The 112,977-nt window shown below is 36.8% G+C and overlaps 1 protein-coding gene across 1 annotated transcript; it reads right to left on the bottom strand.

Annotated features, from left to right (window-relative positions):
- Window positions 1-5,085: 5,085 nt before the first annotated feature.
- On the bottom strand, window positions 5,086-79,955 carry IKBKB (inhibitor of nuclear factor kappa B kinase subunit beta). The gene is made up of 22 exons (XM_051975600.1): window positions 79,775-79,955; window positions 78,964-79,084; window positions 72,072-72,166; window positions 67,624-67,741; window positions 61,989-62,058; window positions 49,194-49,282; window positions 46,421-46,510; window positions 41,712-41,836; window positions 40,185-40,292; window positions 35,476-35,605; window positions 33,998-34,192; window positions 32,539-32,653; window positions 29,302-29,425; window positions 28,887-29,038; window positions 28,677-28,738; window positions 26,762-26,871; window positions 23,035-23,084; window positions 22,820-22,919; window positions 21,849-21,996; window positions 16,532-16,659; window positions 12,672-12,762; window positions 5,086-7,131 (listed from the first exon to the last, which is right to left on the bottom strand). Exons 2-22 carry the CDS (start codon window positions 79,066-79,068, stop codon window positions 7,063-7,065), a joined length of 2,274 nt encoding a protein of 757 aa, XP_051831560.1. The 5' UTR covers window positions 79,069-79,084; window positions 79,775-79,955; the 3' UTR covers window positions 5,086-7,062.
- Between the last annotated feature and the right edge of the window lie 33,022 nt (window positions 79,956-112,977).

Below are 112,977 nucleotides of genomic sequence, written 5' to 3'. Positions count from 1 at the left end.
AATCTATTTCTTAGCCAATACCAAATGGTTTTGGTGACTGCTGCTTTATAATATAATTTTAGATCAGGTACAGCTAGGCCACCTTCATTTGATTTTTTTTTCATTAATTCCCTTGAGATTCTCGACTTTTTATTGTTCATATGAATTTTGTTGTTATTTTTTCTAAATCATTAAAATATTTTCTTGGAAGTCTGATTGGTATAGCACTAAATAGATAGATTAGTTTAGGGAGCATTGTCATCTTTATTATATTTGCTCGGCCTATCCAAGAGCACTTAATATTTTTCCAATTATTTAAGTCTGACTTTATTTGTGTGGAAACTTTTTTGTAATTTTGCTCAAATAATTCCTGACTTTCCTTTGGTAGATAGAGTCCCAAATATTTTATGCTATCAATAGTTATTTTGAATGGAATTTCTCTTTGTATCTCTCAAACCTGCAACTTCTTTTGAGACAACTTGCAACACGGGTCTGTGACCCCAAGTTTCTGGGGTCCCCTTCCCGACTTCAACAAGTAGACATCTAACATGTTTCTACCTCCATTCTCCCTCGTTTCCAATTTATTTTTTAGAGGATCACAACTGGAAAGAACTTTAGACATCATCAAGCCCAGTGGTTCTCAAACTTTTGTTCTCAGTATCTTTATACTATTAAAAATCATTGAGGATCTGCCCAAGAGTTTTTGTTTAGGTAAGTTATATTTATAGATATTTACCATTTTAGAAATAAAAATGAATTTTGAATTTGTAGACCCTTTGAAAGGGTTTCTGAGACCCCCAGAAGTCCCTGGACCATGCTTAGAAAACCATGGATCTAGTCTAACACCTTCAGTTTTAAAATAAGAAAACTGAGGTCCAGAAATTTTGAAAGGTCTCAGAGTAACAAAAACATGGTTTGAATCTGGTTCTCTGACTAAAATTCAGCACTCTTTCTACCCTACCATAAAGCCTCTTATAACACTGTCAAAATATTTTTTTCTTACTCATAAATCTGTTCATATCACTTCTCAGCTTAAAAAATCTTCACTGGCTTCTCATTTTCTATCAAGTAAAGTTCAAACGCTTTGGCCAAGCCTTCAGATGCCTCTGGAATAGGATGCCATTCTATGTTCCAGGTTCCTCACACTTCCCACACTCTCTTCCAAGTGAGCTGCCTTCCAGACAGTCTCTATTCCCCACACATACACAGTGACTCCTGCTTCTCAGAAACTGCTCAGCCTTCCCTGTCCTTGAACTTTCTCCCCTCCTCTCTTGCTGAATCTCTTGTCAAAGCCCAGCTCAAAGGCTAACACTTCAAGGAAGCTTTCCCCAATTTCTGCCCCTTGATAATGACCTTCCTCTAAGACCCCACCATAGCCCTGTGCTTGTGCCTTTCCTATAATATTTCTATCATGTGTAACCCCATTGTTTTCCTTTTCTGTTACATAGTTGTCATTCCTTTGTTTCAGTCCTGTGAGATTCTTTGTATCCCCACCTAGGGTTTTCTTTGCACAGATATTGAATCTTCAACTTATTTTACAGATGGGGAAACTGAGACAAATGGGGTAAGTGATTTGTCTAGCATCACACAGCTACTCAGTGTCTCAGGCTGAATCTGCACTCAGAAAAATTGGCCCTCCTGGCTCTGGGTCTAGCATTCTATGGACATGACCATCTATCTGCCTTCCTATAATATAAGGTATTATTAATCTCTAGATCTGCATCTGAACTTCACTAAGGGAAGCTCTATTAATAGAAAATAAGGCCCCTAAGATCAGGAGCTATTCTTAGTTTTGTCTTTTTATTTACAGGAAGTGAGGTGGTACAGTGGTTAGAATGCCAGACCTGGAGTCAGGAAAACCTGAATTCAAATTCAGCTTCAGATACCTACTAACTGTGTGACATTCATTTCCTAAGTTTCCTCCACTGTAAAATGAGCTGGAAAAGGAAATGGCAAATTACTCAATATCTTTGCTAAGACAATCTCAAATAGGGTGACAGAGTCATGCACTATGGTAAGTGCTTTACAATTATTATTTCATTTTATTCTCACAATGGTGGGGAAGGGCACTGTTATCCCATTTTACAGATAAGGAAACTGGGGCAAACAAAGATTAAGTGATTTGGCCCAGTCACAAAACCTGAACTCTATCTACTGTGCCATCTATACAAATACACTTTTCAGTTACTTTCACTGTTAAATTTTTCTGACCATTCAGCAATATTAATAGTTGACAATTATATGAGGCTTTTAAGTTTGCAAAGAATTTTAAGCATATTACCTTATTATAACTTTATCACAATTCTGTGAGATATATATTATTATTCCATTTTAAAAATGAGGAAACTGAGGTTGAGAAAGTTAAGTTACTAGAATGAAGGGAGGGGAACACATAGCTAATAAATATTGTCAGAGGCCTAGGTCTTCCTGAGTTCAACTTTGGCACTCTTCTTTATTTCTTCATGACAGTCAGGTCCATGATAAATGGGCATTTGCAAAATGCCATCATTAACATAGGAAATTCTACAACTACAGCAAAAAGGCTGCCTGTGATGGCCATAAATTGGGAAGGGCACACTTTGCCAGCATAGCTGATGTCCCATCTGTTTCTGGAAGTTCTCTTTATTTGTGTGATATACTAATACTACTCTGCTCAGAGAATGGCCATTTCTCCTTTAATAAGAGAAATTTTAATTTAAAATATAAATAGAAAATAATTTATTATATATCATTTATGTTATACATGTATAATTTATATTATATATCATATGTATTATATAATATAACTTATGTTATATAATATGTCATAATATATAAAATGTAATTTATAAATACATGCAAATATAAATTTAGTAAAAAATGAATTTAAAAATATTTGAGAGAAAAAACCCTGAATCTGTTCTCCAAAAAAAAAAAAAAAAGGTCATTTTTATTAATTATGTGTTTCCTAATTTATCATGGGCCTGATTTAGTATAGTATATTCGAAAGTACCAGAATGGACTCATGAAACCCAGGGTTTTAATCCAGCCTTTGATAGTCACTAGATCTGTGACCCTGAATAACTGGGTCTCAATTCCCTTCCCAGTAAAATGAGAATAGTAGTACTTGTATTGTAGGATTATTGTCAGACATTAAAGAAACATTTTTTAAAGCCTGTTTGCTTAAATTAAAAAGCAAAGGGGGAAAAATTGGCCAAACCAGAGAGTCAGAATAAAATTACACAAGCTACAGTTATTTTTTGTTATTGTAGTACTCCAGGGCACTGAATTACTATCTTCCATTAACAGCTTTCTTTGATTCATGATATGGAGGTGATACTTGTTTTAAAAAAAAAAAAAGTTTTCTTGATGCCTTTTGTTTTCATCCCATAGTGACTTCCTGCTATGTCCAACATCTTGTACTCTTCCTCTCCCCCACCATTGACCTTAGGATCTTGCAGCTACAAGTGACAACTTTCCCCTGCTCTACCAAGCTGGAAATAATAACTCATGTTTGTCTAGCTTTGTCTTCATTATGAACAAGTCCCTATAAAGCAGCCTCCTCTACAGAGAAGGAAACTTGAAAGGACGAGAGCCTCTCTCCTTTATTCCAAACCCTTCCATAACAGCAGTACACCAAAGTAAGTGAATCAGTTGACCTTAGTTAATCAGGAACGGCGGGGCCCTAGAACCAGGAATTCTGAGAGCTGTGAAGTTAACAGCTGTATGTGTGCATGGGGGAGAGAGTCCAAGGCAGACCAGCTCCCAGGATGCAGGAGAATGAGGCACTGGGCCCCACTGAGAGTGTCAGGAATACTTTATTATCTCCTACACTGGGGCTCGGGACAGGAGGGAAGGGAGGGTCAGGGAGAGGTTGCTCAGCAGTCCCAAGGTCGAACCAAGTTCATGGTTATTCTGCTAACAGAGCATCTTAGACCCCAATTCTCTCTCCCCCCAATACAAGTGAAATACAACCTTTATCCTTTACAAATTTTCCTACCTTCAGATGAAAACTAAGACAGATTGTGTAATGGTTCCCCTTTAAAAAGAAACTGGGAATTTTGCCAGTGCTGAAGGGAAAAGACTCTGAGTATGGTAATGAACCCATCTTATTCCTTTCTTATAGTGGGATGGCTTTTTAGAGATAAGTCTCAGGTGGAAGTTTTGGAAACTCACAAGTAGAAAACTTTCAAGGAAAAATGGTGGGAAAATATAAAGAAAGAATCAAATTGGGATTAACGTTAACTTGGTTTCATCAGAACAAAAGGAAATGGATTATTTCCATTTTTTATTGATCATCCATTAAATATTATTCAAATGCTCATGTCTCTTGCATCATCCTTTTCTCATCAACCACATCCTAAACCAGGATTTTATTAGTTTATGACTTGGATTATTGTAAGAGCCTCTTAACTAAGCCCTCTCTTCCATCCTACACAGAATATTTATCTTTCTGAAACAGCACTTTTTTCCTCAAAAATTTTTAACTCCATAACTTGCTAACAAGATCAAATCCAGACTTCTCTTGTCCTTGAAGGCAGTGCAGAGTATGGAGCAGCCTACTTTTCCAGCTCCACTTACTCTTCAGTTGTTGTTCAATTGTGTCTAATTCATTGTGACTCTATTTGGGGTTTTCTTGGCAAAGATGGAGAAGTTTGTTATTTTTTTCTCCAGCTCACTAGACAAGTAAGGGAACTGAGGCAGACTAGGTTAAGTGACTTGCCTTGGATCTTACAGCTAGTAAGTATCTGAGACTGGATTTAAACTCAGGTTTTCCTGACTCCAGGCCCTGGCTCTATCTTTGTGTATATGTTGTTTGGCCCTTCTTTCAGGGATTAGTTCCAATGCCTTCATGAAGCCTTTGTTGATATTCACAGCAAGGAGGCCCTTCCATAGTGACTACCAGTTATTTGAGATTTAGATTATTATTTATTTTTTATTGTGCTTATGTGTAATTCTCCCAGCTAGATGATAAATTTCTAAAAGTCAGGGACTGGGCTCCTCTATAGTAAATGTTTTTAAGTCAGTGCCTGAATGCACCAACAGCAAATTTGTAATAATGGCAATGATGTGGAGCATGAGGAATGTTATACAAATTTTGTCTTCAAGTAGTCTTTTTTTAAAAAAAAACTTAACTTTTTTTAATGCTTTGCAAGGTACTTTACATTTATTATATCATTTTATTTTCACAAAATATATATGAAGTAGGTGCTATTATTTCTATTTGACAAATGAAGAAACTGAGATTGAAAGCTCATGATGTGTCCAGGGGCTGTCTCACAACTAAGTGTCTGAGTTAGATTTTATACTCCTTCTCTACTCCAATCCCTATCCTAGTTCTGATCCACAATTCTTCATATCTGCATAATTACAAGTCTCCTCATTGGCCATCTTACTGACTTTCTGTTTTGATCCATGTGGAAATAACTCAAGCTATGGGATTTGCCTGCAGTTAATCCTTTGCTTGAAAGACCTTCAATGTCTTTGCTTTTCTTATACAGAAAAATCCAAGCTATTTAGTCCAAAATTGAAACAGTCTTGAAGACTGCTCCATGCCATTCTATTCCCCATCTTCAGAATGTAACCAGATCCAATACAGGGTCTGGAAGCCGACAAAGACATGTTACAAAGGTAGCAATTCTTTATCTTTATAGAGAACTCAAGAAGAGTTAAGGAGCAATCAGTGTTCCTGGATCTGATGAAGAATGCAGTATTTCAATTTTTATATTATTTTATATATGGAGTCTTGCTTTAGCAAGAGCTTGCCTTTACAATAAATGTAAAAAAATAGAATGTGTAACTTCAAGTATTCATGTGAATAAGACAAAATATAGAATTTTAAAAAATCAATCAATTTAATCACATTTCTTGATTAAGTAAAAGATACTAAGGCAGATAGCCACATTTACAAACACACATTCACTAAACACAGATGAATGGAGTAGGGAGGGATGGCCAGCAGTATGCAATTTTTATTTCTTTCCAGAATTATAATTAATCATTTTTGCATGGGGCAAAGTATGCCTCTTTTGAGTATGGTTGGGAGAGGAAAGCTTACCTCAACCCACTAACTGATAGGTTTCTATTTGAACTCATTATTCCTCCCAATGAAGTTACTTAGTTTTATTGCTGTAAGCCCTCTACATTCCGTATCCTGTTGGAGGCCCTTTTTGCTCTACCCTGGTTCTACGTCTATCTCTTTCAGTCTCATGTTACTGGGCCCTACGCAAAAGAGTGTCCAACAGTGGCTACTTCTAAGTTTCCAGCTATCGTAAACCAAAGCTGAGCTGAAGACACGATCCTAGGAGCATCACTCTGATACGCCTAAGCCCTAGGGTTTCGTTAAGGACGGGCAAAGTCAGTCAGCCATAAGTTAATATCAGCAACCTGGAGGGGGAGAATGAGGAAATGAAGGTTTTGTTGAAAAGTACAAAGACCTCTGTGAGTCCCTATTAAGCGCTTAGCTTTCAGACCGGAGAAGAATTTGTGAAAAAAAGGACTTGGGTCTGGGACCTGCTGGTAAATGTTTAACAGCAGGGCAGCGTGTGGGGCAGGGAGAGGAGTACACACTCACACTTTTAAGTTTAGTCTTCATTGTTAACACTTTCTTAGTCTGGACAGCCAACAAAACAATGATCAAGCCCTGATTGATGCTAAGGCCAATTTCTGAAGCATAAATGCTCCCAATCTCCCTCGTTAGAGCCGGCCCCGGCATCTCCTTGGACGTGTGTGTGGAATAGGTAGGGTGAGGACAGGCAGTCTCCAAGATGTCAAGAAAAGGTGAACATGCGTATAAGATGCCCAAAGAGCTTTACCAGCCCATCCCAGAGGGTCTGTGGGGCACCTTCCAGGGCACAGACAGTTGGTTGTGGCCCTATATGCTAGAAAACTCAAGGCCTTCTTCATGAGGGTCTTTCAACTCTCCTGCCCAAGCCCAAAGTATAACCAGTGGGCCCACAACTTCAACTGCCACCATTGCAGGGGCCAGTGAGCTCCCTGGCCAGACAGTACTCTTGGCTCAGAAGGCCATCATTACACCAGGGATCAGAAAGGCCCTGGAGACATGAATCCCTCAGCTAAGTCCATCCAAGCAGCCCTAGGGGTTCAGATCTGTGACTGCTCCACACCATTCTGTTCCCCATCTTCAGAATGTAACCAGGTCCAGTCCAGGGTCTGAAAGCCAACAAAGACATGTTACAAAGGCAGCAATCAAAAACCATGTTTTTCTCTAGCAGAAAAATAGTTTAATTTCAGCAGTTAAAGTAACATTTTATTATTATATTCTGGCTACTTTAAGGTATGTTTTGGAAGTCAAGTCTCCAAATTAAAAATCTTACCTACCTAAATTCTTCACTTTAAATTAGATTAAATTGTTGTTCATTGATTTTAGTCATGACTGACTCCTTGTGAGCCCATTTGGGGTTTTCTTGGCAAAGAGACTGGAGTGGTTTGCCATTTCTTTCTCCAGTTCATTTGCCACTGCAAATAGAAGCAGTTGCCCAGGGTCACTCAGCTAAGTGAGTATCTGAGGCCAGATTTGAACTCAGGAAAAAACTCTTCCAGATTCCAGGGCTTGATGCTTTGTCTACTGTGTCACCTACCTGGCCCCTATATTAGGTAAGAGGTCTCCAAGAATCCTAAGATTTGATCTTGATGAAAACTGGAGGGCCAGTTTTAGGGTTGTTGTTTTTAGTACAAAGTACTTATCCCTGCTTACTGGAGAAAGGAAGTGCTATTCAGAATACTTCGGAGCTTCGGAGTAGAAGCTTTGGAAATAGTAAAAAAGGAAGTATAAAAATGCATGTGTCCTGACGAAAATGTTTGAATGGCAGATCTGGAATCAGACAATTAGTTCCAGTCCTGTCTCTGCCACAAAGTCACCTAGTTCTGTGGGCCTTTGTTTCCTTGCCTGTAAAAAAAATCTCTAAATCTACAGTTCTATGACCCCACATGTCCTGCACATGTGCTTCCCACTTTAAATAACATTTGTTATTCAGCAAAATGATGACAAGTCAGTACGCTTTATGGTCTCCCTAATATCTGTTCCTCCCATGTGCAGTAACTGACTTAGAGAACAGGTATATCAATGTTTTTATGACAAATGGGCTAATTCTAGAGTTGAGGACAGTGTAGATACTGATTCCTGTCCCCTTTCCTTCACAGCTGCCAAACTCTGGAAAAACTGTTTTCAGAAGGCACAAAAGACACTGGTATGGTGCTCCTTGTCTGAGAACATTATTCTTTAACACAGTATTATTATTAATGCTAATAATAATAGTAGTGGTATGAATATGATGAATATATAAAAGCTGGTGGTATAGTGGATAGAGTATCTGGCTTGGAGTCACAAAGACCTAAGTTCAACTACAGTCCTAGACACTTCCTACCTGTATGACCTTCTTAACTTCTCTTTGCTTCAGTTTTCTCATTTTTAAAAAGTAGATAATATAGTACCTATCTCCCAAAGATGTTGTGAAGGTTGCATGAAATAGTAATTGTTAAGTTCCTGGCACATAGTGAACTCAATATAAATATTAGGTATAATTATTATTACTACATAAAACTTTGGAAAGTTGCATATGAACTGAGGCAAAGTAAAGTAAGAAAAGTCAAGAAAACAATATCTATAATTATGACATGTAACCAGAAAGATAACTATCACAAATCATAAAAAATGAATTACAAAAAATAATGTATAATATTTCTTAAAATAAGTTTTTGTTTATACAGAATCTTCTCTTATGTACTTCTGTATACATGAAAAAATTCTTTTTCTTTTCTTTTCTAATTTTGTATTTGTTTACAATGAATAACATTTTTTTAAAAAATGAAATGAATTACAAAATTAGAAAGAATAAGCTAGGACCTAAAGAAAAGAGACAAAGACTCCTCTGAGTCCTTTGCAGAAATGGGAAAGGGAGGAGACTATATATTTTCAGATTTTTTTTTTCATGTATTAGTTCATTTTGTTGATTCTTCCTCCCTTTTTTCTCTTTTTCTTTAAACTTAAATTTGGGAGTTCCGAGTTCCAGTTGGCTTTTTAAAAAATTCTTATATGGGATGGCTGTCTGGGAGGGAGAAGAAGAAAAGATATAGGGGGATATTAGGTGATATTAAAACAAAAGATATGAATACACATTCAAACAAATATAGTAGTAGTGATGGTGGGTATATGCTGCTCTGTTCAAAGTTCTTTGAGAAGAAGATTTTCTAAAAAATGCTAAAATTCTTGAATGAAATAAAAGGAAGTTCCTAAAGGTTATAAAAAGACATTCCAAATATTCCATTTGCCATATCAAGCTTAGTTAGTCAATATGTCAGTTTTGCTTAATTGTTTTTTCTTTCTTACAAAGGAAAACTCATGGTGGGGGGGGGGTAGAGTAAGGATTGGGTAAGTAGCGGGATAAGACTATTTGGAAATGATAGCAATGTAAAATGAAAAATTCAAAGGTTTCTATCCCTTAAATTCCAAAAATTCTGTGACAAAATTAGTGCATGTGACTTCATGTGAGAAAAATTTTAATGGTAAGAAGTTAATCCAAACATGGAAATATTGCATTTAGAATTTGCTAAATCTTCACACATGCTTTTGAAAAGCATATGATCCTTTCAAACCTTAATAGCTAACTAGTTTAGTCTTGCAGCAGTGGATCATCCCAGCTAATCTCCCTTTTTAGCTTAAACATATGAATCTACAAACTAGTTAGCTACCTGTTCCTAATTCTTATGGCTACAAAGTCTTTACATGTCATATGCATGACTATCCCAATGATCCTGGCTAAGCTAGTCCAGTGCTTGGTAAGAATTTGAGAATATGTTTCTGCGTACACCAGCATTTAGAATGCTGTTCTCTATGATCACCAAGACACTCCTCAGGATTAAGACAGACCTTCTTGTAAGTGTGGTTTCTGTGTACTTTGGAAATACTTGATAATTGCCTTATCTTCCAGAAAGGTTTGAACATGGACATACTGCATTTAGCATGGTCAGAATCTTGGCACTGTATTCAGAGTTCACCAGTCAAGTAGTTGGGTATTTTAAGGTAGAATAGTTTTAAATGTAAATGCAGGGTCCACTCTACTTGACTATGTTATCCTTTCGTTGGTTTTTCTTTTTTTTTTTTTGTAAGCAATCTCAATCATAACATCAATTCCCAAGCAGTCCTTTGGCATATGATATCTGTCTTGCCCTTCAAAGATACTGTTTGATTTCTCTCTTTGCAATGTGCTCTTTCAAAATGCAAATTTAAATATTTGTAATCTGTCCAGGTCTCGCCAAGGGCATGTCTTTGCTCTGTAGTGTTGGGTTGCTTAGGGGCAAAAAGTGGACATCTTTGCTCAAAATATTCTTCATAATTACATGTCGGCTTTTTAATGCTAGGTCTGTTTGGTCTAATGGCAGAGATTCATGATTGTCCCCCCCCCCCCAAAATGGTTTAAAAAAACCCTCAAAATTGAAAACCGCCCAGCTCAACAAATCTAATTATAGCCACTGGATTCCTATTGCAACAGAAACAAATGTCTCATCTGCTTACAGAAAAAAAAAAAAAAAAAAAACAAGAAAAGAAAACCAAAAAAAATGTTTCCTCATTGCTTTTATATAAAGAACATATGTTCTATTACCATCTTTCTTGGGAGTTTAATAATTTCTTTTTAAACTCATGAGAAAATATTATAGAACTGGGAGCTGGAAGGGATGAGTCATAATAATAAGAAGGATAGAAATAGAGACTGACCTGAGAATTTTGTTGATATGGAAACTCCTGAATAAGAAAATTCAACCGATGCAAATCAGCATCTTCTCTCAGCAACAATGCCAAAAGCATTGAGAAGCTCAGTGGGCACATGGCTAGTGCCAAGGTAGGATCTGAACCCTGCCCTTTCTAGCTCTGAGGCTGGCTATCTGTGCCAGTAATGTTAGTAACTGTCATTTACAGAGAATTTTAAGGATTACAAAATATTTTATAGTTGCTATCTCATTTGATTTTTACAATAATCCTAGGAAGTAAATGCTTTACAGGCATTATTATCACCTACAGGTAATTGTCTAACTCCACTTATTCGTTTTACAGATGAGAAAACTGAGGCCCAGAGAGATAATGTAATTTACTCAATTCACACAGCTAAGAAATAAGAGCACCAGATTTCAAATCCAGTAGTGCTACCTGCAAGATCTTATTAAGAAATATATCAAATATTAAAACAGCAATAAACAGTATTCCATTTGAAGTGTTGGGGAAAAGAGAGCTAAACTTGAATAGGAAAGCCCTGGGTTGAAATCCTCCCCACACATTTATTACTATGTAGCCATAGGCAAGTCATTTAAACACCATGATTTTTAGTTTCCTTATCTGTAATACAGAAATAATACCTGCTGTCCGTATCTCACATCATTGTGAGGATCAATTAACTAAACAAATAAATAAAATAAAGCAGTGGTTCCTAAATTTTAGTCCCAAGATTCCTTTAAACTTTTTTTTATTGACTCAATTCCATTTAATCCATTAACAACAATTAGCATTTGCAAAGGGAAATTTATCACAATTCCTTTAAACTTTTAAAAATTATATCAAACCCAAAGAGCTTTTGTTTGTATAAATTATATCCAGTGGTATGCTGGTAAATGTTAACAACAGTTCTTCACCCCCACCCCCATATATCTGTGACACTCTTTAATGTTTAATTTGATTTACTAATGGTTTTTTCCATCACTTTCTTAAGTCTAGATAATTTAAAAAAATCAACAAATCAAGCATTCATTTGTAGCATCTGCCAATTTCCAAGATGTTAATGCTAACACTGAAAATTTAACACTCAGCTCTCATGGGTGACTACAAGTTGATACCAGTACACTTCTGGTTATGTTTATTAATGGTTATGAGATTAGAAATTAAAATACTGTTAAGGTTTGATGTTCTAATTATGTGTTATTAGTAAAATTAGTTTGACCTGGGAAATTCCAGAAAGACCTTTGGGGACTCCAAGCACATTTTGAGAATTGTTGAAATTAAGTATATAAGACGTTTTGTAAATAGCAAAATGCTATGTAAATGTAAAATATTATTATTGTTGTTATCATTGCTTTTCTTATTGATACTGCCAATAGCACCATCAATTTATGTCACCATACTATTTATAATAGTATAAAAAGGAATTCTTGGATACCTAGATATTTTAAGAATTCAACTGGTTTTGTTATACCAATGTCTCTGGGACAGCTAGATGGCACGGTGGATAGAATGCCAGACCTGGAATCGGCAAGACTCATCTTTCTGAGTTCAAATCTGGCTTTAGACACTTACTAGCTGTGTGACTTTGGACAGGTCACTTAACCCTGTTTGACTCAGTTCCTCATCTGTAAAATGAGCTGCAGAAGGAAATGGCAAACGATTCCAGTATTTTTGCCAAGAAAATCCCAGCTGGGGTCATAAAAGAGCTAGATGTGAGTAAAACGACTGAACAGCAATATATAGCATCCATTTCAAAAGTCATATATATATATATAATATCTCACTTGTTCCTTATAAGGACCCTGTAAGGTAAATGCTATTATTCTGGTTTTGCAGGCAAAGAAACTGAGGTTCAGAGAGGTTGTTATATAATTCTTATAGTCATTAAGTATCTAAGTACTGCTAGATTTTTCTCTCTCTCTCTCTCTTTTTTTTTTTTTTTTTTGGAAGAGAAAAGAAGAAAATAGGAGAAATAAATTGTTACCATAAAACTCTGATCCTGCTTTTTCATGGTGTCCTCCATTGCATTTTGTAGCTGGGTACAGAGGGTCTGTGTTTCCATTACCAATTCTTCACTAAAGAAAATAAAGAGGTTGTTAGAAAATTGTATTAAAGCACTGATAACAGAATTCAGTCTTCATAACCTGTTGAAATGTTTGACCCTGTCTAAAAATGTGCTAGAAGTCTTTAATCAGAGAGAGATGAGAGCATTTAACACGAACCCAAAATGCATTCCTAGGACAGAATTGACAGGTACCTTTATTTTTCTTGTTAAATATTCAGAAAGTCAAACTTCAGACATGTTAAGTGTTTTAAAAGATATAGAGAAGCCTAGTTAATTTAAAAGTTAAAAGGATTTATTTGACATTTAACTAGTAAAACTTTTGCTAAAGTTCAATTCCCATAGCAATGATAGGCTATCAAGTGAAACTTTAACTCTCTATTTTGAAATATGCTAGTGTTTGGGGAAAGGGAAAAGCTCACATTGGCCCAATAAGTAAGTGGTTGAAAGATATGAATAAACAGTTTTCAAAAAAAATGTGAATGACCAATAATAATAATATGAAAAAATGTTACAAATCACTAAAAATAAGAGAAAATGCAAATTAAAACAATTGAGATGTCACTTGATACTCATCAAATTGGCAAATGTGATAAAAGACAAAAAACAGTGTTGGATGGGATTTTTATGAACACTAATACACTGTTGGTGGAAATATTGGCTCTATCATTATGGAAAACAATTTGGAATTATTATAGAAAACTGACTGAACTGTTTATAACTTCTGACTCTGTGATACTACTATTGGTATATATCCAAAAAAAGTTATAGACAAACAGAAGGTACTATATATCTCAAAATATTTATAGCTGTACCTGTTTTTTTATAGTAAACAATGGAAAATCTAAGATCTCTCAAATCCTCTCCAACTTTTAATCCATTTTACTTTTGTGTCCCTAGCAGGAAACTAAGTCCCTTGCACATGATATTCATCTAATATATGTCTGTTGAATTACGATGGTCAAACCAATTCATGAAGTTATCTACCCAAATGTGGACAAATTATATTGGTTATGAGAGAGCCCGCACTAGTTAAATCAATAATCTTTGAAGTATTATACAGTTAATCAATGAATTTTAGTCCCATACATGTCAACACTTAAAGATAATTATAAAAATTAATTTTCTATTTAATCTAAATTCTCTAAAAGAGGACATAGTGAACTGTACTAGATTTTGGTAGTTGCGATTTAGTGGAAAGCAAATTTTGGGAAATGTCATCTATTAGATTCTATTAACTTAGACTTTTAGTATGTTAAAGATGTCAGAGACATTAGGTGTTTGCTTAGTCCAACCCCACTTTCAGTTAAGGAAATTGTTATCTCATGAGAAGTCATTTATTGAAGGATCATTGTTGTTTGTCCTTCGTTTTGGAATAGGTCCATGACATCAGGGAGGTGACGCCATGACATGCAAGTGAACTGGATTTAAATGAGGAAGGGCTGAGCAAATTCACTTCTTTACTTTTCCATCAAGTGCCATATGGGGCTAGTGGCTAGATAGAGATCAGGACAACTTGTTAGTGGATGAACTTAAATCCAAGTATCCTGACTTCTAGAACTTGGAGCCATATTGCGTCCTTCTTAGACATTTTACTAGCTCTGTGACTCTGGCAAACACTTCACCTCAGTTTGCCTCAGTTATCTCATCTGTAAAATTCAGGTTTTCCAGACTCCAGATCCAATGATGACTTACTGCAACAACAATCTTTACAGAGGCAGGGTGGTGAGAGATGGGATACAAAATTATAAAAATAGCACACAAATGACTTTGATTGGCATAAAGAGTGGACAATGGAGAGTCATAGGTAACTACTTTGTAATTGCAACATGCTACATGAATGCAAATTATGATTATGACATGAATAATTGTGTGATCCTAGACAAATCACCTAAATCTGATCCCTTCACAAAAAAAAGTTATGATGGTTGTTTCTATTAATAATCAGTAATTACCCTGCCTCAAACTAATTGTCTCTAAATTCCACTGAGAATATACTCTTTCCATAACCATGATGATAATGACAATCATTATTGACTTTATAGATTTAAAATTTAGCTAGGGACATACTATGTACATTTAAAAATAAAAATCAAACTGCATATGATTAAGTGCTAAATGAAAGAAGATATGAGGGGGAAAGAGTGGAAAGAGAGAGAGACAGAGAGACACAGAGAAAGAGAGAGACAGAGACAGAGATACAGAGGCAGAGACAGAAAGAGAGAGACAGAGAAGAGAAGAAGGAAAGAAAGAAAAAGAAAGAAAGAAAGAAATAGAAAAAAGAAAGAAGAGACAAATATTAGATGATGTCTAGAAGGGTGTCATGGATGTTGGGATTTAACACATGAGTTTGAAGGCTATATAGCATTCAGAAAAGACAAACTAGGAATTCCAGATGGAGAGAATATTATAAACAAAGTTTCAGAAGTAGAGTACCTTGTGCATATTTTGGGGCAATTAACTGAAAAAATAAGCATGAAAACAGCAAGATATAGTGGGAAGGACACAGAACTTGAAGCAAGCCACCTGAGACTGAATTCTGACTCTAGTGTGGTTCAGTGATTTTGGCAAATATCTTGGACTTGGTTTCCTCATCTATAAAATGAGGGAAAAGGATCTTTTAAATAACTAGGATTCCATGAAAATGATTTACAGAAGAATAATAGAAAATGAAATTGAGAGAGGGAGCTTGGAGCCAGATTATAAAACTTTGAATTGTCAAAACTTTTCCCTGGATCAAAGTGGTCTTTTAGAAAGATTATTCTGAAAATTATTCTGATTTTGATTGTACATATATAACCTATATCAAATTACTTACAGTCTTGGCAGGGAGGGGGGTGATGAAAAGAAGGAAGGAAAAAAATTTGGAACTGAAAAATGTTAATATTTAACCTATATCAGATACTTGCTGTTTTGGGAGGAAGTGAGCACAAAAATGAATGTTGAAAACTATCTTTACATGTATATGGAAAATAAAGTATTACTGAACATTTTAAAAAAGTAAATGCTAAAAACTATCTTTTCATGTAATTGGAAAAAAATAAAATACTATTTAAAAAAAGAAGAAAGATTATTTTGAGATTGGTGGGCAGTCTCAATAGGAAACTAATAAGAGAACCAAACAGCCTGATAATAGTTAATATTTACAAGACTCTTTAAGGTTTGCTAAAGCAGTTTGTCATCATTATTTCAGGGGATTCTCACAATAATCATGACAGCTAGATGCTATTATCTTCATTTATAGATGAAAAAACTGAAGCTGAGAGAATTTAAATAACTTGTCCAAAGTTACTCAGCTTGTTAAGAGTTTGAGTCAGGACTCAGGACTTTCTGATTCCAAGTTGAGCACTCTATCCAATATGCTACCTAGCTGATTTTAAAACCATATAGAAGGCTATTATTACAATACTCTGAATGTGAAATGATAAAGACTCACAGGAAGCTAGTTTTAGGGTGAGTGAGAAGGAAGATGACTATCAATGTATTTTTCCTGAGAGCCATCTTTCTGTCCGTGCTATGGAGGAAGCAGATGGAAGCAAAAATGGGGTTTTGACTTCATATAACTTACGCTCAAATTGGAAGATACAAAATTGATATTATATCAATAATAAACCTAAGTTCGTATTCTCAAGGATTCCTCAAGCCCATCTGAATGTAACATTTTGTAAGAGTCTTTCAGAGTTGGCCAAAAAACCCCAGAGGCCATTTAATCTAACTCATACCTGAAAGGAAATCCACCATACAGTGCCCTCAACAAGGGCTGAAATAGGGAACCAACTTACCTTTTCTTGATTGACTCAGGTAAGCTGTAGGGAGCTGCAGGAGGTTGAGACAACAACTGGGAAGGATTACTAAGACGAGATGCATTCATGCTATCTGGACTCCCACTCACTGGACCTCGCACTTTGCTCTGAAGACCAAAAAAAAAAAAAAAAAAAAATTAACAGAAAACTTTGGAGTAAAGGGCAGAATGAAATTATATATTCCCCTCTCCCCAGAAGAAAAGTCACTAATCATTCTTTTAGAAAAAATGTCAGATGTGTTGATTTTTGACAATATCAGTTTGGATTTCTACATAGACAATGTTTATGTGACAAGATTACTTTTCTTTCTTCTTCTCTTTTTAATAATAAAAACTTTTTATTTTTCAAAATAAATGCAAAGATAGTTTTTTTTTTCCCCCTGAGACAATTGGGGTTAAGTGACTTGCCCAGGATTGCACAGTTAGGAAGTATTAAGTGTATAAGACCATATTTGAACTCAGGTCCTCCTGACCTCAGGGCTGGTGCTCTATCCATTGTACCACTTAGCTGCCCCGCAAAGACAGTTTTCCATATTCACTCTTGCAAAACCCTGTGTTCTAAATTTTTCTCCCTCCCTTCCCTTTTCTCTCTTCCTCTAGATAGCAAGTAAACATGTGCAATTCTTCTAAACATATTTCCACATTTATTGTGCTACACAAGAAAGATCAAAAGGGGAAAAATGAGAAAGAAAACAAGCAAGCAAACAATAACAACAAAGATTAAAATATTATGTTGTGTTTTACATTCAATCCCCATAGTCTTCTCTTTGAATATAGATGGCTGTTTCCATCACAAGTTTATTGTAATTTCTTTGAATCACCTCATTGTTGAAAAGAGCCAAGTCCATCACTGTTGATTGTCATATAATTTTGTTGTTGCTGTGTACAATGTTTTCTTAGTTCTGCTCACTTCACTTAGCATCAATTCATGTAAGTTTCTCCAGGCCTTTCTGAAATCAGCCTGCTAATTGTTTCTTATAGAACAATAATATTACATTCATAAACCATAAATGATTCAGCCATTGCCCAACTGTATGTGACAAAATTTCAAAGATTGGTCTCCAAAGATATTAAGCCTTTTTGCAACTTTCTCCCGGCATTATTTCATCAATCCTAATTCTTATTATATCAATGCAAGTTAAAAAAAAGAGCAGATATTTCCCCATTTGCCAACAGGGAATCGTGATGAACAAACAGGAGTGATTTGCTTGAGTGGTAGAAGAGGGAACAAAAGTAAAATATTGATTACCAGATAGGGTGTCATGGACACACAACTTTAAACCCTCACGTTTTAAACTATAAACTAAGTTTTAAACTTAGAACTTTCAGTTTTAAAACACACACATATGCAATACGATCACCTTTCAGCTGTTTCTTTGAATTAGAGTTGAATATTTAGACACCCTTTTGGAATAATGGTAAAAATACTTGTAAGATTAATATGTTTTAGATGCAGCTAACATTCCTGAGTCCTATATTAGTCTGTCTTAGAATGCTAACCCTAATAATAATAATACCTGGGCTATGGTAATCAAATGTACATGCTTCCCAGATTTTTTCTCTCAATGTATATTTCTCCTTCCATTACACTCCCCCTTCAGTCTCTTAATCAGTCAGGACTAACTATCATTAAGGAATTACTGATTTATGCTATAAATAATAGTTATTATTTATAGCACTGTGTCAGATACTTATTGACTGAAGGACTGGCTTCAAAGTCTACTCCATTTCATTTTCTTGCTTGGAAAATATATTTATGAGGCTCATTAGGAATTCTTATATCTTTTGGTTCTTGTTTCTTAAGGGGAAGGAATCTGGTAATTAGGGACAATTTGAGTGAACCAAGGTTACATGACCCAAAGAGTAACTAGAGTGTTATTCAGAAGTCAAGTCTAAAAGTGTCCTAGAATAAATAAATCCATAGCATTAGGTAGGAGTCATAAAATAGAGCCCAGAATAGTGGCCCAAAGCCAGGAGTGGGGGATGGGTCACGTTGGGGAAAATCCAGATAGGGTATGGAGAGAACAGTACCAGGCACTGAAAAATCACAGTTTATCTCACGCAAGTCTCCAGCTAAGATAACACAGAAATTGTGTGTTATTCATGTCCCCTCTTCCTTCAGTTGGGTCAGTGTTATGTAGACTTAGATATTATAGCCAGAGAATTCCCCTGGAACATAAGGCTATGACTTGATAATAGAGTATTGAAGGAAAACCTCTACTAACTCTCCCATGGCCTATAACCCTTCTGCATTATGAGGTATCAGAGGCAATTCTATCACCTTCAGGTATAGATATTTTCTGTTCATCCACAATCCTAACTGGCTATTTCATCTTCAAATCTGATAAACATACTACCTCTTTAATCTAAGTTAATAATAATAATTATTGTATTTTTAAAAATAATAATAATATTAACATTAAACATCAAAGAGACTAGTACAGGTCCCTGGAGCATAGCACAATTGACCTTGATCCATCAATGGCTACTATTTGAGATTCAGTCATTAAAACAGTTCTGAATTCAACTCACTATATCATCATGCCCGTTGCTTTTCTGCAAGAGTAATATGAGAAGTGTATTATCTGACATATGGTTCAGGGGTCCAATGCTGTAATCTTTTTCTTCATCTCATCATGGGGTGATGAGCTTTTCCTTGGACATGGGGAAAGGTTATGTGGCCTGTGAGAGAATAATTCCTACAAGTCTGGATACATCAATGTCTACAATGAAATTATTTATTAACTTCCAAGTAGATCAAAGTAGGAGTTGAGGTAAGCCACGTCTAAAAGAGATGAATGCACCTCTGCCATGAAACGTTTAGGGAAATTTTGTAAAATATAAATAAAGTAATGGTAAAATCCGACAAAGCCAGCGAGATGCTTCAAATCTTTTGCTGATGTAGGAATTTCCCACTATAGCACAATGGTGTTTAATTCATCACTTAACTATATCCAGATCAGATTTTATGTCCTCCAGAGACTTTTTGCTTTACTAAATCTATGATCTCATCCTCATATGGGTAATCCTTCCAACAATAAGTTGCAAGTCCAATTTATTGCCATATTAATATTAATGCCATATTAATGCCAAATCAGTCCATCCATTCCCTCTTATTCTGTGCAGCTTGTAATGGTGTGCTTCTATAAATCCACGGTATGTCCAGTGTGCGTGAGGCAGAACTGACTTAGACTGTAGGTGCCTTCAGCTAAATTAATCTTCTAAGATCTGATTGACCAGAGGAGAATTTCATAATTTCTGCCTTAGGAGTTGCTACATTCTATCAACAGCTAGCATATGTATAGTTTTTTAAAGCTTGCAAAATGCTTTACATATATTAGTTCATTCACAACAACACTGAAAAGGAGATACTATCATTATCTCCATTTTGCAGATGAAGAAACTGAGGAAGACAGAGTTTAAATGATTTGTTCAAGGTCTCATCACTAGGAAATGTCAGAGGCAGGATTTGAACTAAAGTCTTGACTCCAAAACCAGCATTTATGGTCCTTTCTTTGTCTTTGCCTAAATTGGCAAATCCCAGATGACAATTTTCATTGAATAGTGTTTCAAAAATCTCCTTGTGTTCCTTGAGGGAATTATCCTGTATATAAGGGAAGTTGTAAACCAGCAGGAAACGAAGGCCTGCCAAGTGGAATATTTGTATTCCTGGAGGGAATTACCCTGAATGAGAGTTTTATGTGAGGGAGGTAGTAAGCCAGCAGGAAACTGAGGCTTGCCAAGTGGGATATGGTGAAGGTGATTTGGCCCCAGGCTGGAATTCCCCAAAGCAGAAGCTTAGCATTACTAATATCAACATCATTATCATTAATATAGTGCATTAGAGTCTAAAAACCAATTTCTTCTTCATGAAGTTATAAAGTCTCAGAACTTATTATGAGAAATGAAAAAATAAATGGGGCGGACCTATGGTGCACCAGGGGTGCTTGATCTCACCTGCTGTTAGAGATAACAGCTGGACTAAAATGCTACAAAAGTGATTATGTTCTAGGGAGCTCCCACAGCTATTGATTTGCTTTCTACCTAGCCTTGAAAGTTAAGCCAGGTGTGGTAGAGCATCCCTACAATCCCTGCTTCTGAGATAGCTGAGGCTGGTGGATTTCTTGGGCTGGAGGGGGAGCTATAGTGGGATAAGTCTATCGAGTGTCTGCACTAAATTTGGCATTAATGTGGTGAACTCCAAAAGAGATGTTAACTGGCCCACGTCAGAAAATGGAGGAGGACAAAGCTATGCTGTGCACAATGGAAATGGGCACAGAGGTAGCCATGAATTTTCAGGCTAGGTGAGATAGAAAGTTTTTTTTAAAAAGAGAAAACAAAAGAAAAGGAAGGAAGTAGGAAAGGAAGGAAGGAAGAAGTAAAGAGGGAAGGAGGGAAGGAAGGACCAAAGGAAGGAAGAAAGAAGGAAGGAAGGAAAGATGAGGGAGGGAGGAGGGAAGGAAAATAAGGGTTACAGAATTGATGGTTTCAAGAACAGCAACTCTGCAATTGTCTGAGTCAGGACAATGAGGAGGGATTATTTTAGGGTTTGGTTTTATTTATTTTTTGGCATGAGCCTGATATAGGTAATTAAAGAGAAATGAAACAGGTCTGGAGAAAGAGAGAACACGTCTGGATCACAATGGATGCTTAATAAGTACTTTTTAGTTGATTGAATGAATAGGAGTTTTTCAGCTGAGATAAGGGCCTCTTGTGGTAGCAAAGGGCCAGTTATGTGATCTCCTTGTCAGCTTCATTGTTCTAATGTGAGTCCAGACAGCCCCTCCTACTGCTACTGTTAGTGCCATCACAATTAAAGATCGTTTGAAGGCGTCTGGTCATAAAACTGAGAAAAAGGCTAATGAGGAGAATGACAGGCATCAAGATGACAGACATTAACTAAAAAGGTCCTTCCTCTGCTCTTGCTCAGAGCAGGGGAATAACAAGGATGGAAAGGATTTGACCATGTCTGCAACAATTAAGCAGCAGTATCATTTTGTGTAGAGAGGGTCTAGGATTATAGGATGGATTGATAAGCATTTATTAAATGTCAACTATGTACCAGGCACTATGCTAAGTGCTTTACATATATTATCTTATCTGATCCTTACTACAACTCTGGGAGGTGGAATTTAGAGCTGGAAGGAATTTTATTTAAATTCCCCCATTTTACAGATAAGGAACTGAGACAGGGAGAGAATGATTTGTTCAAGGCCACACAGCCGTGACAAGCAAGATTTGATTCCAAGGCGACTGCTCTTGCCCCACTCCCCTGCTGGCTAACTAACGTCACTCACACAAGCTATCTTCAGGAGGTTCCACAGTTCCTTCTGTCTTTTCTCCTGAAGCTGCACAACTGTCTTTTCATCTTCATTCATTAAGCTCACCACTTCTTCCACTTGAGGTAACAATTCCAGGGCCTTCTGCTTGCAAACCATAGTTTTGCTGCAAGAAAAATGAAAAAACAGTGCTAATGGCTTCATGACTATGACTATTGTGGCCTTAAAAAAAAATAGATAACCCCTAGTTATTTAAGGTTGGCCAATTGGACATCTTGGATCAGCTATTGCTAAAGTGCCTTTAAAGTGCCTCCCCTCACTCCTGGATTTTGCCCAGATTCCTTCTTTGCCTTTTATATTGCCAGACTGAAAATCCTCCCCACTGGTGCCCTCCTCTCCTGACTGGTGAATCCTTTCCTGGGACCATCATATTAGGAAGGAACAAGGCACGCTTCAATTTAATCAAACTTGGACGCTTTCCTGGACTCCGACTCCCCTGACCTGCCACGTTATGGGTTTTTTCTCTCTCCCCTCCACTGATTGTAAGCTCCCCCTTATGTGTTGTCTTCCTATACAAGAATGTATCTTCTTGCTTGCTTGTATTTATACCTTCAGACTTAAAGCTGGAAGGAACCTCTGAGGCCCATTTTACAGATGAGGAGCCTGAGACCTAGAGAAACTGATTTGTTCAAGGTCACACAACCAGTAAGGGACAGAAGCAGGTTTGATTCCAAGGTGACTGATCTTTCCCCAGAAAAAGGCAAGAGTCGTATCTATTGTCCTTTCTATTATTTGTCTGTTTACTTGTCTATCCCTACTGAGTTTTAATTACCTGAGTCCTAATGGTATGTTCTCTGTACTCTGAAAGGCAACATGGGCTGCTCTCCTCAAACCAAGAAGAAAATCACCTCGTATTTCCTTTCCTTTACCCTTGCTTTTTGGTCATTTTACCCTTTGCCCTGTTCACAATACCACCTGGTTATTAATACCTGAGTTGCATATATATGGCTCGTACTTTCTTCTCGAAGCTCTGGATGGCCTGAAGGAGTAGCCGTACCATTTCTTGACTGTCTCCATCAGTTCGCTGATCTAGAAAGAAGAAAGAATAACACATTTTTTTCAATATGTCCCCAAGCAAGACATCCCAGGACCTCATTTAGTAATCTGTAATGGAATCCAAACCAATCAATAAAGCGCTTTTTACCTCTTGGTTTTTCCCTTAATCGCCGATAAAGTTCTCTTGCTTGTTCTTCTCTGAAATAAAGAAAAAAAAATTCTGTCCATGATCCAAATTTCAAATCATTTAAAAAAAAATCATCCTTGCTAATTAAAATTCCTCCAAACTTCCTTATTTTGTTGACTTACATTAAGCTTTACTAAGACCTTCAGATCTTTTTTGAAATGTCTAGAAATGCTTGCTTCATCTTGTACTTGTGATGGTGAAATTTTATATTTCAGTATAAGAGTTTATATTTATTCCTATTAAACTTCATTTGTGGGCTGAATGCTCTGCCTGTCAACATCTTTTGCAAGTCTGAACACCGGACCTGAAGTCATGAAACCTAGTTCAAATCCAGTTTCAGACATTTCCTAGTTGTGTAACTATGGGCAAGTCATTAATTTGTTTCTGCCTGAATTTATTAAACTATAAAATGGGTGTCTTCTTGGCAGAATTGTTGTGAGGATCAAATATTTGCAAAGCACTCAGCATAGTATTTGTCACACAGTAGGCACTTAATAAAAACTTGTTTCCTTCCTTCCTGACTCTGTCATTCAGTGGGTTAACTATCCCTCTTTTAGCCATGTGTCAATGGAAAATTTTTTATTACTTGTCAACTGTGGTTTTATCTAAGTTACTAATAAAAATGTTAAATATCACCAGGGTCAAGTATGGGATCCCTGAAGCACTCCACTGGAGCCCTCCTATTAGGCTAACATCAAATCATTAATGACTGACTACTTTTTGAGTACAGCCAATTAGCCAATTCTGAATCCATCTAATTGTAACTCACCTGTGTCCATCTATCTTTCCACATGAAAGGTATGAGAGGTTTCATCAAATGCTTTGCCATTTAGCTAAGATTCCCTGCTCTGCCAGCTTAGCCTTGTATGACCTATTCTTTTTTTTTAAATTATAGCTGTTTATTTTTAAAATATATACATAGATAACTTTTGACATTCATTCCTATAAAACCCTGTGTTCTAATTTTTTCTCTCCCTCCCCCTCCCCCAGTCACCAAGTGAGCCAATATATGTTAAACATGTGTAATTTCTCTATACATATTTCCACAAATATCTTGTTGCACAAGAAAAATCAGATCAAGAAGAAAAAAAATGAGAAAGAAAACAAAACGCAAACAAACGACAACAAAAAGAGTGAGAATGCTATGTTGTAGTCCACACTCAGTTCCCACAGTCCTCTCTCTGGTGCATATGACTCTCTTCATCATTGAACAAGTGGAACTGGTTTGAATCATCTCATTGTTGAAGAGAGCCACGTCTGTCAGAATTGATCATCGTATAGTCTTGTTGTTGCCGTGTACAATGATCTGATTCTGCTCATTTCACTCAGCACCAGTTCATGTCAGATATGACCTGTTCTTGATGGAGTCCTGCTGCCTCAAGGTGATTGCTTCTCCCTTTCCTAGATGTTCCCTCATCATCCCTTTGAGGATACATTCCAGAACCTTGGCAGGAACTAAAGTTAAACTGCTTTAATCCACTCTTCCTAATTTGGAAAATCAGGACAACTTTGTGCTTCTCCATTCCTGGAGCGCCTCTCATTCTCTGTGATCTCTCAGAGATCAGTAACGGTAGCAATCACATATATTCATTCTCTTAACTGTTTTAGGTTATAGGCCTCTGCGCCTGGTGACAAACTTTTTAAGGGCAATGAAGTATCCTCTTATTAGTTCCCTATGAGTTTTAGTTATCACCTCCCTATTATTTGAATGAATTTTGATTATCTCCCTATTATTTGAATGAATTTTGATTATCTCCCTATTATTTGAATGAATTTTGATTGTCATCTTATTATTTGAATGAATTTTTATTTATCACTTCCCCTCTTTTACTTTTCCCTGCCTAGTCTGAAGGTCATTCTCCTTAGCAGAGAAAACAGAAATAGCATCATATTTTTTCATCATCACTGGTTATTATCCTTCCATCTACCCCAAGCAGAGGATCCTGTTTTTATTTTTTGTTTTTTTGTTTTTTGCTGAGGCAATTGGGGTTAAGTGACTTGCCCAGGGTCACACAGCTAGAAAGTGGTAAGTGTCTGAGGCCAGATTTGAACTCAGGTCCTCCTGACTTCAGGACTGGTGCTCTATCCACTGTACCATCTAGCTGCCCTTGTTTTTTGTCTTTTTGAAAAAGGCTAAATTTCTTTCTTCTAATGTAGCTAAAAAGACACAATTCTTTTTGTCATTTTGCCATTCAAATACCTTTTCCCATTCAAACAGTTACTACCATAATTTGGAACCTTTTCATTTCTCATCTAAAATATTGTTGTGGTCTCATAATTGGTCTCCTTTCTTTCTCTAACCCAACTTCTTCAGCACTAGCTACAATCACCTTTCTAAAGTAAAGCAATGGGACCCAGTGAAGGGGTATCACACATGCAGGCAAGCCTACGATACTCCTGAGGGTGACCTGAGTCAGATTAAAGTACAATTGGGAAATATTTAACAAAACATATAGAAATATGATAAGCATAAATAATATTATCCTTTAAAACTAAGCCAATATACAACTCAAAGGGATCAATTTCTATATGAGTCTGAGCCCATTGGTGTAGTGGATAGAGAACTTGAAAGCACCACTAATGACACAAACCAGCTGTGGGATCCTTCTTAAACTATCAGTGTCCCCCAGGTAAATTTTCTAAGATTTTCTAAGTTACAAAACAGATGTTAATATGTAGAGGGCTTTTCCTCCCATAGGATTTACTCTAAGAATTAAATCAGATGTGAATTTAAAAAAATATGGCACAGGCTCCCCAAGTTACTTCTCTGTTCAATAATTTTTAGAGTCTTTTTATTCCTCTTAGACAAAGTCCTCAGTCTGGCAATTAAGGCCATCTACAATTATGGCTTCAATCTGGCTTTCTAGCCTCATCTCACAGAACTCTATTTCTCATCTTCTACTTTTAGATGGGATTGCACTGCTGGCTGTTCCTCTTGGCTCCTGTCTCTACACATTTGTACAATCTGTTCCTTATGCCTTGGAATGCATTCCATCAAATCTAATACTCAGAATTCTTATATTCCTTTAAGGCTCAAATCATCTCTGATCCTAATTAATGCTTTCTGGATTTAATGCTTTTCAATTAATGCTGTCTAATATTTCCTATCTGTGTATACAGGCCTCATCTGTAAAATAAAGTGACTGGACCACCTCTTGAGGCAGATAAGTGGTACATTACATAGAAAATGCAGAGCTTCTTAAACTTTATCCACTTGAGACTCCTTTTCACCTGAGAAATTTTTACGTGACCTTGAGTATATAGATATATAAAATAGGTATACAATTCAAATATTTACTGATAATAAATCATAATTTTGTGACCCTTCACATTCAATTATGAGATGTTGCAAAGCACAGTTTAAGAAGCTGGGGAGTATAGGACCAAGAGTCAGAAAAAATAAAATTCAGATTTGACTCAGACACTTCTAAGTTGTGTGACCCTGGGAAAATTACTTAAAAACCCAAACCAAACCCAATAATTCCATCACCACCTCCATTCGCCTTTCTTTCCTCAGTTGTACAATAGGTATAATAATATCTGTACCTAGCTTCTAGTGTAACTGTGAGGATGAAATGAGATACTATTTGTAAAACATTTAATAAACCTATTATTGTTATGACCCTCCCTCCCACACCAGCTCCTGCTGGACAAAACTGCTCTTCACAGGTGACAGGCTAACACTTACAGATCATCCAAGGTTCCCCCTTGTTTCCGGCTCATTGGGCTCCTCTGTAGGTCCACAATATCTGTCTGCAATGCCATCATCTGTTCCACCAGAAGTTTCACATCTGTTTCCTGATAAAAACAATCCTAAGGTGAATAGGAGCAAGTAGGACTACTTGCAGTATAGAATTAAAACATCAAAACTTAGCAAAAGATAAAATCGATCATATCCTTGAGCAAGAGATACTGAGTAACTGGCTGGAGACTCAGGGCATTAACAAGTCTTAATTTTTCTTAATCACTTTAGGTCCCAGACTCCAGGTTGGAGTCAGGAAAATCTGTATTAAAATCTGATCTCAGACACTCACTAGCTGTGTGAGCCTGGGTAAGTCACTTAATTTGTCTCAGTTTCCTCATCTGAAGAAGGAAATGGTAGACAGTATCTTTGCCCAAAAAAACCCAAATAGGATCATGAAGAGTTGGACATGACCGAAATAACTCAAGAACAAAAATGTGACCTCCTAACTCTATGAATTATATATGCAAGTAGATGCCCTTCCAACCCTGGACACAGAAGCAGGGCAAAGTATTTGCCTGCCTCTGAATGTATCACTGTGGTACCTGGGCTCTACATTGTATATTGTGATTTAGCAGATAACAAAATTAAGACACAGAGTATTGAAGTCACTTGGCAAGGGTAACATAGAAAGTTAATAGAAAAGCTTGGAAAAGAAATCCTAAGACAGAGTTTTCATTCATGGGAGGAGGAGTCTAAAGTCTGCGTTTTTGAGTCTTGAGTATTTCACAAAGGATAAGTGTCTTATCTATCAAAAGTAGCTGATGATAAGTGTACTATGGATCTCACAGGAAAGCGTTTTTGGGGTGTGAGTCATGACTTGATTTTTTCTTCTACTTTAATTAATGCCGATTAAAAACAACAACAAACCAGTTATTTGTAGAGATAAGCCATCCCTTCATTAAACCTTAATTTATAAAAATGAAAAAGAGCAAAGGGTGACTGACTGACAAAGCAAACATGTCCAATGATGTATAATAGGTACTATGTACATTTTAGCTATTATTATTATTAATATCATAATAATATCACCCTACCACTTTGTTGTGAGGATCAAATAACACAATGTAAATTACTTCTCACAATGCCTGGCATATAGTAGGTATCATATAAATGTTATCTTATTATAATAGATGTGGTAATAGCACCTACATTACCACTTTGTTGTGAGGATCAAATGGGATAATTGTAAAATGCTCATCACAGTCCAGGCACATAGTAGGTGCTCTATAAATGTTAACTATTATGATTATGATTATGATTATTATTATTTTACGGATGTGGTAATAACACCTACTCTACCAGTTTGTTGTGAGGATCAAATGAGATAATTGTAAAATACTTAGCACAATGCCTGGAACATAGTAGGTGCTCTATAAATGTTAACTATTATGATTATTATTATTATCATAATACAGTAATAGCACCTATCCCACCGCTTTGTTGTGAGGATCAAATGAGATATTTGTACATTTGTACTAATGCTTGTACTATTTGGACATGGAATATTAGTTATTAGTTAGCTATTATTATTAATAAGTAAAATATCTATTACTGTTATTATTATTAAGCAAAATGTCTGGATGTCGTTGTGGTTTATTGGCTTCCCCAAAGGGAACTCGTAACCTGTCTTCTGCCATGCTCCTTAATCCAACGCCGACATCCGAGTGTGGTGTAAGCCCTACATCTGGCCACAGTGGGGCCCCCACGGCCTGGCTATCCGCATCCTCCCAGCCACTCCCCAGCCAAGGTCAGACAATCTTGGCCATGGAAACTTGACATTTCTTGGACAATGCTGCCCAAGCATCTGATGAGAAAGTAGAAATTAAAAAGTGATTAAACCTAAAATTAGTGTTCCTACCCGTCCGCAGAGCTCCACAGCCTGCTCCATCTCCCGCCAGGCCAGCAGCAATTTGTCTGATGCTAGAAAAGGAATTGGACAGAGACAACAAACTCAGTTTTCAGCCAGAAAATGAGGATGGGTTATTTTAAAAAAAAAAAAAAAAAAGGGATAAGAGAAGATGAGCAATGATCTTTCTGGTTGGCTGAGGGCAAAGAGAGCCACACTCACTGATCCCAAACTCAGTCTGCTCGCTGTACTTTTCCAGGTCAATCTGGATGCTGGTTTTAAAGAAATCCAGCTTAGCCTTGAGCTGCTGAGACATGGACGCCATTAAGTTCTTCATCTTGGAGAGGCTGCTGTTATTTCGGAGGAGGTTCATCCTGCAGCAGCCAGGGAGAAAAGAATGTTAGCCTCTCACTTGCCACACTCCCTAGGTGCCAAACCCCAAGTTTCCATCCTTCATCCATGGGGGATCCAGCTCATCCTTCTGGATGTTCGAGTCATCCTTTGTTACCAAGGACACTAGGAAATTTCTTTTTCCTGAACCTCAGCAAGGATTGGGCAGAGCCAGCATGCAGATGGGACAGAGGTTCTCTGCCCCAAGGGCTAATCATTTAAAGGAGGAGGGCAGGGAGGGGCTTACATGGCAGCTCTCTGGCCTTGCTGCAGCTGGCTGCAGTCTTCCTTCAGGGTCCGGATGGTGTGCCATACCTGACCCCACACTTTCCTCAGCTGGAAAAAAGGGAGATTCCGCTTGGGCTCTTGAACTGGAAACAGACACAAACAGGACTCCAATAGCAAACCCTCTCTGGGCTCTGGGCTCACGATCCCCACTGGCTCTCCACACCACAGAGGAGGCAAGGGATTCAATGTTTTCTTAGGTGGGAGTGAAGGGGCAACTATGGCTCAGCTTTGGGGTCCTTAGCTGGCCGTCTGTGTGGGCTCCCTCTTTCCAAAGAGACCACACACTCCTGAGGGCAGGGATGGTTAATGTTATATACTTCTTTATTAAAAAAAATAATAATAAAGCAATCTGAAGTATATCTATTTAAATCTACAGGGATTTAAGATGGCTCTATTTATATCTCTGGGGAAGAGGGAGAGCAGAATAGGGCAATTTTTTGGGGCAATTAGCAGGTCAGAAAGGGGAGCCTGTATGGAAAAGAAGGCATGTGCCTTTTTGTAATGCCAAGGAAGTGGAAAGTGAGTGGGTGCTCATCAGTTGGGGAATGGCTGATTCCCCATTATATGAATGTAATGGAATATTATTGTTTTAAAATCGGCAAGCTGATTTCAGAAAAAACAGGAAAGACCTATGTGAACTGATGCTAAGTGAAGTGAGCAGAACCAAGAGAACATTAAACATAGCAATAAGATTATGTGATGATGAACTGTGATGGACTTGGCTCTTTTCAACAATGAGGTGATTCAAAGCAATTCTAATAGACTTGGGATGGAAAGAGCCATCTGCATCCAGAGAGACAACTATGGAAACTAAATGTGCATCAAAGCACAGTATTTTCACCTTTTTTGTTATTGTTGTTGTTTGCTTGTTTCTTTTTCTTTCTTGTGTTTATTTTTCCTTTTTGATCTGATTTTTCATGATGAATACGGAAATATGTTTAGAAGAATTGCAAATATTTAACCTATATTGCATTGCTTGCTCTCTAGGGGAGGAGGGAGAAAAATTTGGAACACAAAGTTTTGCAAGGTTGAATGTTGAAAACTGTCTTTGTATGTATTTGGAAAAATAAAATACTATTAAAATTAAATTTAAAAAAGGAAATAGTGTTCTTCCTTATCACCAAAAGGATCAATACAGAGGCAGTGAGGTGAGATGGTAGATAGTGTTGCACTTGGAGACAAGAAGACCCCTATTCAAATCTGCTTTAGACAGTTATATAAACACTTAAATACTTCCAGCCCTAGTTTCCCCATCTGCAAAATGGGGATAATGATAGCATCTATCTCACAGGATTGCTGAAGATCAAATAAGATGACACATGTGAGATGATTTGCAAACCTTAACGAGCTATATAAATGCTAGCTATTATATAGAATCCCTTGTTAGGCATTTTAAGCTCTTCACAACCTGGCTCTTCTATGTTTCCAATCTTTTTACACTATGCTCTTTTCCATACATTTTACTAACTTAATAAATTAATCTATTTGCATTTCCTATTACAACCTATTTGTACACAATCCATCTACCATATTCATGCTTTTGCACTGGCTAGCCCTTATGACAAAAATGCTTTCTTTTCACCTCTGGCTAACTTCCCTGACTTCTCTCCAGGGTCAAATCAATCCTCCCTTCTTCAGAAGTCCTTTCCCAGTTCTTTCATCTCACTCTCCCACTTCTGACTGTCACTGCTTTTCCCTTTAAGAGGATCTTCTATTTACTCTGTATTTATCTTGAATGCAACTATAGTTATCCCTTGTACATCCTGACTTTCTCATTATGGTTTTAATATATTATGGGTTGGCATAAGAAATTAAATGGGAATTTTGGGGGAATTTTATTGAAGCCACAGACAACAAGCAAAGGCCAACAGATGACACAGAGCCTAATTTTACCCAAATTTTATAACAAGGTACTATAAACATCCCATAAAAGAAAAAAAAATTCACTGGTATGAAAGGAAGGCCATCAAATTTTACACAAATTTTCCAGATCGTGGCAGTGCCACACCCCTAAACCTTGAGAGGTGGAAAGGCTAATTATAGTTATTTTCATATTGTCTTCCCTGTTGAACACTCAGTTCCCCAAAGCTAGAGATTATTTGCTTTGCTTTTCCTTTTGTCCCCAGAGCTTAGTAAAATATATTCTTGTTTATTGACTATCATAAAATGGAATTTAAGCTCCCTGAGGTCAGGGACAACTTAATTTTCTGTCTCTGTACCTCTAATACCAAACACAATTCCTGGCATAAAGTAAACACTTTGCTTTAATAATTGATTGATTGACCAAACACTAATGTGAGTACACAGATATTGCCTCAATAAATATTTGTTGATTTGAATATGTGCTCAGAAAAAATTACAAGTGCATACCCATACACACACACAGAGTCTGATTAATTTTTAAACTTATTTGAAATCACAGGCTCTATAAATGTATAGTTTTTGCCTGCTTACTGGAGATGATTAAATGATTCTTCCATTATCCAAAAGAGGTGTGTGAGGGAACTTGAAGTATTTATTTACTTCAAAGCTCTCTGGATATTTGTTATGGATTTTATATCTTTGGGGAGGAAGGTCAGGATGTTGATGATAGGGACCATAAACAATCCAGGAGGAAGGAAACATGCACAGGGGAAAAGCAATCTGTGGTTTAGGCCCTGATTGTAAAACATAAATACTGAAGGGTTTAAGAGTTAAGAAGTTAGCAGTCCAATAGGGCCAGCCAGAGCTATGAGAGGGTGACCTGTGTCTAGAGCATCAGAGGAGTTTCCTCACATAATAAAATACCCTAGACTGGTAAGGAAAAGGTGCAGTAAATGACAATTTATTTCAAACAAAGCTGGTGCAGTCTCTTAGGGTAGTAATGGCTTAGTCACATACTCCACTTGTTAAGAGACCTCTCCATTGACAGGAACCCAGACAAAATGCTCTCACCAGGTCACCACAGGCCTTTTGAAAGAACCCTATGAGTATCAATTCAGCAGCTTCTGGGTTTAAGTCCTATTTCTGAGAAGGCAATCTTCTCACTGTTCTACTTAATGACTACCCTCTTCTCATCTCAAGAGCTAGTGGCTGGCCCCGAGTACATACAAACTAATTGTCCTGTTTTAAGGCTCAACCCTTGTCACTATATACATGTCTCAGATTCTGCCTTAATGAAAACAACTAATGGTTTAGAACAGGAAAACTTTCTTACGGATACAGCTGACGCTTTCTGGAGGGGGCCTCGGGGAGATCTGAGTCTCATAGGTGATTTTTCTGTTGTCAAAGAGAAAAATGAGATCCATGTCCAATATTCGGTCATCATTTAGCTGCAAAAAGACAAGAACAAGATGGGATATTCTTGAATGAAATACCCCTACCTTCATATAATAAGGCATACATGGCAGTGAGTTTTCTAATCACCACCTATGTGGTCTCTGGATGCCTCTGAACACTATAATCTTTATCCAATATATACTATCTATTTATCTTTCATGAGGTCTTTTCTTGGTAACTCTGGCCAACAACAATTCAGCTCTGTTCCAAATCTTTCTGCTTTTTTTTTGTCTGTACCATATTCCTTATTTGCATCCTAGTATAGAGGACTCATGGAAAATCTAGGAATAAGAAAATTTCAGCTTGAGTCCTGCTTGTACTCGGGCAGTATAAGCTTCTATTACTTCATCTCTCTAGACATTAATTTCTTCATTCATTAAAAAAAAATTATACTGCCTAGATCCTAAGATTAATACATTTTACAAATTTTAAAGTGACCCACAAGAGTGAACTTTAGAGTTTAGCATTTAACATTTGTGTTTACTCACTGCTTAAATGCAGAGCGAAGTGAACAGAACCAAGAAATCATTGTACACATTAACAACAATACTCTAACAATGATAAATTGGGAAAGATTTGGCTACTCTAATCAATACAATGATTCAAGATAATTCCAAAGGACCCATGATGAATAATACTATATAACTCCAGAGAGAGAACTGACAAATTAAGCACAGACTGAAATATACATTTTCCATTTTGTTTTCTTTCCATTTTTTTTTTTGCAACATAGCAAATATGGAAATATGTTTTACATGATTTTACATATAAAATTGATATCATATTGTTTGCCTTCTCAATGAGAAGGGGAAAGCTAGAAGGAAGGAGAAGATTTAGAGCTCAAAATTTTTTAAAATATTAAAAATAAACAATTTTTTAAAAATCACTACTTAACACACATTTATTTTATTTCCCCAGGTCACTGTGAGGTCTTTATGGGTAGGGCTTTAATCTTAATTGTTTTTATTTACAATATAACTGCATGGAACACATAATAAGTGTTTAATAAGACAGTTTTTAATTGACCATTTCCTTTAGAAGGATAAAGCCAAGTTTATAAGAATAATTGCCGGAAGAGTATGTCTGATAGGAGATATGACCCAAGAGTCAGAAATCAAAACAAAGTATTTGTGTCTCAAGGAAATCCTGCCATGCGAGGCATCTTATTCCAAAACAGAAGAGAAGAGGTATAAATATCACAAATTCAGTAGGGCCCCTGCCAAATTGGTGACAAATGTGAGAGCGCCTCTAGATTCACTAGTAAAAATAGTCTTAATGATAATGATGATGATCATGACGAGAAGCGTTGTTTTTCAAAGGCCTCGGGGCTTGCTTACCTTGCCATCCATAATACACTGCATGGCTGGTTTGTCAGAGAACAGGGCCAGGCCAGCTTCCTGCAACAGCTCCTGGTCCTCCTCTGGGATGCCCGTGTCAGCCTCTATCCTGGCCTTCAAGCTCTGCAAGCTTTCCTTCTCCATTATGGGATAGGTATACACAGTGCCAGTTACCATATTCAAGATGTGAACCAACTGCAACCCAAAGGTGACAGGTCATGGAGAAAAGCTACAGGACAAGTAATCATTGCTCTGTTTTCCACCACTGCTGATTTATCAGCCTGGACTCTTCCCCAGGATTCAAATTTTCACCTGCTTTTCATGAGTTCCTAAAATACAATGATGCACCTTTAGAATATAGAATTTTGAAGTTGGGAGGAAGGATCTCAGAGGTCATTTAATTCATCCTCTTACCTGAAACCTCCCTATAACATATCCATTTGATGACATCCTCTAGAAAAAGGAGATCGTATTTTGTAGTCAGAACTCCCAGGTTCAAATCTGGTATCAGACATTTACTAGGTGTGGGACTCTGGACAAATCATTTTGACTCAATTTGCCTCAGTTCCTTCCTCTATAAAATAACAGTACCTATTTCACAGGATTGATGTAAGGATCAAATGAAATATTATTTAGCCCAGCTTCTTCATCTATAAATGGGAATAATAATAGTACCTACCTTCCAGAATATATTGTCAGACCTATTTAAATGTTCACTATTTTTGTAATTATTTTGATTCTGCCTCTTTTTAGGCAAGATAATCCCTCAGATATTTGAAGATAAGGATTTAATTTTCCCAGATTGAAGGCTTGTTCTATCCCTAGATTATTCAAACATTCCTCTGATAGCACAGTTTGAAGTTCCTTCATCATATTGATCACCATCCTCTTGTGATCAGCTAGACAGATGTATAGTCTGGATACCATAGTATTTCATGTTGAGATGTGTATTCCATCTTATCCTGAGCTTTGGTGCTAGTCTTGTCGAATAGTCTTCTTCCTCCTTTGTTCCTGTTCTTCCTCCCCCCTCCCTCCTCCTCTTCATTTTTCCCTTCCTCCTTCTCCTTTCTTCATTTTCTTCCTTTTCCTCCTCCCCTTCTTCCTCCTCCTCCTCTTCTTCCTTCCCCTCTTTCTCCTGTTTTTCCCTTTCTTCTTCCTCCTCCTCCTATCCTTCTTCCTCCTCCTTCTCCTCCTTTCTTCTTCTTTTTCCTCCTCCTTCTCCTCCTTTCTTCTTTCTCCTCCTTCGCTTTCTCCTCCTCCTCCTCCTCCTCCTCCAGTCTCAGCAGCCTTACCAACTCAAATCATATAGATGGAGAAAACAGGTTTCCTCATTGATAACCTAGTCTTGTACGATTTCTAATTTTTTTCCCCATAGTTCCTTTCGGTTGCTTTATCGCAGTTATATCATAAAGCTCAGTCTCAGTCTCCTGATTGCAGAGGAAGCAGACTTTCTGTTTTGAAGTAACTTTGACACTCACCTTCAGGTTCAAGATGTCATCCAGTGCTTTGAAGCAGCCATTTGGGCCGTAAGTAGGGTCCGTGCCCCTCTGTCGAGGCTGCCACATTAACATCAACTGCAGCCACTTTTCTAGTCTCTGAATCAGAATACTGAGAGATAGAAAAGAACAAGAATTAGACAGGAGGAGAAGATGACATATCTCTGACAGTAATCTCATCTTGTATTTATGGAAAAGGTGAAGAGGGTCAAGCCTCCCAGGCCTCTCAGACTTATCGGTGCAATGCAACATTATGTACACAGCTGGCATTTCAATAAATACTTGTTAGACAGATTAATGGATAAATCTAAGAAGGATGTTATTATTCCTCACCAACAGAATAGTCTGAATATCTCTAAACATTTGATTGGTTACAATAACCCCTTAACTGGTCTCTCAGGTTCCAATTTTTCCCCACCTCTCTTCCATCCTGCACATTACCTTGAGGCTAATCACACTAAAATACTGCTTTTATTAAGTGACTTCCAGGCTCAAAAATTGTCAGCGTTTCCCACTGCTTATAGGAGCAAATCCAAACTACTTCTCTTGGCATTCCAATGTCCATCAATATTTCCTTTTATTCTGTACTCCATTCTAACATAATCTCTCATTTCACAGAATTCTGGGACTAGGAAAGACCTTGGTATGCATTCATGAAATTCATCCCCTTTATAGCATGCCCATCAAGTGACCATGCAGACTTTGTCTGAAGATCTCCAATAAAGGGAAACCCATTGTCTTCTGAGGCAGCTGGTTGATTTTTGGACATGACGTTTTCCTTACAATTAGCCCCAAATCTGCCTCATTGAAACTTTCATCCATTGCTCTAATTCTCACCAACAGAGTCAAGCATATCAAAGTCTAATCCATTTTCCACAATTCATGCCTTCAACCACTTACAGACTCTATTATCTTTCCCATTAAGTGTTCTTTTCTCTAGAAGCTGAATATTCTCAATTACTTCAATTTAAATCGTATGATATCAACTTTAGACCTCTGATTATCCGGGTTGCTCTCTTCTAGCTCAGGGATTCTTAATTTTTTTAATGATATGAACCACTTTGGCAGTATGGTGAAAGTGATGGACCCCATCTTAGAACAATATTCTTAAGTGAAGGAAATGCAAAATTTCAGTTAGAGATTAGGGAAATAAATATGTAATTTCCCCCAAGTTCATGGACTCCTTGAAAGCTATCCATGGATACTCAAGGAGGGGAACTCCAGGTTAAGAACTCCTGGTGCTGATGTTCTTCACCATATCCATGTCCTTTCTAAAATGTGGTACTGTGAACAGAATATAATAATGTACTTGAATTCTTGACATGACTAAATTCCTTTCTCACTCTACTTATTCTTTTTATTGGATATATTGACCCACTTTTCTTCCTAACTAGATGGTTTGTATTTATCCAAATTCCATCCATTTCTGAAGGCCCAACTTGAGTTGCTTCTCAACCCTCAAACTGCTTTCCCACAGTATATCTTATAGGTAAATTTGTTTGGGTGTTTGCTAAGAACTGTCTGTTTTGTCAAAATGAAATCTATATTGCTTACCTTCTCAAGTTTGAAACTTATATTTTAAAAAATGAATGTTAACATTTTTGTATACAATTAGGAAATATTTAATGAAATAAAAACTGTCTTTTAAAAATGAAATGTATTGATAAATTTCTTTTAGAAAATATTTTCTAAGAAAGGCAAATGAAATATGTTGTTGGTGGAATTATAAATTGGTCTAGCCATTTCCAGAAAGCAATTTGAAACTGTGCTAATAAATAATTAAAATGGCTAGACCCTTTGACATAGAGTTCCTAATGCTAGTTATATACATCAAAGATGGAATGAAATATTACATATATACTAAACTACTTATAGTAGAGACTTGAAAACAAATTAGATGAGTATAAACTAGAAAATGGCTAAAAAAACCAAACAAACAAACTATGGTACATGAAGATGTTGACAGAATTATGGGAATTGTATGAACCAAATTGGCTTTATCTTATGACTCAATTTTAGATATAGTTTAGTTCCCTTTCTATTCAATTATAGGCCTACTCCAGTTTTGGTCTTCTGAAAAAACTTTATTCAATTGTAGGAATTGTGAGAAAACTTTATTCAATTGTTTGACCCAATCCCTTTATGGCTGGGAAGCTGGACCATCTCTACCTGCTTATTAGAGATCCTAGATTATGCTAACCAGAAACTCAGTTAAATTCAAAGATTGATACAAGTAGTTTTCTCACAATTATACATCTCAAATAACCCCATATGTCTTATCTGAAAACTTATCATATACTGGTCAATCAGTTATGGTTTTTTTATTCCTTCAATTGGGAAAGTGGAAAGTGAAACTTTTTTTTTTTTTTCAGGAAATTATACTTGTTCACTCTCTCCCTCCCAATTTAGAAAGTTCCTAATCCAATTAGAACCAGATTACCCAATTTTGTATCCTGGTTTATATCCTGTTAATTGTTTTCTTTTAATGAATAAAAATCTGTCTCCTGTATCTGATATCCAGTGCCAAACTGAGGAGACTTGGTCCTGATTTGTTGTGCTTTTGCACAACATGCATTGTTTAATAAACTGGAATATTCAGAAGCTTGAAATTTTGCTTCCTCAGTTTTCTCAGATTTCACCTATCACAGGAATAGGAAATTTACTGTACCATAAGAAACAGACATTATAAAGAATACAGAGAATTATAGGAACCAGTGCCAAGTGAAATAAGTAGATGACAAAAATGGGAAACAGAAGGAACAAAATCTGAACATCGTGTAATTAGAATGACTAAGTCTGACCTCAAAGAAGAAAAGAAGCATTTACTTCCTTTCCTTATTTGAAGAGGTGGATGATTACAGGTATGGAACAATTCGTATATTTTCTGGGTTGGTTGGTAAGGCAAGATTGTGGACAGAGGGCTGGATTTTGAATTAGCAGCACATGATCCTTCAAACCCTACTTTGGACATTTACTAGCTTTGTGACAATGAGCCTCAGTTTTCCTCTGAGCTATCTGTAGATAGCGCCTATGGATATTTTCAACTCAGAATCTGTGATCTTATTTATTGGTTAATTTTGTTGGACTTTTTTTCCCCTCCCTCCCTCCCTCCCTCCCTTCTTCCTCCCCACTTCTCTCTTTCTTTTTCATCTTCTCTCCCTCTCTCATTTAAAAAAAATTCTCCATCACAATGGAAGAGCTCTCTGAAGGAGAGAGGGATATATAGGGAAACTCAGATGATGTGCAGACAAAAGATGTCCACAAAACTTTTTAAAAAATGCTTTCCTAAACACTTCCAGCCCATAGTGACCTCTGTTGATCTTGTAGCACATATGTTTTATATTACTCATTTATCAATCACTGCTTATTGACATCGCCTATTATTTAACTCTTCTATTGTTATTCCTGTGATGCCTTTCAATTGGATCTCTTAAAAATACATTTTATTGATGCCCTTTTATCTAACATCATAGTCATTTCTTATCCTTTCCCAATTTAAATTTCCCTTACAACAAATTGAAATAATTAAGCAAAACAAATCTAATATGATATCCATATCTGCCCCAGAAGTTCCCCACTTCTCTAGTGTGAGGTGGGAGATGTGCTCTATTATATGATTTTCAGACCCTTCAATGCTTTTTCAGTTATCCACAACTCAATTTTCTTTTAGTGATCTTGCTCATTTACATATATATGTATATTACTCATTTTGTTGGTTCTTATTTCATTCTGAATTATTTCAAACAAATCTTCTCTTGTTTCTCTGAATTCCTGATATATTTATCATTTCTTACTGCATAGTATTATTCTATTATAGTCATAATACCATCATTTTTCAGTCATTCCTCAATCAATAGATAACTGTTTTATTTCCAGTTTTTTAATGCCACAGAGTGTGCTATGAATATCAATATATACTGGACTTTTGTTTCTGTCTTTGACTTGCATGGGGTATATCCAGTGGTGGGATCATTGAGTCTAAGGCTATGGACTTTTCTCATACAATTCCAAATTGTTTTCCAAGATGAGTGAACCACTTCATGGCTACAAGAACAGGGCATCCACATGCCAGCCTTCTTACAGCCCCTCCAACATTGACTAGTTCCATCTTTTATACACTTTGCTACATGCATAGCATGAATGAAATCTTAGAATTATTTTTATTTGAATTTTTCTTGCTATTAATGATTTAGAGCACATTTTCATGTTGCCATTTCATAGAAATTTTTATTTTTACAACTGTTTGTTTATAACCTTTGACTGATTATTCCGCAGACAGATTTTAGGTCCCATGATGGCAAGAACCATTTATGTAATAATTGTTCTATCCCTTTCTTCACTCAGAACAGGGCAAAAAACACAGTAAATGTTTAAGTAGTATTTTTTGGAATGAATGAGAGGTTTCTGTGACAGCCTGAAATTGATTGCTTAAGTAACTAGTAGAAAGAGAATAAAACTTGTTCAATAAATCACTCAACAAGCAAATATTAAACATCTAGGAACCAGGCACTATGCTAGGCACTAGATATAAATACAGAGAATGAAATAATCCTTGCTCCTAAGTAGCTTATACTCTGGGCCATTACAAGATAGTCATTCAGATGCTCATTTTGGATGCTTAGTATCTGAGAGATGTATTATGATATTGGTCTATGATTGATCTAAATGTAGTCTATGATGTTGTACCTTACCTGTTAAGGTTATTAGGATAGGGTAAACTGCTTGAAAATTTCACTCCTCCAGTCAAGTCTTCACTAACAACAATATCTAGTTCACTCTTCTGTCGGACTTTTGAATGCCTAAAAAGAAAATTGCCAAGAGTGATTGGGTATCCAATGTTTCTCTGTATAATCAATCAGTCAACATTTATTAAGCACCTACTATGTGCCAGATATTTTTCTAAACACATTAGCTTTTCCTGTGGATACTTTTAACCGTTTATATTTTACTTTACAGCTATATAGGAAATACATTTTCATTATAGCTCTCACCATGAATTGGAGGTGACCCCGAATTCTTAGAAGTTATGTCAGTAGAATACAAGCCCTAGTGGTCCTTCTTAATGGTAGAGGGCTTTGAAGATTGGTCCAGAAACAAAATGTGTGTCTGGCCCCTGAGGCCCAACTTGGCCGAGCTGAGTTTAGAAAGACTCATCCCTTAGAAGGATGTCCACCAAGGAATGAGTTTAATGGCCATGGCACCTCATGAAGCCAGGAGAAGTTGAGATCTAGGTCCATGAAAGAAGTTCTCATACTTCTAGAATTGAGCATCTTTCAAAGTATCCAAGAAAAAAGCCTACATTTCCAGACTTATTTCTTTCACAATAATCATGGTCTACTTCTTTTATCATGAAAAGATGGTATCTCTGATATACTACATGGAAGCATTATTCATGGAAAGAGTTTTTTGCAGTTATTCCTCAGAACATCTAGTTCTTTATCCATCCGTGTCATTGGTTCATTAGGTTGGTTTTACCCAAGAGGATGCTAGTAATTGTTTAACAATTAGCCTCCGGAAAAAAAAAAAAGTACGCAAGACACACTTTTAAATTTAATCTGCATTATTAACATTTTCTTGGTCTGAGCAAGGTGACATAGTTTAAGATGGGATGGTCCAGGACTTGACCCCAGGGCTTTTGACTCCAAGGCTATTTCCACAATATCATCTAACCTTTGTATTCAAAACAAAATTGATTGTGAGAAATTATCAAAATAAAAAGGCATATGGATCTTTAAAGTTTTAATATTAATAATAGAACACAAGATGATAAAAGTATGAGTACTCAAAAAATATCTGTCTTAATACCGTAAAACAATCCCTACATGTAGTTAATTGAGAAATTTGTAGCACCCATTCTCACATAGTCAAGGGGTGTTTGTGTCAATTTCCATGCTTTAATGTGAGAGTCGGTGATTGGAGAGGAGAACAAAAAAGCAGAAGCTCAGTTTGAAAAAAACTACCATATCAATAAAATGAAATCATGAAAAAAAATCCTATTTTAGTTTCTAAGTTACTTTTACTTTGCCTTTTAAAAAAATTCAGATATGTAAAAATTTGAAAAAAAAAAAGGCATAAGGCAGACTTATTGCTTGGACTACTGAAAAAATAATTTCAGAGAGCTTTTATAAAATTGATATAGTTTAGGCTTAAGGTCAATTATGTATCTGGTGATAGATAGTTGATAAAGGAAAAAGCATCTCTCAGATCTGCTCACTTACCATTGCACTGGCTGCCAGTTGGGGAGGAATGGCCTGAACCCCGTGATACACTCAAAGGCCAGGGTTCCAAAACTCCAGTAGTCCACAGTGACTGTGTACTTCTGTTGTTCCAACAGCTCCGGAGCCTGAGAAGAGACACTGTTGAGTTGGAAACAGAGAAATTTTTTTGTCCTCCAAGCCTCATGGGGAAAGGTAGGACGTTCCAAGTTCCCTAACTTTCATTCTCCTCCTGAGTACTTTGGTAGATACTAGAAGGTGTCATGTCACTCCTGATCTTGTACAGAAGTGGATAAAGGTATTGTGCCTCAGTTTCTCTTAAATTGTTCTGCCTCAGTTCCTAATTGTTCTGCCTCAATCAACACCCTTCCTTCCTGATCATTAGAACTGATATAATTTAGGGCTGGCTATGCTAAGATTGTAAACTGTAAATGTTTGATCCAGATAAGGAGAAAGACCTTAGATCTTAGACAGCATGACCCCAGCCCTTCCCTACTTATCAGAATGTCGGATGCCTCCTCCCATTCTGTCATTGTTCTTCTTGATCCCAACTTATCAGAATGTCAGGTGCTTCCCGGATTGGGAAACACACATTAGTTGCTGGATTCTTGGAGACGATAGTCTTACTCATCCCTGAGACCAAACCATGGATCCACTGGGTCCCAACACAATCTCTCCCTCTCAAAGTAAATATTAAAAACTCTCTAAGCTCTATCTTGCCTCAGTTTCTCCCACATTACAAAGGAAGAAGCTAATTCCAGGAGTTCTGAAGGGTTCTCCCAGTTAAACTTAATAAACCAAAGGGAAGGACCAGGAAGAAGGACTCCTGGACTTTATTTTGATCACCACTTTGCCTTGGGGCAATGGGACAGCAGAGCACAGGGGTCCCCCAGCAGGTTTTGTGAAAGAATTTGCAGTTCCATTCTGCAACTCTCTCAGTGAACCATGAAGTTTGAGGTGCAGTCTTGTTTTTTATTTAGCTTTCTATAGTTTGGGGCCACTAGGGGCTAATTTCCAAATCAATAAGGGTGTGGATTGTTTCCCAGACCAAAGTGATTCCCAGATCAATTGGAGGTGGGAGTTTCCCATGGGAAGTAGGTAATTTTCTGGGAGCTGGGAGCTCAGGTAGGTGGGGATCATTTTTAGGAATTTCCCTAGGCCAGGTGGCCCACCCTCCACAAAAATCAGGAGGACACAGAGTCCTATTACATCAGTATAATACACCTGATAAATTCTCCTTATGCTTCAGCATCCCTACTCTTTAAATGAAGTTATTGTCATTATTGTTATCACCATTAACAAAGGTTGATTGAGTGGTTAAGTCATACCTGGGAAATGGGTTAGATAAGGACGCCACCAAAAATGTTGTGTAGAGCAACATCCCTATATAGGGAAAAACTTGATTAAATGAGGTGGAGAAGGGCAATATTTTAAAATTCTTGTTTTTAAGAAATGCATGTATTTTTAAGTGCCAAAAAAGTTTGATCTCCATGATATGGGGTCCTTTGGGGTTTAAACAACATAGAGAAGAATAAGGGAGTGGGGGGAGGACAGGGAGGAAGTGCCTTTAAATGTTTCTCAGAGTATACAAATGCCTTGTTCTGCTTCTGATGCTGAGAAGTCATTTCTCATCATTCTCATCAAGAAACTTATAATGCAGGGCAGCTAGGTGGCGCAGGGAATAGAGCACCAGCTCTGAAGTCAGGAGGACCTCAGTTTAAATTTGATCTCAGACATTTAACACTTCCTAGCTGTGTGATCCTGGGCAAGTCACTTAATCCCAACTGCCTCAGCCAAAAAAAAAAAAGGAAAAGAAAGAAATTTATAATCTAAGGGAGAAGGATAAATGTTGTGAGAAAAGTGCTTTTTAAAATGCTATATAAATTTACCTCCAGATAGAGAATTGATGGAGTAAAACTACATTTTTTCTTCTCTTTCTTTAAAAAAATTTTCTTGTATATGGATAATGTAGGAACTAGTTTTACTTGACTATATATATTTGTAATCAGTTTAGTGTTTTTATCTTCTAACTGTTTCTTCTAATTTCTTATAAGATAAGAAGTTATCTTATAACTTTTAATTTTAAACTGAAAAGAAAATTGAATTACAAAAGGTGCTCTACAGTAAATGAAGTGATAGGAGTACAGTGGGTAGGGAGTGGGTCTCAAAACCAGGAAGACTTCACTTCATGCCCTATCTTTGACACATACTGGATTTACAATCCTAGGCAAGTCAGTTATATTCTCCATTTGTCCAAAAGCATTGGGAGATGTTTTCTCATTAGAAATTCCCTGAACTATACCAGTTAAATCACAGTCCTGAAATCTAGTCCTATACAATTGAGGAGTATGAATGATAATGATTTTATATTTGAACGTATATAAACCAGATTGCATGGCCTAATGGAAAGAATGCTCTTGGACTTGGGAGTTGTGAGACTTGGTTAATTCTGCATTAGGTATTTGTTAGTTATATGACCAGGAGCAAGAAAGTTGATTAAATTTTCTGTATCTTACTTTTTTCCTTTGGCAACTTGAAATTTGGAAAGAGGGGGAAGGCTCAACAATGGCTTGTTAGATATGATATAGAGGAGATTTTTATTTAAGAATAGATTGTTCTCTGAATTGCTTCCAACTCTGAAAGGCCAAAATTCTTTGACTAATTCTAGGAAGGGAAATCCACCCATAGGGAAAAGTGTGGAGGAGAGATAAGCAGGTCTTATCACCATGTTGATTAGAGCTGATGATAAGAGATCATATCAAGTTGGAGACGTGTGGAAGAAAAATGGTATGAGGACACATAGCAATAATTAAAAGCTACCCAGATACTACTTGAATTTTTGACATACCGTGAACATCCCATTATACAAGATAAAGAGAGGGGATCCCCATAGACTAGAAAATGATCAAACTGTAGGTGAATGTGAAGGAATATCCCTGGAAGGGATGAATATGAATAATTTGGATAAACATAGGAAGACCCATGTAGAATAAAATAAATATAAACAGGAAAACAACATATGTAATGACTGTAGCAAGGACACAAAATCTGAATCTGAAAGCTATATAATAATAATGATGATTAAGAGTCCTGGTCCTACAGAACAAGTGAGAATAGGTGGAGAGCTCTAGTCATAGCATACTATACTCACTGTCAAACTCTGCTGATGTATTAGTTGATTTTGTTAAACCTGTATTTTAAAAAAAAAGTCTTTATCATAAGAAATAGGTCACTGGGGAGAAAGGAAAAAGGGAGATATTTAAAAATTAAAGGAATGAAAAAACAAAAGATATTAAAAAAATTAAAAACAATAAAATCTTTTATGGGTGCCCCCATAGCCATCAGAAAATCAATTGATGGTGGGTGTGATGAGAGGAACTCTGAAACACTCTCTGTCTCTCTCTCTCTCTCTCTCTCTTTCTCTCCCTGTGTTCTCTCTCTCTCTGTGTTCTCTCTCTCTGTATTTCTCTCTCTCTTTCTCTCTTTCTGATTTTGGGGGGAACACTTGAGAGACCTGCCCCAGGGAATCAAGATAAAGTGGTTTCATTCTGTTATCTGGGTGGGAATAGTTGAGTCCAGGACCACTCCGACTTAGCCTGAGCTAGAAATAGAGATTTCTACTTCTATTGAGTTGGAGATTAGTCCAGGGACACTCATTCAAATGGAAAATTTCTATTCAATTCTGAAAACCTCTGTCTGATTCCAACTCAAACTGCCCCCAGCCTCTAGACAAAGTTTCAATTATAAAAAGAGGCAACTTGGTGCTCATTCCTTACAGAGGACCTAAAAGCAGGAATCATGCCAGGCCAGGGAACCTCCCTTGTCATAGTTGCCTGAGAGGGACTCTCTGCCCACTGAAAGACATTCTCTTTTCAGCATTAACCTCTCTGTGTCTCTCACACATTTCCCTAACAAGACCTTACCCCTCTTTACCTCTCTGTCTGGACTTCTCTGCTAGACCTTTATCTCTCTGCTGGGACCTTGCGACTTGGAAGTCAGTCTTCCTAGCAAAGGCTGACTTCCCAATGCCAAGTGCCAATAAACTTCTTTTGCCAGTCTAACATTTCGGGTTCGTAAATTCATTTACAAAGGATCTGTGCCGACCAGAAAGGGGTTCCCACAACTCTCTACCCTGTGCCAAACCTCATCAGGTGGATCCCCCAAAAGAGATTCTGAAGAATCTACAAAATTATGGCATTCAGAGAGTTATCAGATCCCCAAATCTAATCATGAGATGATCCTCTTTGAAAAATGGGTGAGATATAATTAGGACAAATAAAAAATTATTCCATGGAGTAGGCAATACATGAATAGAGGTGATAATAACAATAAATGAATTTGATGAAAAAGTAAAACTTTTTTTTTCAGATGGAAAAGATGTTAGAGATGACTAAATCCAACTTCCTCAGATTAGAGAAGGAGAAACTTGGACCATTACTTTCCCAACCACGCTGGGAGTTAAGGCAGGGACAAAATCATAAGTGGTTTCTAAGAGAATGTGGGACATGGCTCACAGAAGGACCCCTATGACCCATTGTTTGAGGCTGCAAAGCACAGAATATTTGGATGACTATTCATGGGGTTGAACCAGCAAGATATGTTTCCTGTGTTCCTGTGAAATATCCAGATGTCTGGGATGGGGATAAACTGAAAATGTCTGGGGTATATCACAAGAAAAAGCAATGGGTGTAGGGACCAATCCTGCCTCTTACCAGGTACTGCAGTGTCCCCACAAAGGAAGTGCAAAGACTGCCTTGGTCCAGCTCTTTAGCGTATCCTAGGTCAATGATCTTGTGTATTAACTGAAAAAAAAAAAAGTGAAAGAAAAAAACCAGTCAAGATTTATGATAACTACAGATTGTGTCTCTGTTCCAGCATAAACATTTTTATGCTGGAATAAAGTGATATTTACAGTTAAGTCATCCAGATCGTAAATGTGAACTCCCCCGTCTGATACAGCAAGCCCTGATGTCAGAACAATTAGCAAGAATGAGTGTACAGTACAATACATTGGGACAGAGGTGACTGACTCCTTTGGACAGCCTGACCTTTGGGCATCCTGATTTCCCAAAATGAGCGTCATCCAGGAGACTTTAGGAGGCCTGAAAGTTCTGTCACTGTAATCCTAAAATACCAGCAGAGGCGTCCCAGTATGACCAAAGGCAGGATATTGCTCATGTTCTCACCTGAAAAAACCAGTTTCCTCCCATGGCTCCTCTTACCTACCTGTTTCTCAGGCAGGAGCTTCCAGGAGAAGTTAAATCCCCCCAAAATGGTGTCAGCATCATGCGGCCGGATTGGACTTTGTAGGGCAGGGACACACCTTGTTCAAGATGAACTTAGAGCACTCTTGGGTATGAACTAACTCTCGTGGCCCAAGAGTAGATTTTGTTAGGTGACTTCCTCACCCCCATATCCATTTCCCCTGTCCCCACCCCAAAACTCTTTGAGCTCAAGATTAGCCTTTAGGTTGCTGTTGCCAGGTGGAACCAGATTAAATTATATTTGGCAAAGGTTCAACAAATTACCTAAAACATACATTACTTTAATTTGTGGGTTTTCTAAGTCAACATGAAGCCCTCAGGGCAGCCTGTTTTTATTAAAATATGACTGTGGGCTGTTTTAGATGGATGAATGATTATTAAGCATCAAGGGAGAATATGAATACAAAAGCAAAGATAATCCCTGCCCTAAAGGAGTTTATATTCTAATAGGGAGACATCACATATAGGAGAGTGATAGCTGGGAGACTACTTGGATTTGTAAAGTTAAAGGGAAGATGAGGGGAGGTAATGGGCCTAGAAGGAGCACAGCTGTATAGATGGATCCACCTATTACAGATACAATGACAGGGCTAATTTGATTATGGGTCAAAGACTTCCTTACATCAGAGGGCTGGCAGAAGATGCTGAGGAGTGAGATGGACTCATCTTCCTGAGTTCAAATGGGGTCCCAGGCACTTCCTAGCTGTATGATCCTGGGCAAGTCACTTATTTACCTCAGTTTCCTCATCTGTAAAATGAGCTGGAGAAGGAAATGGCAAACTTCTCCAGTGTCTCTGCCAAGAAGACCCCAAATAAGGCTACAACGAGTCAAACAGGACTGAACAACAATGGAAAATAACAAAAATAATAAATTATGTGGCAGGCCTGTGCTGATTATTATTATCTCATTTCATCTTTAAACCATTAAAGTTTATTCATTTATTCATCATTAAACCAGGACTTTGATGCTATCATTATCATATGAAAAAACTGAAGCAACAGAATCAAATGACTTGCTCATTCACATAATTAATATGTATCTTTTTTTTCCCCCTGAGAGATTGGGGTTAAGTGACTTGTCCAGGATGACACAGCTACGAAGTGTTAAGTGTCTGATGCCAGATTTGAACTCAGGTCTTCCTGACTTCAGGGCTGGTGCTCTACCCACTACACCAACTAGCCACCCTAATTAGAGCCATATTAGAACTCAGGTCTTCTTGACAATAGAACCAGCCCTTTATTCACTACTTTAATTCACTGCCTCATTTATATTATATTTTTTGCTCTCTTCTCTGGCTTCTGAAGTTTATCTAGCACTGAAGTTTAGCAAAGTACTTTACAAACATTATCTCTTTTGAGCATTATCAACAATCCTGGAAGGCAGGGTCTATTATTATTCCCATTTTATGGATGAAAAAGCTGAGAGACTTAAGTGACTTGCCCAAGGTCACACAGCCAGTAAATATCTGAGGCTATATTTGAACTCAGATCTTCCTGACTCCAAGTCCAATGCTCTATCTACCACCTCCTAGCTACCAAAAGACCAAATCCCTGTCAGCAGTGGACTTCACTCACCATCCTTTTAAATTCCAAACATTAAACCAAAATACCCTTCCCTGTCCACCATTTTGCAGCCCTTGAGGCTGCTACAAAGAGCGGAATAACTACCAGGAAGGCTGGATTATTGGGTCTGACCCAGCGACACAAGTTTCTCATGTTCCCTTGAAACACCCAGATAGCTGCATGGGTGTGGGGAGACACTTCCTCCAAATGTCCCCAGCCACCCAGATCTCTCTTGGGCCCAAACATACAGCTATTCTCATGCCCAAAAGTCTCACTGTTGGCAACAGGATCCAGAACTGGCTTTCAATTGGTGTCCAGTACAGCAATCAATGTGGGGACTCTCAACATCAATGGGAATAGAAGTCTGATTCCAAGAACTGTAGGGCCCTTGAGGATAAGAGGTAAATAATATTTTCCTTATCAGACTTGTGCAACTTGGGCTCTTCACAATGCCAGCTATTCAAATGCACTCTGATCTGCAGAAGTTTCAAACTAAGCTATTAAAAAGGGGTCCCAGAGAAAATCAAAGTTTCACACAAGGAAATGAAAATATAAATAAAGAGGAAGAAAAACATTTCCTTTCCCTACCAAGAATGGGCTCCCTGCAATGGAGTCCACACACAACACCATCAGTCAGAAGACTTTAGTTTCCACTCACCCTTTTTTCTCCTTGTTGTAGAACGATGTTTTCAGGCTTCAGGTCCCGATGGATGATTCGGTTTTCATGAAGATATCTAAGTGCTGAGGCTGTGGTTTGGAAAGGAAGCAGATGTTTAGGGAATATATAAAGGTCAGAAATTAATTTTAAAAAGTTGTTTAAAACTTTAAAAAGTTACACAGAACAAAAGTGAGACTATGTCACTCCTCTACTTTCCATCTTTTCCTTCTTTAACATCTCATGAAATTTCAAAAAGTTCTAGGTTGAGCTATGAAATAATGGGAAAAATCCTAAAATTTGAGCTATTCTCTGAACATACTTTTGATGGCATTAGGATTAGGAATTCTTGGGGAGGAAGCCCTTTCCAAAGATGCCAGTCAACGACTGTTCTGCAATTTATAATTTGGAGAGCAGCACAGCCCTGAGAGGTTAAGTGAATTCCCATACAACCAGTATGTGAAAGTATGTGAATGTCAAAGAAGCAGGATCTGAATCAAGGACCTTTCTCACTCTAAAACTTATCATCTCTCCAGTGAGCCAGGATGTCACTCTCTAGATAATGCTTCAATTTTTACAATTGCTTTGCCCACAATAATGCCATGAAGTAAATGCAGTCTCATTAGCCCATTTTATAGATGAAGATACCAAGACGCATTATTCAATTTTCTAACAATATAAAGGGCTGGAGAAAGAGATTCTCCTATGGTAGAAGTGTTGAAAGCAAGGCTGAATGACACAAAATAGGAGATGGAACAAAAAAGGCACTTGACAGAGGGAATGTATTAAGTTGAGGAGGATACTATGAGGCATAATTATGTTCATGACCCAGTGGAGTATTTTATTCAAAGCAACAACAATCCCTGTGCAACAAGAGAACTGTTCGGTTCTGCAAACATATACTGTATCTAGGATATACTGCAACACATCTAACATCTATAGGACTGCTTGCCATCTAGGGGAGGGGGTGGAGGGAGGGAGGGGGAAAATCGGAACAGAAGCAAGTGCAAGGGATAATGTTGTAAAAAAAAATTACCCTGGCATGGATTCTGTCAATATAAAGTTATTATTAAAAAAAAAAAAAAAAAAAAAAAAACAAAGTAATGACAAAAGCCTGTGCACCAAAATGCTATAGTAGAAAGGCACTGGGTTTGAGAGTTAGGAGAAAAGATCTGGGTTCAGATATATATATTTGATATACATTAAATATGTGACTTTGTACAGGTTACTCAACTCTAAAAGTTTCATTTTTTTTCTTATACAGAATAAATTTATATAATAATACTTGTATTTCCTGACTCAAAGGATTATTGTGAGGAAGATGTTTTGTAAGTCTTAAAACACTATGTCATTATCATTGCCAGAAGTTTAATCAGTCAGTCCATAGGCATTTATTAAACAACTATTATGTGCTGTGTACTGTATTGTAATGAGTGAAAATTTTTGAGAAACAGAGTTTTTGGGTAAATTATAATTTATTTTTGTTAATTACAGTAATCAATAAAATGGGTTCCATTGTTCCTCTTGGTGACCAGAGACCTAATGTGGAATATCTTGAATATTTATGGAGTCTTTAGAAAAAGGAGTGAATCTGAGGGTAGACATCATCTCTGATTGGTTAATAAATAATGAGAGGATGAATATTGTAACGAGATGTGGGCTTATTCTAATGGAGTAGAAGACATGACTTCAATCACAGTATTGGACAAAGAGAATTCTCTCTTCTCAGACCACCCTAGACTAGGATTATCTAGAGAAAAAGGGGAATCCTCTTCCACCTAGACTTGTCTGGCTAAAACACAATGGGCCAGAATTCACCAGTTCTTTACCTTTTGATTAGACTTAATTTTTTTCTAATTGGTTAAGTCTCTGAAGACTCTACAAGGGTTGGTTTCTGAATGAGGAAATAGAAAGTGGAAAGACCTTACTCCTAATTGGTTGTTAATATAAGAGAGAAAAATAATCTCTCTCTCAATATTAAGAGCTGGAGAAACAAAGAAAGGCAAAGGACAGAGGTCCCTGCTCTCAGGAACTCAGTCTGATGAGGAAGATGATGGCAAACAACTATAGGCAAACAAGTATCTACAGGATAAAATGAAGATAATCAATAGAGGTAAAGCACTAGAATTAAAAGGAATTGGGAAAGCCTTCTTGCAGAGTTGGGATTTTATCTGAGATTTGAAAAAAAGCAGGAGACAGATATGAGGAGGAAGACCATTCCAAAAGTGAGGGGCAGTGATTGAGAATACCCAAAGTCGGGGTATCTGGTTGGAGGAACAGCCGAGAGACCAGTGTTACTGGGCAACAGAGTGTGTGTGTGCGAGAGTAAAGTACAAAAAGATTAGGAAGGTAAGAGGGGACATTTTATATAGGCTTTGAATGCCATTTAGTAGTTCAGAAAATGAAAATTAAAGGGTCAAGTTAAAATGCAATCGAGAAATGCTTAACAAAATAAAAATATGATACAACATAGATAATGTTAATTTGGGGTTTTCTAAGTCATTATGGGGCCCATATAAAGCACCTATTTCTTTTTTCTTTTAAAAAATTTTTAATAGTATTTTATTTTTCTGTATACATGAGAAGATAGTTTTCAACATTTACTTTTTGCAAAATCTTGTGTTCCAAATTCTTCTTTCTCTCCTTCCTTTTTCCCCTGTCCCCAAATTTTCCATATTCGTCATGTTGCATGAGAAAAATCAGAACAAAAGGGACATAGAACACTAAAGAGTCTTATTTTATAGATTAAGAAACTGAGGCACAAGGGGAAGAAGAGAGTAAGCATTTATTTTGCACTTACAATATGCCAGACACTGACTTTTTTTTTTTTCAAATATTATTTCATATCAAAGGCTATAGGACAGAGGCTGGCCTAGAAACTAGGACTTTTGACTTCTTGTCCAATGTTATTTCCACTCTACTATTTCTTTTAGTAGAGTTCATGAAAACACCATTAAGGTTAATAATACCTTGTTTTTGCCTAAGAGTCATAATTTTCAAGAGCTACATAATCTCATCTGATTCACACACTGACCTTCCAGTTAGGTTGAACAGATGCTTGTTGAACAGAAGAAGGTCATAACTGAGTGACTTATCTAAGATCATACAAAAGAATGAGGGACTAGAACCTAAGTTTCCTGATTTCTGGTGTTAAAAATAACTGATATTTATAGCACTTTAAAGTTTCCTAGGCACTGGGAAGCCTCCTATAAGTTCAGAGAAGAGGGAACAGCTACTGTATCAAACTATTCATGCTGACTCATCCAAGCCCAGAAGAGTAATATGAACTAATTATGATGAAAGATGAATTACTGCAGAGGCCATTCTCAGGAAACTGAGACAAAGCTCTTAAAGTAAGGAAGGACCCTGGTCATATACCCTTGAGATCTCAGAACTGGGTCTTTTTTCAAGCAGGAGGAAACATACTTAGAATGATCAAGAAATATTTCTATAGAATTCTTTACAAGACTTCCTCTGGTTATTTTAGGAAAGTTTTCCATAAAATCCTTGGTCAGTTCCTCACTAAGGCGTCAGAAAAGTGGTCCTTCTAGACTATAGGTGGGGTCCCCAAGGCCATTCATATCCACGCATTAGCATCAAAATGGGCTAGGGTGACGAATTCTTTGGTGGGGTCTAGCCAGTGTTTTTTTTAGAAGAGGGAAACTCTCAATGACCAGATTCCCTTTAAAAATATAGATCAGCAACTATTCAACAATTTAATTTCACAGAATTGCCTGAATTTGCAGAATTTACCTACAAGTAAAGTCACAAAGCCTAAGTCAAAAGGAGGATTTTAACCCTGATCTTCCAGGTTTAAGACTAGCTCCTAGACCACAAAGTTTCTTTTTTTTTTTTTTTTTAATCTAAAGAATTGTCTGTTTTTGAAAAATGTAGATTATAGGCTAATTTATAAATAAAAATATAATTCTGTTTACATTGCTTATTGCTAGGTTAAAAAGTGTAGTTTCTACTTAGGCAATCTAAAGGTTCCCTTAAAAAAAATTCTTCTAATTGCATGTGCTTAACCTATATCAGATTGCTTATTCTCTTGGGAAAAGGGGTAAAGAGGAGAGAGAGAGACACAAAATATGGAACAAAAAGTTTCGCAAAGGTGAATGTTAAAAATGATCATCTTAGCTTGTATTCAGAAAAATAAAGTATTTTTTAAAATTAAAAAAAATTCTTTCAGAATTACCCATGTTTAACATATATTATATTACTTGCCATCTAAGGGAGGAGGTAGGGGGAAGGAAGGGAGAAAAAATTTGGAACATGAGGTTTTGAGAGGCTGAATGTTGAAAACTATGCATATATTTTGAAAATAAATAGCTTTAATTAAAAAAAAAATCCTCCTTTCATCAGAGAATAGGAAAAAGAGCCCTGGGCCTGGAGTCAGGAAGAAGGTCAAAATGGACCACAGGCACTTATAATTCTGTGAGCTTGAGCTAGTAACTTAATCTCTTATCAACTTCAATTTCCTCATCTGTAAAATGGAAAAAATAATAGACCTACTATTGTTGTGAGAATCAAATGAGACAATATTCTTAAAGTGCTCTGTAGTTGCTATGTGCCACTTTTCATGATCACATTTGGCATTTTTTTGGCAAAGAGTGGTTTGCCATTTCCTTCATTTTATGGATGAGGAAACCGAGGCAAAGAGAGTAAGGTGACTTGCCCATGGTCACAGAGCTAGTGAGTGTCTGAATCACATTGGAATTCAGGGAGATGAGTCTTTCTGATTCCAAGTTCAGTGCTTTATTGACTGTAAATTTTATTTACTTTTACTAATCCTAGAGGAAAGGTCCTCAGAATCTGTCTAGTCCTACCAATTCCCTCATTTTTGATCAACAAAAATGAGTTTTGTTGAGAGTGACTATTATGAGATATTTGAGGAAAGATGGGAGGGGAGAAAGATTATGAGGACTTCTGAGAAACAAGGGACAGTATCTATAGGAAGACCAGCAGAACATTAAAAACTAAGTTTGGTAATGGGAAGGGTCTGTTATTTCTTTTTTTAAAAAGCTTTTTATTTTCAAAAGATATGCAAAGATAGTTTATAACTATCCCTTTACTCAGCAGCAGTTCACTTAAGTCTTTCCAGGATTTTCTGAAATCTGCCTGCTCATCGTTTCTAATAGAACAATAATATTCCATTATATTCATAGACCTTAACTTATTCAGTCATTCCCCAGTTGATAGGCATCCACTCAATTTCCAATTCCTTGCTACAAAAAGAGCTGAAACAAAACATTTTTGCACATGTGGGTCCTTTTCCCTTCTTTATGATCTCTTTGGGATACAGGCCCAGTAAAGACACTGCTGGATCAAAGGGTATGCACATTTTGATAGTCCTTTGGTCATAGTTACATTTTGTGCTCCAGAATGGTTGGAGCAGTTCACAACTCCACCAATAATGTATGAGTGTCCCAGTTTCCTCACAGCCCCTTCAACATTCATCATTATTTTTTCCTGTCATCTTAGACAATCTGAGAGGTATGTAGTGGTAACTCAGAGTTGTCTTAATGTGTACTTCTCTGATCAATAGTGATTTAAAGCATTTTTTTCATATGACTAGAAATGGTTTTAATTTCTTCATCTGAGAATTGTTTGTTCTCATCCTTAGAGGGTCTGTTATTTCTGCGCTGTAGTAGGTGTGGTTGGAATCTTGGGTGTGGCAGATGATGTTATCAGTGTCTGACAAGAGCTCTTCCTCTGACTTCTCAGCAGAAAGCATCTCAGGAAGTCCCTGTGGAAATATCGCAAAACCACTTCTCTGCCACCCTAACAGCACTAAGTGCCTCTCTTTCACTAGCCTGGTTTTCCCAAGCACCGGCTTGAAGTCCAGGACTTTCAGATCTTGCTAGTCCCTGGAAATTTTGGAGCTGCCGGGTCTAGGGTGGCATTTTGTCCTCCAGATGACTGACCATCAGGTTGATTTGGGGTGTGCTAGATCCATCCATCTCCCCTTCCTCTCCCCTTTCCCTTCCCCCTCTCCCTCTTTCTCACTTTCAGACAAACAGGAAATCTCCTGATTGAGTGACTGCTTTTTAATGATCTGTTCACCTCATTACTACTATTGACTACATGATTGCTGGGGGCTGACTAGATAACTCTTCTCCTCCTTACTTACCTTGGCCCTCTCCCCACGAAAGCAAAATAAGCAACTATAATTAGTAATATTCCCATTCCCTCAAAAATCAGAATAATTCTCCCTGACATCTGGCCCCTAGAAATTTACCAAAGAGCCCCTTTCCTTTTGCATATTTTAACTATTTGCTGCCTTGATGCTAGATTGGCATTGCTGGTCAGGCTGGGCACAAGTCCAGTTCAATTAAAAACAACATAAAATGCTTAACAAGGAAAGATACTATTGCAGAGAACTGGCATAGGAGACAGGAACACCTGGGTCCAGGTTTTATCTGTGATACATCCTAAGGTGCCCCCTGAACTCTCTGAGACTCTAAATTGTAGGAAGCTGCTCTATAGTGTGATACACTAGGGGAAAAAAACCCCTGGTATTGGACTAACTATGGATTCCATTCAAATCCTCCCTCTGAGACCTTAGAGAAAGTCATTTAACCCCAAGTGGGGCTCTGTTTTTTTCTTCTGTGAAATAAATGGCTTTGGGGGTACCTTTCAGCAGTAGAGTTATAATGTTAAAAGCAGGAAACACACACACACACACACATACAGACTAAAGCAACGTAAATTTCAAGATTACTAAAAAAATGTTGAATCCTGAATAACTGAAAAGCCAGTAATGGTTAAGAAGAACAGATGATGAAATATAATGAGAGCTAGCATTTTAAAAACTTTTAATTTTAATTTTTTTTGCTGAGGGAATTGGGGTTAAGTGACTTGCCCAGGGTCACACAGCTAGGAAGTGTTAAGTGTCTGAAGTCAGATTTGAACTCAGGTCTTCCTGACTTCAGGGCAGGTGTCCTATCCACTGTGCCACTTAGCTGCCCCTTAGCTAACATTTTTATAGCACTTGGAGGTTTGTAAAGTACTTTATAAATATAGTCTCATTTTGTCTCTCTCCTGTCTTAGCAGGACCTATGAGGGCAGATTCTCATATGGGATCAGACCATGCCATGAAATTGTTTTTGCTTAACTGCTTTTCTTTATTAAGAAGGAGAGTACAATTGGGGTAGGAGTGGGAGTCACATTCATTGCCTGTCATGGAATAATTTTTTACTGATTCCTTTATTTACCATATTCAATTAGTCTTGAAGTCCTGTTAATTTTTTCACAGAATTAGAGAATTGAAAAGATCCCTGATGGCCATTTAGTCACTGGACAGGGATCCTTCGAACTCTGCTTGAAGACCTCCAAGGAGAGAAGTGGCCTATGCTACTTTTGAAGACTTTTAATTATTTTTTAAAAATTGTAACAAATTATGATTGAAAGAGAAATGCAAATTAAAACAACTCTGAGGTACCATTTTACACTTCTCAGATTGGTTAAGATGACAGGAGAAAATAATGATGAATGTTGGAGAGGATATGGGAAAACTGGGACACAAATGCATTGCTGGTGGAACTGTGAACAGGTGCAATCTGGAGAGCAATTTGGAACTGTGCCCAAAGGGCAATCAAACTGTGCATTACCTTTGATCCAGCAGTGTCTCTATTGGGCCTATATCCCAAAGAGGTCATAAAAATAGAAAAAGGACCCATATGTACAATAATGTCTATAGCAGCCCTTTGAAGTGGCAAGGAACTAGAAACTGAGTGGATGCCTATCAACTAGAGAATGACTGAATAAATTGTGGTATAAAAATATTATGGAATATTATTGTTTGGTAAGAAATGACCAACAGGATGATTTCAGAAAGACCTGGCAAGACTTACATGAACTGATGCTGAGTGAAATGAGCAGGACCAGGAGATCATTATACACTTCAACAACAATACTATATAGGCTCAATTCTGATGGATGTGGCTCTCTTCAACAATGAGATGATTCAGGGCAATTCCAAAAGATATGATGGAGAGAGTTATCCGCATCCACAGAGAGGGCTATGGGGACTGAGTGTGGATCACAACACAATATTTTCATTTTTTGTTGTTGTTTGCTTGCTTTTTGTTTTCTTTTTCATTTTTCCCCCTTTTGATCTGATCTTTCTTGTATAGCAAGATAAATGTGGAAATATTTAGAAGGATTGCACATGTTTAGCTTATATTAGGTTGCTTGCTGTCTAGGGGAGGGGAAAGAGAGAGAGGGAGAAAATTTGCAACACAAGGTTTTTAAAGGTGAATATTGAAAACTATCTTTGCATGTATTTGGAAAAATAAAACACAACAAATATTGTGTTTTAAAACATACAACTCTTGTTGTATGTCAACATTAGTGGAAATGCCTCACCTGCCTTGTTAACTTGAGGAAAGAATGCATGGAGCTGACCAATCTGTCCCCAAATATCTGACTTTTCTCTGCTTTAAGAAAATTTTCCTTTCTCATACATGCTGGAAGAGGCCTAAGTATAGGGAATGATTTTTCCAAAGTTCCAAAGTTTGGCAAAGATTTCTGAAAAATACTTATGTCATTCTTACATCAGCTACTACATATAAAGAAAGTTTTGGGGTTTTATCTTCCCAAGATGGTGCTTGTGGACCAAAAAAATTTGCCCCTGCTTTCAAACAGCAGCAGCTAACTGTGGTGGGCTCAAGTGACTTGCTGACACTGGGATAGAACACCTCTTATAGATAAGAAATTTTCTTGAAACACTTCCAAAAAATCATGATTGAAAAATACTATCCACTTCTAGAGAGAAAAGTGATAAACTCTGACTTCAAGTCGAAGCATATTTTTTCATTGCCTTTATTTTTTGTGAGTTTTGTTCTCTCAAAGGGCTAATATACATGATTTCACGTGTATAATTGATATCATATTGCTTGACTTTTCAAAGGGGAAGTGAGGAGTAAGAGGGAGGGAGACAATTTGGAACTCAAAAAATTTTTAAAATGTACATTAAAAGTAAATTAATTTTTAGAAATATCCATGAGAAAAAAAATGCCTTCTTTTGACCCTCCTAGCCCTTAAATGTACTTCTTTTCTGAATTCCTATTGTTAATGATCATTTAATTATCTATTACTGCTATATTCTTTCAGCAGTTATGTGCTTTAATATAATTTCCTAGTAGACTAAAACCAAGTTTTATACCATACAGCACAGGAACACATATGTAGTTGGTACTCAGTAACTGATTAAAAAAGCAAAATGTTATAGAAAAGAATAGAATTTGAAGGTGGAAACCAAGAAAAAAAGGAAAGCCTAAAGTAAATGGCTTATAAAATGTTTCTAAAGTTCAAGACTTGAAATCTCTATCTTCAGACATTTATCTTTTGTGTGAATACTTATTTTCTGCCTTAGTTTCTTCATTAGCAAAATGGAAATATTAATAACCCTAACTCCCTACCACTGTTGTGATGTTCAAATGAGATATTTGTAAAATGCTTAGTACAATGCTTGACACAGAATAGACATTTGATAAATGCTTATTCCCTTCCCTGAGTCTAGAATAGAGTAACTAAGAAACAAAGTGCTGAGGGCTAGAAGATCAGGAGTCAGAAAGATGTGAATTCAAATGTGGCCTCAAACACTTACTAGCTGTGTGACTCTGGACAAGTCACTCGATCTTATTTCATCAAATAAGCGAGAAGGAAATGGCAAACCATTCAAATATCTCTGCCAAGAAAAGCCTAAATGTGGTCATGAAAAATTGGACGTGATTGAAAAGATTCAGCAACAATAACAAAAAAATCTGTCACCATGTATTCTTCAAATTACAAAAACATAAGGACAGCAATGTTTTGACAAATGAGAATTGCATAGAACTCTATTTATTCTTAATTAAGTGCAATGATACCTGTAAGGCAATATCAAGTAAGAGAATGTGCTAGCTAACCACTGGGGTTACAAAGATAAAAATAATCCTTGTTCTCAAAGAGCTTACATTTTATGGGGGAGGAAAGAAACTTCCTGAACATATATAAACATACAATGGTGTAGGGAATGAAGGGAATGCTGTGTTCCCAGAATATTGGAGGAGGCAGAGAAAATTTTCAGGCTATATGTAGAAAAGACAGAACTTAATGTGTACCTTGCAGGAAGATAAAGATTTTTGAGGCATGCGGAAAAGGAGGAAGTTAATTTCAGATTTGGGGATTGCTCAGACTAATGCAAAGAAGCTGGAGACATTTTGTTGACTCTATCCTAATTCTTTGCAATAGGAACAAATCCTAAGATAATGTGAAGATTGGCAATTAGGAATATACAGAGCATAGAAAATGTCTGTACTAATGCTAAAATCACTAAACCATTGAGGAAAAGGTATTGCTCAGCATTTCATCAAGTATAAAAAGTGCAGATGAGTTTTTATGAAGAGGATGCTGACCAGCTGTTTTCCCCTTACTGATAGAGGACTGAATAAAAGGAATAGTCTTACATTAATCTAGAAGATATTTGGAGTAGAAATAAGGAAGAATTTCTTTATCACAAGGAGAACCAAGGAAATGGATAAGAAGTGAGAGAATCCCTATTCTTGAAAATCTTAAGGAAGAGAGCAAACAGTGGTCAGTTCTGGTCCACTGGATCCCAATCTCAAATTTTGACCTACATAGAACTGTGAAGGATGACAGACCTCCAACGAGTCTTCAAAAAAAAGCTGGATTCTCCCCAATGATGGCATGTGTACAGAGATCAAAGAAAAAGAGAAAGGACCCTGCTGTATAAAACTATTTTTAGCAGCATAAAATATGTTTATAGTGAGAAAGAAATGGAAGATTAAGGGAATGCTCCTCAACTGGGAATGGCTGAATAAATTATGGCATATGAATGAGATAAAGTAAGAAATGATAAAAAGGAATGGTCTCAGAGAAACCTCAGAAGACTTGTAGGACAGTGAAGTGAGCAGATCCAGAACAATCTACAGAAACAACATTGTAAAAACAAGCACTTTTGAAGGACTTCTTAACTCCAATCAAAGCAATGACCAATCACAATTCCAGAGGACTGATGGTGAAGCATTTACCTACCTCTTAACAGAGAACTGTCAGATCAGGACAGCCTCCAATTATATTATACTCTTTTTACAAATTTTTTACAAAATGCTTCACTTACAACAATCTTAAGGAGTAGATCTAGCCCCATTTTACAGATGAGGAAATAAGGTTCAGGAAAGTTATAAGACTTGCCCATGGTAATAAAACCATTAAAAAAGTGATCTGAATCCAAAAGGGAAGTCCAGGGAGAATGCCATGAGAAATGAGAAGAAAGGGAGCTCCCTTTCATTGAAGAAAAAGTATAATATATTTTTTGAACGTGGCTAGTATTTGAATCTGTTTTCCCTGAAAATAGGGAAGTGGGTGGGACAGTGAATAGAGGTCTAGGTTAGGAAGACCCGAGTTCAAATGTGACCTCAAACACTTACTAGTTGTGTGACCCTGAACTAGTCATTTAACCTGTGTGGTTCAATATCTTCATTTACAATATACTTCATTGAGGATAATAATAATACGACTTCTCAGGATGGCTATGAGGATCAAATGAAATAATATTTGTAATGCAGTTAGCACATAATAGGTACTTACCAAATGTTTGTTTCCTTTCTTCCTAAGTGTATTTGTTATGAGGATTTAATTTTTTTTCTTTTTCAATTGGTGAAGAGAAAGGGTGGGAGAAGAAGTAGCTCTTTGTTAAATGGGGAAAAAATCATTATTTTTTTAAAAAGAAAGAAAATACCGCCAAATAAAGATAATGACTAGGATAAGCTAAACAAAATTAAAATTACCTCATTGGATAATAAAACAAGTGCTAAAAAAGGGCACAAAGAAAACCTTCCAACTTCACTCATTATTTCATCTTCAGTGATTTAGGGTGTGGAACATTGGCCCACACCATATTGCTGATTTGGTCAGGACTGGAATGTTGATGACATAAACAATACGAATGTGAAAAGATACCAAGATGACAGTGGGCTTCCACCCTTACAGAGTGACACCCTCTCGGCCTCCCCCATACTCCTTTATCAGAGTTCCATGGTAATGAGCCACACTTGGTGGTCACTGGAGGAAGACAAAACACCGGAGTTGGATAAGACAGTCATAATACCAAATTATGTTTGCTGGAAGGGCAAAAAGGGTGACCCCTCCCAGAACAAGACAAGTGAAAGTTATAAAACTATTAGTCTTCTCTCCTCAAAAGTGCCAATTTCTTCTTTTCTCACTTCCTTCTTACCCATGCACTATCCTTAAATGATTATTTTGGAGCAAATAGTGACTTGTCCAGGGTCACACAGCTAGTAAGTGTCTAAAGTCTACTTTTTTCATTTCCTACTGCCTTCAAACTTCCACATCACCTCTGGGAGCTACCAAGTTGGAGGAGCTGCCATTAACACTTAGCCCTTCCTTGGATCCCTGCTTGGGTTCCTCATACATATGAGTTATTAGTATAAAGAAGTTTACTTTCTTTAGAAGAGAAAAGAAGTTATCACAAGGAAATAAAATGCACTTAAATGACAACTTGGATTATCTTTGGCTCTTCCAGGAAAAGAGGGAGTGGAACTATTTTAATGGGAAAGTAAATCAGCTTTTATGTATACTTCATAATTCCTCATAGCTTAGATAAGAAGTAAGTTTGACATTTGTCTGCTTAGCCTGCCTCATTCCCTTCTCCCTCACTCTGTAAGGGTACAACACTTTGAGATGGTTCCTCAGTTCCTCCGGGGCTTAGAGCTGACCCACACAACATCCTCCTAAGTTCAAAAACCCGACATACTCTAGAATCCAATTTACCAATGTCAGAAAGCAGAGTGAGGACGGCTTCTTCCCGAAGACCACAGCAGTTCTCAAACTGGTTCAGGTACTGTCAGGATTTCAAAGGGAGAAAGAATATCAGACTCTATCAGCCTTTTACAGGTAACAGCAAATTACCTGAAAGCTCACAAACGTTTTGTACCGGACTCTACTCCTGCCCAGGATGAACGGTCTTGCCTTTAAAGTCTCAGTACCCTAGCTTGAGCACTATTGATTTTTTAGGAAATGGGCTGTATCCAAATATAATGTCACATGTGCTCCTTGGTGACAACTCCATGGATGGCAACACAGTACATCAGAAAGAATTTGGAGGTGTAGGACCTGGATGAGAATGCTGTTTCTCCATTTATCTGTGTAACCTTGGATTAGTTTCCTTAAGAAGGGAGTTGGACTGGATGACTCAAAGATTCCTATCGCTAAATCAATTCTCCAATAAGATTCTTCTTCCTGCCTTTTCAGAACTGCCCCTGGTATGTATTCCAACTTGACTGGATAAAGACTTGAATTTAAGGAGCAGAGGACAGGTATAGAATAGAAACTGCACAGGCTTCAAATATTCCCAGGGATGGACCCACATTTCATTTATACTCCTACACAAGAACTTACCACTATGTCTTCCATCAAAAGAGGAAATATTTTGGAGAGTGAATATTATTCTGGTCTTCTTACCCACTTTGCCTAGTGCATTTTAGGGTGAGGGTTATTGAAAACGAACCCATTGTTAACCAGCTTAAGTCCTTAATAGCTATAAGTCAGAATGTGGGGAAAGAGAGAATAATCATTTATATAGCACCTATTATGTGCCAGGCACTGTGCCATTTGCTTCTTCGGCTCATTTTACACATAAAGAAACTGAGGCAAACAAGGTTAAGCGACTTGTCCAAGGTCATAGAGCTAGTAGGGGAATCAGAAAGGAATGTATTCAGCAAGATGAGTCTTCCTGACTCCAGGCCAGGAACTCTATCCACTGTGCTGCCAAGGGCTTCCTTTAAGTCCCAGATAAAGTCCCCCTTTCTGCAAGAAACCTGTCCCAATCCCTCTTAATTCTGGGGCCTTCAGTTATTGATTATCTCTAATTTAGTTTGTTTGTACACTGAGTGTGCAAGTTATCTCCCCCCATTAAATAGTAAGCTCTTCGAGGGCAAGAAATGTCTTTTGCCATTCTTTGTATCCTCAGCACTTAGTACAGTGCCTGGCAAGGAGCAGGTACTTAATAAGTGCTGGCTAAATGCCACATTCTGACTGTACAGACTCTGAGCAAGTAATACACAATCTGTATGACCAGGGATTGTACAAAGATAGTCCTGATTTGGCTAGGGTTTCTAGTTTTCTATCTCCTACTCTCGGCACTTCTTCAAAACTATAAATTTCAGAGACTATATCAGTCTCTCCAACTGAAAGTTTATCCCATATCAGTGAAGTTGCAGGTTCAGTCTCTATTTCCATCGTGGTTGTTGTTATTAGTTGTGTGACCATGTGAATCTCACTTAAAAGACTCCAGTTTTTTGTTTTGTTTGTCTATAAAAGAGGGTATAGTTGTTCTTCCTCCCTCACAGGGTTGTCTGAGAAAGGTACTTTATGAATGATAAGAGATGGTGTCAGGAAGCTATATGTCCCTCTGAGCTAGAAAGGTTTTGAGTATGGCCTTGGAGGCAGATTATATCTCTGTGTGTATTGTAGAAGTGACCCAGCTAAATTCAAAGTCTCATCATAAGGAAGGAAAGAAGGAAGGAAGGAAAGGAAGGAAGGAAAAGAGGGAAGAAAGAGGGAAAGGAGGAAGGAAGGGAAGAAGGAAGGAAATAAAGAAGGAAGGAAGGAAGGAATGAGAAAAGAAAGAAAAAAGGAAGAAGGGATGGAAGGAAGGAAAAGAAGATGAAAGGAGAGAAGGAAGGAAGGAGGGAAGGAGGAAAAGAAAGAAGAAAAAAAGAAGAAAGGAAAGAAGGAGGAAAGGAAGAAAAAAAGGAAGAAAGGAGGAACGAAGAAAGGAAGAAGAAAGAAAAAAAGGAAGAAAGGAAGGAAAGAAGGAAGAAAGGAGGAATGGAGAAAGGAAGGGAGGAAGAGAAGGCGGAAGAGGGAATGCTTTTAAGAAAAGAGCTCTAGACTTAGAATTGGTCCCTGTCATTTACAACCTACTTGATTTGTGTAAAATCACCTCTCTGGGCCACAATAGTTTCCCCATATCTTTTGCTATATGAGCTGTACTTTAGGTTGAAGGGGAAAGGAACAAGAATTTATTAAGTACCTACTATGTGCCAGGCAGTATACTAAATTCTTTCTGAATATTACTTCACTTGATTTGTTTATTTTTGGCAAATTGCTAAGAGACCGATAGATCACATGTAGACCAGGGAATGCTCTTACTAGTTCTCTCCAGAGGAAGGAGGGAATGGACAGCTCTGGTTTCTGCCTCCTCCCTGAAATATATAGATGGTGTTAATCAGTATAGAAGGGAAAGGAACAAGCATTTATTAAATGCCTACTAGATACCAGGCATTGTGCTAAGTGCTTCACAAATATTATCTCATTTGATTTATTATTTTTTCATAATATGGCTTTGGTATTTTAGTACATTTACTTAAAAAGTTAACAGATATTTGTACAGATTAATTCAGATAATTATACTTGTTTCATGTTAGCTAGGCTTGTCTATCTATGTTCATGGGTAAAGGACTTGGTTTTGTGGTCAAGGGTTTTTTTTTTTTTTTTTTTTTTTTTTTTTGATTTTGCAATTTTTTATTTTGACTGTGTATTATGTGAAAATGATAGAAGCTGATTCATTGGCAAACTTCTAAGAGATCAACAGATCGCACGTAGATTGGGAAATGCTCTCCCCAGAGGAAGAAGAGAATGGATAACTCTGGCTCCTGCCTATTCCTTGACACACAGAGATGGTATTAATCAGCCTAAGGGAAGAGCATAAGCATTTGTTAAATTCCTATTAGACACCAAGGACTGGGCTAAAATTTCATTTTGCTTCATAAATATCAATTCATTTCATAAATAAAGAGGATCCCTTGCTCTTCCCAGAATATGGGAATAAGATATAAAAAAGTCATCCCCTGGTACTGAAGCTAATCAGAATCAACATAAATGGACAAGTAGCCACCTACAGAGGTCACTTCGCCCTTGAGAGACATCATGATGGAGTAGTTAAGAGTCAAATGACCTCAGTTTGAATCCCAGCTCCGTCACTATTTTTATTTGTATGATTGTGGGCAATCCCTTAACTTTTCTGGGGATTAGATTAGATTTATTTAGGTCTAAATTCATTCTAAGTCTAAATCTGTGATCCTACAATCCCACCTTTGAGGGCAGTCCCCTGAGAGACAGGTAAAAGTAAATTCTATAGATTCTATTCCTGCCCTCAAGAAATCTACAATCTAATAATAAGAGACTAATTGGCCTCTGAGATCCCTTATTAGCCATAAGTCCATACTCCTAATGTTGAACTTAGAGCAAAAAATGAGAGAATCCTGGGTCCTAAGTATGAATGCCAGCTCTACCACTTGTACAACCTCTGTGGCCTTTTTTGACCTTGGATGGAGAGTCATTTTATCCCTCCAGGATTTGATTTCTTTACTTTTAAAATGAAGGCATTGGTCTAAATGACCTTTAAATTCCTTTCCAGAGCCAGATCTATGATCCCAAGAAAAGGTTCATAATTCTCAGTAAGGCACTCTGGGGCACTGCCCTGAAGGGAAGGCATCAATTTAAAATGGGATTAATGGAAGATAAGCTGGGATTTCGGAAACAGCAATAAATGTCATGAGGAAGTATGGTGTCCTGGCAACTGATAAGGAACATCGAAAAAAATATTACATATGATACCACTTGGTTAGTGTGGCTCCAGTAATGTCCAGAGGAAGGGGTGCCATAATTCTGAATCACCAACACTATGACTGTAGACAGAAATAGTCTAAAGGGTGTGGGTTCCTTTACCACTGCATCTGACCAAGTTGGGCAGATGACAATCGCTAGTTCTCACACCCTTGTAAATTAACCATTTGGCATTTACCAATCTCTCATGAGCCTACTGAGCAGAATTCAGTAACTAGAGGCTTAATCAATCTTGGATGAACTGATAAAACTCACTTTCCAAATGCACTTTCCAGGCATTGTGATAGAAACTGTATAAATATTATCTGATTTAATTCTCATAGCAACTGTGGGAAGTAGGTGCTATAGTTATCCCCTTTTCACTGATGAGAAAACTGAGGCAGAGGGGTGAAATGACTACCTGAAGTCATATAGCTAGTATATACCTGAGGCTGGATGTTTCTTCCTTTCAGCCATTCAAGTACAAGACTAAAGTCTTTTCCTAAAGTGCTTTTGTTGCCATGTCATTACCTTGCTCAGTTTCTCCCTACTGTCTACCATGTTAGGTCGAAGCTTCCCCCTCTGGCTCAGTTTCAGAGTTTTCTACAGTCTGATATTATTCCTAACCGAGTTCTCACTAATCCTCAACATATTCTCTCCACTCCGCTCCAAAAACCAAATAACTCAACCCTTAACAATGGGTGGTTTTTAAATCAGTTTACAAGTCATGTCTATACTCAGAACTTTTTCAAAGGTTAGCAAAACAGGAGCAAAAAAAAAAAAAAAGCCCCAATACACATTACAATCAGATCTCCTGATTTCCCATAGCCTCTTCCTACTTTATCATGCCGCGGATTTGCTCATATCCTGCTCTGACACAAACTACCATTCCTGTGCCCACCTCCCATGAGTGGATTAAGTGAGTTGGGGAAACAAAATCAAATGGGGAAGTTTCTGTGGAATTGACTGACAAAAGAAATTAATGAATAACACTGTGTTCCAGGATGGAGACTTAGAGATAAAGGGCAGGACACTGTGCCCTTTTAAGCCCATTCCTCTGCTTTAAGTGGGATGACTTCAGTGAAATTTGGACTAAATGAGAAAATTACATTCAGGGAAATGCTGATGACTATGTTACCTTTCATGGCAGTATTTGCTTTTTCATAATGCTTTTATCCTATCAGAATGTCTCATATCATATTTATTTGATCTTTGGTAAGACAGTTCTGTCCTCCCTCACAGATGAAGAAAGAGAGAGCACACAATAAATCCATGGTGAGGGCCAGAAACAGAAAGGGCAGCTGTTTGGGTGACTCTTGCTCTAGTGTTTTCCCCTACCTCAAACTGCAAATTTCTTATCAGTCTTTTGGGATCTACAGAAGAAAAAAGATCTTGATATGGTCTCGAAACTCAAACAGGGAAGAGGCACCAAAAGTTAAAAAAAGAAGGCTTTTCCCTAAAGTTTACAAAGTTAGTGTCCCATTCCTTGACTACAATCCCCAACAGTGTTTTCCTTCTAATTGAGAAGCAGGATGCAGAGAAATCACTTTCTCATTTTTGTTGTACAACTTTCAGATAAAGTCATGCAAGAGCAATCTTACATCACACCCAGCATCCAGGGACACTTCAGAAGCTAATGAAATTCGGGTGGAATCATTCTAGTCATTCTGAATTTCCTCATTTTGAAATTTTTTAAAGTCATTCTAATCCTCTCAAATAAAGAAATCTCCAACCCCACCTTCTCACTCCAAGTCTCCCTTCAGGTACATTAGAGGGACCCTTGATCCAAGCACTTTACCTTTCGGAGGTCTCCACCCTGGCAATATTCCATAGCCAGCAGGGGAAGATCATTGGGTGCCAATTTCTGCATCCCTTCAGGGACATCCCGGGCGGCCACTACATTGGGATGATTGAGTCTGAGAAGAAGAGAGCTAATGTATTATTATCTCTATACTGTCAACATCTAATCATTTTTGTTATTAGAATCGTAACTTCTTTGTGGGCAGGAATAGAATCTTGTTTATTTTTCTATGTCTCCCAATGGACTGCCTTTTAAAGCAGACCATGACATCACAGATTTAGTCCTTGACTGAATCTTGGAATTCAATTTAGTGCAATTCTCTCATTTTTCTGATGAAGGAACTGAGTCTCAAGGGCTTAACTGGTTAAAGGTCACAAAAGTACCAAATACTCTTTATACTACCTCATTAACAGGAGCCTTTTATATAAATTTCTTTTCTCTCCACCAAAAAAAAAAAAAAAACCACAGAATGATATAGGGAAGAGAGAACTAAGCCTTGCATGGAACCACAGACTCTAGTATCAAATATTATCATGATTATTTTTCAGATAAGGAAGTTGAGACTTAGAAGTTGAAGTGATATAAGTAATAAATCTAGCTTATACATAGCACTTTATAAATGTTAGCTCATAATTATGGAAATATGTATAGAAGAATTGCACATGTATAATACATATTGGAGTACTTGCTGCCTAAGGGAGGGGGTAAGAGGAAGGAAGGGAGAAAAAATTTGGAACACAAGGTTTTGCAAGGGTGAATGTTGAAAACTATCTAGGCAGATATTTTGAAAATAGTTTAAAATTTTTAAAAAAATAAATGTTATCTCATTTGATCTCAACAATCCTAAGAAAATTATTAATATTCCAATTTTGACAATGCATATGCTCTGTGTAAATGCTGGGGATCCAAAAAAAGACAAAAACAGGCGCTTATGAAGCTCATAGTCTAATGAAAGTACTAAGAGGAAGTTACAGGCATGCTGATTTTAAATCAATATATGAACTTTGGTTGTTATTGTTCCGTCATGTCTGACTCTCCATGATTCCATTTGGAGTTTTCTTGGCAAAAATACTGGAATGACTTGCTATTTCCTTATTTAGCTCATTTTACAGATGAGAAAACTGAGGCAAAACTGCTTCTCTTTCAACTGAGGCAAATAGGGTTAAATGACTTGTCCAGGATCAAACAGCTAGTAAGGGAAGGTTAGTTTTCCTGATTCCAAGTTCAGTACTCTATCCACTGTGCCATCCAGCTGCCTTTTAATATAAACTAGAGGCATCCAAAAGTGGACTGAGCCACCTCCAAGGATAATGAGAGGGCTTTCTGAAGGCCTCCTTCTGGAGGCTTGGGGGTGTCTGAGAATAAATTTTTGCCTAGAGATTGCACTAGATGATCTCATTAGCCCTTTGAGAACAGGGGCTGTCTTTTGTTTCTTTCTGTATGCTCAGTGCTTAGCACAGTTCTGGCATCCAGCAGGCATTTAAGAATTGTTTATTCATTGTATGACCAACCTCCGTTTGCATGTCCTCTCACCATATCTCAGCTGCCTCATTCCAAAACATTGGACTAGAATAGAGCCTGGAATCAGTGGGGACCATAACTGACAATCAACCTTTAGCCTCCTTCTCTTTCATATTTTCAAATTTTCACAAATACCTTGTCTTTTCTGACTATTCCTCCCTCTCCCCAATGCAGCACACATCAAGGGTAACTGCTGCTAAAACTAATGCAACTTTATACTCTTTATATTTGGGGCGTTCAGTACACTGAAGAATGAGTTCACCAGGCACAAGTACCCAAATTCTAAATCCAAACAAAGCAAACTCTCCATCTTGTACTATCTAAAAACTGGGTTCCCAAGCAACAGGAAGCTACTGACTCTCAAGCAATGCAATGTTGCTTCTCTGCAACAGTATACTTTGAGAGCTGCCATCCGGAGACTAACGGCAATCATCCTAGCAGAGGGAAAAAAACACTGCATCTGAAGGGAGAAGTGAAGAAGCAGCTGGGCAGTACAGTGATTAGGGCACTAGACCAGAATGAAGAAGCCTCAGATACTTTCTACCTCTGAGCCCTGGATAAGTTATTCTGTCTGGCTCCGTTTCCTCATTGTCACAACAGGAATATTAATAGCATCTATTTATCTCTAGAGTTGTGAGGTTCAAATGAGATATTTGATTTTGTTTGTTTTTAATTAAAGCTTTTTATTTTCAAAATATATACATGGATAATTTTCAACATTCACCCTTACAAAACTTTGCGGTCTAATTTTTTTTCCTTTCCTTCCCCAGTCAAAATAGCAAGTAATCCAATATATATTATACATGTGCAATTTTTCTATACATATTTCCACAAATATCATGCTGCATAAGAAAAATCAGATCAAAAAGGAAAAAAGTGAGAAAGAAAACAAAAAGCAAACAAACAACAACAAGAATGAAAAATACTATGTTGTGATCCACATTCAGTTCCCACAGTCCTCTCTCTGGGTGCAAATGGCTCTTTTCATCCCAAGACTATTGGAACTGGCCTGAATCACGAGATAATATTTGTAAAGCACTATGTAGTGCATTGATAGAATGCTGAGCCTCGTGTCAGGAAGACTCATTTTCCAGAGTTCAAATTTGGCAGCATACATTTATTTAGATGCTGTGTGACCCTGGGCAAATTACTTAATCCTATTTGCCTCAGTTTCCTCATCTGTAAAATAAGCTGGAAAAGGAAATAGCAAACCATTCTAATATCTCTGCCAGAAAACCCCAAATGGGATCATGAAGAGTCGGATATGACTGAAAAATAACTGAATAAGAAGATATGATATATGATATATTTATATAGTATATATAGTGTATATATATATAATATATATATATATATATACACACACATAATATATATGAATATGCCATTTAAACTTCCTGAATCACAGTTTCATCATCTATAAATTAAAGATGGTAATATTTATATTACCATCACAGGGTTACTTTGAGGAAAGTGCCATATTTATTATTAGCTGTTTTCCCTCTTAATTCAGCAAGCAATTATTTAGTATACAAATATTACTATGATAGTCAAAATGATACAAAAGAAAATGCAACCTAGTCCCCACAGAAGGTAAGTAGGACTCTGGTTAAATATACAAGTAAGCTCAATAATATCTAGAAAACTAAAGATGCTAGTTATAAGAAAATAAAAGAAGAAAATATATAGATTTGAGATTTCTATAGTGTAATAAAATGATGAAGATATTTAATGCAATTCAGATGATAGATTAGAGGGTTTTTTTTTTTTTTTAGTTCATATCTAATCATACCCATGCCTTCCCCTTCTCCCTCCTCCCCACTTTTCTGGGAATGTTTTATTAAGGGTGATTTTTAGCATTATCTTATCTTTCTATGAACGTGAATTGCAGTTGTTACATATACCACCAGCTAGCTTTGAGGGAGGCCTCCTGACCTGCCTGAATAACTAGCTTTCTCAGCCAACTTCCCCTCTCTCTTTACCTCTTTTGAAATGATTAATGGACCATATTTCCAGAGTGATACTGTTGACATTATGTTATCTAAAAATGATTTTAATGAGCAATGATACAGTATTCAAGGAACTCTATCTTTGTCTATGTATCTATGTCCCACTTACAATACATGAATATGTGTATGTGTATATTGTGTATAGACATATATACATATATCTATATGTACATACATATATATATATATATATATACACATCCACATAAAAGCTCATCATATGGAAGAGGAATCAATTTTATTCTGAATATTTGCTGAATTGACCTCTTGACCCTAAGAAGTAAAAATTCAAACCATTGTGAGTGGGAAGGTAAAGAGCTGAGGTGATTTTCATCTTGATTTAAGAAAAAATTCCTATTGGTTAAAGCTGTCTAAAAATTAAATGGTCTGATTCCATCTCAGAAGATGAATAAAAATGGATACCAGATAACCATTTGTTGGTGATGTTATGGAGCATTTGCCTAATTGGATCAGAATAGATAATCTCTAAAGTCCCTAGCAATTTGGGGATTCTGTGATTGTATCAAAACACAAGGGAGATGGAAACATATCAAGAACATCTATTTTTGGCAAAGGGGATGGATGATCAACCAGGAAGGTTTGGGTTTTAGTCTTGTCTCTGGCATATATTAGCCTATGTATACAAACCATGCAAAAATCACTTAACCAATCAAAATGACTTTGCTTCAGATAACTTTCTAAATTATAAAACTGTAAAATACAGAGTTGCTCATTTGTATCATAAAGGGAATCTATACTTATCACTTGCCTTCCTTTCTACCTGCTCCCACAATTAAATCATAGGTTCAGAACTTGTGATATTCTTACTCTAGATCTCGATTACTTACAAGCGTTGGTATTATCTCTAAGCTTTATGAGACTCCCTTTGATGAGACAGAATCTTCAGAACCTCACCTTCTCATGATCTGTATTTCCAGGCACCACCTCTCGCGATTCCGAAGACTTAATTCCTGCCGACATTGTTTGATGGCGATCTGTTCTCCTGTTTCCTGCAAGAAAAGTTTGTCCAGAATGGTTAAAAAGGTGGCTAGTGGAGTAGTCCTTGATCAGGAATGACATCTGAACATCCTATCCAGTCTTCAGGGACCAGAACAAGTCCCAGCCTCTGTAGGAAGTCATTTCCCACTCCTCCAGCTTATGGCTTCCGATTTTCCCCCAATTTCTATTGCATTATAATCAACATTATTCAATTGATAATCTAATTATTCTTTGTCACATAAGTGTTTGTTTTCTCAACTCACCTTCACAGTTAACTTCCTGAAGGTAGGAACCATGCTTTATATTCACAGAATCTTGAAGTTGGAAGAGGCCCCAGAGGATGTCTAACCCAATCAGTATTTGAACAATCTCACCCTTCATTCCCAACCTATTAGTGTAGCACAGTAGCTAAAATGCTAGATCTAATGTCAAAAAGACTTGGGTTCACATTTTGCCTTGACATTTATTATCTGTGTTACCAAAGACAAGCTATTTAATCTGTCTCGAGTTCCTTATCTGTAAGATGTGAATAGTAATATTAATAATAGCTAGAATTTATATAGCACTATTGAGAATTGCAAATCAGTTTACAAATGTCATCTCATTGTATCCTCACAACAACCTGGGGAGGTATTTGCTGTTATTATCCCCATTTACAGATGAGATAAAAACAGACAGAAGTTAAGTGAATTGGGGTTCATGCAGTTCCTGTGTATCTGAGGCCAAATTTGAACTTAGATTTGAATTTAAAGTCTTCTTGAATTTGGCTCATCACTCTATTGAGCTACACAGCTTCCTTCTACCTTAAGAATGTCTAAAGCATTCTATAAATTCCAGGTGTTATTGTTATATAAAATAAGTATCTATCTAGCTTTTCCTTAGGGAATTGCAGCAAAGGAGGTACTCATTAGCTTCTGAAGCAACCCATGACACTAAAAGTGATCGAAGTAGGAGTATTAATAGTAATGATAATAGTAGTAGTGATGGTGCTGGTGGTGGTAGTGGTAGTAGTAGTAGTAGTAGTAGTAGTGATAGTAGTAAATTATTGGGTATCCTAACATCATATTAATAATGTTGTAATGAATATTATTGCTATTATTATTATTATTGCCCTTTAACATCCTGGCTGTTCATCTCAGGACATTCTCCAACTTATCAACTTTCTTCCTCAAATATGATATAGAAAACTGAACACAATTCCTACTACATGCTGAGATTGTTTATATGATCGTATTTTATATGTTATAACACATTACATTTGTTTTCTATTTATATTATTTTATATGAAAAGGTATATTTATAAAATATCTTATATATTTAATAAAAATCTGTATTATATTAAGTGTGCCTTATATATTTGTGCCTTAATATCATAATAGAATATTAATAGAACACATATTATTTAAATATAAAATCAATGAATGAATATTATATATTTATATTTGTAATATAGTTATATTATAATCCCAAACCATACAATAATATTAGCAATGCCACAATAGCTAAGTATGAGGAGAAGTATGCCCTCTATGCTTTTAGAGAATCAGTAAAATACAGAGAAAAGATTCTGGATTTGGAATGATGAGAGATCTATTTTTCCTTAGTTCTGACACTTGCTGGCTCTGTGACCTTGCATGTAAATCAAACATCTCTATACTTGTTTCCTCATTTGTAAAATGGGGATTAAAATACTTGTAATACTTATCTTATGTTAGAAGAAAAATCCTTTTCAAAGCAACTTTTATAAAGTACCTTTTTGTTATAAGTAGGTCTTTTAATGTGTAAATGTGAATTACTATTATTTATCCAGGATAGTAATAAAAATGTTAAACCATACAAGGTCAAGCTCAGATGCTGGATTCTGTTAAAGAGCTCTTTCCAAGAAGATTTTGAAACATAATTTGGGTCTGGCCATTCAACATACTTTTGAAACTACCTAACAGTACTATTTTCAAGTCCATATTTCTCTACCTAGTCCATAAGATGAACTAAAAATATGATGGAAAAACATGAGAGATTTTGTCAAATGCTTTACAAAAATCTAGGCCAACTATGATCCCAACATTCCCCAGATTTGCCAGTCTAATAACTCAATGGCTTGATCTGGTTTTGACAGTCTGTAATTACTGAATCCTTTTGCAGATCTTCTTAACCATTCTTTTAATAACTGGTTCCAGAATTTGACTAGGAATCAAAGTCAAGTTCACTGGCCTGTGGTTTTCAGACTCTACTTTCTTCACTATTTTGAAAATAAGAATGATGATAATATAGGTTCTTATATCTTAGATATATGAGAGGTTCTTAATTTGGGGTGTAGAGTTCATCAGTATGTCCAAGAATAACTTTCAGAGAAACCATGACCTTGAATAGGAAAATATACATTTTTTACTTTATTAACCTCTCATTGAAATTTAGCATTTCCTCCAATTATTTAAAAGTATCATTAAAGAAGAAGTCCATGGCTTCTTCAAAATAAGAGTTTGGGTTAGCTGTTCTAATGCAGTGGGTGCTCTAATTGTGAATAATCAGTAGTGGCTCTTTAGACAGAAAGGGTTAATTTCTGAAGCCCCCTACCTTGAGAGAGCTCTCCTTTTAAGAACATCCAACTTTTATGTCATGGCTAAGCACTCCTGCTTCATAAATTCCTCTAGTACCTCTTCCATTCTCCATAAGGTTTATTGGTTCAGGATTGACCTCTACCAAATCTTATCAAGAGAAGCTTGCAGAAGTCTCTGACCTTAGAGGTTTTAATTCAGATGGTCCAGATCTGTGATGGGATGACAAAGCTGGATATCTTATCATCCATTTGAGGGACATGAAATTTCTGGTGCTGTACCTGACCATCGGTGGCTATGGTGACCTGACTTATCAAGGGCACCAAGGTGCTCTCTTACTGTCTCCTACTTATTTGGAGTTTCAATGCCCCACTTGTCATTTTTGTCTTCTCTTTATCAGTCCATAGTGGTGTTAGACTTAGTGAAGATACCCAATCAACATAGCCCGTTGCAGTTCAGAATTGCATTTGTTTCTGTGTCTCCAGCAGCAAAAGTTATGGGCATGCAGGGCCAGGCTGGGCCAAGTTGGATGTTCTTAAAAGGAGAGCTCTCTCAAGGTAGGGGGCTTCAGAAATTGACCCTTTCTGTCTAAAGAGCCACTACTGATTATTCACAATTAGAACACCCACTGTATTAGAATAGCTAACCCAAAATCCATGGGAGATGAGAGGAAACACACAGTTGGATGACACATTAGAAGACTATTACAACATCCCAGAAGAGTAGCATAAGGGCCTGAATTTGGCTGCTGACAGTAGGAGTGATTAAGAAGGAGATGGATAAAAAAAATATTGTGGCAATAGAATTAATAGACCATGGTGACAGATTAGATGCAAAGAGAGAGGAAAATAATGGGAAACTATGAAAAGAAATGATAGTGTTATGTAAAAAAAAAAATAATAATAATAATAACAAAATCCCCAGACTCTAAGGAATAAGGCTATTTTTAAAGTTAAGAAACTTAATTCTCCCCTATTTTAAAAGGTGTAGAAGTTGAAAGACCTAGAGGAGGAAAGGAACAAGATTTATTATTATAGAGGATCGGAACTCTGGAGAAGTATACTTGAAACAAGGATACTTACAACAAGGTGTTAACTCAGTGAAATTGATGAGATGATGTTCTTTAGTATACATATACTTAGTACTTAGCATGGTGATGTAATGGTTCTCTAGTTCACACATAATCAGTATGCTCTAATGATGTAATCATACCAAGGTATTTAAGGGATGAGAAGAACTGGAAATAGAACATTCAATCTTTGACCATCGTCCTATGGCTCTCCTGCCTCCTGCACTCCTCCACTAAGATCAAGGCTGATCTTGAGATTCTCCAGAAGGCTAGCCCGAACATTACAACCTACTATGAGCTCCTTGGCTCAGTTCACTCACACTGAAGTCCTAGTGGTTTGAATTATATATAATGGGTTATGTCCAGGGGCAGGTAAATGACCAGAATAATTTTCTGGAGCTTGAAATACCTACAGGACACTTCATTCAGTTCCTGACTACAGAAAGGTGCTTTATGTCCTTTTAAATTCTTAAATCATGCCATTTTAAAATTTCAATTATTAAAGTAGTTTTAATTGGATTATATGTTTCAGGAGTACCTATTGCATTTTAAATAAAACTAAAAAAAGCTTGAACCTCCTACACTAAACTATGTTTAGACTTAGCCCATAACAATGTTTAAACCTAATTTCAAAACCCTGATGATTCCTTTGGAAGCACCTACCCTAATGCTTTGTTCCAGAACATAGAGCCAGACTGGTTCCTCTCACCTTCTGATTACTCTTAGCTGACATTAAATAGTGTTCTAGTGTCTCAGGCAGTGTGGCACAGTGGAAAGAGCACAGGATTTGAAGTCAGAGTCATTTAGTTTAAATCTTGACTCTGCTACTCACTACGTTACTTTGATTTTGACACTTCTCTCTAAGTCTTAGATTTCTCATCTAAAAAATGGGGAGGCTAGACTAGCTCCTGTCTAGATTTAGACCTGTCCTTCGGAGAACAGCTTTACCTTTAGGTTGAGGAAAGAGAGGGCAGAGAAGCTTCTAAAAGGAAACTTCCCCATGGTGACTAAGGGGTGAGTCCTTTCAATGAGAAAGCTTTCAATGGAAGCCATATCCTAACCTTACTTACTCAGTCTCGTTATTGTGGCACCCATATAGGTGGCTGAAGGCAACAGGGCACACCCAGAAAGAAAAACCAACTGGGGTGTGTGTGTGTGTGTGTGTGTCACAAGCATGCATGTATGGTGGGCAAGTGGTATTTTAGAAAAATAACTTAATAGTAATATGCAGGTCAAATTCCAGTCACACACATCTCTAGCTACAGACTTTGCCCATATGTCCACGATTAAGTCAAAACCAAAATGTTCTTTGTGGCTGCAGAGGAATGGTATTTAGAACTGTGTGGGCACTCAAGAATGGAGAGAGCAGGTGGAGAGCATTTCAGACTGGATATGATAGACAGCTGGAATACTTTCAGGGAAATTATTTTCTCATTCTCTGCCTTTTTCTTTCCTTCTCTCTCTCTCCCTCTCCTTTTCCCTTCCTCCTTTCCTTCCTTTTTTTCTTTTTTAAAGCAAGAACAATTACCCTTGGTCAGATTGAAAAGGAACTTATGATGGAGGGTACGACAAGACAATGAGACCTGAACAAGATTTGGGTCCTAGCACTATCAAGTAAACAGTTTGATGGTTCAATGGATAAAGTGCTGGGCCTGGAGTCAAGATGATCTGAAATCAAATTTGGCTTCCAACACTTACTAGTATTGTATGACCTTAGCCAAGTCATTTAGTCCCGTTTGCCTTAATCCACTAGAGAAGGACATGGCAAATCACTCTAATATTTTGCCAATGAATAGCAAGAACATTACCATGTAAAACCCATATAGCCATTTAATCTTAGGCAAGAAATTTAAACCTCCTTCATTTGTAAAATGGTCACAATAATACTTACAATACCTGAGAGTTGTTATGGCACAATGGATGGAGAGCAGGTCTCCAAGTCAAAAGATAAGTTAAAGTCCCACTTTTTACACAAATGGATCATGGGATGCTGGGTAAGTTATTTCATCCCTATCTTAGGTAACTCTCTAATGTGCAAATCTATCTAGGTATAGAATGTTTTCTATCAGAATTTTAATTATAAAATAAAATTAAAACTTTGGCTTAAAAAATCTTATCCTATCTATTTTACAGGGTTGCGGTAAGGAAAGGGCTTTGTATGCTGGCTGATACTATACGATGTGAGTCATAGATCCCTGTGACAGTCAGGGAGTCTAGATTCTACATGTTTTGTTTATTCTCTTTGAAAGAATATCACTTATTTCCAACATTTCAGATTAAATATTTTGTATTTACTTGTCCTTAATGTTATAATGTAGGAATAATTTGGTGACTGTGAAGGGATGTGCATTTCATACTAAACCATGGTGGGGGGTTAACCTCAGGTGTGAGCATCCTTTTTAGATCTGAGTGAGTTTGAGAGATAGTCTTAGTTTCCAAAGGGCCCTTTCAGGTACAGGTTGGCTTGCACTCCTGACCCTCTGCCCGAGATGAGAGCTTCTCTCCTGAGCAATGTTTCCAAGCTGTTTGTGTCTAACCTCCGAACATTCAGGTGTCCTGTCCACTTGGAACTGACAAGACCTGGTGCACTTTCACATTTGGAATTGCGTAACCATGGGGCATGACTATCCAGTCAACAGGGGCAAACAATCAACCACTCATTTCAAGCAGATTTTTGGATTATGGTGAAGAACTTGCTGAACTTCCTGATGTGGAAAGTAAACCACGACCCTAAGGAAATAATTTTGGGTAGGATTTTCTCAGAGTATTTGTTTGTTGTCTATGATGAAATCCAGTCACTGAATTTTAGACTACAAACTCCTTGAAGTCAGGGATCTTCACTATTTCTTTGTTTCCTCTGCACATAGTAAAAGTTTAACAAATGGCAGTTTTTTGATTAGGTAGATAGATAACGCGTCCAAGTTTCCTCTGACAGGCAGACAAGGGAAGCAAATCTGATGAATCTATTCTGATCTAAGTTCTTTCTGTCTCCTTGTCTCTCTCTCCAAATGAGATCACTCTATCAATAGGACCAAAGAATAAGTCTTCAAAACCTGGAGCATGGTGGGATAGGAACACCTAAAGTAAATAGAATGAATCTCACTAGTGAATTGAAGAGTGAGATGCACTAAGGCCCCTTACTCCATGACTGTTTATTTCTTCCCAGGCTAGAAAGGAGTCCTACCTCATTGTGCCACCTTATGACATTTCCAAATCCCCCAGTTCCAAGCCGTTCTTTCATTTCCCAGGACCCACAAGTCTGTATTTGAAGAGAAGGTGGCCAGCTCATTCTGAAGATGTTATTGCTGTGGGAATCAGAGGAGGAGGATCAGAGAAAGAAAAACAAGACCCCTTGGACACAATAGGATTGAGAATTTTCTGCCTTTGGGTGTGACTGAGAAGGGACAAGTGGGTTTTGTTTTCTTTTTAAAAGTAAGTCTTTTCTAACAAATCCTTTAAAGATCTCTCCCACCCTACCACCGCTTTCATTCAAAGAGATCCCTCAGTCACCAAAGGAATCCATCAAAAGTTCCATTTAAAGACTCCCTCCTTATTCCCCCCTCCCCTTTCCCCGGGGGAAAAAAAAATTTAAAGTCAATTCTTACCTCCTGGGAAATCAGATATGCCTTTATATGGTATAGGGAATTTATGAATGAATCCTCCTCCCTCCCCCCACCTGAACCACTCACTTCAAAAGGATCAGTGGAGGAACCCACAGTAGCTGGATTTTCTCTCTTTGGGTTTTACAAAAATCTCTAGAATTTTAACTTTCACCAGCCAGAGACAAAACAGAGTGGGTGGGAAAAGCAAACTTCCTAAACTCAGTAGAAATTTGTTCCCAAACCTCCAGGCAGGGACCAACGAGATCGATTATCTCCCTGGAAGTCAGGGAGAGAAATGATCAAGATGAGGGATTAGAGGGAGATCAGATCTGTTTCGCTTTAAGCCACCTGTCCCAGCTTGGGGTCCCGGGGGGGCGGGGGAAGGTGACTCACCTGCCTGGTGGCTGGGGAGGGGGAAGCAGCAGTTGTCAGGGCAGGGAACAGGGATCCCCGGAGGGAGGCGGGGACCACTTGGAGGGACTTAGGTCAGTGGATGCCCCCTACCCACATCGGGGTTCGGGGAACTGGATTAAACAGCTTGCTTGCCAGCTCTAGACTTCCTCAAACACTTCCTGCTCTGATGTCAGCGGGCCACATGGCGGGGGACGGGCAGGCTCTTAAAGGGGCCACAGGGACCGAGCAGGCCTGCCATTGGCTTCTTTTATATTAGACTGGATGTTCTGAAACACCCTTCCAACCCATCTGGTTCTTCCCATGGTGCTCCCCAGCTCCCAGAATTTCTCAAGAAAATACATCTTGTCCTACAAATTAAAAACAAGTCCTCCATCCAAAAAACAGAATCTCAGGGGTGAGGGGTGGGGGGAAATAGGAAGGACAGTGTTTTCGAGGTACTCTTTGGAATCTCATCCCAGCATCTCCTAACAAGGAATGAATGCCACAAAGTTCCAGGCCCTGTTAAGATAAATGAAACTAACCACAAGCAGGTTCTGGGAGTGGAAGCAATGGGGATTTCCTCAGCTGGCAGGGCTCTTTCCATTTCCTCTGACACTGCATGAGGTGGAATTTCCTTGGGTCACTGTTTTGGATGGATTGATTGATGATTTACAAGAATTTGCTTTTTACTACATTGTCATTACTCTTAGAAGTCAATTATCCCTTCCTTCTAAAGGCTCTCTGCCCTTTATCTGAAAGGATAAATCACAGCTAAATCCTATTCCAGAAGAAACTGTCTCCCTGCCAAAAGGAAGAAAGAAAAATAAATTTTAAAATACTGGAAGGAGAGTCAAAGGACCTGGCTTCGACTAAGTGGTGACCCTCCTGCATTAGTTGGTTGCTTGTGAGCAAATCAGTTCCCTTCTCTGAGGCTCAGTTCTCCTTTTAAAAAATGACGGAGTTGATCTAAGGGGCATTAAGTAAATTCTGGTCATGTTGGATTAAAAGCCAGTATTTGTAGCCCAAGGAATATAAGGAAATTCAAAAGAAATTTATCCTTAATAAATGGAGAAGCAGCCTGATATAGTGGTAAAGTCTTATGTCTAAAATTTCTCAAGTTTAGAATTACCAGTATGATGATGGACAACTTAGTTGAACCTTAATTTCCTCACCCATATAATGAGAGAATTAGTTTAGATAATTTTATCCATCCATCCATTCACTCATTCATTTAATAAGTATTTAATAAGCACTTAGTGTACAAAACATTGTGCTTCGGTAGGTTCTGGGGACACAAAGACAAAATGAGAAACAGTTCCTGCTCTCAATTTCTCCAATATCCATGTTGGTGAATGGTCCATTATTTTAGTCAGACTCCATTCAAGTTTCATTTCGTTATGGGAATTTTTTTTATTTTCTTCTGTTATATGGAACCTAGTAACATTCCTTATGCAAATTTTGATTAACTAAAAGTCTGTCTTAATATTAAATTCAACTGACCAAAACCTGTCCCATGGAATGTAAAAATTTACTTAGAGCCTTATTGTTTTTCAGTCATATATGACCTATAACTGGGATTTTCTTGGCAAAGATACTTGGAGTAGTTTGCCATTTCCTCCTCTAGTATGTACCCATTTTATGGATAAGGAATTAGGGCAAATAGGGGTTTAGTGACTTGGTCCTGGTCATGTGGCTTGTAAGTAACTGAGGTAGAATTTGAACTCACATCTTCTTGACTCCAAGCCTGGTGCTTTAGCTGAATCATTTGATCCTTAGAACTTTAAACATTTTTAAAATAAGAAGCCAGAAAAAAGTTCTCAACAGTCTCAACTGAGTCTTTGGACACTAAATTCTCCTCTTTAATCAGCCTGTTTCTGAATTTTCTAAATGTACTTTAAATTGTGACCTGGCCTAGTTTACTTATATAGTTTGTCTGATGAGATTTATTTCTTTAAAGAGTACATGAAATTATTATGATTGCTTAAACAAATTTTGTTCAATTTTTATGACATTAAAAGAAGTATAGATTCAATCTTCTGTTTAATTTTTATGGCCTAAAAGAGTACAAGATTACAATATGTAGATGAATTATTTCTGTTACTCTGACATAATTTTGCCTATAAGAAGCCTTGTCAGAATCCTAATAACTGTTCAGATTTTCCCTGAGGCAGGCCTGAAACCTACACTTGAACATAATAATAAAATTTAGGTTTTTGCCTCTATAATTTCTGCCTTGTGGTAAATATATATTTGGCAACAATTACCCACTACATGAACTCAAAGAGGAGAAATCTCTCTATAACATCATTCTATGCTTCCTGATCATTTTCTCAATTCAACAATCATCAACTCATCATTGAGTACCCTGGATGTTCCTTCTCTCTCCCCTTTCTTCTTATTCAGTTCTAGAAATTTAACAAATCAATTTAGCCATGTTAACCTAGTCCCTTATATGTCTACCCACCAGATAGGTGCCCTTTCCTGAACACCATTATCTCTTGTGTCGTTTTTCCCTGTTGGCCCTAATTAGGATGTTTACATCCTTAAGGGAGGGAGTATCTTCAGTGGATAGAGGGCAGAGGCTAGAATTAGGAACATTCAAATCTGGCTTCAGATACTTATTAGCTGGGTGATCCAGTTTACCTCAGTTTCCTCACCTGTAAAATGAACTAGAGAAGGAAATGGCAAACCACTTCAGTATCTTTGCCAAGGAGACCCCAAATAGGGTCATAAAGAGTCAGACATGACTGAAAAACAACTTATGAGCTGTGTGAACACAGCTAAACACTTAACCTCTGTTTACCTCAATTTCTTCAGCTACAAAATAGGAGTCATACTAACACCTATCTCAGAGGATTGTTGTGAGGATCAAATAAGATGATATTTGGAAAGTGCTTGACATAGTAGTAATGGATGCTTCATAAATACTTGTCTCACTCTTCCCTCCCAGAGTTCCTCCAGCACCTCTCCACTACTCCCAGGTATTCTAGGTGATATGGTAGATAGAGCTAAGTTCTTAGGATTTAGAAGACCTTAGTTTTAAATCTAGCTTCAGACACTGATAACTAATTATTTAAGTCATTTAACTAGTTAGGTTCTGTTTTCCTCGTCTGTAAAAATGAGGATAATAACACCTACCTCACAAGGTTGTTGTAAGAATCAAATAATATCTAACCTTTATCTAGAATCTTAAGGTTTATAAAGCACTTTACAAATATTATCCCGTTTTATCCTCACAACAACCCTGAAAAGTAGGTACTATTCTTATGTCCATTTTACAGATGAGGACACTTAAGGAGAGAGATGGGAAACATTTGGGTCACACAGCTAGTATGTGCCTGAGGTGAGATTTGAACTCTGGTGTTAGTGAAATTAATAATTCTAGGCGCTATATAAATGTTAGCTATTATTAATAAATGCTCCCCTTATTTTCATTTAAAGAGCTCACATTCTATTGGGAAGAATATATTTAATAAGATACAGAGGGATAAGGACTTGATGTGTGATTTCATTGGGATAGAGAGCTAGTGGACAAGGAAACTCCTTTTACAACAAAGGTTAGCCCCTTCTCTGTACTTTACATTTTTAAAGTGCCTAGGGCACAGATCTGTTCACAGTTCCATAGCCAATATGTACCTGAAACAAGTCATATATAAATAAATACCAACAATTTTGAACCAGGGGAGAACACTATCAACTGGGTTGGGATGGGGAGGAGATCTTTCCATAAGAGATGGCACAAGAGTTGACATTAACAGAAGCTAGAGATTCTAACAAAATAACACTTTTTTTTTTTTTAGAGGTTTGGAGAGAATGAATCCAGGCATGGGGTGATAGCTTTAAAAAGACAACAGAGATGGGAAATGGAATGTAATGATGGGGGAACAGGAAGCATTGGATTTTACTGGAACCAAAAAGTACATGAGGGGAAGTAATATGTAATAAACCTGGAAAGGTAAACTAAAACCAGGTTCGGAAGGGCTATGAATGTCAAACAAAGGAATTTGTATTTTATTGGAAAAGCAATTCCTTCTTAAATAGGGAAGTGGCATGGTCTGACATGTTTTTTAGAATGATTATTATGGCAACTTTATGAGAGATGGATGATAGTAATGAGAAACTAGAGTCACAGAGAAAAATTAACCATTGAAATAATTTCATAGAAAAATTTTGAGTATCTGGATAGAGGGTGTAATTCAAAGCTTCTTAAGCTGTGGGTTCCTACCCCATATGGGGTCAAATAACTGAATGTGGAGTTTGTGAAATTATGATTTATTATAAGTAAATATTCAATTTGTATACTTATTCCACATATCTATATACCTGCAGTTGTGTAAAAATTTCTTGGGTGAAAAGGAACTGTGAGTGGAAAAAGTTTAAGAAGCTCTGGTATATTTAAATGGAAAAAAGTACATGATGTCAAAGAGATGTTTTAGAAGGGGAGTCAATAAGACTGGATAACTGATAAGATATAGAATAGGGGTTTGATGGTAACTAATTTTTTATAATAGCTTTTTATTTTTCAAAATACATGCCAAATTAGTTTTCAACATTCCTCTTTGCAAATCCTGGTGTTCCATATTTTTTTCCCTCCATCCCCATTCCTCCCTCCCTTAGATAGCAAGTAATTCAATATAGGTTAAACATGTACAATTCTTCTACATATTTATCTATATTTATCATGCTGCACAAGAAAAATCAGATCAAAAAGGGAAAAATGAGAGAAAAAAACAAGCAAACAAACAATAACAACAATAAGAGAGGTGAATAATGTTATAATCTACATTTAATCCCTATACTCTTCTCTCTGGTTGAAGATGGCTCTCTCCAATCACGTCCATTGGAATTGGTCTGAATCAGAAGATAACTAATTTTTTTTCAAAAAAAAACACCTTTATTATAATATCCCCAAAAGTTGTCATCCAGTTTCTTCTTGAAGACTTCCTGTGAGAAAAAACCCATCATCTTCAAAGTCAACCTATTCTAGTTTGGAACCATCCTTAGTATTAGAAAGGTTTTCTTTAAATTTGTCATCAATTTGCTCTCATTATTTCTATTAATATATTCTTTTTTATAATAGCTTTTTATTTATAAGATATACACGTGGATAATTTTTCAGCATTGACAATTGCAAAACCTTTTTGTTCCAATTTTTCCCCTCCTTCTCCCCACCCACTCCCCCAGATGACAGGTAGACCAATATATGTTAAATATGTTAAAGTATACATTAAATACAATATATGTATACATATCCAGACAGTTATTTTGCTGCACAAGAAGAATCAGACTTTGAAATAATGTATACTTAATCTTTGAAGGAAATAAAAAACGCAGGTGGACAAAAATAGAGGAATTGGGAATTCTATGTAGTGGTTCTCACTTGTTTCCCAGAGTTCTTTCACTGGGTGTAGCTGGTTCTATTCATTATTGAACAAATGGAACTGATTTAATTCATCTCATTGTTGAAGAGGGCTACATCCATCAGAATTGAGCATCATATAGTATTTTTTTTGACGTATATAATGATCTCCTGATCCTGCTTATTTCACTCAGCGTCAGTTCATGTAAGTCTCTCCAGGCCTTTCTGAAATTTCCTGCTGGTCATTTCTTACAGAACAATAGTATTCCATAACGTTCATATACCACAATTTATTCAGCCATTCTCCAATTGATGGGCATGCACTCAGTTACCAGTTTCTGGCCACTACAAAGAGGACTGCCACAAACATTCTTGCCCAAACAGGTCTCTTTTGAAGATAACTGATTTTAACAGATATCTAAAACTGGGACAAACTTTTGTGGTTGATCTGCATTATTACCATTTTCTCTTTTACTTTCTCAAGTCTAGACAATCAACAAAATCATCAAATAATTACTGATTTATTATATTTTTCATTTTTTGACATGTAAATGCTTAGATGCTTACTAGCTGTGTGATTTTGGGCAAATCACTTAACTCTATTAATCCCATTTTCTTCACGCCAGTATCTTTGCCAAGAAAACTCCAAATAGGGTCATGAAGAGTGGGACAAGATTAAAATGAGTGAACAACAACTGTTCACACTGAAAATTTAAATTTGTTCTCTCTGTAGCCATTAAACTTGGCTCCAGAAAATTCTTAATGTAGAGAATACAGAAGAGAAAATAATTGAGTGACTCCAATATTCTGAACCTGGTTGACAGAAAGGATGGTGACAAAAATAAAGATATAAGAAAGAAGGGTGGGTTTGGGGAAAAAAACATAATACAACAAAATATAATGAATTGTAATTAAGACCTACATTGGACTTTGTTATTGGACTGCTTCTTAATTTGGTATAGTGGACTAGTGGGAATCTGAGGGTTCAAATAAGCATTTGCTTTTCTAATTGGAAGCACTAATGAGTACAACTTTTCTGGGCCTTCTCTATTAAAGTGTTTGGTGACTCTCTGGTAAATGCCTACTGCATCTTTAGGTGGAAATATTCCACAAACAGATGATGCAGAACTGGAGTTTTTGAAATCTATAGCAAGATATATACACCTGGGAATCATTTTCATAGAGATGATAAGATCACTATACTGATGAGATCATCAAGTGAGAGAAGATAATATTATGGGCCCAGCACAGAGCCTTAGATTACACCCACAGTTAGAGGTTGGGACAGGATTCAGAATCCAGCAAAGGTGACTGGCTGAGAAGCTAGACTGCAGGAATACTGAGAGCAGCCTTGGGAAAATCCAGAGAGAAGAGAGTATTCATGGTGAATAAAATCAAATATTACAGAAAGTTCGTCAATGATAAGAATTGAGAAAGGGCTATTGATGGCAAATCTAAAACTCTACTTACTGTATCACAGTGCCTGTGCCTAGTCAGGGCAGATACAAAAAGAATGTAAAATAGAATTCTATTCCTCAGAAGAATTAAAAATCCTGTTGGAGAGACATGATTTTCTAAGGATCATTTCGAATGTCTCTAGCATCCCTTCCCGCTCCAAGAATTCTATGATTCTTGGAAATCCCAAAAGATCGGATTAGACTAATTGACAATAAAGAGAATATATTAGAAGTTGTCATTTAGTCATTTCAGTTGTGTCTGACTTTGCAACCTCACTTGGAATTTTCTTGACAAAGATACTGAAGTGGTTTTCCTTTTCCTTCTTCAGCTCATTTTACAGATGCCTCATGGTCCTGAGGCAAGCAGTTTTAAGTGACTTGCCCAGGGTCACATAGCTGGTAAGTATCTGAAGCCAGATTAGAATGTTTCTGACTCTAGGACCTGCCCTCTATCCAGTGTACCTCTTAGCTGCTTGAACAGAATTTAGTAGACGTGAATAAAGTGGGATTTGCCTCAATGAGGGAATACCCACATTGATGAACATATACTAAATAGTGGAAACTTTCTTGGAGTTTTTTTTTTCCTTTAGAAATCTATTTTAAGTGGATTGGTGAAATATTCCTATCCTATCATTGGCCTTGACATAGTGCATTACATTTTCTCTTTGTATCTGTGTGTGTATGTGGCGGGGAGGTGGGGGGGGAGGGGAATGGGGGGTTCATGTATCTGGGTGAGGAGGAGGATTTTATTATTTCACCTTTTCAGAATATTCTGCTTTGGGAGTTTGTGGACTTCCCCTTATCTTATTATAAGGGAAAAGCAACACTGGCCTCCTTTTGAGTGAGGGAAGGCAGCCAGGTTGCCTTTGGAGCTGAGTCATAGTAACAAGAGCCAGTTTCAAGGCAAGAAAACAAAGTTGAGAGTATCCAGGCTCAGGGAGAATGCCACCTCATCCACCCATCAGCGCCAAGGACCCTAACAGTCCTTGAATACCAGGTAGAAACCATGTCTTCTGCCAACTTTTCAGCAACTTTTGGTTTGTTCTTGTGAAGAGTTCCAGCTAGCCCACCCTCCTCCAGGACTTCCAAATGCAAATATTTAAGAACATACAAGTCAGAACCTGCTTCTTCATAAAAATTCAAATCCTTTTTTTAAATTTGATCTTCTATAGCCAGAAAAGTTGAAAAAACAAACTTGTTTAGTTGAAAAGAATAAAGAAATGGACTTTCTCTTTTAGCAGAGTTGGTGGGAAATGATCATCAGGAAGCAACATATAATGGGAGGAGGGGAGATATACCTTTCTTCAGAGCCTTTTAGGTAATAGAACTTTCTCTTAATTCAATTCAGCAAACATTTTAAAAAGTACTTAACTGTATTTAGGCTTTCCTTAAAAATTGTATTTGAATGTTTTGTCATAATGTGACCCAGGAATCTCAGAGGCTTATGCTTGCAAAGCTCAAGACATAAACAAGATGATGGACTACATGACTTTATTGTCTGAGGACCAATTGAACTAAATTCTGAGCTCATCAGAAGATTGGAGAAAATGGTAATGAGTTTTTTTTAATTATCAATTGATTGCTATATTCAATATTTTCAATCAGAGGATTTCTATATTCCATCAATCTCTTATTTTCTCTCTTTGAATTACTGAAAAAATATTCAGATCATGATCTAAGGCTAGGGATGATAAAGAGGATTGCTAAATTAGAGCTACCCTCATGGCATTCGTAGTTTAACAAGATTATACAATATATGGCTATTGATGTCTAAATTTATCTATATTTATATATAAATACACACAAATATATATATACACACACATAAAACTTTTTTTTTCCTCTTAACTTTTCATTTCATTAACATAGGGAATTTCTGGCAAGAAAACTTATTTCAATAGCATAGATCAATAGCTTTCATTTATATTCCATTTTGCTTTGAAGTATAATAAAAAGAGGATAATTTCTTTACATGCTCCTACATCAGAAAGGAAAATTCTGAAAAAATATTGTTAGATCACCCACAGAAGCTCATCTAGCTTTTATGACCCAAAGAATCAGAGAGCTGAGGGATCCCACTTCTTCCCTCCTCTTCACCTTACATCTCCCAAATGCCTCTGTCATTATTCCCTTCTTTACCTGTTTCCCAAAATGAGATGGCCCTTTCTTTGTCAAGGTAAGCCCCTCTAGGTGCACAGGTAATCTTATTCTATCTCTTCTTCTCCAGCAAATTGCCCTTTCTATCATCCCCACTCTTTTATTTCTCTTCAATCCCTTCCTGCCTACTGGCTGCTTCCCTTACCCCTACCAATATTTCTGTCTCCTCGGTCCTCAAAAAACCCTCAGATGGTCCATTCATTCCCACTATCACCCCATTTCTTTCTTGCTTATTGTGATTAAACTCTCAGAGAAGGCTGTCTACAATATTTGACTCCCTTTCCTTTCACTCTCTTCTTAACTCGCTATAATCGGGCTCTCTGCAGTTATCAATAATCCCTTTCTTACTTGCCAATTTCAATGGCCTTTTCTTAATCAGCATCTTTCTAGACTTTTCTGTGGTCTTTGCCCTTGTTGCCAAAAGTATCAAACTCACATCAAGCCAAAAATCACAATAAAACTCCAGAGTGAGACTGAACTACGTTAAAATGTAACTGGGAAATACTTAGGGGAAAAAAATGCAACATAGATAATATTAAATTGTGCTTTTTAAGGTCAATATGTAGCCTGCAGGGAATTTTTATAATCGAGTTTGACATTTCTATATTACCTTCTTCTTTGATAGTCTCTCCTCTCTAGGTTTGTGGGATACTAAGTCTATTCCAGTTTTATTTGACTATTCTTTCTCAGTTTTCTTTGTTGGAGTTTAATCCTGGTTATATCTACTGACTATGTTCCTACAGTGCTTTCTACTGAGCCTTCTTTTATACTATTTCAATTGGTGCCCTATAAAGATGATTCTCTATCTTTCTTCTTTTTTGAATGAGGCAGTTAGGGTTACCTTGTAAATGTTAAGTGTCTTGAGCCAGATTTGAACTCAGTTGCTTCTGACTCCAGGGCCAGTACTCTGTCCAATGTGCCATCTAGCTATCCCTATGAAGATGATTCTCAAATCTACTTGTCTACCTCTGAATTCTCTGATGATCCCCAATTTCATATCTTTAGCTTATTCTATCTCTTAGATAAGGTGTCTAAGAAACTTAGACACCTTAATCTGGATGTCCTGTAGATATCTTGAAATCAATTTATCTAAATCTAAACTCATTTTTTTCTCTCAAAATTCTGATATCTTTGTAAATTCTTTTTTAATGTGAAGAGTATCATCATTCTTCCAGTCACCCAGGCTTGCAATCTAGGTATAATCCATGATTCCTAAATATCCCATAATGTCCACATCCAATTTGTTCCCAAGACTTACCAATTTTACCTAAATAACATTTTAAAATTTATTTTCTCTTCTCTCCTCTAACACTATATAAGGTACAAGCCCTTATTAACTCATGCCCAGATTATTGCAATAGATTGCTTGTTGGACTTGACAAGTCATGTCACTGCAAATTGAGAAAGTATTAGATGTGTTTAAATCTGTAACTTTTGGATGGAATACACAATGAAATCATGGATCCTTTGAAATTATTTACAAAGAAATACATATGTAGAAGGGACTCACATCCAAGCCTATAGAAAGTTTTAGGCTTCTTTCACCCTCCCTTCTCATTTTCCTCCCTTTGATTCTCATCCCATGGAGCCACACACTTCCTTTCCAGAGACCTGTACAGTTCTATGATTCACAGTATTGTCATGGGTGGTGTTCCAGTAAGGGAGATCAAATCAGGGCTGGCTGCTATCCAAGACTGTCACTGTAGCTAGTACTTCCATAAGCACTCCTGATCTTCTGTCATATCCTGCTCTCAAGATCTAGCTCTTCCAAGTAATGGGGCTGGTGGGACAATTACATCAACTAGCCTTGTTACATGTCTTTTATATGGGATTTGGAATGGAGCATACTATTTCCAGGCTATTTGAAAATATCGTTTCTTTTACATGTGGTGCCTACAACCCCATCCTACAGGTAGAGAGGATCATAGTGGGAAGTCTTCCTACTCATCCAAGGCTCTTGTTTCCCACTCCAACCTGCTTTAAGGCAAATCTATTCTGTTTACTTTCTATTATGTTCCTCCCAGTCCCTGGAAAACATGTCTCTGATTTGGTCAGCATCCCTCCAGGTTTTGGGGAATAGAATTTGAAAAAGCAGTTGAATTTTCTTTTCACTTAGCTCCGAGTCTCTTTCCTTCTTCTGCATTAGCAAAGAAATTCTTCTTGAGCAAAGTAGGAGTGGTAGTTATTGTTTCCAGTATCATCATTTGTTACTTAGAAAGGAAAGGGCAACCTTTCCCAATGGTGAACCTGCTCAATGGTCAACTACTGGGCACACTTTAAAGCACTCAAAATGTTAGCTATTATTTGGGATTGTCTAATGTAACTGTTCATTTAACAAGAGAAGAAATTAAGGGTCAGAGACAGGAAGGCACTTGCCTAAAGGGCAGAACTGGTACTAGAATTTAGTATCAGGGCCTCTAATTGTACAGTATTTACATTCTTTACTACAATGCATCACTTCCCATAAATATCAAAATCAAAAGGGGTATCTATCCTATGAGATATAAATGAACAAATTGTGATATTTGAATAATTGTGGTAAGAGGGGAACTCCCTTTGTCCTCAGGCCTAGGGTACTTCCCATGGAATTGGGCCTTTGCCAAAGTCCTTGCAATCAGGCCCATGGTCAGACCCTTTGGTAAAGGACACATACCATCAGAAGCTCATAGACAGTAGTCTTTGTTGCCGGGGGATGTGCCAGGAAAGATTGGCAACTGATCAAAAATGTTCAAAAGGAGAAAACTTTCACTCTCAATTTCTCTTCCACTTTTTCAAATATATCATTTGGGAATCCAACAGCTTTTCCATGGATTTCCTCAGAAGGGTGGAGGGTATTTCTCTCCCTTCTCCCTACTCAGTAGTACCTATGATGGCTACTCACATGTGGAAGTCAGGACATCATATATTGGCTTGGATAAGCCTGAGATTAAAACTGAAGTCCCTAGGATCCTCTTATCTATTATGTTTCTTTCCTTTGGCACTTTTTTGGTGTGTTTAATTCTTCAAGATCCCATTTAGGATTTTCTTGGCAAAGATACTAGAATGGTTTGTCACTTTTTCTTCAGTTCATTTTACATATAGGGAAACCGAGGCAAACAAGAGTAAATCAGTTGCCAAGGTCATCCAGCTATTACGTGTCTGAAGCTGTATTTAGATTCACAAAGAGTCTCCTTCTGACTCAGGGTGCAGTGCTCTACTATACCACCTAATTGCCCTTCCTTTGCATAAGTGACTCAAGAGCACTTCTGAGAGGAATGTTTGAAATTTATTGTGAAGTCACACAAGTCTCTTAAGAGCTCTTATAGAATGGCAAGATCAAATATAAAATCCTCTAACTTTTTTTTTGAATCATTATTAAATTTTATTTTTAATTTATAGAATAAAGCAATCATTTTCATAATGGTGCAATAAAAAGATGATTGCCTATGAAGTTGCAAATCTCCTATGCATACCTTACTATTCCTTTTAAATATACAACAAAATTATCATGTAAATTTCTTTTTTCCTTCCTTTCCCCACCTCCAATCTAGAGATAGCTACGAGTAGATATAAATAAGTATATATCTGTAAAATTATTCTACACATTCTTCTATCTATCCGTTTTCTGGATGCAGATAGCATCTTTCTTCATGTCTTTTATAGTCAATTTGGGTATTTTTAATAGTCAAAATAACATTCATTCAAAGTTGTTCTTAAAACAATAGTGCTGTTATTGTATACAGTGTTCTCTAGGTTCTGCTCATTTCATTCTTCATTATTTCCTTCAAGTATTCCCATATTTTTCTAAAATAATTGAGTTCATCATTTTCTCATAGCACAATATTATTCTATCATAATCATATACCACAACTTATTCAGCCATTCCCCAACAGATGGGCATTCCTATAGTTTCTAGTTTTTTGTTACCACAAAGAGCTGCTATGAACATTTTAGAATACATTAAGTTCTTTTCCTTTTTATCTTACTTTGGAAATTGTCTTTGGAAACAGACCAAGTAATAGTATTTCTAGATCAAAGAGTATAAGCAATTTGATGATTCTTTGGACATAATTCCAGATTGCTCTCTAAAATTATTGAATCAGTTTGCAATTCTACTAACAATGAATTAGAATCCCAATTTTTCCACAGTCCCACCAACATTTGTCACTTCCCCCCTATCATTTTAGCCAATCTGATATGTGTAAAATGATATCTAAAGGGTGTTTTAATTTGTATTTCTCTAATCAATAATTATTTAGAGAACTTTTTTCATGTGACTATAAATTGTTTTGGTTTATTTATCAGAAAACTGCCTGTTCATATCCTTCCACCATTTATCAGTTGGGGAATGACTTGTATTCTTATAGATTTGACAAAGTTCTTTATATATTTTAAATACAAGACCTTTATCTGATAAACTGCCTATAAATTTTTCTCCTAATTTTCTGCCTTCTTTCTGATCAGTTACATTTATTTTATTTGTACAAAAACTTTTAATTTTAATGTATCCATTTTATACCTAACTTTGCTCTCTATCTCTTGTTTATTCATAAATTGTTCACCTATCCACAAATATGATAAGTAATATGTTCCATTTTCTCTAATTATCTTGTAAACTCTTTCTTTATATCTACTTTATGCGTCCATTTTGACCTTATCTTGTTAAATGGTGTATATTGGTCTATGCCCAGTTTTTGCCATACTGCTTTCCAGTTTTCCCAACAATTTTTGTCAAATAATGAATTCTTATCCCCAAATCTTGTCTTTATACTTGTTAAATATAAGGTTATTATGTTTATTTTGCTATTGTAGATTGTATGTCTATTCTATATCATTGACATATCTTTCTATTTTTTTAACTGGTATCTGATAGTTGTAACAATTATTGCCTTATAATAAAATTTACAATTTCACCATTGGGAAAGACTGCCCTTCCTTCCCCTAGTAACAAATGATGATACTCCTTCCTTTACATTAAAAAAAATTATTTCCTTTGATATTCTTTACTTTTTGTTTTTCCTAATAAATTTTGTTATTATTTTTTTCTAATTCAGTAAAAAAAAAATTGACTTTCAAAGCTCTTTATAATCTAGCATTTCCCTACTTTTCTAATCTTATACTTTGCTCTTAATGTAATATCTGTAATGCAGTGTCACTGATACCTTTGTTGTTTCTCAAGCAAGATGCTCCAAATTCTGATTCTGAGCATTTTTCACAGCTCTATTTTATACCTGGAATCATATCCTTCTCATCTCTGACTTCTGACTTTCTTGACTTTCTTCATGCCACTTCCTTCTCTAGATCATTTTATAGATGACAAATCTGATGCAAAACAGGATTAAGTGACTTGTCCAGGTTTTCATAGCTAATAAGTGTCTGAAGCTGGGTTTAAACTAAGAGAAATTTTCCTGATTTCAAGCCCAACACTCTATCCATTGTACCCCTCCTTGAGAGTAGGAACTAATTTTTGCCTTTCTCTGTATCTCCAGTGCTTAGTAAAGTGCTTACATATATAGGATTTTAATAAATGCTATTTGATTGATTAATTTACTGATTCCATTTTAAATATTTTCAGTATACATTTATGTGTCTTTTGTTCTTTAAATATTTCTTTTGTGATGTATGAAATAAATAGCCGTCCTATACTTTGTACACTGAGTAACTTTTCTAGAGAAGAACTTGTTAATCCCTTTTAGGAAGATCTCAGAAGGAGCCAAATTTATTTAAGAAACTTCACCCTCAAGTTCTACTGCAGGGTGGGGCATAATGAGTCAGAAACTAAGAAAAAAGTCTAATTTTCCTCTTTAGTCTGCCTTAGGACTGAAAATAATGTTTTTTTATTTCATTACGAGTTCAGAGTGAATCCAGAGCAGTTATTCCCCTGGTAAATGGTTATCCTCCTAGTCTTGGATGACTGAATAATGAGATAGTAGTGTCATAACAAGGGACAAGTATAACAGATTCAGAAAAACCTGGGAAGACTTGCATATACCTATATATAGCAAAATAAGAGCTAAGAAAACAATTTGCATGATAACAACAATGTAAAGAAAAATAACTTTTAAAGACTTTATAACTCCAAACTATGAAGCCACTAAATCACTTTAAAAGACTAATAATGAGGGATTCTACCTACTTTTTATTTTGGCAATTGGGATTAAGTGATTGCTAGAAAGTATTAAATGTCTGAGGCTGGATTTGAGTTCAAGTCCTCCTGAATTCAGGGCCAGCATTCTATTCACTACACCATCTAGCTGCCCCTCTATCTACCTTTTAATAGAGAGGTGATGGGCTAGAATTATAGGATGAGACCTCTATTTTCGGACATAGCTAATATATCAAGTTGCTTTAATTAATTTTTTTTTCTCACAAGGAAGAATTTCTTTTGGAGATTAGAGAAGAATTAGTAGGCACTGAGAAAGATAGGAAAAAATCAGTAAAGCAATTAAAAATACACAGATAAAAGTTCAAAAGGGAACATAAAGAAGGCAATTTTGTTATCATTGTGTTAAATATAATAAACATTTGAAAAAACAAATTACGTGTAACAAATGGTTTTATAGACAATCTTCCTTTTTGTTTTTGCATACCAAAATATTTGTATTTGTTGATGATTGTTAAATTTGTAATAAAGGAAAGAAATAGAAAAAAAAGACTTTGTTATATTTTATGTTTGACTCAGAGTTAGAAAGGATTATTTAGTTTACTTCAGAGGATGATTGATCTGAAGTTGGAAAACTCAGCAGAGGCCATCTAATCTCCTGCCACTTATATTTTACAAATGAGGAACCTGACCCAGGGAAGTGAGGGATTTGTAGAAGATCATACAGGAAGTGTCAAGGGAGTGATCTCCATCCTCTGACTCCAGAATCAATGCTCTGTGAAGTGATATTATTCTGGTGTTTGTTCTTCATTTTCACAGAGGGCCAGTGATATCAGGGGGTGATATCTTGATTGCTGCCTGACTTGGATTTCTGAGGACACATACTACTCCTAATAATGGCATATTTTGGAGTTCACAACTCAGAACTTCAAATAGTCAGTGTCGTTCAAAGGACAGATTGTTATATTTGGAGTTAGGAGCACAAATATAAGCAAAAAGATAATCCCTGCCCTCCAAGAGTTTACATTCTAAAGAGGAAAGAAAACACAAAAGTGTGAAAAACATGGGAAGAGAAGGGATATATCTATGTTAAGGTATAGAAAGGTGGTGAAATCTAGAGAACCAAAATTGGAGATGCCTGGGCCCTTCTTCAAAATGAAGGTTCTAGGAAAATCTCACCAATATGAAAAAGAGATAATGGGGTAGGGGAAATCTTCCAGGGTGAGGAGGTAACTGAGGCATTTTGGTAGAGTCTAGGAACTTCGATTAAAATTGGGAAAGGAATGATGTGTCTAAAGAATATTGCAAACCATAGAACATTTTGTAAAATTTGATTCTCATTTTGCCCAAATGATGGCTTGAATTATCCTTAACAGATGAGGTGGGGGGAGAAATGTTGCTTTTCGAAGGAAGTGTTCAGTGAGTTCTTTTGTAAGGGGAACAATTATTCCTTTCTTTATCTATTTTACAAGTATAGATTTTTGTGTATCAAATGTTCTAGAGAAAGGTATACTTATACAATGTGGAGACTGGTCAGACATTGTACACTAGTATCTATAATAACCAGAAACAGGAAAGTAACAATGATGACAGGCTCTATGGTGAAAATCAATGCTGACTTGAAGATTATTTTTCATCTTATTTCATCAGTATTTGATCTTCATCCAGTGGTTGCCTAGCAAAAATAACCAGCAATATAATGATGATGCACCATCATTGTACAAAATATTCAGCTCATCACCATTAGTCAAGAAAACTGAAATTACATTCCTAGACACAGTCAACAGTCTGGGGAAAAGGTTGCTTAGGAAGTTGTGTTCCAAGGACCCATCTTGTTGAAACATTGTTGGTTTTAATTATGATCAAAAGCCTCAATATTTGGTAACCATGGATATCTCTGTCTTATAAACATATTCTTCTATAGAAAGATATCAGGGGGGCAGGTAGGTGGCACAATGGATAGAGTACTAGTTGTGGGGTCAGGAAAAATTGAGTTCAAATCTGGTCATAGACACTAGCTGTGTGACCCACAGTTTCCTCATCTGTAAAATGAGTTAGAAAAGGAAATGGCAAACCACTTCAGTATCTTTGCCAAGAAAACCCCAACTGGGATCACAAAGAGTTGGACATGACTGAAATGACACAATGACAACAAATACACATATTCTTTTTTTTTCATTAAAGCTTTTTATTTTAAAAGAAAACATACATGTGGACAATTCTTCAACATTAGCCCTTGCAAAACCTTGTGTTCCAATTCCCCCCCCCCTTCCTCCATGCCCTCCCCTATTTGGCAAGTAGTCCAATATATGTTAAACATGGTAGAAATATATGTTAAATCCAATATATGCAAACATATTTATACAATTATCTTGCTGCGCAAGAAAAATTAAATCAAACCAAAAAAAAAAAAACAAGCAAAATAAACTGCAAGCAAACAATAATAAAAACAATGAAAATGCTATGTTGTGAATCACATTCAATTCGGACAGTCCTCTCTCTGGGTGTAAATGGCTCTCTTCATCACTGAACAATTGGAACTGGTTTGAATCATCTCATTGTTGGAAAGAGCCACATCCATCAGAATTGATCATCGTATAGTCTTGTTGCTGTGTATAATGATCTCGTGGTTCTGCTCATTTCACTCAGCATCAATTCATGTAAGTTTCTCCAAACTTCTCTAAAATCATCCTGCTGGTCGTTTCTTAAAGAATAATATTCCATAACATTCATATACCACAATTTATTCAGCCATTCTCCAATTGATGGGCATCTACTCAGTTTCCAGTTTCTTGCCACTACAAAGAGGGCTGCCACAAACATTTTTGTACATGTGGGTTCCTTTCCCTCCTTTAAGATCTCTTTGGGATATGAGCCCACAAGAAACACTGCTGGATCAAAGAATATGCACAGTTTGATAGCCCTTTGAGCATAGTTCCAAATTACTCTCCAGAATGATTGGATCCATTTACAATTCCACCAACAATTAAATATACATATTCTTATATGGAAAGGTATCAAGTTGCAACTTTGGTATTAAAGTATTAGTACTGATGTGATATTTTGTTAGTAAAATTGGAAGTTCCATTTAACTTTGATACTTTGATGTATCTATGGTCCCGTCTGAATGGATTCTGGTCCTGTCTGAGTGGATTCTACTCCCTCCAGTAATACAAGTCAAAATTCACCTATGCCTTCCCATCCTATCTGACTCGTTTGCATGTTCTTTCATGAATCCTCCACTGGGAATCTGCCCAGTGTTAGAAAGGTCTTCCTCTAGAGCTCTTAAAATCACAAGAGGATTAGTTGAATTGGGCCCTCCATTCCTTGATCTTGCTACTTGACTAGCCCATAACTTCTGATTATATATTGCATCAACATCTTTTATACCACTTCTGCTCCACATTTCTTCCTGGATAATATGATGTAGTCTTTTGAGACCATCCATAGATGTCTATTGCTTGCTGAGTGACCTAGAGTTTAAGTATTTGGGGAAGCATGGTATTCTGACCTTTGCAGCTATTTAGAATTGCCAGAAGATGTTAATATTTAAAAGATAGGCTTTTTTTTTTAATAATTCTCTCATTTTATTTTATTTTGATTAAAGATTAAATTTTCAACACTCATCTTTGCAAAGCCTGATGTTCCAAATTTTTTTTCCTTCCCTTCCCTCTCCCCCTTCCCCTAGATGGCAAGTAATCCAATATGTTAAACATGTGCAATTCTTCTATCCATATTTCCACAATTATTATGCTGCACAAGAAAAATCAGATCAAAAGGGAAAAAATGAGAAGGAAAACAAAATGCAAACAAACAACAATAAAAAAGGTGAAAATTCTATATTGTGATCCATACTCAGTACCCACAGTTCTGTCTCTGGATGCAGATGGCTCTCTTCATCACAAAACCATTGCAATGGTGGGCTTTTGTTTCAAGAAGAAGTTTGGAGTCATTAAAATCATTGCACTTGTTCTTTTTATCCTGTTCAATTCTGGTTTCAGTTCACAGTCCATCAGCAATATCCTCCCAACATATATGAACTTATGGATGAGCTCTTTATTTCATCCAAATTATATATGACACCATCAAAGTCATATACTACTACTTATATATAACTAAGATGTTGTAAGAAATAAAGAAATAGATGATTATCAAAAAGACATGAGAAGATTTATATGAACTGGTACAGAATAAAGTATTTATAAGATCAATATTACAAAAATGAACAATTTTGAGTATTTTTATGAGTCAATGAAGAATGGTATGAGTAGAACCAGAGGACAGTTTATGCAATAACAATAATGCTGTAAAAATAAACAATTTTGAAAGCTGCAATAGTTTGATCAATATACTTGTCATCCATGATTCCAGAACACTAATGATGTTATCCATTATTTTATTGTTATCCATTATAGAGAGATGATAGAATAAAACACACATACACACACACACACACACACACACACACACACACACACACACTTTGAGGAAATTTTTGTTTTTTTAACCATGAATATTTGTAACAAAAAATTTATTTTTCTTTTTTTAGTTGGCTAGGATGTTAGATAGAGAGAGATTTTGGTTCATTTTTTGGAGAGGAGCGTGAAGCAATTGGGATTAAGTGACTAGCCCAGGATCACATAGCTAATATCAAGTGTCTGAGGTTGAATTTCAACTCCTGCACTCCTGACTCCAGGGCTGGTGCTCTATCCAGTGTATCATCTAGCTATCCCTTATTTTTTTTTAAATGTAGAGATGGTGTGGGCACAACATATATAAAATGCTGCATATGCTTTCAAATAAGGTCACTGTGTTATTATTTTTATTTGGTTATTTTATTTTGATTTGACAGCTCTCACAGAATAGGAGCCTATAAATGTTTATAATGTAAAAATAAAACATCAATAAACCCCTCAAACTCCCAAATAAATATAGAAACAGAAGAGCTATTTTTCATTAATTTGATTTTTCTTTCAGAAATGGTTAGGCTGAACTCTCTCTCTCTCTCTCTCTCTCTCTCTCTCTCTCTCTCTCTCTCTCTCTTTTTTAGTGATTGTAGCTATCATAGAGATTTGACAATGCTCTCAGTTTGGATGCAATCACCAAAATGCCATTTACAAATAGAAACAAAGGAAGAATCTCTTTTATTTGAACATCCTAAAAATTCTCTATGATTTGTTGCTGTTGCTTACTCACTTTTAGTCATGTCAGACTTTTGATGACCCTATTTGGAATTTTCTTGGCAAAGATAATAGATTAATTTGCTATTTCTTTTTCCAGCTCACTTTACAAATGAGAAAACTGAGGCAAATAGGGTTAAATGAGTTAACTAGGGTCACATAGCTAGTAAGTGTTTGAAGCCACATTTAAGCTCAGATCTTCCTGACTACAAGTCCAATGCTCTGTCCACTGTGCTATCTAGTTACCCTCTATGGTGGTAGCAAATATATTTGGTCAGTTTTTATCTCATTGATTTATGCTTCATTTGAAGCTGATCAGAAGATGCCAGTCAGTTTTGCCCATTCTCTTTAATGGCTATTCCAAATCTTTTCATCTCTCATCAAGCTGTTTGCTGCTCAGAAGCAGGTCCACAAACATTGAAGCATTCCAAAGATGGAATCTTAAATGCAGAAAATCCTTGCAAGGGTCATGAGGTTCTCATCAGCATTCCAAGATAGTAGCATTTATATAGTGCTTTAAGGTTTGCAAAGTGTCTTACAAATATTATATTATCTCTGCAACACTACTAAGAAGTGGGTGCTATTATTATACTCATCTTTCATGTGTGGAAACCTAGATAGGCAGAAATTCAGTGATCTACCCAAGCCAGGATAGTGTCTGGAGCCAAATATGAACTTAGATATTCCTGTCTCCAATCTGGAGGATCATCCACTAGTTTACCTACCTACCATGTGGCTAAACTACTTAAGATTTGTAGGTTTGAAGGTCAAGTTTAAGGTTTAGCTTTGAAAAGGATTATTATAGTAATTCTAATTTTAACCCAACTTTTGGGTATGGATCAGTGATGAGATAGCTTATTTTCTCAGAGACCCAGGGCAGACAGAAAAATTTTTCAAATGATTGTCATCAATGGGTCATAGCTTTTATAGAAAATTAGACAATCAACAAACCTTTGTTAAACATGTACTATGTTCTAGCACAATGAGGGCAGATGGAATCAATTAGCTTTAGGAATTCAAGATCACCAATGAACAAAAAATCACTGTAGCATTTAGAAAAAACAAACCATATTACAAGATAGACATGTATTCATATTTCCTATTATAATACAAATGATCTTCTGATTACAATTTTATTAACAATTAAGCATTTATGTATATAGGATTTATTCACAAAATTTATCATTTTATATTTTTCCCCTTGACCTCTATCCCCTTCTCTCTTTACTTATCCTTGTAAAGGTTATTAGTATCCTCAAAGTCTTTCAAACTCATAACCTTGGAGTCATTCTGGATGCCTCTCTCTCCCACCTCCTACACCTTTTCCAAGCTGTTGCTAAGGTCTGTCCATATCACCTTTGTAATATCTCTCCTCTATGTCCCCTTCTCTTCTCTAACAACGCCACCATTCTGATATGAGCCCTCATAACCTAATCCTTGGACTATTGCAGTAATCTCCTGGTGTGTTTGTCTGCCTCAAACTTCTTCCCACTTTAATCTATCCTTCATTCAACAACTAAAGTCATTTTCCCAAAGCATTGATCTAACCATGTCATCCTTCCCCTATTCCATAAACTCCAATGACTCCCTATTGCCTTCAAGATCAGTTATACAATTGAAGATCAGCCTGTAAAATCCTAAATCAGTTAAAAACCAGGCCCTTTGTATCCTGGCCACCCCCATCCTCCTTTCTAGTCTTCTTACACCTTATTTCCCTTCCAGGTACTCTTTGACCACATGACATTGGTCTCCCAGCTGTTGCACAAACAAGACACTCCATCTCTCAGTTCTGGCTATTTTCTCTGCCTGGAGAGAATGCTCTCACTCTTTTCCACGTACTTGTTCCTTAAATTTCAACTAAAATTCCACCTTCTACCAGAAGGCTTTCCCAATCCCTTTCAGTCCTACTTACTTCCCTCTGTTAATTATTTCCTATTTGTTTTGTATATATTTATATGTACAAAATATATTTCTATTTATTTCCTGTATATTTGCTTTTTCCTTCATTGTTGGAATCCTTACAAACTGCTAACTCATTAGAGTTGATCTAATCTTACAAGAAGATGTTTTGGGCAGAACCTGAAACAAGGTACTAAGTAGAACTAATTAGTACAATGCTTGTGTTTGCACCTTTACTCATTGGAGTTCACAAGTATGCCAGCTTCACAAAGTAAACTTTGTAACTTTGTGAATTCACACCTCCCTTGAAGCTCTTTGGTCCAGAGAGCACTATGGGAGAAAACCCATAATCCCTCTCTCTTGTATCCCACAATTCATCCCTCTTGTATAAAAGAAACAGACAGAGGCTCTCGGTCAGATTTCAGCTGAATTATGCCAGAAGCCCTCTCTCCGAGGCAAGGCAAGAGAGAATATATTTTCCACTTGGCTGGCTGGTCGCAGAAGAGAGTTCAGCTGGATTGGAGAGGAGCACTCTGTTGCAGACACAGAGCACTTTGAGAGATTTCACCGGAATGACATGAAGAGTGGAGCTGGCTGGAGGCTGAAGAAAGCAGAGGCAGAGGCTGAAGGACAGAATCCTTGGATTTGGCGACATTCGGAGGGAGCTCTTGGAACCAAGCAGAGAGATAGACCTCTAAGCTAACCGGGCTATATTGGAGATAATAAAAGATCTGGACTTTTATCACCTGGCGGTGTTTTGAGAAGAAGAAGCTCACCACACTTCATTAGACTGTGAGTTCTTTGATTCCTCTATTAGACAATAAGTTCCAATGAAAGACAGGCTGTCATACCACTACACACCTGTCAGATTGGCTAAGATGACAGGAAAAAATAATGATGAATGTTGGAGGGGATGTGGGAAAACTGGGACACTAATGCATTGTTGGTGGAGTTGTGAACGAATCCAACCATTCTGGAGAGCAATCTGGAATTATGCCCAAAAAATTATCAAATTGTGCATACCCTTTGATCCAGCAGTGTTTCTATTGGGCTTATATCCCAAAGAAATACTAAAGAAGGGAAAGGGACCTGTATGTGCCAAAATGTTTGTAGCAGCCCTGTTTGTAGTGGCTAGAAACTGGAAAATGAATGGATGCCCATCAATTGGAGAATGGCTGGGTAAATTGTGGTATATGAATGTTATGGAATATTATTGTTCTGTAAGAAATGACCAGCAGGATGAATACAGAGAGGCTTGGAGAGACTTACATGAACTGATGCTAAGTGAAATGAGCAGAACCAGGAGATCATTATACACTTCGACAACGATATTGTATGAGGACATATTTTGATGGAAGTGGATTTCTTTGACAAAGAGACCTAACTAAGTTTCAATTGATAAATGACGGACATAAGCAGCTACACCCAAAGAACGAACACTGGGAAACGAATGTGAACTATCTGCATTTTTGTTTTTCTTCCCGGGTTATTTATACCTTCTGAATCCAATTCTCCCTATGCAACAAGAGAACTGTTCGGTTCTGCAAACATATATTGTATCTAGGATATACTGCAACATATCCAACATATAAAGGACTGCTTGCCATCTAGGGGAGGGGGTGGAGGGAGGGAGGGGGAAAAAAATCGGAAAAGAAACGAGTGCAAGGAATAATGTTGTCAATATAAAGTAATCATTAAATAAAAAATAAAAATTAAAAAAAAATAAGTAACCTGAAGATCTAAGAAGCCCACTGTTCTTATGGAAGAAATGGGCATAGGGAAGGAAAAGGGAATAATTATTTATATAGTGTTCACCATTGCTAGGTAATGTGTTGAGTACTTCATAACTATTACATTTGATCCTCACAATTACCCAGTGAGATAGGAATTATTATTACCCTCACTTTACAATTGAAAAAATTGAGGCAAGCAGAAATTAAGTTTTTTACCCCAAGTCATAAAACTATAGAAAGTATCCAAGGTCAGATTTGAACTCAAGTCTTCTTAATTCCAGACCTATTGCTCTAACCACTGTACTACCTCGTTTTTTCAGTGTCTTCATAAGTCTTTGAAGAGAGATTGGATGACCCCTATCAGAGGGGGAGGAGGGGGAGTGGTAAAGCAGTTTCTTAGCTTGGGTAGGGATTAAACTAGATGATCTCAGACAGTCCTTCTAGTGCTGAATTTTTCCAAAATGTCCAGAGCAGGGCACATACCTCAGAGATGGCAGAAAAAAAGGAATTAAACTTTAAGCTCTATGTAACAATGTAAATGAAAGGCATGATTTTCTTTGATCAACTTCTGGTTCAAGACTAATGTGTGGGAGAAAAGAGCAAGGATTAAAGGTGGGAGTTTTTTTTGTTTGTTTTTTTCGGTAACCTTATCAAAGAGTCAGTACTAAATACAAAAGCTTTTCCCAAAAACAGATTATTCCATTCCAATAAAAATAATAGCAGTTGTCACATAAAAAAAAAAAAAAGACAGGCTGTCAACTTTCATTGAAGCCCTTCAAGTTAAAGAAAAAAAAATCTATCACTGTGTTAAGAATACTGTTAAATGATGGGGGAACTACAAAGTTTAGATAATACAGAAGTCCTAACTTCATGGCATTTCATTATATGAGGGGATAGGTCACTTACATACATAACCATAATGCAAAAATGATATGTGGCACGTGGATAACAGGAAGACCTGCGTTAGATACTTATTAGCTGTGTGATCATGGACAAGCCACTTAACTCTGTTTGCCTTCTCATCTGCAAAGTAAATTGAAGAAGGAAATGGCAAACCACTCCAGTGTCTTTGCAAAGAAAACTCCAAAATGAGATCATGAAGAACCAGATATGACTGAACAACAATAACAAAAATACCTAAAATGGGAAAACCCAGTTTTATGTGAGGTCTGAGTAGAATCAACTTTGCTTCCATCACCAATAGATTTGGTCTTGCAACTTTTAAGGATAATGTTTTCTCTGTTATCTCTTCTTGATAGTAAGTCATCATGATAACAACACTTTCTTGTCATTTTTTTGATCCTTAATAATATTTATGGTCAAAAATACAGTCTTATATGTAATACAGTCAAGTTACTTGATAATAAACAATGGAAAATTGTTTTGACAAACATATTTGACAACAGAATAAAAAGAACATTGCGTTTGCACTAGGGTTTGTATGTTATCCTTGTTTCATACTATCTGTGTGCCTTCAAACAAATTTTTATTTTTCTTCAAGCATGTATTAACTACCTACTATGGGTCAGATATTATTTTAGGTGTTTTACAAATATTATTTCATTTGATCCTTACAACAACCCTGGGAGGTAGATAGCTATTATCCCTATATTACCACCACTACTACTACTACCACCACCACCACCACTACTACTACTACTATTACTACTACTACAACTACTACTACTACTACCACCACTACTATTTCAACCACAACCACCACCATTATTACTACTATACTATCACCACTACTATTTCAACCACTACTACAACTACTATAACTACTATTACTACTACTACTACTATTACTACAACTAATATTATACCACTATTAACTTTATGGTTGAAAAAACTGAGGCAAACAGAGCTTCAGGTCAGGTAGTTCATAAGTGAGAAGTGATGTGAATACAGATCTTCCTGATCTCATGTCCAGAGCTCTACCCACTGTGTCACCTTGTTGTAAATAAGTTGACCAAAAACTCTTAGATCCTTTTTAATTCTAAATCCTCTTGTCTGATCCTGCAATTTACAAAGTCTTAACAAAGGTGAAATGTTATAGAGGGAGGCATGAAATTCAATCAATTAGCAAGCTATTATTTGGCATTTGCTATCTGCAAAGAGTTACACTAAATCCTGTAACACACTTCTTTTCCTCACAGTATTTAGTGTTCTAAATGGGGTCCCCGATCAATTTGATGAATGTATCTCTGTCCCTATAGAGTATGAATATACACAAGAATGCCACTTCCTCCAGAGGATATGCACATACCTATTAGCACTTTGTTAGGAGCAGAAGGGGCCATTCCTGATAGGTGTCTAGGGATAATAGCTTCCAACAAGATGATTGGATGGCGTGGGCTCTGGGGAGAGCTACTATTGTTGGAGGAGCAATTTTTTTTTTTTACAAGAGCTAATAAAGTAGAGAAATATTGCTCGGGAGTAGTTAATGCTCCCCAGGGCAGAAGCACATGGTAAATGTAGACATGAGTTTGCTGGCCCACAAGACCTAAGGGGAGATTCCTGAGAATGGACTTACCCAGCCCAGCCCAAGAGATGAGAGCAGCTAGGGCAATGAGAATTCCAGCAGATGTGTGTAACAAAAACAGATGTGTTTATTCATTCTGTACAAGGGAGAGACTCACAGATAATATTCCTAAACTATAATTCCTAGGAAGAGGAGGAGGGATTTTGATCTCCTCATCAGTGAAATGTCAAAATCTGTTCTTTTGGACAAAGAAGAGAGTTGCCTCAACAGAAACTGCAATTTTGAAAACTGGGGTCCTGGATTTTAAAAGAGGAGAGTTTCTAAACATGATGACTTCTAGAGGAAAAAGCGTCACCCCCACTGCTTCTTCATGGACAAGAAAGAAGCTGGGACTTGGGGAAGCAAAGGATTTAGACCATAATCATTACCGCCACCACCCTTCTTCTGCTATTATAGTGAATTTGGACAACAGGTCTTGATTAGAAAGCTCTTACCTATCCAGCAGCACCACAATGTATTTACCTTTTCAACAGGAGTCTAACCTGAAACGGAGAATATTGGTCTTGGGGAAACTTTGTAGGATCTTGTAGGAGAAAATAGGGATCCTGCTTAATATTAAAAAAAAAATGATATGGTGGTAAATAGTCAATTCTTTCTAAATTCAACTACTATGAATGATTTTCGTGATATTATTTTTTTTCTAGACTCCTGTGAATCTTATCTTCTGCATTTTCTATGAATTGAAAACCAATAAACTAAAGTTGTTTAGGTGGATCTTGTTCTAGCTTTCATAACCACTCTTACCCTTTCAGTCAAAATAATAAGTTTATAAAGTAACAATAGCAGGTGGTATTATTGCAAAAGGGAACCTAGAGGTTACTGTCTCCTAGAGATCCCATATATCAAAGGAGCATAGTTTGTGAATTGTATCATATATTAACCAAAAATCATATGCTGAAACTATGTGCTAAATCAAGGGAAACCTTTTAGATTCTGCTGTCAGAATCTTTCAGTTTTATGATATGTAAATTTTAAACAAGTTCCAGATGTCTGCAGTAAGACCAACAGAATATCAAACTGCTGATAATTTTGAGAACATGTGGATATGTTAATGAACTAACTCCAAGACAACACAGATAAGACTTAGTCTCTTCCCCAGTAAGATTAGCTGCACAGAAGCAGGATAGCACACCATTTCCTAGATAGCTCCAAACTATATGACTGGAAGTATATTTTCAATTTCCTTTCTTTCTCTTTTCCTTTTTTACACGTTTTTCCCTTCTAGTTTCTTCCCCTAATAAAAAATAAATTTTATAAAATAAGGGATTGATCTTCTTGTTTATATGGTACTTGTATTCTCAGCATTTTAAACAGTCCTTAGAACATAGTAAGAGCTTAATAAAAACTTTTTTTCATTTTCTTCCATTCAAATGGGGAGATACAGTGCTTTGATGACCTTAAGGCTATATGCAAATGTTAGTTATTATTAATTATTAACTATTTTTATTATCATATATGAATATGGTTGGGGAAGTTAGATGATGCAATAGATGGAATGCTGAATCTGTAGTTAGAAAAATCTGAATTCAAATCTAGCCTCAGACACTAACTATGAGCCTGGACAAGTCACTTCACTCTGTTTGCCTCAGTTTCCTCATCTGTAAAATGATCTGGAGAAGGAAATGGCAATTCACTTTAGTATCTTTGCCAAGAAAACTCCAGATGGGGCTACCATGAGTTGGACATGACTGAAATGTCTGAACAACACCACTGACATACCTTGGATCTTTGATCTCCCCTACCAATACATGTTAGCACCTTCTCTGGAATATACACTTTTAGTGCTGCCTAAAGTACTGTAAAATTAAGTGACTTTCCCAGGATCACATAGCTGATAAAGGTAGGAGGTAGGACTTAAACCCAGGTTTGAAATCAGTTCTCTTTCCACCATAGCACATTGCCTATCATCATCATAATAATAATTATTGCTATTCCATGAAAATCCAAGTTTTGTTTTGAGAGAAGAATAGCAGTTCCCTCAAAGAAAGATGGCTAAGATCAGTAACCATGGAGAAAACACTAGCCAGAAATATAGAAAGAAAAATCATCAGATCTGTGGCTAGTAAGACTTGAGCTACTCATGTCTGAATATTGGTTAGCAGGTTCCTCTGGTCCCCCAGAGACCTGTTAGAAATGGAGAGCACTGCTGGGATGAATTATTCCTGCTTCCAGAGATAAGAATTAAAGAATCAATAACCTCTGTATCTAAGCAATTCAGTAAACCAGGCACAGAAAGGAGATGAGGGAAGAGTGAATCCTCGGATGGAATCTCTGGAATGCCTCTAAATTCATGACCTCAAAGCCCAAGAGTAGCTGGAACTGTTGCCCCTATCACCATTTCCAGGTGGACCTCTGCCAGTACTTAATTAAACAAGGCAGAAAAATAGTTCAGACACTCCCTTTGCCCTCAACCAGGCTTTGCCTGCCTCCCAAACTTTTCTACAGAAACATTCTTTTCTTCAAATTATGTGTGAGCCAGCCTTCTGCCTGAGCTCCTGCTCCGAGATGACTCAGCCCTTTACCCACTCCCAGATATGCTTCTTCTCCCTTCTCCCTTTTCTTCATAGACCTTTCCTCTTAGCCCCTGGGATTTTATCTTCTTCTCCTTCCTGTGGGTTTAGTATAGTGCCTGGCACATAGTAGACTCTTAAGTTCTTGTTTCTTTCCTGCTTTCACCACTTTTTTCCAGGCCTTTTCAAATATTGGTGAAGAGAGATGCCTTCTACTACAGAGGATATTTTCTAGAAATCTTGATAGTTTGGTGGAGGAGAAGTAAAATCATTATTATCATTAGCTTTCCTCTAAATCTATTCTGGATTCAGTCTACCTCTACATATAGATTAAGTCAGAATAATAACAGTTACTCTGTATAATGCTTTGAGGTTTGCAAAGCACTTTACAAATATTATCTCATTTTATCCTCATAACAACCGTGGGAAGTAGGTCCTATAAGACCCCATTTACAGATGAGAAAACTGAGGCAAACAAAATATATCTAACTTGCTCAAGGTTATATAGCTGTCTGAGAGAGGATTTGAATTCAAGTTTTTCTTGACTTGAGGGCCAGTATTCTATATCCACTGTATCACCTAGCTGCCTACACAATGCCACAGTGTGGTATATTTTATTTTTTATTAAAGCTTTTTATTTTCAAAATATATGCATGGATACTTTTTCAACATTAACCTTTGCAAAACCTTGTGTTCCAAATTTTTTTCTTGCTCCCTTCTCCCCACTCCCTCCCCTAGACAGCAAGTAATACAATATGTTAAATATGTGCAATTCTTCTATACATATTTCTACAGCTATCATGCTGCACAAGAAAAATCAAATCAAAAAGGAAAAAAAAATGAGAAAGAAAACAAAATATAAGCAAACGACAACAAAAAAGTGAAAATGCTATGTTGTGATCCACACTCAGTCTCCACAGTCCTCTCTCTGGGTGTAGATGGCTGTCTCCATTACAAGTCTATTGGAACTGGTCTGAATCATCTCATTGTTGAAGAAAGCCACATCCATCAGAATTGATCAACATATGGTCTTGTTGCCATGTACAATGATCTCCTGGTTAACAATCTCATTTAGCTGAAGATCTAGATTTCTATGGACTCTATTGAGCTGGAAATTGGCTCAGGACCACTCTCAGTGAATGGTCCCATTCTACTGGAAATCTCGACTTGGGGGCAGTAACCTCATTCAATTGAGACTTCAGTCTCAAATCTCTTTTAAAATAGCAACTTTAGAGCTCATTTCTTTGCAGAGGCCCAAAGCAGGAACATGCCAGGCCAAGGGACCTTTTCTTGGCATAGCTGCCTGTAAGGACCCCTGCCCAATGAGAAGACATCCTTTTCTCAGCATTAAACCCTCTTTATCTCTCTGCCAGGATGCCTCTGCTAGACCTTTACTTTTCTGTCAGGACCTTGCCACTGAGGAAGTTAGCCTCCTAGCAAAAGCTGACTTCTCAGTGCCAATAAACTTCTTTTTGCCAGTCTAAAAAAAAAAGAAAAAGAAAGAAAGAAAGAAAGAAAAGAAAAGACCCTTTCTCAGTCCTTCTTAAAATTAGTGCCTTTTCTTGGAGATTAACTATATTTAGATATAGTTAATATATAGCTATATAGGTATCTTATGTGTTCAAAGTATTTTTGTATATTGTCTTCACTTCCATTGACTTTTGAGATTTTTGAGGGCAGGGGCTGTTTATGCCTTTCTTGATATTCTCAGAGTTTAGCACAGTTCGTGGTCTACACTAAGCACTTAATAAATACTTATTGACTAACAACTTGAGTAGAAACAGTATTGAGAAGGTAGAAAGGGGGAAGAAAAAAGAGGAGAAAAAGAGAGAGAGAAAGAGAGAGAAAGAGAGAGAGAGAGAGAGAGAGAGAGAGAGAGAGAGAGAGAGAGAGAGAGAGAGAGAATTGTAAGAGGAAAATTCTTTTGAAAAGAATCAGATTAGGTATCTTTCACAATTGTGACTCAAAAGGAAGAATTATTAGCCAAAAAAGAAATAGACGCAAGGACAGCTAGATACTTCAGTGGATAGAGTAGCTGTCCTGAAGTCATGAGGACTTGAGGTTAAATCTGCCATCAGACATTTAACACGTCCTAGCTGTACGAACCTGGACAAGTTACTTAACCCCAATTGCCTTGCCAAAAAAGGGAGGGGGATGAAGAGAAACAAAAAGAGAGGAAGAGAAGGACACAGAGAGAGAGAGATTAGTAATAAACATTTCAATTGCATCAAATTGGAACATTTTCTGTATTAATAAAATGATGAATAACTGGGATAAGATAAAAAGGTTTATTGGAGTGAAATTTTTGCAATAAGTATTTCTAATAAAGGTTTGATATGTAAATGTACAAGAAATCAATATAAATAAATGTATATATACATATATGTATTGTATACACACACAAACATATATAACCAAAAGTCATTTTCCAGTGGAAAAGTGGTCAAAGGATATGAATGAAACTTTCTTCAAAGAATGACAATCCCTATGAAATGGCTATATGAAATATTGTTGAAAATCCCTAACAATAAGAGAACAGTGAATCAAAACAATTCTAAAGTATTGCTAGAGGAAAGACAGGCACACTAATACATTTTTGGTGAAGACCATTCTGGGAGTCTGGAATTATGCTAAGTGACTAAATGTTCATTTCCTCTGACCCAGAAGAGATCTTGCTGCTAGATTTATATTCCAGGAAGATAAAAGTTATGAAAGAAATATTGCTTATACAACATATTTATGATATAACTAGAACCAAAGTAGATGCCCATAGATTGGGGGATAGCTAAACAAATTGTATTGCATGAATCCAATGAAATCTTACTGTATGAAAAAAGACAATGAATATGAAAAATACAGGAAGTTAAATGAAAAAAAAAGCAATATAAAGTAAGAAGAAGCAGGAAAACAATATACAAAACAAATACAACCTAGATTTCATGTAAATTTGTGGAAAGAACATGAATGAAAAGTGGAAAGAACAACAAAAATGAAAACTGAATGACATAATGATCAAGCTAGTCTCCAAAAAAATAAAAATTCACCTCCTTCCTTTTTCTCTCTCTCTTTTTCCCCCTGAGAAATGGACTACTATAGAGGTGGAACATGGTGTAATGGATTCATTGACTGTGCTTTATTTTCTCTTTTTTTATCCTTTGTTCTCAGAGATGGCTCTCTGAGTCGGAGAGGAGGAAGGGGGGGATATATCTGAAAATTTAAGTGACATAAAAACAAACTATAACAATAATATTTTTAAAAGAGAAAAAAAGGAAAGAATAGGAGAATTTTTTCCCTTTATTTCTTTTTCCTCTCCATTTTTTCTTGGACATTCAGGGATCAGAGGCTGTGAACTGCTGGAGCTCATTGAGGGATGAATGGAGATGGAGGGGCTGAGTACAATCATTGTCCCTGGGAGAAGATAAAGATATCTCTTATTTGAGTGTTCTGAAAAAATGTTTTAATGAACCCCTGGGGTGTGGTGAGATCCTATATTTCAATACTCTATGACTAGTATTAAGAGAAATGATAGTCATTCTCTACTAATGGCTTTTTGAGTGGGAAAAGGGTGTACACTCAATCATTAATAAGATGGTAACTATTGCTGGGCAAAGAGGTGACTGACCCTTTACCTGAGTGACAGATCTCTTGGAATTTTATTATTATAATTATTTATAATTTCAGTAAAAATATTCTAATCTAGAATAGCAACATGTTTCCTGTTGGGAGGTGGGGTAGAAGATAAGAATTTAAATGGGAAATGAGGCTCCAGCTCTATTTTTATCAGTTTTCCCAGTTTGGAATAGGGACAAAATGAATCAATTTTGTGATACATGAATGTGTTGTTGTGTTTGAATCATTGATTTTATAATTTACTCCCTGGACGCAGCCTAGCAGAACTTGGGCCAAGGTAGAGATAACAGGTGCTTGCCTCAATAAAGAAATTGCCCTAAAAATAGATACAGCTCCAGGCCTTACGCATGTAAGAAATCAGTGAATGAATCCATTTTATTTATGAAAAGCCTACTATATGCCAGATACTGTGCTAAGCATTGAATTCATAAGTGCAAAGAATGAAAAAATTCATATTTACAATTAATTGACATTCTAATGGGGGAGATAAGTATATAACAGATATAGACAGTATAAATAAAAATGAGTATATACAGATATATACAAAATAGGTAAATGTTTGAGAGTAAAGGCTCTCAGCTGAGGTATCAGGCAATTCTTGCAAAAGATGGTGCCTTATTATAGCTGCATCTTAGAGGAAGAGAAGGACTG

This window comes from Antechinus flavipes, chromosome 2, assembly GCF_016432865.1.
Source record: "Antechinus flavipes isolate AdamAnt ecotype Samford, QLD, Australia chromosome 2, AdamAnt_v2, whole genome shotgun sequence".
In the NCBI taxonomy this organism is placed as follows: Eukaryota; Metazoa; Chordata; class Mammalia; order Dasyuromorphia; family Dasyuridae; genus Antechinus; species Antechinus flavipes.
The sequence above is the reverse complement of the archived record's forward strand: the minus strand, read 5'-3'. Positions and strand labels throughout refer to the sequence as shown.

What these genes read in the sequence shown, in the direction of transcription:
- IKBKB (XM_051975600.1), bottom strand. Translation starts at nt 79,068, where the DNA reads ATGAGCTGGCCACCTTCTCTTCAAATACAGACTTGTGGGTCCTGGGAA. An exon ending in GCAGACTGAGTTTGGGATCA is followed by an intron (nt 28,739 to 28,886) that starts GTGAGTGTGGCT and finishes TTCCTTTTCTAG; the next exon opens with CATCAGACAAATTGCTGCTG. An exon ending in CCTGAGTCAATCAAGAAAAG is followed by an intron (nt 12,763 to 16,531) that starts GTAAGTTGGTTC and finishes TATTTTCTTTAG; the next exon opens with TGAAGAATTGGTAATGGAAA.